General features: G+C 34.0%; 1 pseudogene; it reads right to left on the bottom strand.

Annotated features, from left to right (window-relative positions):
* Positions 1-47396: 47396 nt before the first annotated feature.
* On the bottom strand, positions 47397-124945 carry LOC149564828 (squalene monooxygenase SE1-like; annotated as a pseudogene).
* Positions 124946-144179: the final 19234 nt, after the last annotated feature.

Below are 144179 nucleotides of genomic sequence, written 5' to 3'. Positions count from 1 at the left end.
ACTACACCTGCTTGGCTGAAGAGGGAGGTCATGGTTAGATAGAAGAGACAATAAAATGTAACTCTTGAGGAGGGAATGTATGAGCTAATAAAACCCATCAAGAAGCTTGAGCCAATTACAGGTGATGCATGACAATTAGACTTCATTATTAAGAACAAGGATCAGGACTTGCTTGCACACATAACCATCTCTCCTCCACATGCTGATACTCAATATTTGGCTCCTTATGATTACCAAATCAAGGAGGTCCTATTAGGAAGGCCCATGGTAGACACTACCAAGGTACTGATTGCTATAGACATGAAAGAGGTGTTTATGCATATGGACATAAATGAGTCAGAACTACTGATGCTATAGAAATAAAATGAGAATATGAGAGGCTATCTGCATGGAATAGTGGGTCCGATAGACTAGAATCATCCAGAGATCACTCTTGCTATGACATTAGAGAGGAAGGAAAAGGGAGGATTCAAATTGATCCATTTTTGGGAGCATGTTAGCAATGATGTGACAATTTTTAGGAGAAGGGCATACAAATAATACAGTGTAATTTGAACCTATTATATTACATTTAATCAAGTGTGGATAAACTGGTGCCCATAGTGAACCAAGATTTTGGGTTAATGGATGAGGTACATACCTAGAAAAAAGACCTATAGATTTTGACATTAATAAAAATGATGAGGCTAATTATTACCTCTATTTTATGTTAATTTTAATACTCTATTTTAATACTGGCAAGACATTTGTGAACTTATGCTTAGTTGACCTTATGATAAGTCCAAGATAGAACCATTAACCCATGGGTAGATATATATGCCATATTTTGCCAATATTATACATATAATACAGTATTTCATATAACGATCAAAATGTGTGTTCTAATATTTGGATTTAATTTGATTATGCATATTTGCATAAATATTTTTGCATTGCAACTAACTTGTTAAGGAAGAAGTTGGAGGATGGTTGACAACATTCAAGGAGTGTTAAGGCCTAGTTGCAGTGGAAGAACCATAACGGTACTAGGAGACACAACTGCTACAAAGGAGGAGCTATTATTCTAGGAATATAGGGATGAAGTGTTGTTATATTCTCTCTAAATTTACTATCATGTTGAATTGGTTATCCAGACTTTATTGCTTGTACCACGAGCTATTATGTTTCCTTCTTCTTCTTCTTATCTGGCAATTTTTACTCATTTTATTTTCTTTCCTAGTTTAGAATAAGTATTGATCCTCTATTTATAGGGATTGGATTGATAGTTTTGTTGTTAGAGAGAAAAACTTTATGGAAAAACATTGTTGATTCTCGTAGTGAGTTATTTTACAATTTTATGTATTGTTCTTATGTAAGGAGTTTTGGAATATAATGAAGTAATTCTTGGTTTACACTCTATGTTAGTAGATTAGCAGAAGCCAACCAAGGGGGCCCACTTGGGAGATGGATTAGACTAGAGTAGTGTAGATTTACTTTGAACATTCCCAATATTTCAGGTAGAAGTTGTAAGTTTCTTCCTACAACATCATACTTTTTGAGTGTTCTTGTAGCACCTGTAAGAGCAGTTATAGTGGATGGTTTGAGTTGCAGTATAACTTAGCATATAGTTGTAATTTTAGCATTCATTTCAGTAAAGAGTTAAGTGTGTTACTTTCCTACAACACTAGTATAGGTTCTTTCTTTTCATTTTACTTTCTTGTAGCATAAGCATAATGACTCCTTAAGGAACCAAGTGCACATACTGTGTTGACCATTCCAAGTATATGTCCTTGGGTTGACAAATTAAATGCACCTCATGGTGGGTGAAGTAATCCTTAGATTGAATAAACTATTCCTAAGTAAGGCTTTGAGCATGATTAGCACATACCTATTGTGAGGCAAACCATTTTTGGCACTGTTGCGGGGATGTTCAAGCTAGGAACATCTTTTTAGGTCATAGTTTTTTGGTTAAGTTTTTAGAGATTTGCAATCCTAAAAGTTGCTTCATAAGTGTGAAGAATTTGATTGAATGCATCAAAGAGTAAGACAATGAGATGACTATGGAAGATTTCTTGCATGAGAGTCTGTTAATTTGAATGAAAAAATTAGAGAAGAAGTTGAGTTTCCTTTTGAGGATGCAAGCCCTAATTTTCCTACAAGATCTTCCTCTAGAGCAGAACCTTTGGACACAAGTGGTCTTCAACCTTTTGCTGAGATCTTGGCTAGCTTTCTTGATAGTTTTGGTCCAAATCCACCTGTTGTTAATAATCTTGTAGCCAACATTTCTTTTCAACAACAACCCCATAATCCAATACCTCTAGTAATGGCACACCCTACTTTTCCATTTCCTCTCCTGAGCCTCATAATCAATGCTAATCTTAAAAATATACTTGCAGATGCTCTTCCAAAGTTTTATGGCCTTGTAATTGAGGATCCTAATACTTTCTTGTTTGATTTTGACATACTTTGTCATAGCTTTGACTATAACACTAATGTCCATAAGCTCAAGTTATTTCTAGCAACACTGTAAAAATTGGCCTTAGAATGGTTCATGGGCTTCAGAGCCAATGCAACAAGTACTTGGGATGAATTGCAAACTTTATTTTTGGAGAAATATAAAGATTACTACAAGGGGAATGATCCAAGAGGAGATGACATTTTTAGAATATCATAAAATGAGGATGAAAACATTGGAAGACTATGTTTCACATTTCTTGTACATAATGTAGAAGAACCCTGCGAATGTACTGACAAAGGATTCACAAAAACTAGTCATCTTGAGAGGGGTAAACAATAATTTTATGGAAGCATCATACCTGATGGCTGGTGGTGATGTATACCAATCTTCTTGAAATGACCTTAAGAAAATCTGTCTTAACTACTCAAGGTCAACTATGAAGAAAGGTAGAGGATACGGTCCATAATATCTAAAGGGATTAGTCAGGGCATTTCAAAGCTCAAGATATCTAAGCTACTCTTAGATTTGAAGTAGGACATAATAAATGATGTTGCTACACATATTGATACAATGACTACAAAGAAGAAGCATGTAGAAGCTGAATCATGATTGGCAAAGTACTATCCTCACTGCTACAAATAGAAGCAAGAATGCACATGTAAGATGGTAGCCAACTTGGAGAATCAACATTTGCCAACCAAGTACATGAAGATAGATGAGGACAATGAACAAGTGTTCTTCATTTCTTAGTAGTGACCATGGGTTTTAAGACGAGGTATCCCTCAATATCCTCCACAATTTTTAAATCCTTACAATAATCAATAGCAAAACCAAAGCTATCAGAATCCTTCTTAGTACTCCGAACTTCCTGGCCAAACCAACAAAACAACCAGTGGCCTAACCAACAAAACAACCAGTGGCTTAACCAAAAAATAACCAATGGAAAAATCAACAGAATCAATGGCAACCACTGCAAGGAAATTGGCAGCAAAATAACCAATGGAGAGGGCCTCCATAATGGCCTAACCAAAATCCTAGAAACCTATAAATACTTCCTCCAATCCAAAAACCTACAATAATGCCACCTCTTGTAGCAAATAATACTAATCCTAAGCCTACCCAATTGCCTACTCAATCTCAACCAAATTTGAACAATAAGCAACAACAACAACAAATGTACACTACTAATACTCAATAGTGCGCTACATATTCAATAGAGGTATCTAATATCCATTTGAGATTAGGTATCAATTTTCTTACACCAGAATACTCTATTATCATGGAAATTGTAGACACTCTTGTAGCACCCCTTCTGGAAGCTACATTCCCAAATACCAACCCACCAACTGATCTAACCAGTAGGACTACTTATCATACCACCATAAATCCTCCCTTTCCACACAGGCTAAATAAAGAGAAATCTATATCACAAAAAGAAGAGACATTTGATATTATTGAGCATCTACAAAACATGCACATCTAAATTCCTCTATTCCAAGCTATCAAGGATGTCCCTCTTTATGAAAAGGCTATTAAGGAAGCATACGTTAAGAAGCTAGGGTGGAAGAAGAAAGATCCTCAAATAGTCCATGTTGTCAGACAATTAGTAGATATCATGTTAGGAAAGGTAGTGATACCAAAGTATACAGACCCTGGTAATCCAATAGTTAGTTTGATCATAAATGGACTGGCTATGAAACTACTTTAGTTGATCTAGGAGTAGCAATAAATGTGAAGAGTAAAGGTACAGTGCATAGGTTATGTATGGAAGGCTTGAGAACAACTCCCACAATGTTACGACTTGCTAACAGTTCATATGTCACTCTAGATGGTCTCATAGAAGATGCGATAGTGACTTTAGATTCATGGGAATACCTTGTTGATTTAGTTATCTTATCACCTAAAGCAAAACTTTCTGTCTATCCTGTCATATTAGGGAGACCCTAGTTAGCCACCATTGATGCTAAAATCAGTTGCAGATCATGTAGTATGACAATTTCAAATGGTCAAACCATAAGGAAGCTAGAGTTATATCCACTTGCCCAACCCCATCCAGACATGGGAAAATCTAATTGGTTGGATTTAGGGGATGAAGAGGAAGAACTAAATTCCATAGCTCAACACATGATGTTGCATATGCAATCTTTTTTGAAAATGTAGGAAGAAGATTATGTAGTACATAACATTCTTACCAATGAGTGTATAGTGACCAAAAATATTGCTGAATGTTCTATCTTGAAGCTATGTACCTATGAAGGCCATGTCTACCATGCAAGACCTAAAATAATTGAAAAATTATTGCCAAGTGAAGTAGCTACAAGTCTAGTACCAAAAGTGTCAATGGTAGAATTAACAACTATTGTGAAACTTTCTTCTGGTCATAATCTCCATGTAAACAACAAGTTGTCCCTATCACAGTTGGAATTATTAACCAAGCTCCTCAAAAGGAATGAAAAAGCCTTTTCATGGGATTATAAGGATAAGGTAGGATTGAGCCCTAAACTCTTCACCCATAGGATATACATCAATGATGGAAGCTTACCACTCCATTAGCCTCAGAGAAGAATAAATCCAACATTGAATGAAATAGTTAAAATAGAGTTACAAAAGTTGTTAGATGCTGGATTCATCTATCCAATCTCTGATAGAAAATGGGTATCACCATTATTTATTATTCCCAAGACAGGAGGAAAGTGGCCGATATGTGTAGAATATAAAGAATTAAATAATGCCACAAAGAAGAATTACTTTCCTTTACCCTTTATTGATAAGGTTTTGGATAATTTGGCTACAAATAAATACTTCTCATTTCTAGATGGATACAGTGGATACAATTAGATAAGTGTTGCTCCAAAAGATCAATGGAAGACCACATTTGCATGTCCTTGGGGTACCTATGCCTATTTAGTATTACCATTTGGATTATGCGATGCACCTACTACTTTTCAAAGAGCTATAATCAACATCTTTGCTAACATATCACATGATTGCATGGAGATATACATGGATGACTTCACTACATTTGGTGTCACATTTGAGGAATCTTTGAAGAACTTGGAAAAAGTACTAATCTGATGTAAAGAGCACAACCTATCTCTCAATACTAAGAAATATTTTTCGATGATGTAGGAAGCCATGGTATTGGGACATTTTATCTCTAAAGCTGGAATCTAGGTAGACCCTACGAAAGTAGAGGTAATTCTCACACTCCCTACTCCCACAAAGAAAGAATTTGGATCTTTCCTAGGACATGCTAGCTATTATAGGAGGTTTATCATGAATTTTAGTTAGATAGCTAGTCCTATTTATACTTTTCTTACCAAAGAGGCTGAATTTGCCTAGAAAAAGGAATGTGATGACTCCTTCCAAGAGCTCAAGTCACTGTTGACAACTAAACCAATACTTAGGGGTCTTGATTGGACTTTTCCCTTTCAAATACATATAGATGCTTCTGACTATGCCATAGGTGTAGTCCTAGGACAAAAATATCAACATCTTGAAAATGCAATCTACTATATCAGTAAGAGCCTTCATGGACTAAAGTTAAACTATACAGTGACTAAAAAAGAACTGCTAGCAGTAGTTTATGCTCTGAACAAATTCTGGTATTACATAATTGTTTATCCCATATTTGTTCATACTAACCATGCAACAATTAAGTATCACACAAAAAAACCTGCCATGACAAATAGGTTAGCAAGATGGCTACTTCTTTTGTAGGAATTTGATATTACAATCATTGATATTACATTTTTATATGAGTATTTGTTCCATATTGCTGTCAAAACCCCATGGTATGTAGACATAGCTAACTACATTACAAGAAAAGCTTCCATTTCTCTTGGATTGATAACATACTATTTTACATTAGACTTGATCAAGTTATGAGGAGATGTGTGAGAGAAGATGAGACATATGACATTCTACATCTATGTCATAATGAACTATATGGAGGGCACTTTGTAGCAAAAAGAACGACATTGAAGATTTTAACAACTAATTATTATTGGCCTACACTTCATAAAGATGCAACCAATTATACATGGAAGTGTGATAAATATCAGAGGATGGGCCAACCAAAAAAAATAGATGAAATGCCTCTCAATCCACATATGATGTTAACACCATTTTAAAAGTGGGGCATGGAATTCATTGGTCCAATAGATCCTCCATCCAATGGAAAATCATATATCCTTGTATGTACTGACTACTTGACAAAATGAGTCAAAATCAAAGCCATGAAGCATGCCTGTGACCATAAAGTTGCCAAATTCCTATATGAAGAAATCTTTACTCAATATGGCATACCCAGAGAACTTGTTATTGATTAGGGTGCTCAATTCACTTCCAATCTGACCACAAAACTCATGAAAGAATATAATATCAGACACTAGAAATCAAGTTCCTATCACCATCAAACTAATGGACAAGAAGAGGTTACAAATTGGCAGATAGAAGCCATCTTGACAAAGATAGTTCATTTACACCATAGAGATTGGAACAACAGACTACCAGAAGCTATTTGGGTATACCAAACAACATGGAAGGCCACAACATGATTCATACCATTTGAACTATTGTATGGAAAATAAACAATGCTACCCATTGAGTTTGAACACAAAAATTTAAGAACATCACTGGAGTTAAACATTAGTCTTCCTATACCATAGAGAGAACACTTATTGCATCTCAATTCTTTGGATGAAATGTGCAAGTCTGTCCTAGAATACACATAAATCATACAGAAGCAAATGAAACAATGGAACAACTCCCACATTAAGAGTACAAAATTTCAAATTGGTGACTGGACATTGCTTTATGATTCTAGATTTAAAGATATACATGGAAAGCTACATACACGATGGCTAGGTCCCTATGAAGTACACCATGTATTTGAAAATAGAGCCTTCTAGTTAACCATAATTGATCTAGGACACTTCAAGTTATTAGTCAATGAACATTGGCTCAAGTTGTATAAAAAACCCAAACAAAAGAAGACTTCCTACAACAATTTCAACAGCTAGTTTCAAACGCACAATAGGTAACACTTCCTGTAGTAGAAGGTGTCAAAATTCTGCATGTAGCTCTTCAATAAGAATTCCTTCGAGCATAACCATAATAAAAACTTTATCTCTATATAAAGTTCAAATTATCCATTCACTTTCTAAATTCTTCCTTTTTAACTCATCTCATTTCTTTTTCTACCACCAACCTATCTTCCATGTCATCATTTTACAATGCTTTCAATGACATGGTAAGTTTGCTCACATATGCTGTTGTTGCTAACCTTCGACTCTCACCAACTTTAAATGGCACATTCGATAATCAAATTGGTAGGTATAAGCTTTTCAAATTTTATTCATTTTAGTACATAGATTTTGTTTCTTATATCTATTACTACATTAAATATATTATTGTGATGTTACACTAGTTTTATACCTTGTGCCAAGTATGACAAGTAAGGAAACTTGTCAATGTTTCATAGGGGGTAGGGAAGGTTACTAATTCCCAAAGAAATTTCTATTTATTCATTAAAGATCCTCAAATATTTACTCTCTCTTTGTTTTATTAAAATCTTGTTGCCATAGTACACAAGTGTCAAGTGTCATACCCTTATTCCCAAATAATTCCTCATTATTAGATTAAGATAAGACCCAAATTAAATTTTGAGGTGATTCTCGCATATCTATGATTTATTCCTATTTAAACCACATTATTATTGCTCATGACTCATTGTCTATGATGGAAATTCATAGAAAAGAATGTGAAATGTGAAAAGGGTCCGTGGTTTTCAAAAAGAAAAGAGAGTCCAACATTCACAGAAGAGAAGAAGATAATTGTTGCAAACAAAGAAGAGATTGAAAATAGTAAGCACAAAGGGAGGACTATTGAAGCAACATGAACCAATGGAAAATAGTCTTTTATTTTGTAATGTAGAAGTAGTGAGAAGATTTAATGCATGTGGCTAGCTAGGATATTTCTTGAAACTAACAAAGTATGATGAAGAAGTAGCTACTAAATTTATACGTACATTTGAGGAAGGTGAAGGAACAATATGAGGATTAAAAGTTGTTGCCATAGAGGAGCATATAGCATAAGTAACTGAGTTTCCAGGAGTAGGAGAACACTACCCCAATGCACATGATGCTAGATTAGCTAGAGCCCAATTTTTCATACCAAGTGAACCTCCTTGGATATTACTAAGTAGTGATGCAAAAGAATGTCTCTTCTACCATCATACAGTGAGTTGGTCATGCATATTATCAGGTATTTTACTTATAAAAGAAGATTTTCTAATTTGTATGCACATCATTTTAAGTTTCTCAGTTATGTAAGACATAATTTTCTAGTAATTGTCTCCAATTTCTTGTACAATATGTTATGTATTAGTGTTGAGGAAACCTAGAAAGGAAAGGACAATCCTGTTACTCACCATGTCCTAATAAAATTGCTCATAGAAATATCTCTTAAGGATGTCTCTAACATAAAACACTACAACCTCAAACTGCCCCTAATAAACAACCCAACAAAGATAATGCAATCCCCATTGACACAACTACTGAGGAAAACACCCAAGGTGTGGAAACTAAAAATGTGCAAGAAAATGTGCCTTTACTTGCTCAAATGAGAAATGTACCTACCTTTGGCTGAACAAAGAGAAAATAAAAATCACAAGAAGAAACCTTAGCTTCAGCAATAGAAAAATAAAACTCTGCAGTCTCATATCAAGAGAAAAAAAAGTCAGCTCCTATAGTAGCTACTCCTATAGTAAAGACACTGAAAAGGGTTAGCAGGAAAAAGGTTGTGGTGCTTGAAGAAAACCCTATGTGAAGAAGCCCTAGAATGAGAGGAAAAACTCCTAAAGTGTCTATAGAAACCCAGTCCACTTCACCCAGACAATCTAATGAAGAATCTCCAGTACAAGTTGTCTCGATGAGTCCCTCAATCAACCTAAAATTTTAGACATTCCTCAAAACCATGATGAGGAATGTATGGTTGGGATGAATGAAAGTTGAAATAATCCCCTAGCAATCCAACATGATACTCTAGGTTGTAAAGAACAAAAAGCCCCAATAATGCACCAGTTGGCCTGATCCAAAACTACCCTAGTTCCCTATAAGCAAACATGGGTTACAAATTTCTTGGAACAGTCATGGAGGGAATAGAGGAAGAAAAATAACTATGAAAAGGAAAATGGCCCAATTACCTTACAAATGCTTCTTTTTTAGTTATTTAATAAACATGTGTTAACAACAACCCTATGGAAAGAGGAGAGAAAGGAAATGAAGAAGGTAATAACAAATCAAGGTGAAGAAATTACAAGCTTGAAAGAGAAATTGGACAAACAAAAGCAAATGATGGATCATGCCCTTAAATTGGCTGATCAAATAATTACTTACAGGCTACTAGCTAGGACCTATGCCATTTGTTTAAAAGAACAATTCCTTTTATTCTAGTTGATGATGACCCTCAAAGGCATAAATACAGAATTCAGGTCAACTAAGGAATTCTATGGTTTATACCAAACTCTTCCATCTTGGCAACAAAATTTACTCTATGAATTGTATGCGCATAATTTCACTATCCCTATAGAAACTTAATGGAATCCTTTACCTTACATAGGGGATATACACCTTAGGGCCCTAATGTTTTGGATGTAGAATAAGTCCAATTATGACAAACAATTGAACAATTACAAAGATGAAGAGAGAACAAAACTCCTTCCATTAAGAGTAGAGAGCAATAAACCAGAAGAAATCCTTAGGGATTGGTTTAGGATGACCTATGGGGATGTTCACAAGGAGATAAGAAAGCAAATCTTTGAGGCCAGAACAAAGATATATGCAGAATATGATAACATGCCTTACTTTTTCTTTCAAAGAGCCATGGCTGGTGTTAAAAGTAGACGGGGTAGACTACCTAAGAGAGTCTGAAGATCAAAGCCACATAGTCCTATCAACCTAGAGGTAGCCCTTCATCGAGCTCCAAAATATATACAACTAGGAAGGTAAACTAGATTAGAACTATGGTGCCCATTAACAATGTTGCCACCTATGATCCTTTGGCCGCTGTATGATATAGGATCATAGAAGGGAATTCTGGGAAAGAACATGAGGATTTTACTACACCTTCAAGAGTAATGGGAAAGGAAGGATTGAAGTTGGAGATTTTTGATCAATGGCTAAAAGATGCAATGCTTGAGGACAAGCATTAAACTTACTAGGGGGCAGATGATGAGGCTAATTATTGCCTCTATTTTATGTTAATTTTAATACTCTATTTTAATACTACCAATACATTTGTGAACTTATGCTTAGTTGAACTCATGATAAGTCCAATATAGAACCATTAACCAATGGGTAGATATATATGTCTTATTTTCCCAATTTATACATATAATGCAGTATTTCATATAACCATCAAAATGTGTGTTCTAATATTTGGATTTAATTTGATTATGTTTATTTGCATAAATATTTATGCATTGTAACTAAATTGTTAAGGAAGAAGCTGGAGCATGGTCAACAACATTCAAGGAGCATTAAGGCCTAGCTACAGTGGAAGAACTATAATGGTACCGGGAGACACAATTGCTACAAAGGAGAAGCTATCATTGCAGGAATGCAAGGATGAAGTGTTGCTAGATTCCCTCTACATTTACTATTATGTTGAATTGGTTATCCAAGATTTACTTCTTGTACTACGAGCTATTATATTTCCTTCTCCTTCTTATCTGGTAGATTTGTAGTCAGTTTGTTTTCTTTCTTGTTTTAGAATATGTGTCAATCTTCTATTTATAGGGATTGGATTGATAGCTGTGTTTTTAGAGAGAAAATTTTTATGGAAAAATATTGTTGACTCTCGTAATGAGTTGTTTTACTATTTTATGTATTGTTCTTATGTAAGGAGTTTTGGAATATAATGAAGTAATTCTTGGTTTACACTTTGTGTTAGTATATTAGTGGAAGCCAACCAAGGGGGTCCACTTTAGAGGTGGATTATACTAGAGTAGTATACATTTACTTCTAGCATTCCTAGTATTTTAAGTAGAAGTTTTAAGTTTCTTCTTGCAGTATCATACTTTGTGAATGTTCTTGCAACACCTCGAAGAGTAGTTATAGTGGACAGTTTGAGTTGAAATTTAAGTTAGCATATAGTTGTATGTTCGACATTCATTTTAGTAAAGAGTTAAGTGTGTTACTTTCCTATAGCACTAGTATAGGCTCTTTCTTTGCATTTTACTTTCTTGCAGCATAAGCATAATGACTCCTTAAGGAACCTAGTGCACATACCATGCTAAAAATTTCAAGTATACATTCCTAGGTTGAAAAATTAAATGCACCTCATCGTAGGAGAAGTAATCTTTAGATTGAATAAACTATCCCTATGTAAGGCTTTGGGCATGATTATCACATATCTATTATGAGGCGAACCAAAAAGGTCAAAGGTATTGTACACGTTATTAGTGTAAATAATTATTAATTACAATTTACTTAAGTTTACTTAGGATAAATGCATTATTTTATTATTTCTTAGGTTATACACCTAGGATTTTGTGTACTCATATAAGTTGTCATGTTGAAAATACAAGAGTAAGAAACTCTATTTTAGCACATGGTGTCTACAACATAAATTTACATGACACACCTTTGTAGGCTTATCCTCTCATCATTGCACTAACTCCTATGCTTAATGGAGGATAACCATAACCTAGTGAACATGTGCCTAGTTGTAAGACTTATCATGTAGCTAACTCCTAGGCATTCTAGATGCATAATAAATGCCTTTATAAATAGGAACTCCTAGTGTACTTTTATCCAATATTATTCAATATTTGAGAACATTATTCATTCTCATATCATTATTCTGATCATACTCTGTTGGCCTATTTTGTGCTAGTTATTGTGCTTCTTGGTCTTGGGTGAATTTTTACCTAAAGTAAATTCTTACATGGTATCAGAGCTATACCAAATTCTTACATGGTATTAGAGCCATTAGAGCATTATTTCATAGCCATTCGAGATCGATCTTACTTCACCTCTCTAAGGATACCTCAACTCAGGTCTAGATTATCTGTAAATATTGGGAGTGACTAGAGCTAAAGTAGACCTCATCATTACATTTAGAGTGTGGACTCAATGAAAATTGACTATAAATTCACCAATATTGGGCCATAGTCAAAATTGAGGCAATTTTTTTTTGCAAACTGGAACCCAAAGGCCTGATTTTCAGAATTGGTAATGATCATTTTAGATCTCTAAATTTAACTTTTAGATATACATATTTTATTATTTGAGTCTCTACAATTTTTCTACATTATTTTTTGGATCTGCATTATTTTCTAGATTTTTTTGGCCATTAGGCCAGTAGGAGAGATTTTTTGCAAGTGAAGATTGGTGCTAGCTGGTGCAAATCAAATATTGGCATCATATTCAGAAGGTCAAAAACCCCCAAATTGACTTTTGTTTCATCAAAATTGGACATCTGAGGTGAAATCTAGAGTCAATTGATTTTTGGAGGCGCAATGGTGGCGATTGAAAAAAAATTGCAGAGGTGATTTTCAAACAATGATATCTCCCTTATACAAGATACTTTTTGCAAGCAATTCTTATTATTTTTTTAATGGGGTAGAGTTTCATGATCTACAAGTCGTAAATCCCAATTTTTGCAACTTCAAATGCTTAATACAGGCTCATTTGGACTCCAAATTAGGCTCTATTTTTTTGAAAGTGAATAATTTTTCATCTACTTTCTAGATCTACAATCAAATTATAGGCTTGTGTGGATAGAAATATTAATTTTAGAAATAGGTCCTTTCTTTGCATTGTATTGCTTCAAAATTGTTGTACATTATAAAGTTCCATATTTGAACTCTAAAAGGAGGTTGTAAACAACAAAATGAGAAGTCCACTAAGGTCAAATTTAACAAAGTGGCCCATTGTAATCACACTACCTATAAAGTTCCAAATCATATATTAGGGGGGGTTGATTAATTATTTTTGTATTTTGGGGGGTGCATACATTCATTGATCTCATGGAGGAGTTTTGTTCCCCATGTCGAGGTGCTTTTAAACCAAGCTTGACAAAGAGGAACTATTAGAAATGGAGTGCTTCACTCATTAATCATCTAAGAAGAGAGCATAAGGAAGTATTTCCTTATTTATTTTCCAACGAATTGATCTCTTCAATTGATGAACAACTACATATTAAAAGACTTTTGGTCAGTATCAATTCTAATTTCTATAAAGTCATTGACAAGTTCTAGAATCCTTATGACATTTGGACATGTCTTTGGGAAGCATATGGAGATCCATGAGTCCATCCATTTCTAGAGGACATTCTATCTTTCATCGCTTCAGTAATGGTTCCTCCAACTCCAGATGAGATCCCACCTCCTGATGCTCCTATTGCTTCTACTAATCAAGTTCCAGCCATAGATGCTCCTGATTTAGTGCAATAGGTTTTTACCATGCCTTCCTACTTTAGCTTCATGGGATGACTTCCTTCCAAACATTTCAGGGCTATTCGTGGAATCTTACATTGAAGATGTGGGAGACATCATCAATGACATCAATCTTCTCTTTGTTAAGGAGACTTCTTCACTCACTGTGAGGGCACACTCTGACCCTCAACCACTTGATCATTCTAACATGATTGTGGCTTCTTCACAGTAGTTAGAGGTTTCATTCACTGATGAGGAGACATATCAGTCTATGGAGATTGTATTCCAATTTCCTTAGGCATCCTACTTTTTGAGGATTTTTTCTGCCAGTTGGGAAGCATTTTCTACCACACCTATGGCACCATTTCTTCCTATAGGGAGGATCATCATTCAACTTTCATGGTGCAAATTCTTCATCATCAAGGAGCATCTATCATGGGTGCACATCCATCATTGAGAGGAGGAAACATTGCTTCTATTCCTACATTTTCCTACTTGCCACCTTATTTTGGGCATTCACTAGATTGGTTCATGGCATCTTCATTCATCAAGGACTTGTTGAAATTTGAGAAAATTTCAGAGGTATCATTGACATCATACTACATTTGGATCCCTCTTCCATCTTCCTATCCATAGTGGGAAGCATACTTGCACCTATATTTGGTGTTTCTTCTTCCTCAAGGGAGAAGTGTTGTTTGTCGACATTGGATTTTCTTCTATCTTTTGACACTTATCATTCAGAGATCCTTCACTAGTAGGGGATTTTATCAAGGGATTATCTATTTTATATGCATGATGTATGTCATAATAGGGGGTCTTGATTACTCCATCCATTTACACATCTTTCTTTATTGTAGTTTTCTCTCTTTTTGGGGGAGTGTTTTTCCCATGAGGTTTTCCCTCTATCTTCGATTGTAGAGAGATTTCATTACATTTCTGCATTGCATTTGTACTTGGGTACCTAACATGGCCTAGTAGCTAGGACCCATTATGCATTTCATCATAGCTTTTGTCAGCTTAAGTGCTTTCCCCTAAGTTGCACTTAAGGGGGGTTGTTAGTGTAAATAATTATTATTTACACTTTACTTAAGTTTACTTAGGATAAATTCATTATTTTATTATTTCTTAGGTTAGACACCTAGGAGTTTGTGTACTCATATGAGTTGTCATATTGACAACATAGGAGTAAGAAGCTCTATTTTGGCACATGGTGTCTACAACACTGGAATTTGCATAAACAATTGAGTTATCATGTTGACAACATAGTTGTTCACACTCTCAATTTAGCACATGGTGTCTACAACATAAATTTACGTGACACACCTTTCTAGGCTTATCCTCTCATCATCACACTAACTCCTGTGCTTAATCGAGGAAAGACTTATCATGTAGCTAACTCCTAGGCATTCAAGATGCATCATAGAGGCCTTTATAAATAGGCACTCCTAGTGTATTTTTATCCAATATTATTCAATATTCGAGAACATTATTCATTCTCATATCATTATTTTGATCATACTCTATTGGTCTATTTCATGCTAGTTATTGTGCTTCTTGGTCTTGTGTGAATTTTTCCCTACGGAAAATTCTTACACAGTCATGAAGGTGTATAGAGCGGAAGAGCTTGATAAGCTCAAGGATTAGATTGAGAAGATAGCTGCAATAATGAGGTCATGGAAAGACTTCATAAAGATATTCAGAGGTTAAGAGTCTAGACTCAAGAGTAGATTTTGGAAGAAGAAACATACTATGACATTGCTCTCCTTGAGATTTTTGAAGGTGAGTAAAAAATAAATCTCAAGTTAGTGCAATAACTTGTCCAAAAATTTTTTAAGAACTTTTGAGAATGCTTTTTTTGATGAAGATATTAGGCAAGCTTTTAAGAATGAAGAGGTATTGTTGGAATTAGACACTAAACTGGAGGATTTTGCAGAAACCCATATGGAGGTTAATAACTACTAATATGCAACTTTGGATTTTCTTGAAGCTTCCCAATTAGTGGATATTATAGAGAAATTCAAGAGAAAACATTCAGACATCACTTTGGGATAAGAAAGGAAAAAACCCATATGTTGGAAATTCATTTTTGACACTTGGGATAATTTTGGATTTTTTGGAACCTATCATTCAAGTGTGTAGGTGCACTATTCATAAAGGTGCACTAAATTTTTTGAAGAAGTAATAGTACACCAACAGTTAACTACCAGTTCAGCTTTCCATGCATCACAAACACATTTTGATGGCAATTCAACTCATAGAAACACCCAGAGAAGGTCAAGCTTCCACTTTTAGAGCTTCCACCGAATCTTAGATCCTCTTGCTGCTTCCTCCTCATCTAGTTCTTTTTCTTTTCTTTAAGTCATGTAAAATCTCATGCACCCATTAATTGATATAAATAAGGTGGAGACCTCCTGAGCACTATTTAGAGAGTTAGTTTGTATATAATTAGATTTGTTTTATTAGTTTTAAGCACATGTTTGCATTCTAAGAGCTCTCACTCTGAACAAAAAAATAGAAGATGATTTCTTATAAATATATAGATGTAATATGTACCCCATGCTATTATTTTGATGTAATAATATATGCTATTGGTGCTCTCATTCTGAGTGTAGTTATTCTTGTCAGAGTGTGTTATTGTATGTTCATGAATAATAATAGAGCCAATGGTTTTGTTGTATTGATTTGATTGTGCGATCTTTAGTTTTGGTATTTTCTACATGTTGATGAATTTTGCTAACGTACCAAGTTAGAGAGAAGATCAACCTATTATTCCTACATAGCTTCTCATCTCGCATTAGTGTACTTTATTTTGCCTTGCGATTTGATAAGAAGTGAAATATCTTTTAGTTTTACTAAATTTCCATTAATGATTGCATTAGTGGATTTGAGAAAGTGCTGCTCCTATTTTCATTGGTTTCATACTTGATCTTTTCAATGATTTAACTCATAGACATATTGTTATCATGGTTTATGTTTGTTAGGAATTTCTCTTTCATGCTATTTTCTTTCTTCTCTTGTTGCCTTATCTTCATTATTTTCTTTACTAACACTTGGTTAAATTAGGAATTCATATAGTTGTATTGTTAGATTGCATTCATTAAAAAATATAAAATATCAAAAACACATATCTCTTTTTGTGGTTAATTTTGAAACAACAAGTATATTGATCATCTTATCTAAAATTGGTTTAAACTAGCAAAGGAATCCTTATGAACAAACACATTTATCTTCAACTAAGTAGATTCTAATAGGTCACAAGATTACCTAGAACCTTGGAGTTGATCCCAAATTAGCTTTTCAAGAGAGAAGTTCGAAAGGATTCCAACCATTAAGCATCGTGAAAAATGATAGCTCAACATAAATGGTACTAGAAGGAGGGCTAAAAACCATTAAGCTTGAAAATCCAAGCTGCTATTTAATAATTCTACAATTTTTGAAAGAAAAAAAAAGAAAAAAGAAAATTCTAAGTCTGTGAACTATTAGAAGGTGCGCTAGGTGCGCACGGTGTGCTATTTTTGAGAAAGTGTGCTTCTACAAAGGTACATTTTTTTCTAGAATTGATACAAGTTGGAAAATCTTGATCCATCATCATCATCCACTCTACATTCTACTTCACACATTCCCATCACTATGCACAATGTCTTTCTTTAATGCCCAAACTTCACCTTTGAATCTAACTAGTCCATTACACAACTTGCCCAAAAGTCCTAAAAGTTTTTCCCACAGTTCATGTATAGAGAATCATGAACAACAGAAGATCATATTTAAATTTTTAAAGAAATCTATAATCAAAACTAAATTCAACATATGCACGTGGTATGTTGCCTTTTCCCTTACACTTTGGGGGAAACAACATTCAATTGGTACCTCAATCTACGACCATAATCAATAAGATATTGGAACTATTTTGAGAGAAAGTTTCTAGAAAAATTCAAGATCTATATTGATCTAGCTATCCTACATCATCAGTTCATCTCAATTAAGAGGGATCCCCAAGAGACTATTTCACAGTTTAATCATTGCTTCTATAGGATGTATCAAAGAATGGAGTTTCCATAAATTGTACCACAAGAGGCTGCCATCCAAATCTATTTTTGAGCAATGATTCATTAAATTCTATTTTTCTAAGAAGGCTCCCACCCAAAGACATTGATGCCATTGAAAAGGTCTTCAAAGAGGCAACTACATTCACAAAGTAGGTTATAGTTACTCTAATGCCAACAATTACATATTTAGGGTATGAGCCCCAAAAGATTGTATTCTTTGAGCAAATGACTTCTCCACTTGCTAAAATCTAGAACAATATGGCTAGAGAGGTTATGGACATGAAGGATATGATCTCTCTTTTATCCAATGAACTCATAAAAATAAAGTTGAATTACTCAAGAAACCAAGGCAATCATCCAAGACAACTTGTTGCCCAGAACAATTATTCTCAAAATCAGAGTAGAAATTTTGGCCTTTATAGTAACATAAACAATGAGAATAATGATATTATAGGTATGAGACCAAGTGAAAATAGATATGGGTACAATGATGTTTTAGATCTGCCTCCCAAAATCATGGAGGAACAACCTTTGCAATTTAGTGCAATGGTGTTTGAATCATGTGATAAATTTGTAGGAGGTCAAGATGATGAAGATTATCAAGAGGAGTTTATGTTCCCATTCAATGAAGAAATTATTCCAAGTGTTGATGTTTTAATAGGTATGCATATGCTAATAAATTTTGAGGATGCAAAAAATTTTGAAGTTCCAAAACTTCACGGAGTTGCAAATATTCTCAAAGTTGCAAAAAGTGATGAAAATGCAAAAGACCCAGAGGTTGGTGATATTTTTGAATTAGGAGGTCATCAAGAAGAAGATACCAATTCTTCCTATTGTGATATTTATTCCCTATTGAATAATGACAAGATAGCTCCCTTAAAACAATATTTGTCATTGGAAGAGATGGATAGAGTGCTTAAGTCAATCTCAAGCTTAACTGAGAAAATGTCTATTGGTGGGTATTCCACACATATATCAAACCATGCAATAACTAAGTCATGTATAATCCATCCATTTGGGTTAAATTTAGAAGAAAGTTGTCCTAATTTCTTATTAGCTTAGGAGATTGCAATGGAGGAAAAGTATGGTTTTGAATAGGCTTCTTTAGGATATGAGGTAGAAAACACCTTGATTAATGACATTAATAAATCTTGTAAGGAAGTCTTATGATTGATTTTTCTACTTTGAAGGAGCCTAAAGGTGATAATTCATAGTTTATGGCTAATGATGGTGGTAATAGGGACCATAAAAACAATGTTTTATCTCTTGGGTCTTGTTATGATAGCTATATTACATCAGTGATGCTAATGTTTCCTTGTATGCATGAAGTTGTGTACCATGAGATAAGACAACCAGAAGGAGAAATTACAATTTGGGAGTGTACCCCTATGGTGGGGGACTCATTAGATCAGGTGATATATTCCCATTATCCCTCTTAGTTTGATGATTTTTGATTTGAATATGATACTAAAGGTAAGAGAACTTGTTTGTGGATTAATCATGGCTATAAAGAGTTAACACAAATTCTAGTTTTGTGTGATTTATACCCAAAATTTGAACCAAGATTGTCCAAATTTTATTTTTCTGAGTACAAAGACAATTTGGATATTTTTAGAACTATATGATGTGGTTTATTAGTATTGCACATAATGATAAATCTACTGACAACCACCCCACATTCTTATTATTCAAAGTTTTTTGTATATAAGTTTTTATTTTTTGTTTTTAATCTTTTTAGTATTTCTAGTTAGGTGTTATTTTTCTTTGAATCAAGTCTTTTTGTTTTTTCTTTTCTTTTTAAGTCATGTTAGTCTTAGGGTTAGGTGCAATCAAGACTAATTCTTTATGATTTCATAAACCACTCCTTGTGGTTTCGACTTTTAGGAAGAGGTATTTCTTTGTCAAAGCATTCAAATTATTTTGTTTCTTGTACGAACTAAAAAAGAATGCTACTTATAGGTGTAAAGGACTTTCAAACTTGAAATTAGAATCATAGATTGATAGATCTCAACACTTTACAAATTAAAATTTTGATTATCTATGTGTTTTTTTGAATCTAGGTTGATAGTAGTGAGGGATAATTCAAAACTTACCAGTTTAGACAAAGGGTCTCTTCAAAGAATTGCTAAGATCACTATTCAAATGAGAGTTTCCTAAAATTTCATCAAAAGAGAAATGCATAGGTTATCAAACTAAAGAAAGAATTTAAAAAAATGACACCAATGACTTGGCCACATAGTCTAATTATGGTCAGGGTACAGAAAGAAAATAACAAAGAAAAGGTGGTGTTAAGAATGAAAGATTTCATAAGGGTCTAAGAAAAGTAATCTAACAATAGGGATATGGACTCCAAAATGGATATGTAGTATCTAAAACAATTGCTTCATGGAAGAATCAAATGGCAACATGTGAGCTACATGAAGCAAAATTCAAAAATTTCCTAGGATCTCAAAAGAAAAGTGATAACTCGTTAAGAGCCCTCAGAATGGATTCTCTCATCTGGTAAGATAGTGATTGATACACATGATCTATGAGAATTCTTGATGAATGAACCAGTGGAGTGGAAGATTATTTTCAGGTTCTTACAAACTTATGATAGGTTGAATCTTAAAATGTCAAAGGAAATGAATACATTGTGCACACATTGAGCTTGAAGGTTTGAGGTTCTGAAGTTTTGACTATCAAAGAACTTGGAAGCTGTTTGAAGTTTTTAGAATTTAGTTTTTATTTAACACATGTCAGATGAATACTTGGTGATGAAGAAATGCCTTTTTCATTTCTTCCTTTTTTTTGGGGCTATTTTTTGTGGTTTCACAATGCATGCCCCATTTCTCTTAGAAATTAAGAACCCCTAGCAATTTTGTTTCCTAGATCTCTAGTCTAGGCCTGGGTCATTTTGGATCTCTTTCTAAGTGTGGATCAAGTCATAGTCTCTGATTGGATAAGTATGGGGTGTCAGAACTAAGAAAAATAAGAAGATTTTAAGTGTTTTAGTGCATAAATACACACTTGCACACTAGCGCATATGCACAACTATCCAAGTTGCATAGAATGTATGAGTGCACACTTATCTCCCTTTGGAGATGTGCACATGAGAAGGTGCACACCTCCAAAGGGTGTACATTGGGTCAAAAATTAACACACCTAAGGAAAGGTGCACATTTATGCATGGAATAGTGGGGCCAATAGACTCAAATCATCTAGAGATCACTCTTGCTATGACATTAGAGAGGAAGGAAAACATAACGATTCATATGGATCCATTTTTAGGAGCATTTCAGTAATGGCATGACAATTTTGAGAAGGGCTTACAAATTATACAGGGTAATTTGAACTTATTACATTACATTCAGTCAAGTGCAGATAAACTAGTGTCCATAGTGAACCAAGATTTTGGGTTAATGGATGAGGTACATACCTGGGTAAAAGAATGAGGTATATACCTGGGTAAAAGACCTATAGATTTTGACATTAATTAAAGGTCAAAGGTATCATACACTCATAGAGGTGTATATAGTAGAAGAGCTTGATAAGCTCAAGGATTGGATTGAGAAGATAGCTGCTAGCAATAAGGTTATGGAAGGACTTCATGAAGATATTCAAAGGTTAAGAGACCAGACTCAAGAGTAGATTTTGGAAGAAGAAAAGTACTACGATGCTGTTTCCCTTGAGATTTTTGAAGATGAGTAAAAAATAAAGCTTAAGTTTGTGTAATCAGTTGTCCAAAAATTCCAAAGAACTTTCAATAATGCATTATCTAATGAAGATATTAGGCAAACATTTAAGATTTAAGAGGTATTGTTGGAAATGGACACTAAATTAGAGGATTTTTGCAAAAACCTATATGGAGGTTAGTAACTACCAAAATGTAGCTTTGGATTTGTTGGAAGCTTCCTAAGTAGTGAAGATTATAGAGAAATTTAGGAGAAACATCCAAACATCACTTTGGGATAAGGAAGGAAAAAATCTAGATGCTAGAATTTCATTTTTGACACTTGGGAAAATTTTGGATTTTTTGGATCTTGTCATTCAGGTGTGCAGGTGCTCAAGGTGCACAAGTGCACTATTCATAGAGGTGCACTAATAATTTCGAAGAAGTAACACTGTACTGATAGTTAACTACCAATTCCTAATTTGGAGCTTTCCATGCATTAGAAGCACATTTTGATGGAAGTTCAACTCATAGAAACACCCAAAGAAGGTCAAGCTTCTAGTGACTCTCAAATCCTCTTGTAGCTTCCTTCTTCTCATAGACTTCTTTTTTCTTTTCTTTAAGTCATGTAAAGGTTGATGCACCCATTAATTGATATAAATAAGGTGGAGACCTACTTAGCACCATTTAGAGAGTTAGTTTGTATATAATTAGATTTGTTTTATTAGTTTTAAGCATATGTTTGTATTCTAAGAGCTCTCACTCTCAATGGAAAAAGAGGAGATGATTTCTTATAAATATATGGATGTAATATGTACCCCAAGCCATTATTTTGATGCAATAATATATGCTATTGGTACTCTCATTCTGAGTGTAGTTATTCTTTTTCGAGTGTGTTATTTTTGTGAATGAATGTTCATGAATAATAATAGAGCCAATGGTTTTGTTGTGTTGATTTGATTGTGCAGTCTTTTAGTTCTAGTGTTTGCCTCATATTAATGAATTCTATTGATGTACCAAGTTGGAGAAAAGATCAACTATTGTTCTTAAATAGCTTCTTGTCTCACATGAGCACACTTTCTATGGCCTTGTTGTTTGATGATGAGTGCAACATTTTTTGGTTATTACTAAGTTCCCATCAATGATTGCATTAGTGGAATTGAGGAAGTGCTGCTCCTATTTTCATTGGTTTCCTACCTGATCTTTTCAATGATTTAACTCGTAGATGTGTTATTATCATAGTTTATGTCTGTTAGGAATTTTCCTTTCAAGTTATTTTATTTTCTAACACTTGATTAAATTAGGAATTCATATAGGTGCATTGATAAATTGCATTCATCATAAAACATAAAATACCAAAAAATATATCTCTTTGTGGTTACTTTTCAAAACAACAAATCAAAACATCTTATCAGAATTGGATGGAACTAGCAAATGCCTCCCTATGAAAAAATACATTCATCTTTAATTGAGCGGATTCTAGTAGGTTGCAAGATTGCCCAAAACCTTGGAGTTGATCCTAGATTAGCTTTTCAAGAGAGGAGTTCAAAAGGATTCTTGTTGTTAAGCATCATACAAAATGACAACTCAATACTCGCTCAGGGAATTTATTTAAAAAATAGAAAACCAACTCCTAAACACTCAAAAAATTCATAGATACATAATATGTTCATTTATCTTCTTGATTCCAAAGGGCCTTAGAGGTTTGACCATTGGAACTCGAGAAATAACCATTTTTCTTGGTCCTACTCTAGTTAGGGTAGTGAATTGTAGAGTTACAAAATGGTTTTCAAACACCTACCTAAAAAAAACTTCAAGAAACCAAATCAATACATAGAGAATTACATTCAATCCTATATCTAGTAATGTAAAATACTAAGCCCAATCATTCCATTAATATTTGGATTTGAACATGCAAGATGATGCACTATGTTTGTTATTACTTCCAATGTGTTTTTGTACAATCTCAACACCAACCCTTCTCATATGTGAGTAATTGTGTTTTATACTCCTTTTTTATAATTAAACACCAACCCTTTTGTACAAACCCATAACTAAAAACTTACAAGTTGCTTAGTTTTGGCAATTTGTTGTCAATGTTGTCAAGTGTAACTTTGCAAAATGCAAAGTTGTCATGAGCAAATTTTCTCCAACTTTCTCTTTGACTACTTCTAGTCCTCAAATCACCTCAAATTTGGCCTAGTATGATCCAAAATCAATTACAAACACAATTTATAAGCTATGGAGTTCTAGTCAAATTTTGGTCAACCTTTGACCAACCCTAGCATATACAAACAACTTTAACATCTTTATGACACTTATTGACTCTAAAATCACCCACACTCAACTACTTATGTACATGAATCTACTCACACCCTTGGGGCTTTATGCTCATTCCTTATTCACTGGTGGTTGTCTAAAACTACCTACAAGCCAAAACTTTTAGAACTTAACCTATGATCCTAGGTGATACTACACCAGTACCTATGAATAGAAAATTAGGGATGTCTTGTGCATATTCTCTCTATGTGATTCAAATTTCAAATTTATAGTTTGAGAAGGATAACATTTAGGGTTTCTTCCCATGAATGGTAGGGACTTAAATTCACTTAGACTTCATTTTTTAAGTTATCAGGGTCATAATTATTGTTATTGCTATAACTATGTTGAATAGAGACATGAGAAGATAGATCATAACAATTATTAACAAAGAGTAACATTAGAAAAATGTAGAAGAACAAATAGGAGGAAGTGAACATAGAATGTTCACTAAGCCAAATCAGAGGAAGGAGATTGAAGTATCTTCAAGGAGTCTTTACATAGGATCTACTAGGTAAGGTGTGCCAAGTATTTAGATCTATTCTTTAGCTTTCTTGCTAAGGTCATTGCAAACTATTGTAAGCCTTTGATAGGAAAAACTTGCAATGAGCCTTTTAGATCCTCTAACAAGGTATCTCTTAGAAATAGATCAAAATCCTCTAGCAAGGTAGCCTTGATAGGCTATTGTAATCCTAACATATTATAAGCATTCCTATCAAGATGCATTCTTAGAAGGAACATATGTAAGGCTTTAACAAGGTACCCTTTTACTTACAAAGAAAGGATAAAGGGTATATTACTCCCAACATGGTTTTCACCCTCACATTGGGGGTTTCCACACAAAAATATTTATGTCATTGATGTATGTATGCTTGTGTAATCTTGTACGGTTTTACTACATAGCTTTTATCATTATCTTAATAGTAAAAGTGTTAGCAACAAAGTGTGTATTTAAACTAGTTGTGTCAGCTAGTAGAATTTATAGATTTGGGCATACTAATTCATGCTTTCCCCCCCACCCATACACACACCTTTTAGTAGTAGTTGGGATGAATTATTCCCCCACATATAGATAATAATCCACTAGGGAGTTAGATAGACTCATCTAAATTTTATGGTAGCACCTTGCAAATGGATTTCTCTAGTGTAAAAAAAAGTGGAGAAAGTTAGTGTGGGAAAAAGGACCAATGATGTGGTCTACAATTCACTATGTCAGAGAGAGAGAGAGAGAGAGAGAGAGAGAGAGAGAGAGAGAGAGAGAGAGAGAGAGAGAGAGAGAGAGAGAGAGAGAGAGAGAGAGAGAGAGAGTTGAAAAGTTATAGGCATACCTAGAAAATGAAAAGGAAAAGGAGAAAGAAATAGATAATAAGTGAAAAGAATTAGAGGAAAGTATAAAAATGCTTCATCTCAAGAAGCAATTGCAAAACACAAAAATATGGAAGTAGAACTAAAAATTCGTAGGGAAAAACTAGAAGAAACCAATAAAAAAACTTAATGATGTAAAGATGTAGGAAAAACTCAGAATGTTGAGTAAAAAATTAGAAGAAAGCAACAAAAAAATTGAGGATGAAAAAGCCTCATCACTAAGTATATTAAAAAAGGTGGAGTATGTGACACATGAAACCAATAAATTAAATAAGGAATTGAAGAATGAGAGGGTAAAAGAAAAATAGTGGGAAGAGAAAGCATAGAAAATAAAGAAACTTGGTGAACATCAGTTGTCACAATTGATGGAAGAGATATATAAGCAAAATAAAATAATTACAACCTACAAAAGGAAATTGAATACACCAATGAAAAAATAAAAAGTACAATCAAGCAAATTAAAGAAAATATTTGGGGGAAAATAAAAGCAAATGGTGATAGGTTGTGTAATTAGTTTGAATTACATAAAAGTGTCAGAGATATTTATGGGAAGACCAAAGAATAGGTTGAGAAGAACACACATCTTTTTTTGCTGGAGAATACTACAAATAAGTTTTTTAACCAAATCAACACAAGCAATGACAAACATTTGGCAATCAAGGGGATTGTTGACAACATTTGTGCAACAATAAAAACAACAACTATCATTAAAAAAAAAGAAAATAAGGGAAGGAGAGGAATATTTGTACTCATATGGGAGAAAGCTTGCCAAGATGAATAAAAAAAAACCAAAATGATATTTCTTGGTTTATTAAATCCTTTTCTTACTAATCATCAATTTTATTTTTTGGAAGGGAAGCTTACCTAAAAAAATTGGAGGACACAATGAAGTTTGAAGTGGGAAAGTTTTCTTAGGACATAAATCCTAAAGGCATTTTGAATTGCATCAAACTATTGACAAATCTGAATCCACTATTTGACGAAGCATTGCTTTTAAGTATGTTGGTGTTTGAAAATGTTACCCATTTCCAATTACCCTGATGAGAACAAAACACATCTAGGGGCAGCTAACTCCCATTATTAACATATCCATTCAGACACCAGGCCAACTATAAGGCTATACTCCTTCTGCACTTCAGGCTCTGCAAAACCTAGGTGGGTGAACCTCTTTAGATCTGACTATGCGACAAATGCAATTAACATTTTCAGGATCTAGAAAAGTAGATGAAACCCCTAATATCTCCTAGTGGTTTATGAAACAACACAGATTCTACAATAGCTAGGTGCAAACCGATATTATTCATAAACTGAGTGAGGGTTTAAAATTTTATGTCCACTTCAACAAGAAGGGAAAAAGATTGATTTATATTGAGAAAAGACAGCATGTTCAATATGCAGCAGAAACTTTAATGATCCTACAAATGACCAGTGCCTTATCCATTAGGGCAATCCTACACTCCAGAATTATGCATCCTTGAATATCAATCAACATATGGCATATGTTAAGACATTCATGTTTAGTCTGTTCACCTCATGACTTAGACAACAATATCCAATATAACCCCATACTCTCTCACATCCTTCTTAATTGAATCTGCAACCTTGTCTGAAACCACAAGCAATTATATGACTCCTTGAGTTAAAGGCAAGCAAACTTCAAACATACAACCGGGCAATTGCAAATAGGTTCAAGATCTTTGTTCTTGAACATATAACATTACAAACTCAACAAGAAAGGAGACAGAATTATATTGAAATTCAAAACCTTCTGCACATTGTATTTATCTCCTTGAAATAAGTACATTACGAATGCATAAAACAAGATACAAGATCACACTACTATATCAGAACTATATATGAAATCCATATGTTGTTCATACAAGATATGCTGGGTATGTGACTTTCATAGCCTGAGCAGAGCTCTACGAACTGGAAAAAATAAAAAACCAACCAACCCATGGGTTTTGTCAAGATGACTACTCAATGAGAATCATCTTTACTTCCCACTCTTTACTGATCATGCCAGGCTTCAAAAATAACAGAATCATTACTTAGCATGCAGTACAGAAGCCAAAAAACAATGTGGTTATTAAAAATAACAAAATAGGGATGCTTTGATCCCCAGCCATGTCTGCTTCCTTAACCAACTTCTTGCTAAAATTTTCCATCTACTGACACAAAAAGGGGGGACATGCACAAAAAGTGAAAAAGACTATACCCAAGGGTATAAAATCTTCCTCACTCTCTTCCAAAACTATGCACAGGGTCTCAAATATTTTTGCTATCCTGGCATCAAACTAAGATGCTTTGAAAATTTGTTTAAAAGATGATGTTTTTGCTAAAAAGGTTGTTAGCTTACAAAGTCTATTCCTTGTTCTTCTTACCACCTTGGTGACTTGACTACGACACCTGATTACTAGCTTTGCTCTATCAAAAAACCATACATAGGCATATGAAGCTAACCACTTTCCTTTTTTGAGCCATCCTCTGAAAATAAATAAATCATTTTTCAAAGTATTAGTGTCCCAAAACCAACTACTCTTAACGAACAATCCTTTCACTATCCATACCCTCAGACTTAGTGAAATCTTTAGAAACATTTATTGAATAAATCATCAAGACTGAAAAATGTAGAGACTATGGTATACAAACTTACTTGAAGCCTTTTCTTTTTATCTCTATAACTTCTGCACTTTATCCTTGAGCCAACTACTTGACACTCGTGCCAAAATTTATCTCAATCCCAGCAGTAATTATTTCCGTTCAGAGGTGACTCACGAATTTCTACTCCCACAAGTTGATATTGGGAAAATCTCACCTGTTACACTCTGTTCTTCACTTTCACACGTGAAGGTTTTAAAATCTCATTAATATGCAGAATGATACCATCTTCAATAGTAAAATACGCACCGTCGATCTTGAAGATCTTATAAGTTGAAATTGTGAGCATGATGGCTTCGAAATCCACTAGGCAAGTTGGTCCGAAATAACCCAATCATAATTAGCCATGTGTGCAATTTATCTTTTAGTGGGCGCTTCTTGCTTCTAAGAAATGCAAACGCGCAAGAACCACAGATTTGAATTGAATCAACGACCCGAGTCTGCCCCACATGTCAGGTTTGCACACTCTCACACTTCTTATCTTGTGAGCATGTTGATATAGTGGGCCAATGCCCTCCGTCGATCTAAAGAAGATCAATGGTTGATGAAAAAATTCCTGAATACCATTGCATTGTTCCTTTATCACAAAACACGTGACACTTCAAAATGGCATGATTTGGTTAATTGCGATACGGGTCCACAATCCTTTTACCCGCATTATAAAATCATACGGAGATAAAACAATGCGGGCAAATGCTAGCCCTTGATGCTGGCTTGGATCGACGGTGATTCAGAATTTCAATATTAGGCAGCCCATCACAATGATCCTGACCAATGAGAAAACACCTTTTATTACACGTGTTTTGACAAACCTGATATCGCGGCATTCAAAACTTCAGCGCCCATGACATCGTTACTTCCTCGCTTGGTCCCACTGTGCCATGCGTCGCAAAGTGGCATGCCCGCAATATTTATCTGTCTCTCATCTTGAAAATGCGGGTATGCCTCATTCGTCGATCTCTCATAGATCGACGATGTTCATAACTTGTCCTCTTCACTCGTATGAACACCTCCTTGTGTCTTCATAAAGGACAGATGTCACTTATGCGCTTGCCCGCTTTATTTAAACCATGCTCATCTTCATCTTGCGGGCAAGCGACATCCGGTGATCTTATCCAAGATCAACGGTGAGTCAACCTTTTGAAATATCTTGGACCCACATAATCAGACTATGCTATGTGCCCTCTTTGCGCTTCCCTGCATTTTGTAACGGCCGCGCATTTTGAAAATGCGAGAATGCATGGTCTGTCGATCTGAACAAGATCTACGATCGTCGAGACTTGTATGGTAAGTTTGAAAAGCAACATTTTGGATTTAAAAATGTGTAAACCATGATTACCTTAAACTTAAAATAGATTTAATCAAAACATTATTTCAAGTTTGCCTAAGGCCCCCTTTTTTTTTTTTAAAAAAAAAGGCATGCCCTGAGCAACAAAATGAGAAGGGGCTAAAGGATTTCAAAGGACGTGGTAAATTTGTATAAAGTAAAAGGTTCTTGACTGAATTCTGCATATTAATTGGGGTAGAAAGCAGATTTAGGATTTTTTCAAAATAAGACTTTGTCATATAACTCAGAATGACAAATTATCATCATGGAAGGCTTAGGCAAACTGAATGAAAAGTGTCAGAAACATTGAACACCTTAAGGATCTCAAATGGACAGTCGAGTGCACATTCAATTATGGGCATTCATAGGGCTTGACTTTCTCAAAATTTCAAATGGATGCTCAAAATGGGAATGCAATTTTGAGCGCCAACAAAGTAAATCTTCCAAATATTGATCTTTGATAAAGTTACAGCTCATTTACTATAATATGAGAAGTGTTAAACTTCCAAGCAAAGCAAAATGGATCACCCTAAAACAACTAGCAAAATCATCTCATAATTGATCAATCATAGTATGTGAAAGTACTTTTAACAATTAGCAGATGAGGTTGGTATAAAAAATTATGTATAGCATAAACATGCATGCATATCTAGGAAGTATTATCTATTTTTGTAACCTCATCAAAAGACAATGTAATAAAATTGATTCTTTAAATATTTCTTTTACATCTCATTTTCAACCTTAGTAAGACAACTTGCTCATTCCCATCTAATATTTGTAGACCGGTGACTCTTCTAATAGTTATGAAATTTTAGAAAGTGTAATAACACTTAATGATGGGTAGTCTATCATAGTATTTCCTTTTCTCAAAATAAAAAAGGCATCAATAACTTAGAACTTTTCCCATTTGTTCTACTTCCATTGATTTTCCAAGAAAAGGTTTAATCGAGCCTTTTACTTCAGTAGGCTTTGTGTGTATTTTCTCCTAAAATTCAAATATTTATGCATTCCTAACATGTTGACATTCCTCCATAGTTTTTGATCTTATCATTGATTCTTCCACTCCATCTATAATTTTCTTCTCGTAAACATTTCCCATAGCTTTTGTATGGTGACAATTTCTAGCTTGAACATCTTTTCTTTCATATACATCCTTGTGCATATCTTATATCTCTATTTCATTGGATGCTCACCTTTAATTAGATCATGCATAAGTTTTATAAATGGATACTTTGAGGCCCATCCTATTTGTAACTTTATGATCATTTATCTGACTCTTGATATTTTTTGACTTTTTATCATTTTTTGATTTGTATTTCCTTTTTCCCTTCTATTGTCATGCACCATCATCACCTCTGGAATTCTCATCTAGGTTAGTTATATCATTCTAGCTACTATGGGTTTTGTCTAAAAATATTCTTCAAGTTCATCATGATTAGAGATATCAAGTTCACCAACTTCTTCAATATATGGCAGTGGTTAAGAATAATGTAAATGTACTTGTGATGATTTAGCTTCCCAATTTTGGACACAAACTTTTCCACAATTAGAATACAATGATATAAGGTTTTGAATTTTTCTAGCCTTGGCTTTCTTCACACTCAAGGTCTTACCCCTATTCATGTTCAGCATATGCAAAAAAATAAAGGTTACCAAAAAAGAATTAACTTGTTGAAGTGACAATAGACTATACATATATTTATGTTAATATAATTCATTGGACATACAACCTACAATATAAAATATATGTGTCATCATGTCTATTGTTAGAGGTCTCTTAGATGATCACTGCCCATTAACATGTAGCAACTAAATAAGAATAAACTCAAAATTGTAGACTACTAGAGGTTTGAGTCACTCACCATTGCATGGAGTTGTCATTCACCAATACTCTTGGTAGATTGGGATTTTTCTATTGAACATAATTGAGAGAACCAAGTGACTTGAATTGTGTAAAATAATGCTGATCTATAAAATCATTTATACCAATCCTTTTTGGAAAATTTTGTGGGAATCTTATAGCATATACAAATATTTGGGAAATCACTTATAATAATTACACATCTTATGTCATTTTTGAGGTGATTATAGTTCATCCAATATATTGCCATGAATAATAGAGTTGGCAAAAATGACATTAGTTTGAGACACGTCTGCAAAAATGACATTGGTTTGTGACACATGTCTTCAAAATGACAAGCACATTTTTCTCTCTAAATAAAACCTTATAGAACAATGGGTGAATTCAGGCCATCAAAAAATTTCCTTTCAGATATTGCAGGTAAATTTTATAATTCTTTTGTGTGTAAAGAATAAATTATATTAGTTATATCACATAAAACATGGAGTTTATTGCATAAATCATCGGGTAATGGGCCTAGGTATGCAACCCAATTTTTATAAAGTTTGGGCAACATATCCCACCCCATATCTATAATATTTTTCAAATCCTTGTATGCCAACATGAATGTTTTTTGCAATTGGTGAATATTCACCACTACAATTATCCCTAGTCATTCTCTCATCCTCTTTGTCCTTTTCCTCTTACAAAACTTAACCAAATTATATGTTTTTTTAGTTTTAGTGCTTTGTAACATGTTTTTGATTGATGAGTAGGAGATAATCTCCACAATTCAATTGTGATATTAATATCAAGATTTAATTGTGTGATTTTGAGTCAAAGGCATTGAACCATGTTTCATGAGTAGTGATTCAGTATGAATCCATCTTGCATGAGAATAAATGGAACATTGATGGAGGGAGGTCCCCTTAATACCATAAACTTATAACAGAAACATAGAAATAACAAAAAATGCAAGAACAAAATGTGGACTTCTTATCTACACCACAAATGTGGAATTACAAAATTCATATGTATAATATGCTAACCCACATGGACATCTTCATTACAACAATTTGCAAGACAAGCTGCCAACTATCACCCAGAGCTATCCTAGACAATGTTTGGGCCTTTCTTAAATAGGTAGTTGTATGCACAGAGTCGGCCAAATACATCTTTAACAAATTATTTTAGAAATTTTGGTAGCCCAACTTCCAAAGGCCATAACTCATGAATTGTTGATCTGATTGGCTATTTTAACCACTTTTTAGAAATGCTAGTTCTTGATCTATAGCCTCAGAACTACGCTAGTACCCTTTTCTTGAGTTTTTGGATCTCATCTGGGCACTCAAAGGCCTCCAACGGTGAGCCTAAATATTTTTTAGTAAAATTTTCCACTGAAAATCTGCAATAATTTCTTTGATACTTATGCTTGAGCAATAATATTTTTATGGCAGGCTTACAATTTTGAAATGAACCTTCCTATAGAAAATGAGAACATTTTGAGCTTATATGACAAACTTACCAAAAAAAGTAAGTTCTTATAAATACTAACCACCCTATCTACTAGTCCTTATTAAAATAGAAAATATGGAAATACAAACATTTTTGGGTGATGCAAGATTGCTCTTACACCCAAGATGCTCCTGCATCAGACACTCAGTGTAATTTGAGAAGTGACCCCATCACAATTTAGGTGTTCAGAGGAAAACCAAGATGGTTTGACTAGATATTCCTCATAAGTTCTATTTTTGGTACTTTTTTAAACATAACTATCTAGTATCTCCTCAATATCCTTTATAGCTGAACTAGTTGCTAGAATGCTCCACTGCAATTCTACAACTTCATCTCCATCACCTCCTTCATAATGGTCTATCAAATATGAAATATTAAATACTGGTGAAATATTCAATTCAGCAGGTAACTCCACTTCATACACATTTCTAGAATTATGCCTCTTCACTATCTTGCATGGTCCAAACTTCTTCATCTTCAACTTATTATATATACCCACTAGAAAATGCTCATTTCTCAAGTGAACCATGACTTCATCTCCAATCTAAAATTCTTTATATCTTCTTTTCACATCTTCCTTAGCCTTATACTATGTATTCATCTTTATGATGTGCTTCCTCACCTCCTCATGGATGTTATTCAAATGTTCAACAAAATCTTCTGCTTCAACACTACTTATCTCTCCTTTATCCAACTGCCTTAGTTTAGAAGCATTTCTAGGACTACTCCATTATGCAATTTGGAATGGTGATTTACTAGTACTCCTATTGACATAATTTTAATATGCAAATTCTGCCTATGGTAAAATCATATCCCATCCTTTTGGTTTATCTCCAACCAAACATCTTAGCAAGTTTTCCAAATTGCGATTCACAGCTTCTAGCTATCCATTAATCTATGGATGATGTGATGAACTGAACTTCAAATCTATCTTCAACTTCTTCCATAATGTACACTAGAAATACCCAACAAATTTGGTATCTCGATCTAAAACTATACTCTTTGGTAGACCATGTAATCTCACCACTTCTCTAAAAAACAACTTTGCTACATGAACAAGATCACTAGTCTTCTTGCAAGGAATAAAATGTGCCATCTTTGAAAATATGTCAACCACTACAAAAATAGAATCATACTCGTATTGTGTCCTCAATAATCCAAGAACGAAATCCATTTTGATATCCTCCCATGGCTTCTCTAGTATAGGTAATGGCTAATACAATCCTTTATTCTGCTCCACTCCTTTTTCCATCTAACATACTCTACAACTTTGTAAAAATTTCATCACATCTTGTTGCAACTGTGGGAAATAATAATTTTTAGCAACCAAAGCTATTTTTTTATCTTTACCAAAATGTCCAGCCAATCCTCCACTATGCTTCTCCTTGATGAGACTCTCTCTCATTGAACTTCTGGGAATGCACAATTGGCTTCCTTTGAACAACATATTATCTTGGACCATGAATCCAACCACTTTGTCCTATCAAGTGTAATAGGTTCTGTTGGTTCCCAAAATGGCAGATTGGAATCCTATGAGCCTTGCCTGCTCGATGTTGGGATATCCAACCAGTTAAGGCCAACGTGATAGAACTGAACAATATAGTCCGAGTTCCCTGCACTTCCAGCTTTGCAAGGCTGAGGTGGGTGTACCTAATCCTGGACAAAACACTTAGATCCAAGATACTTAAAATAGATCAATTAGAATGAAAATGCGATAAAAGCTTTCAAAATGACAATAATTTTTAAAAAAGCTATTAAGATTGCAAATTTTGAATTAAGGATAAAAGTAAATAATTGTATGAATATTTTTAAATAAAAGTGATTATTACAGAGGATTGCAACAAATGAATATATTATTTCCTCAATGGAAAGAAATGAAATAGTTTCCAGCATATGGTTTATGAACCAAGAGCAAAAGACCAGTCCCTAATTAAACGAGCAATCAGAGTCAACATTACAAGTTGAGACGTACAACTTTATAAAGTTCAATATATTAAATTATAACTTTTTTTAATAATTTAGATGTGACAAATCAATTATATGAATGCAATTTAAATTAGTCTAAAATGCACTTTAACTCCTGCAGAGATAAATTAGACATAAATACGAAAATAATAAAGTATTTCACAATATTTAAGTTTATCTAATTTAAAATACAATAACGACCTAGTCCACTTATCCAAATATTAAAATATTTATAGAAAATAATTAAAAACATTTATAAAGGACACAACTGAATAAAAAATTAAAACTCTAATGCAAATAAATTAAATAAATACTTCTTACAGACTGTGCCGAAAATAAAAATTATATGTAGAGACAATCCTCATAGATGATCAATCTACTGCAAATTTCAATCTTGGACTCACATATAAATTTGCTCACTAATCCAATCCACAGGCTTAGTTCTTGGGCTCACATATAAATTTGCTCACTAATCCAATCCGTAGGCTTAGTACAAAAATTTCATCTCTTTACCATGGGAAGAATAAAATCTATCATAAAGTATACAATAGGCAAAAATTAAAAATATGAATATTATATCTCCCATTGTGTTTTACATCTCATATATTTATAAATGCAAAAAGACACAAACCAAACAGTTGTAACTCTATGAAAAGATACACTTTAAACAACATATCTCTTCACATAACAAATCATTAACATCTATTTGTAATTTGGGAAGTTTTCTTCTTGCCATTTTAATATTTTATTAAAGAATTGTATGCACCAGCAGGAAATAGTTTTTCCTTCATTCCATCACACTCCATCACCAAACAGCATCCACCTGCTCCTAACACTTTATCCAGACCCGATCACACTTCGCAATCTACTTAACCAACACTCTCTCCTCACGCATTTATCCATACCTACAAAAAAACAATGTGAGACACCATTAGATATGGGTTGATCAAATATTGATAGGCAAACGTCTTTGTTTGGAAGGGTCCTACAAGATCCAAAGTTGTAATCACTCACTAATTCCTTCATCGAGATGACCTGTATGTCGTGACAAGTGCTCTTCAACAAACTGCGAAGACCTCAATTTCACGACATGATTCTGTATCAGGTTATTGCTTGTTGATGATAACATTTGCTTAATTGTGAAAAGGGATTATTTGTAGGTGTACTTTAACAGCTTATATTTCATGAAGAATGATGCAAGTTTTGTCTGATCATTTCCTACAATCACTTTAAATTAGTCGCAGATGGCTTCCACTGCAAGAGTTTTACCCATGCTGAGACAAGGATCTCCCAATCTTTTTATTGGGACTGCATGTGAACAACTTCCCTTTCCAATACAAATCTCTTAAATAATGGACTGTGTATCTACCATATTGTACTCACCAAGTTTGAAATTCCCACACTGTCATTGTCGAGTTCTGAAGCTAGAAAACTTTATGGATGAGATAAGTTGACCCTCTAGATAGTGAAGACTAAGCTCTGGTTTATTTGAACTCAATCCATCCTTCACTGCCATCTCCCATTAATCAACCAGTGGAGGAAATTCTACTGGTACTTGTGCACAAAGAGACTCTATAGACCTAGTAACAAATGTTGCTTTAGTTGGGTTACCACCAATTTCCTCCAATAACACCAATACATTTTAGTTAGCTACAACCATGAGCGAGGAACATGATATAGCTTTTGAGAAGGCTAGCGACAAATTTTCACATGTGTGTTGGTCATGATTTCCTCGGTAATCACATGTACCATTACAACCATTTTTTGGAGGAAGGAAGGTGGGCCAATAACATCTAATGCTATGTCCATGTACCTAGGCATGACTCTTGCCCATGCTAACAAGGTCCAAAGCCACTGGGTTCTTTCCATCTGGAGCTTCAAATTTAGTCTTGTACCATGTCAAACTCTAATTTATTATTGGATTTGGTCCTTGTTAAATTTTCATTTCTGAGATACAAGCCAAGGTTCTCACTTTCTAATCTAATCACTCTTCAAGCCTTTCAAAATAACTGGGCCTGTAACTCCTGCACTTATTGTATCATAGATTGCACCGATGTTCTCAAGGCCAATAGTCATGCTTAATAGGTCCAATGTATTCTTTCCTTGATTTATAAGTATTGACTTCTCCAAAGTAATGTTTGAAGACTCACTATTACCAGATCCAGTTCTATCTTGGACTGAAGCTTCATCTTCATGCCATCAATTCTCATGATTGTTATCGCAACCTCAGTTGCAAAATATATGATTTTGACTTTGCTCATCACTGGCTCAAGAACACCTACTTCAAGATTGTTTCTCACTTGTTCTTTTATAAGATCAAGCCCCATGTTTGAAAGATTTTATTTGTCAGACTTTGTTTGAGCACTATGATGGTAGACACGAAGTCTTGCAACAAAAGCTTTGTAGTATCTTTTGCAACATTGACTACAAGAACCTTTGGTATGATTAAAAGAGATTCTATAAACTTTGCGATAGCAAGTTGTTCTCGAGAACCCAAGATAGTTGCCAAATTGTCCAAGTATACAGATAAAACTACTTCAACAACACCACCACCAACAACTACAGTGTTAGACCTCAGTGTTCTATTTAGAATAGACATTGCATCATATATAGAGTGTTCCATTTCATCCAACATATAATCACTAGCTCCTCTTAGAATTATGGGAACCTGACTCATCAAATGAATATGCAATACCTCATTAGAATTAGTCATTCTATAATACTATTTCAAATCCCATATAGAAACATCCTTTCATTTTGAGCAGAGAACGTTCAGAATTTAGCATCATAAGTAATTTTACACATTGCCCCTTAACTCTTTGGCCCCTTAATTAAGATTGCATCATCATCAACAATGTGCTCTTCTACAACCTCATCTACAGAGCTAAGGAATGATGGATCAAATGTTTCACCACCTTCCATATCAGCAAATGTTAGGACTAATTTTATTACTGAATGAGCTTTGAATAAAGGTAGCAAGCCCAAGTATGTTGAAATGGAATATTTGTGTAATTATCTTTGATATTAATAATGACTACATCCTCTAGCCAACAAGTTCTGTATGTGAGCTTGAATTTTTGAATCCCTTCTAGCTCTAGATTTCATATTTGATCACTCCTCAAGATCAAAAATGGAAGTTAGAATTTTGGGCTCCATCAGGTTCTTTACAAGCCTTCCACACTTTACTAAAATCAGGATCATCTGGATATAATGTGCCGAGTTCCTTGAACCCAACCACCTCTATCTGCATTTCTATCAGCAAAAGTTGTCTTCTACTAAGAGCATTTGTAACTTTGTTAGACTTCCCACAACTATGTTTCAAAAAAAATGTATAACTCTGCAAAAATTCAACCCACTTTAAATGCCCTTGGTTCAATTTTTCTTGACTATTCAACTATTGCAAAGCTTGATGATCAGTATACAAAACAAACTCCTTAGGAAGAAGATAGTGTCTCCACTTCTTCAATGCTGGCACTATAGCATAAAATTCTCGATCATAAATATAATATTTTCTTTTTGCATCATTCAACTTCTCATTGAAAAAAGCAATAGGTCTACCTTCCTAGCTCAAAAAAAGTCTTATTGTAGTACCACTAGCATCATAGTCTACTTGAAACACCTTGTTAAAATTAGGAAGTGCTAAAACAAGTTGCTCAGTAACTTTCTGTTTCAATAGATTAAAAATCTTATCTACTCCTATAGTCCACTTAAACTCTTTCCTATCCCCTCTCATTGTTTTAGTCAAGGGTCCACAAATACTACTAAAACTTCTTATGAAAATTTTGTAAAATGTAGCCAGTCCATGAAAAGATCTTACCTCTATCACACTCCTTGGAGTAGGCCATTCAAGGATAGCCTTCACTTTCTCTGGGTCCATTTTCAGACCTTCTCCTACAACTACAAATCCCAAGTATACCAACTCTTTCTTTACAAAACTACACTTCTTTAAGTTTATCAACAACTTTTCTTCCCTCAACTTATCAAACACCTTGTGAATATGAATCAAATGCTCCTCTAATGTCTTACAAAATATTAATATATCATCTAGGTAAACAATGACAAACTTAGCCAAAAACTTCTTTAGTACCTCATTCATGAGCCTCATGAAAGTGCTTGGTGCATTGTTTAGCCCAAAAGGCATGAATAGCCACTCATATAGTCCTTCCCTTGTCTTGAAAGTAGTCTTCCACTCATCACCTTCTCTGATACAAATCTTATGGTACCCACTCTTCAAATCTATCTTTATGAAATACTTAGCTCCACTCAAATAGTCCATAATATCTTCCATCCTTGGCAATGGAAATCTATACTTTATTGTCATCTTGTTGATAACAAGAGAATCTATGCACATCTGCCATTCTCCATTCTTCTTTGGTTCTAATACTAGTGGTACAACACATGGACTCAAACTCTCTCAAATCAACCCCTTCTACAACAACTCATGAGCTTGCCTATTCAACTCTTCTATTTCTGCTAGTGTCATTCTATGCATTGCCTTGTTTGGCCAATTGGCTCCTAGAAACAAATATATCTGGTGACTAATCTTCCTAACTAGGGGAAATCCTTTAGGTATATTATTTGATACTATATCAAAAAACTCTCTCAACATATATGCAACTTCTATAGGTACCTCATCTACTTCTTCTTTACTATATTTAGGAATTATAGAAAAACACATATGCTCATGCTTCATACCTTTAAGAAACTCTTTTCTATCAACAAACATATCCTAGTAGCACTACATACCTTTTCTTCTTTATCCTTCAATGGCTTCAACTTATGTTTCACTCCATCCTTAGTTAGAGTGTAGGTATTTGCTTGCCCATCATGTAGAGCATGCCTATCAAACTACCATGACCTGCCCAACAACATATGACATATGTCCATAGGTATGATATCACATAGTACCTCATCCTAGTAGCTTCCAATCATGAACTTCACTGAGCACTGCTCATTGACCATGACCTTATGGTCATCTTGCACCCAAGCAATATGGTACGGATGTGGGTGTTTCTACCTTTTTAGCTTCAACTTGGTGACCATCATTTCTGACACTAGATTCTCAATACTTCCACCATCAAAGATCACATCACAACACTTATCTTCACATTTGCACCTTGTGTCAAGCAAGCTCCTTCTTTTTTTAAGTTCATTCTCACCACTCAACAAGACTCTTTGGTTAACTAGGACTTCTCCTCTTTCAACATCTTTAGAATGTGAGAATCTGGCATCTTCATCAACATGTGCAACTCTCACCTAGCCTTCTATTCTTTGATCTATCCTTCCTTGGCATTGGGTACATTCAAATGCTTTATGTCCTTCTTCTCCGTAGTGAAAACATTTTCCACAAAAGCGTCCTCTTCTAGATCCTTGTCCTCTGCCTCTTCCTTTCTGATCTCTATTGTTCTAATCATGGAAACAATTGAAATTATTTCCCCTCTGGTTCTAACTGCTACTTCCAACCTCATCCTTGTTCTTTTGATCATCATTATGACCACCATAAGATCATCCACCAAATCTTCCACCACGATCTCTTCCACTGTTCTTATTGTCAAGCTTCTTGCTTAGTTTCTCCTCAACTCTTAGGGAAAACTAATATGGTTGCTCAATACTGCTCAATTAAACTAGACTTAGTTCATGTTGAATGCTTGGCCTTAACCCATTAAGATAATGGGTAACTTTCTCCTTATCAGCTTCTGCATGGCTGATTCTAATGAGAACTCGGTAGAACTCTTCGGTATACTCTTGAATAGATTTTACCACTTGCTTTAACCCTTGCATTTTCTTTAATAGATCAAGCTCATAATCCATGAGAATGAATTATCACTTCAGTTTATCTTTCATTCGATCCCATAAGGTGATTTTGTCATTTTCCTTTCTATTTTTCTCAAATTGAACCTCCTACCACCAGATCTTTGCATTTCACTTTAGTTTTTCCTTCACAAACTTGATCCTATCAAGATCATCCATATCGTCATACTCAAAGTACTCCTCTAGTTCATTGATCCAATCGATTAGCTCCTCTAGTTTAAGATTTCTTGAAAATGTAGGAAACTCAAATTTAGGTCTTTTTCCAATCTTGGAGATGGCCCTAAAAGGATTCTCTTCCTCTAGATTTAGAACTACCTCTACTTTGAAATTTTCTTCTACTTCATCCTCATCCTCACTTTCATCTCTTATGGGAAGATTCATTATTCTATGCATCTATTCTTCCAATGCTTGTACTTATTTTTGGAGGGGTTAGAAACCCTCAAGTGTAATACCTACAACTCATCCATGCCACTGCCTTTGTGGAGGGACTTTCGTGCTTCCACTAAAACCCTAGTACAAACTACCTTACAATGGATGATCTATCTACATGCTCAGTCCAAACCATAGTCCTAGTGCAAACTGCTTCATAGTCAGTGATTTGTCCACACACTCAAGAACTCTAGCTCTGATACCACTTGATGTAGGGAGGTCCCCTTAATACCATAAACTTATAACAAAAACATAGAAATAACATAAAATGTGAGAGCAAAATGTGGACTTCTTATTTGCACCACAAATGTAGAATTACAAAATTCATACGTACAATATGTTAACCCACATGGGTATCTTCATTATAACAATCTATAAGACAAGCTGCCAACTATCACCTAGAGCTGTCCTAGATAATGTTTGGGCCTTTCTTAAATAAGCAGTTGTATGCTACCCGAGAAGGTTCTAGATGCTCAAACTTAATACCTAGGGCCAACAGACCCTAACAATACACATAGAGTTGGCCAAATACATCTTTGACAATTTATTTTAGAAATTTCAGTATCCCAACTTCTGAAGGCCATAACTCATGAACTATTGCTTTGATTGGCTATTATAACCACTTTTTGGAAATGCTAGCTTCTGATCTACATCCTCAAAATTGTGCTAGCACCCTTTTGTTGAGTTTTTAGACCTCATCTGGTACTCTAAGGCCTCCAATAGTGAGCCTAAAGATTTTTTAGCAAATTTTTCCATCAAAAATCTGCAATAACTTATTTGATACTTATGCTTGAGCAATGATATTTTTATGGTAGGATTACAACTTTAAAATGAGCCTTCCTATAGAAAATGAGAACATTCTAAGCTTATATGACAAACTTTCTAAAAATAGCAAGTTCCCATTAATAGTAACCACCCTGTCTACTAGTCCTTATTAAAATAGAAAAGGTAGAAATACAAATATTTTTGGGTGATGCAAGATTTCTCTTACACCTAGGATGCTCCTGCATCAAACAATTAGCACTCATTGAATCTAGGTGATGCTCATAGGGTTGAAGCACCGGGGAGGTCACCCATCCCAATACTACTTTAGCCTAAGCATTCTTAACTATGGAGTTCTTCCATGGTTAAACCAAAAGCTTGCAACCCCATTTGCAAAACCTTCACCAAGTTAAACATACACATAATCACATGGGTATGTTAGATAAGATAAAACTAGAAAAACTATAAACTTGACATAAAATAGTATAGGTTATACCTTCCTGATCTTTCCTAGTCAACTCATGGTCCTACATAATTAGATAATGAACCAACGAGCATAATTTTTTAAAGATTTTTAAGTACACTATTAATATGTGTTACAATGTCAACTTGAAATCTCACTAAGTCTATAAGAATGTGAAAATATAGAAAGGAAGTGGTTTTAGATAGAAGGGTTTGATTTTTTGCAAGTTAAAAGGTAAACAAGGAATCTTGGGTGACATCATTCCTATAGTCAAGTTTTATACAATAAAAACATACACTGACAAGATTGCTTGAATTTTCGGTAGGGTTATTGTCTTAGCTTATTAGATTATAAACTGGTCACCTAAGACCCTTCTATCTAAAACTCCTTCCTTTCTATCTTTTCGTATTCTTAGTGGGATTTCACATTGACCTTGTAACACATATTAACAATGTACTTAAAAATCTTAAAAATTCTATGCTCGCTCATTCATTGTCTAATTGTGTAGGATTGTGAGTTGATTAGGCAAGATCAGGAAGGTATAATCTATACTATTTTATATTGAAGTTATAGTTTTTCTAGTTTTGTCTTATCTAATGGACCCATGTGATTATGTGTATGGTCTATGAGATTTATTTGCAATAAGTTTTATTTTTTGTACCTATATAGGTCAATGGGATTGCGAGCTATGCCTGTAGGGTTGTTAATTTTTTTTAATTAAAATAGAATATGCTCACATATATTTTGGTGCTTTAAAATTAACCTTGTGTTTTGGGTTAAAAAAGAACAAAGTAGAAAAGTGAATGAACAAATTTTGACTCTTGGTTTTGGGCTTTAAAATTTATCAAACATTTTGATATGAGTCCTAGAACTGAACAAAGAAAAAATTTCATGCCTCTTGGAAATTATGAATTACTCTTGAATGATTACATATTTCAATTGTTTATGGGAGTGTTTGACACTAGCATAAATAACATTAGTTTCTATAACTAGGCACAAATTTGATAAAAAATGAACACTTTTTGGTGTGTTTGAAGATTTATTTGTCAAAAATTCTTATGAGCTTTTTTTGTTTAGAAAATTCCTTAATTTAAGTGACACAAAGTGAATATCTCATATCTATATCCTCTCCATAACCTTTGTGGATCTTGGGTGATGAGAAAGGTTGAGTTGTTTTATCTTTTAGTTATGCCTATCTAGTAGGTGTGTTTCTCCACTAGAGGATGACCTCAAATTGACAAATCCCTGATTAGTATATTAAAAGTTGTTGAGTGAACTCCTCCCTTATCCCCTCAAGCTTAGGTGATGTGTGTTCATGATATTCTAGATTGGGTGAATATCCCTAAGTAGCCAACATCATCAATTGGTCTCTCAAGTGAGACACATGTGTACAAATTGATTGCGAGAACACCACTGATCTTAATATGAAACAATATTATATCCACCTTTTTAGCCTTGGTAAATTATTCATAGTGTAAGAGGATTGAATCATCCTCTAAGTTTAGTCACCATTTGTGTTATCCCTAGTTGGAGGTGTAAGTCTTTTGGATTTTATCATTAAAAGTTAGGAACACCCTATTAATGGATTCCTCATTTATCACAACCTTGAAGATCCTATTGTATGTAATTATTGTTGTTCATCTTCACATTGACTTACCTCTTAGACTGAGAGGGGGAAAATGTAAGAGGATCAAATACACCTAGATAAAACTTGAATAGTTGTGAATGTTCTATCAAGAAATATTAAACATACAAAATGTGTTAGTTTGTGGTGACTAATCAGGGAAGTACTATAACTAATTAACTATAACCCTAAAGCAGAAAAAATACTTGTGTAAAGGGGCTTAGGGTTAGGAATTTTCCCATAAGGTGTGATGCAAAAATTGCTTCTTGCACTAGTAAATTTGAACTCAATTTTTGACAAATTTTTGTCAAAATTTTGACTCAGGTTGGTCAAAATTTTGACCAAATAGTTTGTGGGGATTTTTCTCATTGAAAATTTGACCAACCTATAGGTTGGTTGAAATTTTGACTAATACATTCATCAATTTTAAAAAATTTTTAGTAGCTCTAATTTGTCATTGTTGGTCAAAATTTCCACCAATGTTTGGCCAATTTTTTTTTAGAATTGGTGGAAATTTCAACCAATTCTTGGTAGAAAACTATCAATAATTGGTCAAAATTTCCACCAATGTTTGGTCAAATTTTTTAATAATTGGTGGAAATTTTGATCAATTCTTGGTAGATAACTATCAAGAATTGGTCAAAATTTCCACCAATGTTTGGTCAAACTTTTTTAATATGTTGTATCAAGCAATTGTTTATTATCCAAGCCATTTAATTTGTAACCTTTTAGATCTTTGCAAAGATAAAGTAATTGGAGCTGGAAAATTTTTCTTCTCAAAGGTGTCCTCTGATTGTAAAGCATCCATTCCATTATCTGTTCAAAAAATAAGACCTATCTAGTTCAACAAATAATGGAATGGACACTTTACAATTAGAGGCCACCTTTGAGAAGAAAAATTCTCCTACTCCAACTTTTTCTTTGTAGAGATTTAAAAGGTTTCAAATTAAATGGCTTGGATAAGAAACAATTGCTTGATACAACATGGAACAAATAAACATTTATGAATAGGGAACCATCAATTATGTGAGTGATGCTGATATAGCAAAATTTTTTGGGGTCAAAGCCACCAATTAATATAAGGTTTCTAATATCCATGAGGTCGATAGTTGTGGTTGTAAAGGTTGTGGAGAGGGCACTTCTTCATTGTCTACTTCATCACTAGTTAACTTGCACCACAGACCAACAATCTTCATCTTTGTTGTGGGCTTCTATCCCTTATGTGAGTGCTAATGTAGAAGTTGAAGCAGAAAAAATAAGTGAAAGCATGTTAAATAAGGTTTCTAATCTCAACTTGGTCAACATTGTTGATTTAATGGCTATGGATTGGGCATGTTAGATATCGAACAAAAGCCTTACATTGAGATCTTTATCAAATCATTATCGCTATGTTGTCATTGGACTAACTACCTTTGGGATGTGCTCATTATGGATAATAATAGGATGATTTTTATAAAATTATTATATTATTCCACATGGGATAGTAGGAAATGCTAATTAAGTTGAAACATATCTATACAACCATGCTTTGAGATAATGTACTAGCCAAGTTTTCTGTAAGAAAAACATACCTATCAATAAACAAATAAACATGCACTAGAAATCTCATGCTATAATAGATGGTGTAACTAATGTGCAGATTTCTTAACTTTCTCCTTGCACATCATATATTAATTTCTATTTTAAATATCATTTATGACACCATAATTTCATACAAGTAACAAAATGTAAAGCAAGAGCATTGACCATAGCATTTCAATTATCTTAGTGTAGAACTAGCCAAAGTCAAGTGACTAGAACTTGAGAAAGATTCAACGAGTCAAGATGTAACCAACTTATCCCTTAAAAAAATTGTTTATGAAAAAAATTCTTCAAATTATCACAAAAGAAAAGGTATTCCCATGAAAAATCCACAACATGAATAACTAATACCAAATAATCCAGTGTCTAAGGAAAGGTAAAATAAAAAAAATAGGAAAAATTTTACAGTCCAAAGCTTTAATTTGTTTACACTTTACAAGCCACTGTAAGTGACTTCAACATAACTAAAGCACCTAGTCCAAGAAGATTAATGACATGAAAACTACCAAAGCTTAAACATATAGAGACCAAATTTAAAAATCCTTAGGTTTCCATTGGTCACCTTATTTTTTATGACCCTAACTACAAAGATGTTGTATTGCTACAAACTATACAGAAAATGCATGAGGATACAAGCTTTAATTTTACCTTCTAAATCAAGATGAATAATTAAAATTTACACAAGGGCTTGCATATGACAACAACCAATCACAAGTTCTAATAAAAAATCATAAACTCCAATAGATTATACAGCATATATCTACATCTTCTCTATTTTCTTTGCACATATAGACATTGACTTACACTTCTGAGAATATGTGTATAGATGATAAAAGTGTCTATATTCAAGTTTCCATGTGATATGAGTCTACAACAAGGAACTTAGAAAGTTCAGAAGCTCTATATGGTAGTTGCTTTGTTTCTTCTAGTGTTGAACAAGCTCTTTAAGATGTTTGTAATTTATCAAAAGATTGTATTCTACTTGTAGCCTTGGGATCAAACTTAAGATTGAATTGACCAATTCAGTAAGTAAAACAGTAATCAACTATCAAATAGGTTCGACAAAAATCAACTAGAAGTTTTACATTATCCAAAGAACACTCTTCAAATAAAAATTTTCTCACTTTAACTCCAATTTCAAGATGATGATCATCCCCAAGATGCATGGATCACTAATTTGAGTTGATTAAACTATTCTCTATTGCACTTGTTTCATTAAAGAGATCATATGGGCTTGTATTCCTTTATTCAAGAGTTAACATGGGAGAGTCATTCAAGCCAACTCACAAGTCTTATGGCTCTCTCATCACATCATCTTTGTATAAATAGGCACCTACAAGATAGTTCAAGCATCATTGTAGTAAACTCAATCACCATCACCACATAGGAACAACCTTAGAGTAGCCAAAAAATGTCATGAACATTTTTTCTTAAAATTTTGAATATTAAAAGTGGATATCATTGTCCTAGCCCACCTGCTACTTTACTTATGCCTCCTCCAAAGCCTTAATTTCCATTTCAAGAGTTCAACAAATAATTTGCAGCTCCAAATATTTCTCACTGAAATTGGCCAATGCTTGCATCTTCCTATGCTTATGAACCTATTGTAGTCAATTTGTGAACAACAGTCATTTGTGCTTCCCACCAATGTATTTTATCTATTGTCTAAGTACTTATTAGTTCAAAACCACATTTATAAGTATTTATTTAATTTTGAAATGGTATTGAAGGGGCATTTTAAAGAAGGATGAAAGAAAGGCTACATTGAATTGAGAAATACTTCTTTGAAAGGTCTGCTAGTCAAGGAGGCTAGATAATAAGAAAAAATAGGTATTGGACTTTAAACATAATAGGTAGATTATGTATTTATCCAAGAAAATATACACTAGTAGATAATATTCACAAGCAACTCTTTTGGAAAATGCCATTGGTTTTTTTGGGGGATTACAGACATGTAACATTTCATATCCAATCAAAAAATGATTGAATGGAAAATCCTAATTAAAATATTAGCCAGATTTCCAGTTTGTATCTTTTGAGAAGGGAACTCTATTTTAAGAATTTTAAACCAAGTAATTTGAATAACCTTTTTTTGATTAGAGAATGCATGCTTAAAAGGTAATCATTAATAAGTTCATAAAATCATGACAGAATAATCATGCACTTAAAAAAATTAGGTGAGCTCCAAGCCAGAATTATTTTGGTGAAGGAAAAGGTAATAGTAGTCGGCCAACACTAGATACAACCACTGCAAAAAAATGTACAACCAAGCTCAACGGTTGTGGATTGAGGCCAGACAGTAGGGCCACACGTCGAGTTGAAAACACACCTCCCAAACTTAAATAGTCAAAACAAGCTTGTTGCATCTCTTTCATTGCATACTCAACTAAAGGACATAAGACCTTATATAGTGCACCTACCAAAGTATTTATAGTTGATGCGATAGGCTGCATAAATGTAATGAGAATTTTCTAAAATTGGTAACAGATGATAGAAAGAAAGGATATTTATATAAAGAACATAGCTAAAATAGGATATTCGTATAAAGAATAATTATAAATGCATGAGTAGCTTAATGAAAATCTCATAGCCTTAAATGATACCATTAGACTAACAACTTTTCAGTATTTATGAAATTGCAACAACTTTTTATTGCAAGAGTAATTATTCTTACTATTTGAATGGACAAAATTACTCTAGCTATTAGAAGTAGATACCTTGCAAAGAGTGTAAAATGATTCCACATACTAACAGAGCACTGAGGCACTATAAAGATTATGAAGAGGTTCAAAAAGCCTTTTAAGAATGACAATGTTAGATAATGCAACAATCATTCTTCCACCAGTTAATGGATGCCTCATATGGAAATCGTCCCCCAATAAAAGAGCTCTGAGCATAGGCAATGGTGAGGTTGGCATGATCTTGTTTGGCTTGGTTTGTATATTCCCACTTTCAATAGTAACTATGAATGGTGTTTGTAGTTGCTTGGGTAGTTGATACATTGCACAAAAAATTTAGAGAATTCTCATGCAACAAATCTCACCATCTTTAAGAAAGAATACTTAACAAAAATAGGTTCTATAAATTACTTTGTCCATTTTAATATCCAATATATCCAAATAAATACAAAGCCAATCTTGACACACAAGGAATTGTGTCCAACTTCTATCCAATACCTAAGAAGCCACCAAAGTTTGTAAATACTTTTCCATTTCTTCACTGGCAATAGATGCAACCTTTTGCCTTGGTACATCAACTAAGCAATGAACCTCTATGTTGCTAATAGGATAGAACAAAATAGGAGAAGGGTCTACTAATTTGACATGTCCATGATTAGGATATGGAAGCTCATAGTTTTCTAGCACAAGATGAACAAAACATGAAGGAACATCTACTTGCATATAAATACAGTGAAACGATTGGTTGTAATAAGTGCATGGTCTAAAGCTCAACACAAAAGAAAGGCCTACTTTTTACCAAAAGGAATTCCCCCCCCCCTTAAATTATTGTATATTAGGCGTAAGTTCTCATTATAAAATAAGGCTTTACTTCTTGTAACTATATGGAAACTTTCAATTGAGAACAACATAGTCATATCCATTGGATGCAATTCTAATATTCAACTAGTTTTCTAAAACTGTCCCTCACTCCCTCTCTCCCTTTGATGTTAGAAAGAATAATGCAACACTTTCATATTTTATCTTCAATTCAGCTGAATTAGGAATGAGAGAAATGTCCACAAAAATGTGTTTATGCTTGCTTTGGTTTATGTGCTCTCAAAGAAATTATTAGCATGTTACATATGACCAAGAAAAATTAAGCAAACTTTATTGAAATAATTTTTTGTGCATGTGAGAATGTGACGTTGAACATTATAATCCTAATCCTTGCTTATGATAGAAAAAATCTTATGTAAGAGAGGCTATGGAGCTTAGTTGGCTATTCCAATCATGGTCAATACCTACATATGTATCACACTACCATCAGTAGAAAGAATCTAAAAATATTTAAGAACTTTTAGTCATAAGCTTTATTGATATTGTTAAATATCAATCTTAATTTTTTAATTATTCAAACATTTATTTGATAATAGGGGCATGTAAGAAAATCCAATTTGTTTGATGTGTTTGATATATATTTCTTTTAGAGCTAGTAGGCTATAAAAATGGGCATTGCGTTGAGGGTTGCATAAGCATATTTCAACATCTGCTATTTTATGCTTTATTGGAAATTTGTACGTGCATTTTAGTTAAAATGTGGATTACAAATTAAATTAAAATGTGGGAAATTTTTTAAAAAAGAGATTAAAAAATCAACACTTTTCTGATGTATAAATTAAATTTCATCATGAGTTTTGTGTTGATATAAATTTTTTATTTAGTTTTTTCTACATTAATATCCACAACAAGACCATTTCACATTGTATATGTATGAGATGCTGTGAAACCTTTTTTAGATGCATTTTTGCCAAGGTTTCTAGTCTACATGTAGAATTGGTAAGATGGATTTTGATACTACAATATCAATGATAATAAATCCAGACTAATGTTCCTATGTTAGAAAATGGTGCTTAGAAGAATTAGGCCTTCACCACTGTGGTTTATTTGTAATTTTCTTTCCCATTTATCAAGTCATGAGTGTTTTTTAGGAGTTTAAGCATCCTGATACATGCTAATATTTGAGGGATGGGAAGGTTGTAGATACACTGGAGGGTGCAAATCCATCAGAATTGGCCAACAAAGTGGCCAAGATGCCTAGCTCCATACACATTGCCAAGACAACTAGTCTTGCTAGTCTTGGAATGCCTACTAGTTCAATGATTATCAAGATAGTAAAACAAATATATAACTCATATCAGACTACTAAAAATGATATAGAGTTTGGTAATGCAATTAAGAGCAAATTGAAACAACATGTGAATTCCAAACCAGTCATGTTGTTTATGAAAGGGACACCTGAGTAGCCACGATGTGGATTTAGCAGAAAGGTTGTGGATGTTTTGAAAACAAAGGGCATGGAATATGGAAGATTTGGTATTCTAAGTGATGAACAAGTGTGGAAGGTCTTGAAGGCATTATCCAACTAGCTGACCTTTTCACAACTGTATTGCAAGGGCAAGTGGTGTCGGAGCACCTCACACAACCAATTTGGAAAAGGAGACTATGCAGATTTTCAAGACCTTCAAAGCAAATACGAAGGATGGAAGGCACAATCAGGGTCAACAAATCAATTGGAGGATCCTGGCACCTATCATGACTTTCAAATAGTACAACACATTAGCATATTTACAATGTCCTCAAAGGACTACTTTCCATTTTGTAATGTCCTCTTATGGACTAAGAACTTGATTGTTATGGACTAATGATGTCCAAGCTTTAAATTGTGTTTAAGAAGTCTAGGAGGGGTATTAGGAAACTAGGTCAACGACTTTAATAATAAGAAAGGCTCTAATGTTTAATAAAGCCTTTTTATGTTTTAATTCAAAATTTTAAATCATAATGACTACTTTAGGAAGTTAGAGGGAATTTTTAAGTTTTTATTGTTTTAAGACTAAAATATTCAACTCAACAATGAAACTTGGTTGAATCAGTTTTGAGAAGTTAGTCAGAGAGTCTTATGTATCTCTGTTACCACAGAGAAGGATAGGAGTGAGTGTATGGGGACTAGAATAGTAACAAATATAAAACTCTTTGTTTCCTACAATTCCTTCATTCTTAAAAAGTCTCAATTTGATTAATTTGATGTGCTATTGAATTATTAGGGTTTATTATTTAAAATTAATTGTTTTGAATGAAGTTTACATTATTTTAAGTTGTTTTTGTGCCAATCACTATTTTACCAGCCATTTTTTGGGTTTAAACTTGTTATTACAGTAGGGGTTAAAAGTATTGTGGACCTTTCCATGAGTATGAAGGCCTGATACTTATGGGATGAGTTAATCTAACTTGTATTATGTAATAATAACCATGTATATGCAGGATTGAGTGGGATTTAAGTGATCACAACTTGAAAATAGTGAGAAAAACATAAAAAATGCATGCTCAAGTATAGCAGTAAGAATTCTACTTGAATAAGGTACCTATTTTGTAATAGAGAATGTTGTACAATGTTCATTTGATGGTGAATCCATCATCAAATTGTATCAAAAGTGTGGAGAACTAGAAGATTGAGGAAGCCCTAGATTATAAGGGTTTGAGGGCACAATTTTGGGATATCTTGGTTGTAGAGTGTTGGAGTCTAATTAATTTTAAAATTAAGAATTTGAATACATAAGAAAAAACCATCTAGGAATTGGGGTTAATAGGAGATCATCGGGGGGTACTTCTTTTGTAAACTGGGTCATTTTTATGCATTAAAACAGGGCATTAGTGTTGAACAGGTCTGTTGGTCCAAAGTAACTATATGAAAGTCTTTGATATGTTCAAGAAAATTGAAAAGGGTATCCATAAATAACATTACCTTGTTAGGTGTCTTGGAAAATGTCTGAGTTATCCAAGTTTTTGTTTTGTTGCCGGTCTACTAAATAACCTACTAGGCTTTTTGAATAGTTTGATGAAGAGTTGTGTGGATTGGGGGTATGCGATTTGAATTGGAACCTTAGAACCCTTGAGTCTAAATTTTTTAAAGTTTATAAAACTAAATCCTTCATTTAGGATTCTTGAAGATAGTCTTGAGAAATCAGATCCTTGAAGTATTTGATATGATTGATAGGCTAGAGTGCCTAAACCTCTGAAATTTGTAACTCGCATTGTGTTTTGAATAGATACCACACTTCCACTTCATCAGTGACCTTCTTAGAGGCTGTGATATCACCCTTGAACTATGTGAAAGTGGGGCACTAAAACAAATATTTAAAGGCCATGGCTTGCTCTTATTCGTTCATGAGTCTAGTGAATTAATTACAAAAGCTACTTCTACTGAACCCAAACCTGATACTGTTATCTCACATTTTGATAGTGGTGGTATAGTGGACTCAACTAGTATAAGTGAATCATTAAGTTCTTGGCTAGCAAGCATCATTAATTCCAATCCAATCATGTTATTTATAAAGGACAATCTTGAAGAGCCACATTGTGGTTTTAGTTGAAAGTTTGTTAAAATTCTTAGAGAGGAAGGGCTAGAATCTGGGAGCTTCAACATTATAACAAATGAAGAGGTAAGGAAAGTTCTTAAAACATATTCTAACTGGTCTAACTATCCACAGTTGTACATAAAAGGTGAGCTTATTGGTAGATCAGATATCATCATAGAAATGCACAAAAGTGGAGAGCTGAAAAATATTGCCTCAGAAAAAGGAGTGCTATCCAAAGAGTCACTCAATGATTGGTTGAACAAAACTAGTTAATTCTTATCCTCTCATGCTATTTATGAAAGACACACTTGATACCCCTCATTGTGGCTTCACCTCAAAGGTTGTAAACTCTTTGAATGAAGAGGGTTTAGATTTCAGTCATTTTGACATTTTGAGTGATGATGAATCATAGAAGGCTTGAAGACTTATTCTAATTGGCCAAAATTTCCATAGTCATATCACAAAGGTGAGCTTATTGGGGGATGTGACATTTTTCTAGAAATGTACAAGGCAGGAGAGCTAAAGTCATCCTTGAAAGAATAGAACCAATATGTAAAAGGGGATAAAGATTCTAAACACAAGCTTATCTGGTTGTTGACTTTTGGCTTTTTGGTAATAGTTTATGGCTTCATCCTTTGTTAGGTTTTCCAAAGAGAGAGTAGGATTCTGTGAATGGCGACTCAAGTTTTTGAATTGTTAAAGGAAGTGTATACTATTTAACTCATCTCAACAACTTCTACAACTCTTTGTTGCATCTATAATGCTAAAAATTGGTAAAGGTGCGAATGAAGACATTAATTTTGTTTTCTTTACATTTTGACTCATAAGACCTTATTTTTGACTACATAGCTTTTGAGTTGCTTCTATTTTATTAATTGGGTCTCCTTTCAATGTTGATTTTCATATTTCATGGCTAATATGGTAGATGCTACTATGGGGATTCTTAAGCAATTAACATGCAAATTTTATTAATATATTTGTCTCATGTCTTCTTATTGTTGAGCTTGGAACTGTTGGTACTTGTCTTTGTGAGTGTTTCTTTCCTTGGAATTAAATGGAGAGGAGCATGCTTCCATATGTGTTTCTACCTAGTCCAATATTTACTACAATAATTAGAGGAAGAATTTTTTTTGCATGAACAAGTGAAATTGAAATGGTATTAAACTACACTATTGTTTATTGCATGCCCATTATTTGGAAAAGAAACTAAATTAGAAATGGTAAGTTTGATGCTTATTATTTTGGACGCATCGCAAGATATGTGACTTGCACTAAAATCAGTCAAGCACACCTAGTTCCAAGATCATATGAAGACTGTAATATGAGAGTAGATGTGAATGCCAAAGATTGTGGTGTAAGAATGTTGACAGAAATGAAAAATGTTTAACATGCCCAAAGAAATACTTAAAATATAGTAAAATATGGGCTTTGTTGAATAGCATTTTAACTAGTCAAACATTAATATTCTACAACTGTAGGCAGAATAGTTTTTTGGGTCAAGAGGATAACCATTGTGAATTATGTTGTAATCCATTGGTGTTAGGAACTCAAATCCTAGAGCATGAATAATCAAGATCATTTGGTTTAGTGTTAAGACAGAGATATCCATTTCACCAAAATTGGTTGGGCCCATATGATCTCGTATTGTCTTTTTAGTGTTAGAGCCTTTCCATTTGACAATATAATATTATCTAGTTCTTGTTGATCTTTCCATAGCCTTTGAGAGTAGAAAACACAAGGACATAGAAAGAACATGATCAATGGTAAGATGTTACTAACTATGTGTTCCCTTGCAAAGTCTATGCAAAAGTTGATTGCAAGAAATTCGTAGTAAAGATTGATCACAATAGTCAAAATTCTTCCCAAGACAAAAAAATCTAAGAATTAAACAATAGAAATTTTTTTTTGGTGAATAACTTGCAAGAATTTGAATTCAATATTTAATACATGAAAGGCTAAAACAAAGTTATGACTAGTACCTCGTCAAAAAGATTAAGCTTGTTTGAGTATCGATCAATACCCAAGAAGAACAATTGCATTAACCCTGTGGGACTTTGCAAGAATAGGCATATTCTTCCTAAACTGATCAATCACTGCAAAATGAACCTTTCAAAACTATATGAGCTTTACAAAATTGTACCCACGATAAATGGTAGGGGGTTGGACGAATAGTTTTCATGCAAAGTGTTGGATCAATAATGTAGGATTAGGTTCCCATCAAGATTCTAAGAATTTAAAAAGGCCTTGACTCAAGATAAATAGGGAAAATAGTTTTGTTCAATGTGATGAAAATATCTGCAAAAGATTTGTACACAATACAATTTTACCATGATCCAAACAAAGAGAGTGGATAGATTATAAAAGATGTAGTTGATAAACAATATGTTCTCATCTTATCATGCATCTTGAAATTGATAATATAAACACATTCTACTGAAAGAGCACACAACTATAAAACCAGAATTAAAAAAGTAATCATAAAAAGAGAAACAATTATGTGGAAGATGAACACCCAAGGAGAAGATTCTTCTTATAAGGCTAACAAAACATTCTCAATTATTAGGTACATTTGAATTCTTGAGGCAGACATTCACTAAATTTTTTGTCTTGATCATAACAACAAGGATTATCCATCTCTTCTTCAAAGATTCTATCATGAATTATTTATTTCTTTCTCATAAATTCTATCTTTGAATTATCCATTAATTCTTGCTAAGATTTTGCTTACTCTATTATTGGGAAACTAAATCTACCTTCTTTTCTTCTACCCATTAACACTTTTAGACACTTATGATCATTACTTGCCTCTCACTGCAATGCCTAGATTTATTATTTCTGTTGATTTAGTGTTTGTATGAAGGGATTGTTGGGCTTAGAAGGACATTTGAAGTAAATTGACTCCATATTACAAATTTTTTGAGTTCATATTTTAACTTGATCTTGCATCAACATAATAATGGAAAAGGATTTCTAATTTATTTTTAGTTCTATTAAAGCAAAGCATACATATTACTGCTATGCAAGTTTATAAATCTTCAAGAATATTTCAAGCCTAATCTCAAAAGAACCTATTGAAGTAAAAATAGGGTATAATGTCACATGAGTAGACATGAGAATTATCTTTATGGACTATCACACCTCCCCTCCCCTTGTAGAAGTGGATGTCTGCTACTACCTATTTCAAGGAAAATAAAAACTCATAATTCAAATTCAGTTCTAAACCTATTGGTTTATCAGTGCCTTCTATTGGAAATTATTTAAAGATAACTTTCATGATTATTTCACTGGGGAAGTGATTAGAATAGATCAAGTATATGATTCAACTCTTACTAGACAAAATACTTGTCTACATGTCCACTGCATTGCATTTTTAGCCTTTTACTTTTGTTACTCTTCAATAATTGTATGGAATTTTTTATTTTTTAAGAACTTGGTCAAACATTAGTGTAGGGTTAGGGTCTATTTTCAAGAGAATGGATGGCAGGGGATTTAGATTAATGGGCATTGAATGATAAATTATACACTTGAGTAGAAACATAAGTCTCATATTGTATTTTGCTAAATAAATTTGGTAGAATTCTTTTTAGGAATTTGTTCAACCATTTTTAAGATTCAAGGAACATTGGCAAGAGATGTGAGGTTATAGAACTTGAACTAATGCCCATTAAAATTAAATGTGCATAACCATTGAGTAACAATGACAAATCTGCTTCATAATTTTGATGAGAATCAAACTTATGTGATTATATGGAACCCTAGAGTGGGCGAGAGAATTAGTGTGATGATTATAACAAGATTTGGGTATTCAAGTTGGTATATGAAAAGCTATGAAATTTTAAGTAGGAAATCAATTTTTCCCCTACTATTTTGATAGTAATATGCAGAGGAAGATGGAGATGAATTATTCAAAGAATAACTTTCATAACCAACTTCTTGCAAGTATCCCATGACTGAAACAAAGAGGAAATTGGTACAATAAAATCCATAATTTAAATTAAACACTTTGGCTAAATTTGTGATTCACATTAGACATAGATCTATCTATTTGAAACCCCTAAAAAAATTAATAGTAAGAGATGAATCAAAGAAATCATCAAATTAATCTAAATCATTTTTCTTCTAATTGAAGAGACAATGAAAACCTACAAACATAGGGAAAATGAACAAAGATTCTCCAATGAATAAAATGATGTTGAAGATATTAAAAGGCATATTACTCACCCTAAATTGTCAATGTCAATGCCAGAAGAATGAGATCATAGTTGTGGATAATGGAGGTGGTCAGAAGCCATAAAATGTTTTAGACAAACATTCTCTAGTTTTTATTGCATCTTCCAAGCTTGATTCCTTCTACCTCAACAACAAGAAAATGTGTTTTGAAAGTGGATCCTCATGACAATGAACATGCACTCACATATATTCATTCTCAAAGTGGTTTCCAACAAATCATCATTGTGCATAATGTGTAATAATTTATTTTGATGGTATATCAAATGATTTGTACCCCCTAACAGGGTAACCCCTGCCTGTGGGTTTTGTCTATGCTCCTACCTTTTATGCTATTGATACCTTTGTTAGATCTACGGGCATAGGCCCTATAAATTGAAGGCTAAGGAAACTAAACAAGATTTTAGGGGTGGTGACCTATCAAAATAATGGACTTCTTTATCAAGCTAGGCACTTTGCAATCTCTACTTTAGGCAAGATCTCCCATTGCATGCATGGGTATAAATCTGGAATAGATTCCATAGGTTTGTATTTGAATGATAGAGAATTTTTAGAGAAGTCAAAGAACCTAAAACCATGCCTTGACTCAACATATGCAACCGAATCTGCAACACAAAGCCAAAATGAGAAAATCTCATCCGACGCGTGAATGAATCCCAATTTTGCCTGCAGTCATACTTTCTTACCTGCAAATGAATGAATTTTTTTTTTTTAAACCCTCGAATGAATGAAACATTTTCTTTTTCTTGTTATAACATTGTGTTGGTCAAAATTCAACTTGGGAAAACATAGGTTGGTCAAAATTTTGACCAAATCAGGCATAGAATTTTTATTTTCAACCAACGTGAGAATGAAAAAAAGAAGAAGGAATCATATCTTTGGTAAAAAAATTGGTAGAAAAACAAGTTTGAATGTACTAGTGTTGCAGCTCTATTAAGCTAGAAGGGATTACGAATTGTAACAAGGTTGTAATCACTAGATCATAATTGTTTTGGACTTGCTATTTGGTGAGTGTAGCCTGGGTTTTGGGTGAACCACATTAAATCTTGGTGTATTATTTCTTCTCTGTGTGATTTAGTATTTTATGATATTATTTATATTTGCATGTAATTATTATTTCTGTCTGAGGTTAATCCTAACAAAATGACCAAATAAAAAACATTTGATTTAATCATTTATACAGCTATTGAATTAAAAAAGATAGTGATTCATGTAAAGATATTGTACATGGTAGAATCATGTATTCATGAGAGCTTAGAATAGAGTGCAGTCAAAGTAACAATGAGCTAATCTAGACTTAAGAAATCACTGTTAAAAAAAGACTCCATGAACATCTCATGTTTCCCTAACTACAACTGTTAAAATTTCTCTTAGACCAACATCTTAGTGAAAGTTCTAGAATGAGAGTATGCTATGAATGTAGATCTATATGAAAATACAGATTACGTGAAGATAATAACACTAGAATGTTAGAATCATGTGCATATGTAAGTCTAAATGATATTGATTGTAAGTCTAAATGAAATTGATTGATGCTAAAAGAATGCTAAATTAGTCTTAAAATGTCATGAATTCTCTATAATAACAATACTAAAAGAGATGATAACTCTAAATGTGCCTATAGTACAGATGCCTAAAACTTGGGTCCCTTTGCACTTGAATTTCCCTCCTATTTATAGGATTCAGAAGGGGGTTGGGGTAAGGATCAAGATTTTACTTTTGACTAGAGAGTAATGGTGAAACTATAAATATCTCATAAGATACCAAGAGGAAGAGTCCAACAGACTTAGCTTGTGAGGATAAAAGAGGATTTTTCAATTCTTTAAAGTGTAAAAAAGAGGATTTTTACTTTTGTGAGGATAAAATACTTTTATTGATTTATTAAATGTTCTATTTATTTTCAACTTTTGTCTTTTCCTTTTTCCTTTTCTATTTCATTTTATAATTTTATGAATTAGTTCTCCTCTTTTAAAAGTGATTTAGGTCCTTTTATATTTGATTGATTAATGACTTGATGTTACAATTGACTTGAAAGTGTGTTGTTTTCCTCTGTCATCTGATTTTGTCCTTAATTTATGTTGTTTTAGGTCTTTGCCAATTTTTGGGTGTCTATAAATGCCCCTTTTTGAGCTAATATGTGAAGCATATTAATTCAAAGACTGTCTTGATTTTCTTATTTTTTTAGCCAATTTTGTTGTTTGAGTATCTAATCAAAGAGGTTTTTTAATTCAAGGTTGATGTGATGCATGATTACTGATAATTTGATTTCTGATTGCTGATGATTTGGTGTTTGATTGCTAATAATTTGATGTTTAATTTGATATTGTGATGTTTTAAAATCCTTTGTTTAAAATAGCTTGTTTGGATGCCATAGTTTAATTTGATTATCGAACATTTTGGCCAGGGTAGAATGCTTTTGATATTTGAATTTTTTTGATGCCTTGGTATACTATTAAAATAACTTGTTTGGATGCTCTAGATTGATTTGATTGTTGAAATTTTTTGCTAGGGTAGAACATTTTTTATATTTGAAATGTTTTGATGTCCCGATATACTACCCCTTTAGAAATGAAATTGCAAAAATTGATGTGCAAAATAGGGATATTCCAATTTTATTTCTAAAAATGTTGATGATAAGAGTTGATAGTAAAGTGGGGTATAATTATTTTGGAATGATAACTAGTTCAAGAAAGTAGGCCAAAAATGTAAATAGGGTTTAAAAGGTCATACAAATGCCCTAAAGGAGACTTAAGAAGGTCAAAAGACCTTTTATCCTTGTCATTTTTACACTCTCCTTTTACTTTTTGGGGGACTTGGAGCTCTAAGCTAGCGAGGATGATTTTCCCATTACAAGAGTATAGATTTGAGAGGGGTTGCAGATATGAGCATCCCACTGACTATGGTGCCTTGGTGAGTCATCGAGATCCTTTGTTGTTTAAATTTTTTGAATTTTTGTAGGGAGTTTTTAATTTTTGCATGAATTTTCTCCATAAATGAGTTGATTAGGCATTTTAACACATTTAAGATATATTGTAGTACATTTAAAATGTTTTAGTGCATCCATGCCCTAGAATAGCGAATGCGCCAGCCAAAATAACACATTTAAAACCCTAGTTTTATAGTAAAATGGCACATAATGATAAATTATGATAGTACATCTAGGTCATTTAATGCATAGTATATGTTTTGTAGCACATATAAGTACTGCAATAGCACATTTGAAATTCAGGGTTTGATGACTCAAAATGGGGATAAATGTTAGGGTTAATATATGTGTTGTAACACATTTGCTATTTTCCCTAGCACTTTTGTATGTAGTAGAACTTTCATGTGTTTGGATAGCACAAAAAATATATTTAGTACCACTTTTACATGGCATAGTGCATCTGGCATGTTCAGTAGCACATGTGCTCAATGTAATAGCATGTATGATAATTATAGTACATCCATTTTGTGGAGAGACACATTTGATTTATGGAGTTGCAGAATTGATTTGTAGAGTGCTTTTGACTATTGTAATAGCACTTATGATGGTTTAAATAGTGCAAACTATTTGTGTAGCACTTATGGAGTGTAAGAAAATGTAGAAGACTAGATTATGGGTCTGTCTAATAGTGTAATGACTGGATAGATGAGTTTGACTATGTGTGGGATTGTTCCTAGCGTAGGATAGGATCCTGATGTGAAATTGATGAGTCTCAAAGAAAACAAGATATTTGTTCACAGAAAAAAGAAAAAAATAATGAATTTTTGGTCATAAAGTGATGTGTAAAATCAATCAATTGATGTTGGATAGGTAGAAACCTGTGCCCCCCTCAAGATATAGAGTAGGGAAAACTAGCATGTCCATCTCAAGATGCAAAATAGGACAAATAACTGGTCCAAGATAGAACCATTAGCTGAGTAGCTAGATGCTGATATTTGATTGATGTAGGATGATCATGTATGATAAAAACTGACATCATTATTTGATTGTTTGATGAAATAGGTATGCAGGTGGAAGCTCATGGTTTGGGGATTGTACCTATGGCCCTTGGAGCTAATAGGTAGATTATCTATAGTAGAGTGGAAGGTGATTGACAGATGTAGTTTCACCTATCTCTTAAAGATGCCTTAGTTTTGAGTTAATAGAGGTTTATTAATAGCTGTGGCCAAGTAGTGGCACTCAGACCACAACACCTTCCATATGCCACTAGGTTAGATGATAGTCACCCAAGAGGATGTTTACAGGACTCTGAGGATCCCTATTATGGGGGATCTAGTTTATTATGATTAGGCTTCCAATGGGAAGACCTTTAGATATGTATTTAGGGATGACATCATAAGGGTTGATATTGTGTCCTAGTTTCAGATGCTATACTACGAGCCATTGCTTGCAATGTTAGTTGGATTGATTTTCTGTTGCAAGATAGGTGAGGATGTGGATGTCCTATGTGATGGGGATGTATTACTCAGGATATGATTGATAGGCCATATATATTTTCATGGGGGACCTACATATTAGCCCACCTCTATCATGATTTTCTTCAAGTGGTGCGTTCAAAGTTGGCTTCATTGTCAACCGAGGTGGTATTATTGTAGATATGGACATGGAAGCATCTTCCCATTACTCGAGTGATATGTATGTGATAACTACTATAGGAGATGCCATATATATATATATTCAGGTGTAATTGTTTAGACCCATCTAGGAAATACAATGTATTGGCGGTGAATGTTGGATGACCTTGATGAGGTCGTATGGTTTAATTTATATGAAAATTTGTAGATGTGAATGATGATAATAGTGATGCATATGATTAATGTAGTGTATAGATGGATAATGTAATAATGTGATATATGGATAATGAATATAGAGATGATGTATGTAAATGACATGTATGAATGCAATGTGCTGGTGAGATGTGTGAATGAAATGTTATGTAATGAAATACATAAATGAAATGTGATGTTAGGAAATGTATAAAAAACTAAAATGTATAAATGAAATATGATGAAATGCATTGTATAAATGAAATGTGATGAAATGATATAACACAAAAAATAAAATAATAGAATAAATGATATCATGAAAATAAATGGACAATGATGACAAAAAAATATGTGATGAAAGATGATTATGATGTAAAATAAAAAAGTGAGGAAGAATGAAATGATAATGAAAATAGAAATAATAATGATTAGAATGTGAAAATGTAATGAGAAGATGGATTAAGGCGAGAAAAATGACATGATGATAATAATGAAGTGGAATGAAAACCAAAGATAAAATAAATAGAAGATTGAAAATGGTTCTAGTGAATTGAAAGTAAAAAATCGAAGGAAATGATAAAAATAAAGAGAAAATATTTAATGTGTGATATGTGATGAAAAATGAAATGTGATGCAAGAAGAAAGTGAAAATGAAAAATAAAAATGAACTAATGAAGTGAATATGAAAAAAATAGAAATAAAGATGAAAAAGGAATGAGTAAGAACAAATAAGAATTGCAGGAATTGTAATGGATGAAATGAGGATGCAGCAAGAAATGTCATAAAGAAGGATACTAGGAGTGAAATAATATGAAGAGATATAACTCAACTTTTGAGATTTGAAAGCCACAATTTGTACATGGTGGAATCATGTATTCATGAGACCTTAAAGCAAAGTGTAATCGAAGTAACAATGAGCTAATCTAGACCCAAGAAATTGTTGTTTAACAAAGACTCCATGAAAATCTCATATTTCCCTAACTACAACCACTAAAATTTCTCTCATACTATCAACTTAGTGATAGTTCTAGAACAAGAGTATGCTATGAATGCAAATCTATCAAAGTATAGGCTAGATCTATATGAAAATGTAGATTATGTTAAGATAATAACGCTGGAATGTTATAATCATGTGCATATGTAAGTCTAAATAATATTAGATGGTACTAAAAGAATGCTAAAATGGTATCAAAATGCCATGATAATAACAATGCTAAAAGATATGATTACTTGAAATTTTCCTATAGTACAAATGCCTAAAACTTGGGTCCCTTTGCTCTTGAATTTCCCTTCTATTTATAGGATTTCAAAAGGGGGTTTGGGTAAGGATCATAATTTTACTTTTGACTGAAGTGTAATGGTGAAACTATAAATATCTCATAAGACACCAAGAGAAAGAGTCCAATAGACTTAGTTTACAAGGATAAAAGAGGATTTTTCAATTCTTTTAAATGTAAAAAGGAGGATTTTCACTTTTGTGAGGATAAAAGAATTTTATTGATTTATTAAATATTTCTTTTATTTTCAACTTTTATCTTTTTCCTTTTTCCTTTTTTATTTCATTTTATGATTTTATGAATTCCTTTTCCTCTTGTTAAAGTGATTTAGGTCCTTTTTGATTTGATAGGTGATTTGATTGATTAATGACTTGATGCTACCATTGATTTGAAAGTATGATGTTTTCCTCTGTTATTTGATTTTGTCCTTAATTTGCATTGTTTGATAGATATTTGCACTGTTTTAGTTCTTTGCCAATTTTTGGGTGTCTATACAATGGAATCATGTATTCATGAGACCTTAGAGCAGAGTACAATCAAAGTAACAATGAGCTAATCTTGACCCAAAAAATCATTGTTAAACAAAGACTTCACTAACACCTAATGCTTTTTCTAACTACACCCACTAAAATTACTTTTAGACGAGCATCTTAGTGATAATTTTAGAATGGGAGTATGTTATGAATGTAGATCTATCAAAGTATATGCTAGATCAATATGAAAATAGAGATTATGTGAAGATAATCACACTAGAATGCTAGAATCATGTGCATATGTAAGTATAAATAATATTAAATGATGCTAAAAGAATGCTATTATAGTATCAAAATATCAAAAATTAACTACAATAACAATGCTAAAAGAGATGATAACTCTAAATGTGCCTATAGTGCATATTCCTAAAATTTTGGTCCCTTTGCTCTTGAGTTTCCCTCCTATTTATAGGATTTCAGAAGGGGTTTGGGGTAAGGATTAGGATTTTACTTTTTACTAGAGGGTAATGGTGAAACTATAAATATCTCATAAGGCACTAAGAGGAAGAGTCCACCAGACTTAGTTTGTGAGTGTAAAAGAGGATTTTTCAATTATTTTAAATGTAAAAAGGAGGATTTTCACTTTTGTGAGGATAAAAGGCTTTTATTGATTTATTAAGTGTTCCATTTAATTTCAATTTTTTTCTTTTCCTTTTTCCTTTTTTTATTTCATTTTATTATTTTATGAATTACTTTTCATCTTTTTAAAGTTATTTAGGTCCTTTTTGTTTGATAGGTGATTTGATTGATTAATGAAATGATGTTACCATTGATTTGAAAGTCTATTGTTTTTCTTTGTTACCTGATTTTGTCCTTAATTTGCATTGGTTGATCAAAATTTTTAAATCTTTGCCAATTGATTTAGGTGTCTACAAATGCCCCTCTTTGAGAATGCCTCTTTGAACTAATGTGAAGCATATTAGTTCAAAGACTATCTTTATTCTCTAATTTTTAGCCAATTTTGATGTTTGAGTGTTTGATGCAAGAGGTATGTTTAATTCAAGGTTGATGTGATGCCTAATTGCTGATAATTTGATGTCTGATTGCTGATGATTTGATGTTTGATTGTTGATAATTTGATGTTTGATCTGATATTGCGATGTTTTAAAATTCTTTATTTAGAATAGATTGTTTGGATGCCCCAATTTGATTTGATTATTGAAATTTTTGGTTGGGTAGAACATTCTTGATATTTGAAGATTTTTGATGCCCCAATATAATGTTAAAATAGCTTGTTTGGATGCCCCAATTTGATTTTATTGTTGAAATTTTTGGCTGGGGTAGAATGTTTTTGATATTTGAAATATTTTGATGCCTAGGTTGTTGGAAATGATTGAAAAGATCATGATGAAAGTTGTTAGAATGATCATATGGAACTGGTAAAGAATGTTCTCAATCATTGTTTTGTCATTGATGTCAAACTTGCTACTTGCAGGAATGACAATTGCTTTAGTGATCCAAATACTATCAGTTAGTTGATTGACAAGAAGGAGGCAATCAATAAGATGTAACTAGTACACCAGGAGAAAGGTTGAAGTTATGATGTTGTAATGAAGTACAAGGATCAGCTAAGCCATTGATGAAAAAGTGTGTTGATGACATACTATAAGACATAGAGAATGGGCACACTGAAACATATCAAAGATGTAAGGTTTTTAGCTAAGACATTTGTATAGCCTAACTAAAGTTCTTTAGAGAGAGGGAGCCAAGCAAGCTAGTAGGTGCTGAACAGATTCCTAGTTGAAGCCGAGCAAGTTCAACTTCAAGTGCTGAGTAAACTTTAGATGCCAAGTGATACATAATTTATCAAGTGCCGAGTGAACTTCAGATGTCGAGTGATACAGAATTTATCAAGTGCTGAGTGAACTTTAGGTGCCAAGTGATACAGTTTTATTTAGGTGTCGAGCTATCCAGGAAATAGATGCCGAGCATCAAAAAACCAATAGTGCCGAGTAACACAAAGGTGTCGAGCACTAGTAAATTAATAAGGCCGAGTTGCTGAATTATTTTGAAAATTGAAGATTTGCCAGATCTAAGCTGACAAGGTTGTTATCTAGAAGTTTGTAAATTAAATGGAAGATAAGAATGATGAGCTAGTGGCACAAAACACCATGTAGAACATTTTTTAAAAGATACAACTGACAAAGTTTTTAATAAGAACAAGATATGGGATAGATACATTGTATCCTACCTAATCCATTTGAAACCTTAAAATTGGAGAGGGAGAATTGAGCGGAAAAGGCAAATCAGATTTCTATTTAAGGAAACATAAGTTCATGAAGAAGATATAGAGAGAGGCAGTCAAGAATGAAAGCATAAAATGCTGAAGGAGGTGCTAAGGAGGAAAGAGAGTATAGTTACTCTGTTTCAATAAGAAGACCCCAGATATGGATGATTGGTATGATGAGTAGGAAGACTCAAGGAGATGAAGCTTGAGAAGAAGACAAGCAGTTAGAGCTGAAGTGATTAAAGCCAAGCAAAAGAATAGAACTGAAGTGTGATATGAAATCTGCAAAGTATGTTGTAAGTTGTATCAGATCAAAAAGCCATTATTGTTACTCTCTAGCAATTGTAACAGATAGTTTAAATCCTATGGACTTAGGTTGGTTTAATAGCCATGAGGTAAATCCTTTAACGTGGTGACATTCCAAGTGAATGTTCAAAAAGTCCTTTAACCAGGCCCATTCCTAATAGTTTGGTGAAATCCTCTAACAAGGTCACATTTAACAGTATGTTGTAAGCCTTTAACAGGGTAGGCTTTTAACAAGGCATCACTTTAGAAGAGTGAAAATCAAGTAGCATGTTACTGGTGGTTTTTTCCAAATTGGGTTTCCACGTAAATCATTGTGTCATGTGTTGATCTTTCATGTTTTATCTTTGCATGTTGATTTACTGTAACTTGTTAATATGGATGATTTAAGTTTGGATGGATGAAAAGTGTATGGATTCATTAAAAGTAGAGAAAAAGTATTATTAGGGCATTTGGACCTTGAATAACTGATTCACCTCCCCTCTTAGTTATTCTAAAGAATTCTAACAATTGGTATCAGAGCTAAACTGCTGATTCAGTTTAAAGGGACTATAAGTAGAAAAGATCAAAATGCCTAAGAGAGAAGTTCCCAAGCTCAACAAAGACAACTTTGTTGCATGGAAAAGTTTGATGAAGTTACATCTTGGATCCATAGGAGATTATGCCCAAAATTCAATTGTCACTGAACATGTAGATCCAACTAGTACTCTTACTGCAGAAGACATGAAAAACAAGCAGGAACACAATCAGACAATGCTGGAGATTGCCTCTGCACTCAACTATGCTGAATTTGATGATATCAAAGGATGTGACACTGTATTCAAAATTTGGAAAGCCCTATTAGAAATCTATGGAGGAGATCAAAATGTACAAAGAGCAAAAAGAGAAAGTCTCAGAGGAAAGTTTGATGATATGAAAATGGAGGAAAATGAGAATGTTGCTCAGTATGGCGCAAGAATAAAGGAAGTGGTAAGTGCAATAAGATGCTTGAGTGGTCAATTGGATGAAGATACTATTAATAGTAAGTTCTTAAGAACCTTGCTCCCTATCTATGCTATTAGAGTATCAGCAATACAAGAAATAAGATGTGTACCAGGAAACAATCTAAGTTTTGAAGGTATAATAGGTAGAGTCACTGCATTTGAGTTATCTAACTTTGACAACTACAGACCTGAGAATGTTGAATCTGTATTTAAGGCCAAGCTATCACTGAAAGATGCTGAATAGGTGAAATCAAAGAAAGGAAGAAAAATGAAATATGTATCCAGTGATAGTAGCACTGATGAGGAAGATGTGGAACAATTGGAAGCATTGCTTACTAGAAGATTTCACAGAGGTAAAGGAAAATTCAAAGGTAAGATGCCTATCATTTGTTTTAATTACAATGAAGTAGGTCATATTGCTTCCAGATGTACACAAAAAAAGGATTACAAGGAAGGCAACAAAAACAAATTCAGAAGAGATGATGATAGGAGAGATTACAAAGACAAATGTAAGAAGTGTTATATTGTTGAAGAAAATTCAGATGATAATGATGATGAAGTTGTTTATGTAGCCATGAAGGACCAATTTGATGAAGAAGAGCCCATAGCACTGGTAACATGTATGAACAAGAATGACAGGTGGATCATAGATAGTGGATGCTCACATCACATGACATGAGACAAAAGTAAGTTTGCTAACTTTACATAGTATGATGGAAATAGTGTTAATTTGGTAATGATGCTCCATGTCAAATCAAAGGAAAAGGTTCCATTAAGCTCATAGATAAAATTTCATGTGATAATGCATACTATGTTGAAGGATTAAACTACAATTTGCTGAGTGTCTCACAGTTAGGCAATATAGGATGCAAAGTAGAATTTGGAAAAAAAATTGCAAAAAACTATGATACTGATGGTAAACTGATAGGAAAAGGAGATCAAACAAGGAGTAATCTATTTTACCTTGATATGGATGATGTTTCTTGTTTTATTGCAAAATTTGACGATGAATGGTTATGGCATAGAAGGCTATGTCATGTCAACTTTGAAAATCTGGTCGGTTTACCAAAATTGAAGAAGCCTGATAATATCATGTGCAAACAATGTCAGATAGGAAAGATGATAAAGTCAAGCTTCAAAAGCAAAAACTATACATCCAAAGAAGTACTTGAACTAGTTCATACTGACTTATGTGGTCCAATGGAAGTACAAAGCTATAAAGGAGATAAGTACATAATGTTGTTTGTTGATGACTATTCTAGGATGATGACTGTTATGTTCTTAAAGCAAAAATATGATGCTTTTCAAATGTTTAAGTGGTATGTGGCTAGAGTTAAAAAGGAAACAAGAAAGAGCTTGAAATGCTTAAGATCAGACAGAGGTGGTGAATTCACATCAAATGAATTCGAGATATTTTGTAATGATAAAGGAATCAAAAGACAAATGTCAGCTCCTAGAACTCCCCCAGAAAATAAGGGAACCCCTAAATGAGAGGGAAAATTGGAAGGCCTAACTAATGCTCAAAGGAGAAAATATGAGGATCCTAAAAGGGAATCCCCAAGGTAGGTGTGATGGCACTGTCATGAATTTCTACTATTGAATTCGCAACAGGTGCACCTGGAGGCTCGATGAATGGAACTAGAGGATCAGGCAGAGTAGAAGAAGAATCCTGTTGAAGAGAAAAGCCATGGAAGTCATAATAGGGATCTTAGGAACAAATAAAAAGGTTCATGTATCTTACCTACACCACATGATGCTCCTACAAAAGAGAAGTAGTGTGCTCCGACAATGGAGATGGGGGACCAAAGTGTGAGAAGGTGTAGAGACAAGTAGAAGGATCAACCACCCCTATAGAAATAAGACATCCTGTTGCATGATCCTAAATAAATACTAAATCTATAGTGAACTCAACCATCTTCCCTGATCCACTATGTGCAATTTAAGAAATCGAGAGAAGGTTTGTAGATAGAGATGGGACATATAATACATCATTGAATATACTATCCTGGATGTGAACTAAACCTTTCTTGTAGACTAGTAGGGTAGTGTTATTCCTCATGAGAATATGAGGAATGGGAGAAGCCTCAAGAGTGGAGAAGACACCTTGATAAGATGCTATATGGTGAGAAGCACTTGAATCTAGTATCCAAGGGACTTGTGAAGGGGATGCAAAGGATACCCATAATGCATGACCCTTTCCAAGATTTGATGTAGAGGTTAAAGATATGGAAGAATATTGAAAGGAAGACCCTTGTGATGTAGATGAAATAGTGCTTTTCTGAAGAAGAGCTTGTGAATCTGCAATCTATTTCTCATAGCCATCAAATCTCTTCTAAAAACAATGTGCCTCATCATGAGATCCTTTATGACAATAGAAATAGGTAGAAGTCTTATTCTTCTTTTTCTCCTTCTTTTTAGAAGAAGATGATGAACTAGTAGAAGAGGAATTTGATATCTACTTTGAATTCTACTCCTATGTATCCTTGACAAGCAATGCTTGAGACTGTGATCCTGAAAGTGAATCCATTTGAGTCTATCCTAATCACAAAATATCTCAAATGAAGGCATCCTATGTCTATCACCCAAGGCATCCATAGTGGAGTAGAAGGTGGAAGAGAAGATCTGATACTGTCCCCTCAACTTTGAGAGTATAAAAAAGATACACTCATTATCTATCTTATTTTTCCCACATCCCTACAAGAGTGTACGTAGAGATTTGAACTTCATCAAGAAGTCCTCAATGGTGGGGAAGTTTGTAGGTGTCAAAGATGTCAACTCTACATAAAGCTAAAGTTCCTAGAACTCATTTATTGTGCCAAACAAAGACTCAAATTTCATCCCAACAGCCCGTAGACTGGTCAAACCATCCAAGTGAAATAGAAGACTATCTGAGATGTTTAGTGCAATCAATCCCATGGCCTCATCCATTTTATTCCTATGTTGAAGAACCTCAAGAGGACACATTAGAATAGGTTGGTTTTCATCTAGACATGACCATAAGCCTCTTGACATGAGAAGCCTAGTCATTTGTGCCTTCCAGGTGTGATAGTTGTGTGGTGTGAGCAAGGTGATAGATGGATTTGACATTAAGAGATGGAAGTAGAAGGGTCTTATTCTAAAGTAAATGATAGAAAAGAAAATGCACCCCCCACAACATATAAAGATATCCCTCAATTGCCAAAGAAAAAACTATAGAAAGCATGAAAACTGAGAAAAGAAATTGGATTCTAGATGTAGAGAAGGAGGAAACATAAGCCTCTACTTTGATGCCAAAAATTGGAGCTCAAATAGACTCAGAATGTGACAAAACCAACACCATTGTCTCCGTCTCTGAGTCAAATTTTTGACACTTCTTTCAGATTAAAAAGTACCTCCATATGCTCAAGTTATGGCCAAAAAACCAATTGCTACTCCAAAAGACAAGCTCAATAGTAAAATATAGGTACGACAAAAAAATTGATGGTCGTATAGTTGTCAACAGCCTGTCATTGAGAAAAAAATTTGGCCAGTAGAATGTTGATGTCAGACACTAAGATGATGATGTTAGTCTGAGTAGTGGTGGCCGCATAGTAGGTGGATTTTGCTCCAGAATGGTGGTGGCTAAATAGGGCAGTGCCACTAGTGTCACCAAGTGAAAATAAGTGTTGCAGGCATGGTACAATGGTAGAGGTTGCTGGGGTAGCAAAGGTTGTAGTTGGAGAGGCTATGAAGATCTGTGAGTGGGAAAATCATGGCATCTATGAAGAATTCTATTTTTTTTTGTCAAAAACATATATATATATATACACACACACAAAATTTTCTCAAAAAGAGTCTAAATACAATTTTTTTTTTACAAAAAATTTGCCCCGAAAAAATGCACTTCCTCCTGATTGAAGAAAAAAATCACAAACAAAGTAGGGTTTGTGTCTCTGAATCATGGCTTCAAAAATCCTTCAAACCAAGAAGGAGTAGGGAGGCTCTGATACCATGTAGAAGTTGATGAAAACCAACTTCACAGCATGCCAAGATCACCTACATGCAAATAGCTTGCTGAAGAGAAACCCAAAAAGAAGGAACAAGAGCTTGAAGCATTTCAACAAAGCGAGAAAATATATTTCACAATAAGAAAATGAAATTGCTATGTGAATGATATGAATTTACAATGAGATAGACCAAATATAAATTCCTCAAGGAAGCTTGTAGAACAAGCTGGAAAGTGCTAGAAGGTAAGGTTGACAACTAAACATACATCCACAAAAGGTGGAATATCCTCGATCAAGGTGAGGAGATAAGTATGACTTAGATAGGAACAAACTCCCGTGTTTCCAACAACTCCTAGACTACAACTAATAAATAAATGTATTAACCTAAGTAAACTTAAGTAAAAGAATAAATAATTAATAAATAATTATTTACTCTAACATACTACCCCCTTAGAAATCAAATTGGAAAAATTGGTGTGCAAAAATAGTGATATTCCAATTTTATTTATGAAAATGTTGATGAGAAGAGTTAATAGTAAAGTGGGGTAGAGTTGTTTTGGAATGATACTTGGTTTTTGAAAATAGGCCAAAACATAAATAGGGTTTAAAAGTTCATACAAATGCCCAAAGGAGGGTTAAGGAGGTCAAAATACCTTTTACCTTTGTCATTTTTACACTCCCCATTTACTTTTTGGTGACTTGGAGCTTTGAGATAGCAAGCATGGTTCTCCTAATGTGAGAGCATAGATTCAAGGAGGGTCACAACTATGTGTGTTTGACCAACTGTGGTGCCTTGGTGAGTCATCGAGATCCTCTTTTTTAAAAGATTTTTTAATTTTTGCATGGTTTTTTAAATTTTTGAGCAATTTTTTTTTGTAAATGAGTAGATTAGGAATTTTACCACATTTAAGATGTATTGTAGCAAATTTGAAATGTTTTAACACATCTGTACCCTAGAATAGTGCATCCACAAGTCATAATAGCACATTTGAAACCCTAGTTTTATAGTGAAATAGTGCATAATGGTAAATTGTAACACATATGTAGGTTTTGATGGCACATCTAGGTCATTTAGCACATAAGAGATGTTTTGTAACACATGTAAGTAATACAAGAACACATTTGACATTCAGGATTTGATGACTCAAAATGGTGATAAATTTTAGGGTTAATGTGTTTGTTGTAGTACATTTTCTATTTTCCCTAGCATTTTTGCATGTACTATCACTTTTGTGTGTTTGGATAGCATATACAATGTATTTTCTAGTGCTTTAGCATGGCATAATGCATCTGGCATGTTTTGTAGCACATGCGCTTAGTGAAATAGCACATATGATAATTATAGTGCATCCATGTTGTAGAGAGGCACATTTGATTTATAGAGTTACACAATTGATTTGTAGAATCCTTTTGACATTTTTAATAGCACTTACAATGGTTTAAATAGCACAAACTATTTGTGTAGCACTTATGGAGCATAAGATTATGCAGAAGACTAGATTATGGGTCGGTGTAATAGTGGAATGACTGGATAGATGTGTTTGACTATGTGTAGGATTTTTCATAGCATAGGATAGGATCCTAATTCAAAATAGATGAGTTTGGGAGAAATTGAGATATTTGTTCACAAAACAAAGCAAACAATAGTGAATTTATCATCACTAAGTGATTTATAAAATTGATCAATTGATGTTAGATAGGTAGATAACTATGCCCCCTTAGGATACAAATTAGGGAAAACTAACATGTCCATCTTAGGATATAGAGTAGGACAAATAACTAGTCCAAGATAGAACCATTGGTTGAGTAGCTAGATTTTGATATTTGATTGATGTAGGATGATCCTTTGTGATTAAAATTGATGTCATTATTTAATTGTTTGGTGAAATAGGTATGTGGGTGAAAGCTCATGGTTCAGGGATTATACCCATGGCCCTTGGAGCTGATAGGTGATAAATAGATGTGTTTTCACCTATCTATTATAGATGCCTTAGTTCTGAGTGGATAGAGGTTTATTGACAACTGTGGCTGAGTAGTGGCACTTGGACCACAACACCTTCCATATGCCACTAGGGGAGATGATGATCACCCTAGAGGATGTTTACATGATTCTTAGGATCCCTAATATGGGGGATCTAGTGTATTATAATTAGGATGCCAATGGGACAATGTTCAAAGATGTATTGGGTGATGAAAACATCAAGGATGATAGTGTGTCCTGGTTTCAAATGCTATAGTTCAAGCCATTGCCTATAGTGTTAGTTGGATTGATCAAGGGATTTTTGTTGCCATATAGGTGACGATGTGGATGTCCTATGGGATGGGGCTATATTATTTAGGATATGATCGATAGGCCACCAAGATTTTCATGAGGGAGTTTCATATTAGCCCACCTCTATCATGATTTGCATCAGGTGGTATATTGTAGATATGGACATGGGCGCTTCTTCCCATTACTTGGTCGATATGTATGTGACAATGGCCATAGGAGATGTCATATATATACATATTCAGGTGTGATTGTTCAGCCCCATTTGGACAAGATAGACTATTGGCGATGGATGTTGGATGACCTTGATGAGGTTGTATGGAGGTTGTATAGGTTTACAAAGCCATGGATTGAAGATGATGATGAGATGGTGTACTTCTTTTGTCCATGATTTTTTCTTGGCTAGATTCTCTTGATGATAGAGAGATTTTGCTTCAGGAGGGTAGTGAGACAATTTGGTTGTTGACAGAGCATGCCAAAGGGATCAACACACTATGCTTGGGTGCAGTCAAATAGGATAGTATAGTGGTTGATATTGGAGTACAAGGCATGCCATGAGGCATTCATGCAGATGATAGAGACACCACAAATATGGGCTTTAAGGGATGGAGATGTAGATGCAAGGATGGAGGGGGATTACACACGATGGTTTAGAGAGCACCCATTCCTGAGATATACAGATATGGTAGAACTGATACCTAGCATTGAGGAGGAGTTGAGTAGAGGGGAGTAGGATGATGATCATGATGGCTGGGGGAGAGATAGTGGTAGGTGCCAAGCTGAAGGTAGAGCTAGGGTACAAGGGAGATATGGAGGCCAAGGTTGGGCAACATGGTTACGACAATAAAGGATTTTTGTATAGAGCCTAGTACAGAGGTTGGGAGATGTTGGAGTAGAGAGAACTAGAGAGGTTTGTAGCCAATGTGGGGTGATGATGAGAGGAGGTAATGGAAGTGGCACAGGACCAAGCCAATGAGCAAGTGAGATAGGTCATGGTAAGACTAAAACTTAGAGCTAGATTAGCAGATGATGTTCAATTTATCAGGCGACAAAGGCCTGAATATAGGTCCCAATCCTAGGTGCATAGGGTTTGCAATCATAGAGGTAGCAATAGGTACTACAATATAGGCAGCTATCACTAGAGAGACCAGTTGGTTCATTAGATATAGAGACTTGGATGAGTTTCATGAAGGCATGAATGAGCAAGTTGATGAGTACAATATAGGCCTTTATAGATTCAATGATGTAGAGGCCTCCACTTCCACCGCTACCACTAAGCACAAATGGGGTGACCGCTAGTTAGGTGCCCTCAACTATTCCTGGGATACATGTTATAGGCTTCATGATATGGGAGGAGTGCCTACAATGAGCAGGGACCTCTAGATCAGTCACATATAGATGATGCAGGTGGTGAGACACAAGGTTGATTTGTGCATCATTTTATATTGTACTTTATTGGCTTATCATGTAAGTCATTTATGATGATGACCTTTTGATGTTAATGTTTTGATCTTTTTGATATATGAGTATTTGAGCTTTTAGATGTTCATACTTTGCACTTGTTGTATCATGAAATTTATATATCTAATGTTATGGATGAATGTATGTGTTGTTATGACTTAATTTATATGAAAAGTCATAGATTTGAATGATGATTGTAGTGATGCATATGATTAATGTAGTGTGTAGATGGATAATTTAATAACATAATATGTGGATAATGAATGTAAAAATGATGTCTATAAATGACATGTATGAATGAAATGTGCTAATGAGATGAGTGAATGAAATGTTATGTAATGAAATCCATAAATGAAATATGATGTAATGAAATGCATAAATGAAATGTGATGTAAGGAAATGTATAAATGAAATGCGATGAAATGAAATATGATGAATGGAATGTATAAATAAAATGGATAAAGGAAATATGATGAAATATGATGTAATGAAATGGATAAATGAAATATGATGAAAAGAATGAACAAATGAAATGTGATGTAGAGAAATGGAGAAATGAAATATGATGAATGAAGAAAAAGAATATGTGATGAAAGATGATTATGATGTAAAATAAAAAAGTGAGGAAGAATGAAACAGGAATGAAAATTGAAATAATAATGATTAGAATGTAAAAATGTAATGAATAGATAGATTAAGGAGATAAAAAATGATATGATGATGTAAATAAAGTGGAATGAAAACCAAAGATAAAATAATAGAAGATTGAAAATGGTTCTAGTGAAATGAAAGTGAAAAATGGAAGGAAATGAAAAAAATAAAGAGCAAATATTTAATGCATGATATATGATAAAAAATAAAATGTAATGAAAGAAGAAAGTGAATATAAAAAATAAAGATGAACTAATGAAGTGAATATGAAAAAAAGAAGAAAAAAAGATGAAAATGGAATGAATAAGAACAAATAAGAAGTGCAAATGAAGAATTGTAATGGATGAAATGAGGATGCAATGGGAAATATCATAAAGAAGGATACTAGGAGTGAAATAATATAAAGAGATATAACTCAACTTTTGAGATTTGAAATCCACAAAGGAACTTCAAGGCCCAAGGGAGAAGTGTGAAATAGTGAATGTATAGAATATGATGAATAATGAGAGAAAAAGAAAGGTGGTAGGAGGGAATAGTGACCAAAATTGTTTGAGATTCAAAGGTCACATAATGCAATGGATGATATGAGGGATGTGGCATAATGAGGGAATGAAATGTGATAAGAGTAAATAGTGACTAGAATTGTTTGAGATTCAAAGGTCACACTATTGAAAAACTGATTGAAAAAAAGATCATTGTAAGAAGAAGATTGATTGAAAGAAGGAGATTGTTGTTAAAAGAATGGTTTCAATCATTGTTTTTTCATTGATGTCAAACCTACTATTTGTAGGAATGCCAATTGCTTATAAGATTCAAGTACTATCACTTAGTTGATTGATTAAGAGGATTTAATCAACAAGATGTAACAAGAATACCTAAGGGAAAGGTTGAGTTATGATTTTGTAATGAAGTGCAAGGATCAGCTAAGACAATGGTTAAATGATGTATTGATAACATACTTGAAGATACAAAGGTTGGCCATACTTAGAAACACTAGAAGTATAAGTTGGAACAAGGTTGACTGCAAAGCTTAAACTAAGTTCGTTAGTAAGTGTTGAGTAAGCTAGTTCAAGTAGAGCAAATTTTTAGTTAGAGCCAAGCAAATGGAAAATCTAGTGTGCATCAAGTGATATAGAAGGAGCCAAGCATGTTGAGGTCTCAAGAAAAGTAACAAGTGCTGAGTGTCAAAAAAACTTAATGGATATTGAGTGAATTCACAATAGGTGTCGAGCATCAGTAAAACATAGTTGATGCCAAGTAACACAGTATGTGTTGAGCACCAAAATTTCAATAGTGCCGAGCTACTACATTATTGGAAAACTCAAAGATTCACCAAATTTGAGCCGAAAAGTTTGTTCCCTTAAATTTTGTGAACTAGTTAGAGGATAAGGATGATGAGTTATAGGTAGAGAATTCTATGTAAACCATTTTTGAGTGAATTCAAGAGGATTCTTCATGATGTTTCTAGAAAGAAAAAAATGTGCGTTAGATTCAATGAATCCTACTTAACCCATTCGAATTGAAATTGAAGGAGGAAAGAATCAAGCGGGAAAACAAATTTTAGACTTCTATTTAAGGAGTCATAGGCCAAGAAGCAAGAGTTGCTGGATTGCCAAATTGTAAAGTGGTTGAAGGGTGTCAAGGAGAAGACATCTAGAAGAAGGAAGAATAGAGCACAAAGAATCTACTTTGATAAGTGGTTAGAAAGAGAAGATTGCACTGGTACATTGAGCATGAAGACTCAAGGAGATAGAGCTTGAAAGGAGGTCAAGCTGTCAGAATTGCAGAGACTAAAAAGCTAGGAAAATTATGAAGAGTTGGAGAAGTGATATGAAATCTACAAGTTAAGTTGTATGTTGTAATTAGGTCAAAGCCCCTTATTGTTACTCTCTAGAAATTGTATTAGTTAGGGTAAAAGAAAATCCTATGGACTTAGGTTGGTTTAATAGCCATTTGTAAGTCCTTTAACAAGGTGGAATTCCAAATGAATGTTCCAAAGTCCTCTAACTAGGCCCACTTCTAACAGGGTGGTTAAATCCTTTTACTAGGTCACATTTAACAATGTGTTGTAGCCTTTAACAGGGCAGGCCTTTCACATGGCATCACTTCAGAAGAGTGATAATTGAATAGCATGTTACTGGTGGTTTTTCCAAAATTAGGTTTCCATGTAAATCACTGTGTTGTATGTTGATCTTTTCATGTGTTATGTTTGCATATTGATTTACAGTAACTTGTTGAAAAGGAAAGTTTAAGCTTGGATGAATGATACTTTGATGGGCACACTATACTTGATAAAAAAAATTTAATTGGACATTTGGACCTTAAATAACTGATTCATCCCCGCTCTTAGTTATTCTAAAGCATTTCTAACAATTGGTATTTGAGCCATCTACTGATTCAGTTTCAAGGTACTAGAAGTAGGAAGAACAAGATGTCCAAGAGAGAAGTTTCTAAGCTCAACAAAGATAACTTCATTGTATGGTAAAGTTTGATGAAATTGCACCTTGGATCAATAGATGATTATGCAAAAACCTCAATTGGAGTGGAACATGTAGACCCAACTGAACCCCTCTCTACAGATGATTTGAACAAAAGGAAGGAGCATAATTAGGCAATGCTAGAGATTGCCTTTGCACTTAGTTATGCTAAATTTGATGACATCAAAGGACGTGATTCTACATTCAAGATGTAGAAATCCCTGTCAGACATCCATGGAGGATATTAGAATGTTCAGAGAGCAAAGAGAGAAAGCCTTAGAGGAAAGTTTGATGACATGAAAATGGAGGAAGGTGAGAATGTTACTCAATATGGCTCCAAAATGAAAGAAGTGGTAAGTGCAATAAGAAGTCTAGGTGGTCAATTGGAAGAAGAAACTATCAACAACAAATACTTGAGAACCCTACTCCCTATCTATGCTATTAGAGTTTCAGCCATCCAAGAGCTAATGTGTGTACAAGGAAACACACTAACTTTTGAAGGAATAGTGGGAAGACTTACTACATTTGAGTTGTCTAACTTTGATAACTATAGACATGAGAATCTTGAATCTTCTTTCAAGGCCAAGCTAACATTGAAAGACACTAAGGAGGTCAAATGAAAGAAGAAGAGTAGAAAAGGAAAACATGCATCTAGTGATAGTAGCATAGATGAGGAAGATGTGGAACAATTGGAAGCACTACTAGCCAAAAGATTCCATAGAGGAAAAGGTAAATTAAAAGGTAATCTATCTATAATTTGTTTTAATTGCAATGAAGTAGGTCATATTGCTGCAAGATGTACACAGAAGAAGAACTACAAAGAAGGTAACCAGTACAAGAACAAAAGAGAAGATGATAGTAGAGATTACAAGGACAAAGGCAAAAGATGCTACATTGTTGAAGAAGATTCTAATAAGAATGATGATGAAGTAGTCTATGTGGCCATGAAGGATGAATCAGATGTAGATGAAGCAACAATACTGGTAACCTATGTGAACAAGAATGATAAGTGGATCATAGATAGTGGATTCTCACATCACATGATAGGAGACAAAAGTAAGTTTATTACCTTTACTCAATATGATGGAAATAGTGTTTTCTTGGAAATGATGATCCATGTCAAATCAAAGGAAAAGGTTCAATTAAACTTACAGAGAAAATTTCATGTGATAACACATACTATGTTGAAGGATTGAACTACAATTTGTTGAGTGTATCATAGTTAGGCAATATAGGTTGCAAAGTAGAGTTTGGAAACAAAACTATCAAAATCTATGATATTGATGAAAATATGATAGGAAAAGGTGAAAAAACAAGAAGTAATCTATTTTACCTAGATATGGAAGATGCAACTTGTCTTGCTATAAAATTTGATGATGTGTGGCTATGGCATAAAAGACTGTGTCATGTTAACTTTGACAATTTGATTAGCATCAGCAAAAAGAAGAAAGTCAGAGGTTTGCCAAAACTGAAGAAGCCTAAAAACTCAATGTGTAAACAATGTCAACTAAGGAAGATGACCAAGTCAAGCTTCAAAAGAAAAACCTACACTTCCAAAGAAGTACTAGAGCTAGTCCATACTGATTTATTTGGACCAATAGAAGAGCAAAGCTACCTAGGAGATAGATACATAATGCTATTTATGGATGACTATTCTAGGATGATGAATACCAGGTTCTTAAAGACAAAATTTGATGCATTTCAAATGTTTAAGTGGTATTTGGCTAGAGTTGAAAAGGAAACATGAAAGAATCTGAAGTGCCTAAGATCAGACAGAAGAGGAGAGTTTACATCAAAAGAATTTGAGATATTTTGCAATGATAGAGGTATCAAAAGGAAAACATCAAAACTAAGAACTCCCCCATAGAATGGCATTGTAGAAAGAAGGAATAAATTAGTAATAAAGTATTCCAGAACATTGATGATGGAGAAAAATGTTGCTTTAAAATACTGGAGAGAAGTTGTAAGTACTATTGTTTACACCCTAAATAGAGTCCAAGTCAAGAAAGGAACAAATGCAACACCTTTTGAATTGTGTTATGGTCACTCACCCAATGTAAAATATTTCAAAGTATTTGGTTGTAGATGCTATATTATTAAAGATAGTAGAAATGGCAAGTTTGATGCAAAAAATGATGAAGGCATATTCTTTGGATACTCCACTAGAAGCAAAGCATATAAGTGTTTGGATATTAACACTAACAAGATTGTGGAGAGTGTAAATGTAAATTTTGATGAGTATGCAGAAGTCCAAGTTGATGAATCCAAGCAACCAGAAGATTATAGATCATTTATACACTTCTATGAAGGAATGACAATTGAAGATAATATTGCCAATCAAGTTAGAAATCAACAACAAATTTCAGTATCAGTCGAGTCACAACTAGTGAATGTTGAGCTACGTTTAGAAGCCAAGTTGTAGAATGAAGAAAATGCACATTCTGATTTTGAAAATAGTATACATGAAAGAAATGATGAAGTACTAGATGGAGAAGAGAAAAATGACTTTGAAGCTGAAGGACCAAACATGGAACGAAGGACAAAACCAAGACTAGCCAAGTATGTAAGAAGACATCACCATGTAGAACAAATCATTGGTGATAAGGATGCAAGACCAATGACAAGGAATAAACTAAGGAATGAATCATGTCTACTAAGAAAGGTTGAGCCCAAAATAATGAAAGAAGTGTTGGTCTTAGATGATTTTGACATTTGAGTGTCAATACACTTAACCACTTTCTACATTGAAGCTAAGTACACTATGTATGTCGAGCCATAGTGTGTGCCAAGTCAGATTTTTAACAAGTGCTGAGTGACTTCAGGTGCCAAGTAGTATATAAGTATCGATTGATATATGGGTGCCAAGTTATAGTTGATTCTGAGCAAGTTAGAATGCTTCATATGCCGAGTGAGTTAGAATCATATATGTGTCAAGCAAGACAGAGTGGAATAGGTGTCGAGCAAGACATAATGTAATAGGTGTAGAGCAAGCAAGGATAGTATATGTGCCAAGCAGTAGTAGTCCAGTATGTGCTGAGTAACATAGAATAAACATATGAGTTTGTGCCCTCACAAACTCAAATGTAAACCATTTTTGGAGCCAACATAGAAGGATTTTGAAGGAGAAAAAGGATAAGGATGTATCTTTTACATTTCCTATGCAATTAGTATGAAACCAATCAGAAAAATGGAAAAAAGGCATGCAACCAATGAGGAAAGTGCAAGGAATGAGCAGGAACTCTAGATTCAATATGGATCGTAGATCCATACCTAACCCTAAGTCTTTTCAATCTTTAAAAGGAGGACAAAAACTCCATTAGGTATGTGGATGAGAATAGGTATGGGGAGACTATAGCAAAATTCAGTGTGAAAGAGAGAAAGACTTAGAGGAACAATGCAAAAATTACATATCTAGTTGATTAGAATAGTACAAGGGACAAGGGACATGATCAGATATCATATCTTAGAGGATCAAGACTAGAAGGAGTAGATCAAGTGCCTAAAATCAGCAATTGGAGATTGTAAGTAATCAGGTCAAAGATTTCTAATACATTCTAGCCATTGTATTAGATAAGTGAAAATCCTATGTTGATAGGTTAGCTTAACAACTACATTGTAGATCCTTTGAAGAGGTGATTAAATTATTTAATAGGGTAACACTTCATGTAAAGTGTTTTTAAATCCTCTAACTAGGTCACTATTGACATAGTGTAAAGCCTTTAATAGGGCAGGCCTTTCATAGGGCAGACCATTAGAAGTGGTCAACCATTTATTGCTACAGTTTTGTGGGTATCATTCCCACCCCAGTTTTACCTTCTTATTCCTAAAGGGTTTTTGGGTTACCAAATATGGTTTTATTGCATGTGTTTATTTTATGTTTATTTATATGTTTACATGCATGCAGTTTACTTTTCAGTTACTTGATTTAAAGTCTTAGAAAAGGTTAAAAGTGTAATACTTATGATTCACCCCCTCTCTCAGAAGTACTCTTCCCATTTTGAAAATTCCAACAAGATGCACTACAAGATGATGATTGGTATAAAGCTATGGAAGATGAGATAGACTAGATTGAGAAGAAAAAAACTTGGACCCTAGTTCCTAGACTAGCTAATAAGAATGTAATGGTACTAAATGGGTCTTTAGAAAAAAACTTGATGAGAATGGTGAGATAACAATAAACAAGGCTAGACTAATTTACAAAGGCTATGCATAAGAAGAAGGTTTGGATTATGGGGAAACATTTTCCCTTGTTGCAAGAATGGAATGAGTAAGAACACTACTTGCATATGCTACTTATAAAGGTTTCAAATTTTACCAAATGGATGTAAAGTTTTCTTTTTTGAATGATATACTGGAAGAGGAAGTCTACATAGAACAACCAGAGGGATTTGTTGATGACAACAACAAGGATATGGTTTGCAAACTGCATAAGGTGCTCTATGGTTTGAAGCAAGCACCTAGAGCAAGGTATGAAAGACTACACACATATCTTGTGTAGATAGGATTTGAGAGAACAGATGGCAATAAAAATGTGTATATCAAAGTAGCAAAAGGTAAAGACATTTTGATATCTGAAATCTTTGTTGATGATACAATATTTGAAGGAAAAGATATCCTATGCAAATATTTTGTTGATCAAATGAAACATGAGTTTGAAATGTCAATGTTTGAAGAAATCAAATTCTTTGTTGGATTGCAAGTACATCAATTGAAGCATGGAATATTTGTGATCCAATGAAAATACATCAAGGAGATACTCAAGACATTTGGATTAAAAGACTCAAAACCAGTTGGTACACCAATGGTAATAGGACATAAGTTATTAAAGAATGATGAGTCACCTAAAGTAAATTAGACAATGTATAGATCAATGATTGGAAAGTTATAGTATGTTGTACATAGTAGAATAGACATTGCATTAGTTGTTGGAATAGTGGCAAGATTTTTTGCAAATCTAGGGGAAAATCATCTAATGGTAGTGAAGAGAATACTGAGGTACCTAAAAACAACTAATAATTTTGGTTTGTATTATACAAGGAGTGAAAAGTTTGAACTAAGAGCCTACATTGATGTAGATTGGGGAGGTAATATTGATGATAGAAAAAGCACTAGTGGAGGAGCACTAAAAGACTGATTACTTGGACCAACAAAAAGCAAAGTTGTACCTCACAGTCCATAGCAGAAGTTGAATATGTTGTAGCTACTATCAATTGCACTAATATTGTATGGATCAAACATCTTTTGCAAGGTATGAAAGAAGAGGTAACTAAACTTGTGATACTTTATTGTGATAATATAAGTGCCAAAAACATGTCAAAGAATCTTGCATTACATGCCAAAACAAAGCATATTGCAATTAAGTATCACTATGTAAGAGAATTGGTGGAAGACAAGCAAAGAGGGAATATGTCAACTCAAAGGAACAGATTGCTGACATCTTCACAAAAGCACTACCTAAGGGTTCTTTTGAGTATCTTAGAGGTAAGTTAGGGGTGATACCCCTAGCCAAGGCTACTTAACATAAAACAAGATTGTCCTGCATCAAATGCATTGATTTTTGAAACATTACACATTGATGTAGAGGATACTTACTTTAGGATTTTACCTAAAGTAATTAAAAGTGATGAAGTTCCAAATAAGTCACAAGCAAGGTGACAGAGGGAGAAATTGAAAGAACCTAAAGAACCTACAAATGCTACACTTGCATGTTAAGATGCTGAGATAATATGTCTTTGGCATTATTGTCAAAGAGGGAGAAATGGTAGAAATTGATCAACAATTGATGAAGAAGAAGAAATAAACTGATCAAATTTATGGATAGAAAAAGTAGTTAGATACCAAAATAAAAGAAGATGAGCAATGCATATAGAGGGAGAGAATGTAAGAAGGGTAGAAAGGAAAGAAAAAAAGGATACAACAGTTAAGAGGGAGAAGTGGAAGTAAAGAAATCAGGATAGTAGATCAAGAAAAGGAAGATGTGACAACTAATGGTATCACAATTTCTTTTTGGCATTTGACTTACTATTCTAACCTTGTTGGTCTTTTGATAACATGGTTAAATAGTTCATTCTGATGGTTAATCAGTTTGGTTTGTCATCAATGCCAAAGAGGGAGATTGTTGGAAAACTGATTGAAAAAAAGATCATTATAAGAAGAAGGTTGATTAAAAGGAGATTTTTGTTAAAATTTTTTTTTCAATCATTATTTTTTCATTTATATCAAACTTGCTATTTGTAGGAATGACAATTGCTTATAAGATCCAAGTACTATCACTTAGTTGATTGATGAAGAGGATTTAATCAACAAGATGTAACAAGAGCACCTAAGGGAAAGGTTGAGTTATGACTTTGTAATGAAGTGCAAAGATTAGCTAAGACAATGGTTAAATGATGTATTGATAACATACTTGAAGATACAGAGGTTGGCCACACTTAGAAACACTAGAAGTATAAGTTGGAACAAGGTTGACTACAAAGCTTAAACTAAGTTCATTAGTAAGTGCTGAGTAAGATAGTCCAAGCCGAGAAAATTTTCAGTTAGAGTCGAGAAAATGAAAAATCTAGTGTGTGCCAAGTGATACAGAAGGAGCCGAGCATGTTTAGGTGCCGAGCAAAGTAACAGGTGCTAAGCATCAAAAAAACTTAATGGATGTCGAGTGAATTCACAATAGGTGTCAAGCATTAGTAAAATTTAGTTGATGTCAAGTAGCATAGTATGTGCTAAGCAACTGAATTTCAATAGTGCTAAGCTACTACATTATTGGAAAAGTCAAAGATTCATCAAATCTAGGCTGACAAGTTTGTTACCTTGAATTTTGTGAACCAGTTAAAGGATAAGGATGATGAGCTGGTGGGACAAAATTCTATGTAAACTATTTTTGAGCAAATTTAAGAGGATTCTTCATGATATTTCTAGAAGGAACAAAATGTGGGTTAGATTCAATGGATCCTACCTAACCCATTTAACTAAAATCAAAGGGGGGAAGAATTGAGTAGGAAAACAAATTTTACACTTCTATTTAAGGAGTCACATACCAAGAAGCAAGAGTTGCTAGATTGCCAATTTGTGAAGTGGTTGAAGACTGCCAAGGAGAAGACATCTAGGAGAAGGAAGAATAGAGCACATAGACTCTACTTTGATAAGTGCTTAGAAAGAGAAGATTGCATTGGTACATTGAGCATGAAGACTCAAGGAGATAGAGCTTGAAAGGAGGTCAAGTTGTTAGAACTGCGGAGACTAAAAAGCTAAGCAAATTGTGAAGAGCTGGAGAAGTGACCTAAAATCTGCAAGTTAAGTTGTATGTTGTAATCAGGTCAAAACCCCTTATTGTTACTCTCTAGAAATTGTATCGGTTAGGGTAGAAGAAAATCCTTTTGATTTAGGTTGGTTTAACAACCATTTGTAAATCCTTTAACAAGGTGGAATTCTAAGTGAATGCTCCAAAGTCCTCTAACTAGGCCCACTTCTAACAAGTTGGTTAAATCCTTTAACCAAGTCACATTTAACAATGTGTTGTAGCCTTTCATATGGCATCACTTCAAAAGAGTGAGAATTTAGTAGCATGTTACTCGTGGTTTTTCCCAAATGGGGTTTCCATGTAAATCACTATGTTATGTGTTGATCTTTTCATATGTTATGTTTGCATGCTGATTTACAGTACATTGCTAAATAGGAAAGTTTAAGCTTGGATGAATGAATATTTTGATGGGCACACTTTACTTAATAAAAAGTTTGAATTGGACATTTGGACCTTGAATAAGTAATTCACCCCCCCTCTCTATTATTCTAAAGTATTTCTAACACACACAATGCAATAGGTGGAATGTGTATTAGGGGATAATGAAGTGTGATGCATGGTGGTGATGTTGTGATGAGACAAAGTCCACAATAGTTGAGTGTTATAAGCTCACGATGATGTTGATGTTGTTATCTTCCTTTTAATAGTCATGCCTAGATTATGTTCCTAATTTGTTGAATAATGTTGTGTAGAATTGCAAGTGTAATCTTGATTTATGTGCAAACCGTTTGTTTTTAAGCTACCCAAGATGAAATGCAAACTAAATGAATGTAGCTAACTTTCACTTTTTGTAAAGAGATATAAATTAAATATCATCATTGACTACCTAAATAAAAAAGTGATATAGTACAACCACCACTAGCACAACTATGGTAGTATGAATACTATATCAAGTCAAGAATCATGACCAAACACAAATGATGTACATGAAGGATATGACACTATTAAGAATAGATGTTACAACCAAAGAAAATGAAGAAAAGCATGCAAATAGAAACATGTTAGATAAAGAACCTCACCCAAGATGTCATGCAAAACTAGTTGAGGTAGACATGGCCTTCCAGATGAGTGGAGGAACTTACAAGTGGACACCAATAATGCTTGAAATAAAAGGATCATTGGAGAAGAATAGTGAAAACCAAAGGCAAATAAAAGATCATGGCTTAATTACAATACCTCTAGTCAAATACATCATCGAGGTACTAGAAGATCATAATAGTAGAAAAACCATTATTTATGGACTAGTAGTGTCAACAATTATGTGCAATAGTGTCAAGTTTGTTCAATTCTCTATGGATGAAACTATTGTAGGGTTCTAGTAACAAGTTGTGGGATGTGTCAATGGCAACTTTCTAGTGGAATGTATGTTGATTGCATTGGAAGATATGTGTCAACGGGGATTAGGGCATTGGAATGTCATATCTAAGCAACAAGTGCACTTGGTACTAGTACGATGGGTTGCATAGAGTGAGTGCATAAAAAGGCTAGTGAAGTGTAAGGTGTGGCAAGTGATGACCATAAATAGATGAGGAATACACACAAAAAAGGAAGCATGATGAAGGAGATAGCACCACTATTAAGTTTGTTCAAGAGGCAAAATAAGTGTGTGATTGAAAGCATTTTAGGCTCACCAGATTAGTAGCAACAAGAGGGTGATGCTAGCAAGGGAGGATGGATGAGGCAAGGACAAAGGACAAAGAACATCTAGCATACATCTAGTGTTAGTGCATGAACATGTTGAATCAAGTCAAATAGAGCCAAGGTAAACACAACCTAGGGGTTCAAAAGTCAAGGTGGAGGAAACTACTTTATCAACATTGATGATGTTGTCAAGGAGTAAAATGAAACATGTTATTAAGGTGGTATTGGGTGATGATATAATGATCCAAACATAGAATAGTTTGTTAGGAGTGACAAAGAGCATGTCAGAAGTAGTGATAGAGGTGAGGGAGATGGACTATCTAGAGAAGACCACAAGAAAGGCTTAGAGAGCGGCAAAGGATGTCAATGTGGGGAAGGTGACGAGAATAGGGAGACACTTAATTAGCCATAAAATCCTTAGATAAAGGTCTACACAAGAGGAGAAGGGTGTGTTGAGTGTGGTGTAGCTACAGCCAGAGGTAGAGGAAGGCACAAGTGGCAAGTGAAGTGGAGGAGTTATGGAAAATACTAGCTGCAAAGTAGGAAGTCACATATTTGTTGGGGTTGATGGAGAAAGCTCATGAGGATGGAGTGCAAATAGAAGCAAGATAACTCCAAGCAATGGTGAATATAGAATGAGGTTGAGTGCAGTCATCGAAAGTAGAATTGCGAGTGGAATAGTCATGGGTAAAGGTAAATCATGTGATACTTTGGGCCAAGCGAGTATGAGCATAGAGGTTATAAGAGTCACTAAAGATGGTGCAAGCGGGTTTGGAATGCACACAAAATGAATTGGTGTTATTGTAGGTTTAGTTAAAGTCTTTTAGGGAAATGGTGGAAAAATTGAAACATAGTGACAATGTAGTTGCAATAGCGGTTAGCAGCTAGCAAGTCAAAGGTGAGGCAATTGTTGTAGCATTGGAATGAAGTGAAAGTAGATATGGAATGATGGAGAATAGCAACCAATTAGATGCAATAGAAGTGGGATATGGCTTAACAAGCAATCACTATGATGAGCATAAATAAGCTGGTGGATATTGTGTTTGTGGATATGCAACAAACTATGAAATACATTGGGACACTGCCTATTATATGGGGCTTTATTATCAATCAATCCCTAATGATAAGAAATGGGAGTCTCAATTCATGGATAGATAATTTATGCAACTATTGAAAGCACAATTACATAGTGGGAGGTTCTCGATACCCATGGATGCTATTTGGTTGCAAGGGGGACTAATGCTAGGGGCCTCATCTTCTAGGAATGGGTCTGGGGAAATGCCCCTAGTCAGACATCCTATCCTGTTGCCTCCCTATGGAGGGCTAGAATAAATGATCCGCTAAATGTTGTTTTGAATTAAATATTGTTATTGTTGTCGTAATAGAATAAAAAGTGTGATGTTTGGATGGAAAGCAAGAGGGTGACTGATGCTCATGTTAATGAAGAATCTGATTGAAAACGCTAGATAATCATTGTTATTTCTATTGTTTGATTTTTTTTTAATATGTTTTTAATGTTTGTGGTATCTTTTTGACATATTTAGATGTATTTGGCATTTTTGGGAATATTTGGAAGGTTGTCAATATCCATAAAAGTAGGAATGAGGTGATATTTAGAGAAAGATTGAGCTTCACTTATGTGTGGTAACCAAATGTCAACGTAGGATCTCAATATAAGATGAGTACAAACTTGTGTGATATTTTGAGAGTCATGGTGTACAAGGTAGAAAAAGTAGGAAGTGTTAAACCACGAACTGTAAGGCATAATTATGTATATATTAATAGCCTTTATAGACAAACTTAGTTCCAAAGTTAGGATTTTTCTCTAGGTGTTTGTTGAGATGGATACTCATAGTGCTTATGAAAGGGTATTTTGGCCTATTGGAGGCTTGGGTGGCCAGAAAAGGCACAAGAGGGGCCTTGGAAAAAGGTGTTTGGGCCTAAAAAGGTGTTACAAGGCCTTGAAAAAGGTGGTTGGGCCTAAAAAGGAATCAATGGGACCTTGGAAAAGGTATTTGGGCCCAAAAAGGTGCTATGGGGCCCTAAAAAGGGTATTTGGGCCTAAAAAGGTGTTATGGGGACCTTGAAAGAGGTGTTTGGGACTAAAAGGTGCTAGAGGGACTGTGAAAAAGGTGTTCAAGGCCCTTGCGGTCTCTCATACACTTAATTATTATGTGCCACTATTGAGTGGTGATGAAAGAGAACAATGGATATCCATGGCAATACAAATGGGGTCCAGATTACTAATGTGTCCTAAAGTTGTAAAGATTAGGCATGAAGTCATAAAGACCTTTCATGATAGCATTGATATATTTATGGAAAGGAGTTGGATAAATCATGGTCTCTACAACATAAATAATGCTAGAAATTTGTCGGGAGTTGTTGTTCTTGATAGGAGGAAAGAAAAGGGATAGTGATGGAACCTTTTCAGCTATCCATGTTGTGCAAGATTTTCCAAAACCTAGAGAGATATTTCAAGACATAACTATGCTACTCCTTAATCCATTGATGCTCTTGTTTATTATTTTTCTTAGATGTAATAGGGAAATATAATATGCCATAAAATATTTAATTTTTTTTTTAATGTAGTGGGCCTCACCATTGATTTCATATAAAATTGGTCAAGTTATGTAAACTTGGCCAAAAGGAGCAACAATTATATACGGACACTAGCTTGACATGAAATCAATGGATCATCGAATTCAAAAATACAAAAATAATTCATGCAAAATTAAATAACCTATTTTGGATGAGATTGTTATGGTTTGGCTTAAGTTTTTGGTTGTTTTTAAATATTTTTGAGATGTTTTGACTGTTTTTGATTTTTTAAATATTTTTTGAATGCTTTTGACAATTTTTTGATGTTTTAAACAATTTTTGATAATTTGTGATAATTTTAAAATGTTTTTGACAATTTTTGTGTTAGTTTTTGATTGTTTTGATGATTTTTGATATGGTGGTGGAAAAGGAGGATGTGAGTGGGATTTTTTGGAATATGGAGATAGTCAAGACCTTTTGGAACACATAAAGAGTCAGGAAGACCAAAAGTGGGCTGCAAAGGCTAAAAGTGAACTCAGAGAGCTATATTTGAGATAATGGAGACAAAAAGGATTTTTTGGATTTCAAATAGATTTTATGAAGGCTAAAATGGATGTTGGGAACTATTGGCCATGAAAGATATTTTAGATGTGCACTAATTTTCTTATAATTCATGCCTGTGATATCTTAGAACATAATCAAACTCCATGGTTCCTTTGAGTTGATTGTCTTCCCTTTGTTGTTATTTTCTTGGACGTCTCTTCTATTGTGAATTATTTCTAATGCCAAGAAACCATTGAACTATAGCCCACAAGTGTTTCTCAATTAGATATGTGTAAATGAACTCAACTATGCTAGGTAGTGTGGCGATATGAAGTGAAAAGGCCACAAACAAGCAAAATGTGGCTTAGAGAGTGTTGTTGGAGCCATGTCTTGGTGTACTGTTACATTGAAGAACTTAAGTTTTTTGGGAAGTCCAAAGGTGTTATCTCTCACTCCTTTTAAACCCAAGGTGGTAATCTTTTTATACTAGAGGTTTTTTTTTTTTTTTTGAATATTTTTTGGTTTTTTGGATTTTTTGGTTATTTGATGGTTTTGATTTTTTCAGTAATGAGGTGCTTCCTCAAAGCTTTAGACATAGAACCACTTAAGATGGATGTCATTGATGGGCTCTACTAGTTCTTGTCCATCACAATCTGAAAGTCTATAGGAACCGGTCCCAAAGGATTTTGCAATAATGTCAGGACCAATCTAATTGGACTCCCATTTTCCTTTCTTTTCCCTAGCTACCTGATTCATAGGGTTTTCCTGGAGGACTAAGTCTCCAATTTGAAAGACATGGGGTTTGACCCTTTTGTTGTAGTGTCTGGGCAACCTATTTTGATACACTTTGAAATGCTCATGTGTTGTACATTGATGTTCTTCTAAGAGTTCTAGCTACTCTAAACAAGCCACTCTATAGTTTTCATCTGATAGGATATCATAGAGGGTGACTTTCAAGGATGGGATCTCAACCTCTAGAGGGAGTCTTTCTTCACTTCCATAGACTAGAGAGAAGGGTGTTATGTTTGTAGGCATTCAAACACTTTTCCTATAGGCCTATAGGGTAGGGTTTAGGTATAAGTCCCAGCCCCTACTAGTGTCATTTATAGTTCTTTTAAGGATGCTGTTTATATTTTTTTAAATGTAAGGTAGGCAAGGTTACTAAGAGGGGCAGGGTGAATCAGGAACTAATACAACTTAATCTTACTTTACCAATTAATCCTTCATATAATAGTATGACCTAATTGCATGCATGAAAGAATGAAAGTAATAAAACATTCATAACACTTTGACACAAGATATGGTGACCCATAAACCTTTCAATTAGAAAGTAAAACTAGGGAAGGGATGAGATCCATAAGCTTTAATACTATAGTATAAAGTCAACTTGCTAAGGCTTACAATTGACCACTTCTGGTGATTTGCCCTATTAGGAGAAATAAGGACTATGAGGTCCACCTTTTTAGAGGATTTGCAAACATACAATGAAGTTTGCACTCAGTTAAGATTTAAAAAAAGACTATTAAGTCTACCCTATTAAAGGATTTGATTGATGCACTTATTAGGATGAACCAGTGGTTGGTCTCTAATCCACAACTCTAATTTTCCAAATAAGATTCCTTGAATTACAATGATCACTTGACTGTGATAGATAAATCTCTATTATCCCTTATACTTCAATTCACACTCCTACTCATCATACACCTTTTCAGATTTTTGTTTGGATATGATACAATGCTTTATATATATACCAATCCAAATCACAACTTGGTAGAGTCAACTACAGTACCAATTTCATCATAATTCACAAAGTTGGGTCAACTGTTGTAACTTAGGTTCTAAATACAAACTCGGTAGCTATTGAATTACTCGATCAACACTAGATTCACATTGTTAACACTACTAGCTGATGACGGGCCAACACCACCCGTACCAACTCACGACCAAAATCACAACAAGATGGAGATAGAGAGATGACAAAAATGCTTCATAAAGCATCCATTAAATCTTGAACTTCCTTACAAGAGCTTCCATTCCTTGAACTTCCATTAGAAGGGCTTCCATTTCTCCAACTTCTTGAACTTGATTACAAATGATAATAGGCCTTTCTTAAATAGGCACTTCTAACCCAAGACATTACAAACACAACCAATGTGGGATAAAAGGTAAATACAACTACCTTTAAATAAATATTAAATTCCCACCCAAATACAACTAAGCACCCAACAAATATTAAATACATGATTTAAGGATCTTTCCACAAACTTCTAAATTGCCACCTATACACCTTGATTAATGGAATGACAACTATTTTTATTATTTTTCTTTTTACGCCACCTATGCGCCTCAAAAATAGAAATCTCCTTTTCCTTTCTTTTCTCCTTTTTATTTTTTTATTATTTCTCCTCTAATTTTCGTCACTTTCTCTCTCCTCCAATTTTTTTTTTTTTTTTCCTTTTTTTTTTTCCTCTTTTTTTTTTTTTTTAATAATTTAATTGGTTAATATTACAGAGCTCAATTAACACTATGATCTTCTTCACTTCCACTAAATAGCTTGGTAGCCTCTGCTATGCTTGGTTTGTACCGTACATTAACTATGAAGCTTGGTAAAAATTGTGTAGCTCAAAAAACACTACAAACTGACTTAGATACTTGGTAGACATTGTATTCTAACTACTTGGCTTGGGAACAACTGGATCACTTGGTTTATACTGCAAACTGAATGATAAGCTCAATAGAAATTGTAGAGCTTGGTAGCAGTATAACCATTTTGACTAAGTGTTGAGTCAGTGATAGACAAATTGACCTTAATGTCAACAATCTCCCCCTTCGGCATTAGTGACAAAAATACTTATCAAAAAAAAAATTTGAATTTCAAAACTATAAGTCAAAACTTCCTTTATCATCACTCGGTGTCTTCAACTCAGTTTTGACTTTCAATTGCTGTGGCTCAGTAACATACTTTGTTTTTCTATTTTTTTCAAAAATTTCTTTTGTAAAGATATTTTATGCTTATCTGTATAATATTCTAATACTCCCCCATACATATATCTCTCCTATATACATACGAATGGAGTATAGTATATTTCCCCTCCTTTACATATTAAACATATTCATTTCTCCCCCTTTTTGACATAAATGCCAAAGGTGTATAATATCTATATGTTAATACCAAAATGTGACAAGAATTCAAAACATATCTTCAGAATTAGTACCATTTTCTTGTGCTAATTCTCTTGTAATACCTTGCTTTCAGGAAATGCAATCTGAACTTCTATTGATAATTCCATCATGTGATCAACTATGGAGAAGTTGTTATCATGGATGAGTGTCTTTGCATGTGAAATGTGTTTCTACAATGCATCCATGTTTGGAAGAATCGTGCCTTAAATTTTTGCAAGTGTGGCTTAGATTCTAGATTCTTCCTTCAATAATTCTACCTACATATTTGTTAGATATATGATCTTTGAGTAATGTGCAAAACTATTGGGTCAAGTGATAGCTAGTGTGTACTTGCCTTCATATCTTCATCTATCTTGGATAGTTTATCCTTGATCTCATTTGTAAAGATAGATGTCTCACTCAGTTTGACAAATAATGAAACAACATTACTAGATGCTTCTAGAGAATTAAGAATAGTAGATAACTCTACTTTATCTATTGTAATTCTATGTGCAACTTGTTCCAACACTTCTATTCTCAAATTTTATTTTATCTCCTTGTAGTAGTTTATCCTATCCATTCAAGTCTTCATTATATTTGTGTATAATTTCTTGTAATTGGTTTAGAATGGGTTGTTTGCCATCAACCTCAATACTCACAACATCAATAAATATGCTCTTTATGTCTTTAAGAACTTGATTTTCTTTCTTCTTTTCTTCTCTAAGATTTTGTTTCTTAGCTCTCTTCTTTACTAGGTCACCCATGGTATCCATTTGATCAAGGGTAAGGGTAGAGATATCCCAATTTGGAATAACTATGTCCTCATCTAGATCAATTGCATTTGCTTCTTCTTTACTGTTGTCACAAAATTTGCACCCTTGCTTGAAGCTTTTACCTAAAGGAAACCTTGTGAAAGATGGAAATGACCTACAAGTTGTGGGACTTGAATAATGAGTTTGAGTCTCTAGAGAAGGTCAACTTCCTTTGCTATCAAGGTACACCTAAACTATAATTGGAGAGGAAAAGGGAAGAAGGCATAAGTAAAAAACTAACCTAATCTATCTTGAGGAGGTGATGGACCAAAATAGAGTGTTCAAACCAATATCTACCCATACCTACACTAGTTAAACTATCATGACATCAAAAAATATACAGATTCAAACTTGTCTTAATTTAATAACCACATTAAAACAAGGAAGAAGAGTTTCACTATATATCATTCATAGGCCAAGCAAGATACAATTATGCAAATTATAGATATCCACAATACACTAATGAGAGGTAAAAGAGTCTTACATAGTACATCAATGGCAAAAAGGGATAAGGAAAAATATCATGAAGTTCAAAGGAAAAGGGAATTTACAATAAGCATGCCAAAACAATGCCAAAGAAAATAGAGAAGAGTTGACCTTATGAAGGGTTTTGAAATGTATCTTTATAGCTTAGACATAACCTCTAGATTGCTTCACAACCTAACCAATGTATTCAAAACTATTAGAGGATTATTAGATATGATCCAAATGGTGGATTTGATCTAGTACATCTTTGAAGGCAAGAAAATCATCAAACCCTGACCTGGAAGAAAACCTAAAGTAATAGAAATAGTGCCATTAACATTTTGACCAAGTAGATGGATAACCAAGTGGTGGAGGGAATGTACTTTGCATTGTTTCTAGCCCCTACATTCATTCAAAGTGGTTGAGATCAATCATGAAGATTAGATTGTGCAAAGAAAACTAACTTTCTTGGCTTGAAAAATCATCAAAATCAATAGTCAAATGGGTCCAACAACCAGAAAGCACCATGTGGACCAATGATTTTATTTTTTTCTACTAGCTTGCAAAATTCTTCACAAGTTGATTGTCTTATTACCTTAACCATGCCACATTTTCAACTTAATCATAATTTCTTAATGAAACTATAACTTAGCCATGACTTAATTGGTGTTGTTACCTTCTAAACTAGGCCCACTACATACACATGTTCATTTGTCACTTTGTCACATGAATTAACTACCTTGCATCTTTTCAAAGCGACAACCATAGATCTCATTTCATTTGATGGCCCAAAGATATGTTAATCTTGTCAGTACTTCTACCAATCAAAACATTTCCTTTTTCCAACTCACTTGATAACTTTCCACCTCTCTTGCAGCTTGCAAGGAAAACAAGACCCACATGCCACATGTCACACTATCACTTTCTCGCATGGAGTAAAGCCCACACACTTTTGTAAAGTGATAAAGCAATGATTTTAGATGTTGCAAGATTTGATGGTGGATGAGATGACCCACTGATGACTACGTTGGCTAAAGGGAAAGGGGCCCTTGAATCCATGTGGCGAGTTATCACTTCTTTCAATATGACAAAAGGGGTATGTAGTTTCTAATAGCAACATGACGATCATCGATCCTTTTGCATTTGATGGTGAACAAGATCTAGGCCTACAAAAATATTAAATATGCATTACTTAGGAAAAAAGGCATAACCCAAGGTTTTAAAGATTGGTACTTTTGTATGCCCTAATATTTAAAAAATATGAATGTTAATTGGGTTGAAATTCAATTCAAATCTTTTAGTTTGGCGGGAAGGCAAAAATAACTAACATTTACTATTTTCCTTGAGAATGATAGAAACAATTTGTTTACCCTTATTTAAGACTTCAATACTTGGTTGAGACTGGTTCTCAACTATCATTGTACTAGCTATCAATACATTTGGAATAGAAACAATTGTAGAAATTGGACTAGCAACAAATGAAGAAATGACACTAACAACAGGAATATCTTGTTGTTGGTTGGTCAAGCTTGATGATATTAGTACTTGCTGCTTAGTAGATGAAGTGTTGGGCACTTTAGTCAATGTAACACTTAGAAAAATAGATTCAGAGCTTGGTTGGGTGCTTGGTATAGTAGTGGTATCCACAACCAACTGAATAGAAGCTATCTTTGAGCTAGATTGTGCCAAGGTTGTGCTAAGAGAGTGAGAGAATGAGACCATGACTACTATTGCAATTTTCTTTACATTAGTTTCCTTCATGTTGTGTATCTCTAGAATAATTCCTCTAGTAGCTTCCTATTCTTCCTCCTCATCATCGAGATTGACATCATCTATCTCATTATCTTTTATTTCTACTTATTCTTCCTCATATTCACCTTCCTTGTCATCAACATGTACAAAAAAGTTACTAGGTTGATGCAATTGATAGATATTCTTCCATGTAGTTGTAGCTATCTTCACCATAGATTCAATATCCTTAAGCAATATCATGCAAGTGTTTAACTTGAGAGTGAACTTCTTCTCATTTTGCTTTGAGGATTCCTTTACCTCCTTCTTACTGAGACTTGGCATGAGTTGCTTCAAAGTATGTTCAAAGATGTCCTTGGTAGTCTTGTTTGCATTTTCCCATCTAGGATTTATTGCTTAAATAAGTTCATCATGAATTTTTTGTGAGAGCTCATCTACAAAATACTTCCATTTTCCCAATTTTGTCATAATAGCATCCTCAATCTGCCTTTTCTCTTCTTCATTCCTTGTCTCATACTTGAGAGAAATTTGAAACATGCCATGCCAATTCCTTCTTCCATTTTCTTCAATCTTTCTTGAAGTGAAGGTGTAGATCTTATGAAGATAATCTTCTTTGCTTCATCTTCACCTAACTTCAACTTCTTCTTAGATCTGGCTGCCCTTCTAGTAAATAAAGCAAGGGAGGATTTGACAAGTTTGGTTATGATGACCTTCCCCTTCTTCTTGGGAGGTGCTTCCTTCTCAAGTTTATATTATTTTGCCTCATTCTCTTCATAATCATCTTCTGCATCATTTCCTTTCTCCTCAGTCAGCATGCAATTAGAGCTTGTTTGCTTTGTGTTTTTCATTAACTTTTCTATCCTCTTCCTTCCTTTGTTTACTACTTGAGGTAGCTTGATCTCAAGCTCAATTATTGCCTTTGTTTCATCATTTGTTCCAAAATAGGTGGCTTTAGGATCCACAAGCTCATTCAGTAGAGCTTCTATAATATCCTTGGTGTCATCAATGTTAACCTCATAGTCTAGAGGCTTAACTCATGCTACTCTAGGTTTGACTTCTTGAATGTACACTTTGTCACAGTCAACCATGAAACATATATCTTGCTCATATTCTTCCACAAGACTCTTAGGTATCCTAAATATATTTTTCATCTTCTCTTTGAATTTTTCAAAATAATTATCCATTATGTTGTCAAAATTTTCACCTATTTCTACTATATACTCATTGATTTAATATAAAATAGGAACATCCTTCCTCCATACTACTAAACCTTTGGAAGGTGAAATTTTTTTAACAAAGAAGAATAAACATGTCAAAAGGGAACCAAACTTATAGGGTTTATTATTTAACACTCTGATGCTCTCCATGTTCTAGTTGAATTGATTCAACAACAACTCAACAATGTTGAAGAATAGATTATTCTTCACTACCTTGTATGTAAGATCAACAACTTTGCATGATACACTATTCAATAACTAGAACTATATATTTTGTGTGTAATCATTTGTATGCCAAATTTCAGCTCCATGTCTATTATTACACTAATCTTCATGCCTCTTTTGTCCCACTTGACAAGAGTTCGCTTGGCCAATTTGACCCAACCTAGGGTTTTGGTCATCTTAGGTTTGTTTAGCATTGCAAGCCCAGTGATTCTACAAATCATTTTCTTAGTAATGTGAATGGGTTGGTCCAACCATAACTACCCATTGTGAACATGACTTAGAATAAATCTAATCCATTTGACTTGAAAATCTCTTGGCATATGTGAAATATTTCCCTCCCACGAAGGGTATTGATTAACATGAACAAATTTCCATAATCAGTCATAGTAGAGAGATGCATATTCTGGATTCAATTGTGTGCCATATTTTTGCATCAACATTTAAAATCACACTTAGTGACCCATCATTAGGATGTGAAGAGATAGAGGATATAAATGATGAGCTAGAGGAGCTAGAGGATGGTTGGCTTTCTCACATATATCTCTTAGTGGTCTACAACTAATCATTTATCTCCTCTAGCTCTTTACATCTTGATGATGGATTGCTAAGTTTGATTCAAAATGTTGATGCAAAAATATGGCATGCAATCAAATATGTAAAATATGCATCAAACCCTTGGTCTCCAAATGTTGATGTTCAGGCTTCAATACACCATCCTCACACAATTCATTGAATTCTTTATTCATCTCTAGGGTTTTGAGTTCCTAAATAGAAAAATGGTAAAATGAACGGATTTCATGCATGAGTAAATACCTTGGGTGGAATTTGAGATTGTGCACTAGCTAGGCCAAGTGCTTCTACAATTGCTAGACTCAACTTGAAATTAGACACCTTGCGGTCGACTCCACGAACCAACATTTCGTAACTTTTCTTGACTTTTTTGCTTGATGATGCCATTTCTTGTTAGTGTTTTTGAAAATGATATAAATCTTCAACAAAAAATATTCAAATCACTCGGGGGCTCTGAATTCACTCTTCACAAATAGCTCTAGAAATTTGTGGTGAAACAATGCAATTGATTTCTTCCATTTAATGAATTTCCTCTTTTTGATCACCATTAATACTTTGTACTTTATACTCACTCAGTGATAGGCTATCCTCCACTCAGTTTAGTTTTTAATGCTTGGGAGACATCTAAAACTCAATAGAGTCACCAACACTTGGTAGGAACTACCAAATTTGTGTTTGCAATTTGAAATAATATGCAACCCAACCTTGCTCAGTAAGGTCTCCTACTTCTCATGATGCTTGGTAATCCCTGTGCATCTTGACTATTGATATGAATCTTTCCGCATGCTAGCTAGAACTGATGTTAGATGACTTTTTCTGAATCACAGTTCTAGTGATCTCCATAAGGAACTAAGTTAAAATGATTATGCCACCCAACTTATTGACTTGGGTTTCATCCACTTCATGAGTTTGATTTGCATTCTCTAGAGATTTTCTTATCCATTGCCACCTCATTTTTTTTCTAATATTGTTAGCTTTGGCTTTCTTTTCATCTTCAATTCTACCTGTGTTCATATCATTCGTGGCAAGATGTCCAAGTTTTTTATAAATAAAGCATCTTTTTGTAGTATCTCTTTTCCTCATGTGGTGTTTCACACAGTTTGCTCCAATGTGCCCAAATTCACCATAGTAGTGACATCTGCACCATGTATTGTAATCCCATCCCAATATTGCTTTCATAATTTGTTCTGTTGGGTTCCACTTCTTGGTTTTTCATTTTGAAGATTTGTGTCCTTGTTTCTTGCAATTGTGAAATTTAACTTCAAACTTAGGTTTTTCTATGCATTCAAATTCTCTATGACCATGCTTATTGCAACTATAACACTTTCCATTGAATTTTTCTTTTCCATTACTCTAGTATTTGTTTGATGTATGACCTATCTTACCACAATGATTTCAAGTAGGCCTTTTATTCTTTTAAGCTCCTTACTGAGATGATTCACCTTCTTCTATATATCCTATTCCAACTTTTCCTTTGTGTCTATATTGACTTTGTTAATTCAATTGATTCATGCTCTCCTTAGATTTCATCATTCTTTCATAGGTTTTCTTTTTAATGATGAGATCATTCTATAGTCTTTCATTCTCTGACCTTAGATTCATAAGCTCTTTATTTGCATTAGTGAGTTGATAATGAAGCCTTCTTGCTAAAGGGATAGTTTTTCAATTTCATTGTTCTTTTCTTCTATCTCTTCTTTGGCTTTGTCTTTTTCCTCCATGACTTCACATAATCTGACTGATTGGATTTCTTGCTATCTTTTTAGCTTTTTGACTTCTTCATGAAGGTTGGAACTCTTTTTTAATAGGTCTTTGATTGCTTCATCTGAATTTATTTCTAGACATATGTCTTCAATTCTTCTTCAGTGTAGAGATTGTCATTCATTTGTACTACAAGATCTTTCCTTGTTTTCAATGATTGAGAGAATTGCTCCTTTGCTTTCTCGAGTTTTCCAATAGCCAATTCTAGATCTAATTTTTCATTGTCAATAGCCTTATCTAGCTTGTATACCTCCATTGCCTCTAATATTTTCTCAAGTTTTTAAACTTTTGGTGTGAGAACTAGATGCTTTGATACCAATTGTTGGAAATGTAAGGTAGGAAAGGTTACTAAGAGGGGAAGGGTGAATTAGGAACCAATAAAACTTAATATTACTTCAGTGATTAATCTCTCATATAATATTCCAATCTAATTGCATGCATGAAATAATGAAAGCAATAAAATATTCAAAACACTTTGACATTATATGTGGTGACCTAGAAACTTTCCAATTAGAAAGTAAAATTGGGGTGGGGATGATACCCACAAGCTTTAGTATTGTAGTATAAAGTTAACCTATTAAGGCTTACAATTGACCACTTCTGGTGGATTTTCCCTATTAGGAGCAATAAGGACTATGAGGTCCACCTTGTTAGAGGATTTACAAACATATAATGAAGTATGCACTCGATTAAGAGATTTAGCAAAAGACTATTAAGTCTACCTTGTTAAAGGATTTGACTGATGCACTTGTTAGGATGAACTAGTGGCTGATCTCTGATCTGCAACTCTAATTTGCTAAATGAGATTCCTTGAATTACAATGATCACCTAACTATGATAGATAAATATCTACTGTCCCTTATACTACTTGTAGCCTTCTTCAATTCACAATCCTGCGCATCATATACTTTTTCACATGCTTGTTTGGATATGATACAATGCATTATATATATACCAATCCAAATCATAACTTATTGGAGTTGGCTACAATACCAATTTCATCATATTTCACAAAGTTAGCTCAACTACTATATCTCAAGTTCTAAAGACTAGCTTGATAGTTGTTGAATCACTCAGTTAACACTACATGACTTAGTGAAGACTAGATTCACATTTTTAACATTGTGAGCTTGGTAGACACTATATAGCTTGGTTAACATTACAGAGCTTGGTTAACACTATAATCTTCTTCACTTCCATTGAATAGCTTGATAACCTTTGCTATGCTTGGTTTGCACTATACATTAACTATGAAGCTTGATGAACATTGTGTAGGTCAAAAAACACTACAAACTAACTCAGGTGCTCAGTAGACACTGTATTCTAACTACTTAGCTTAGGAACAATTGAATCATTTGGTTAATACTACAAACTAAATAATAAGCTTAGTAGCAACTACAGAGCTTGCTAGCAATGTAACCATTTTCACTAAGTGTTGATTCACTAATAGAAAAATTGATCTTAATGTCAACAGTTCTTGTTGGTGGCCTCTCCTTTGCCTTTACCTTGGGGGTAGTAGATTGATGATGAATGGTGAAAAATATGAAATCTTTCCAATAATTCATCAACTATTTGATTTTTAAAATACAAGGCATTATCTATCAAGATGGCATGAGGTATGCCAAACTAACAAATGATATGGTTCAGTATGAATAAAGAGATTTGTTTTCTAGTAGAGTCTGTGAGTATTGCCACTTCTACCCATTTGGTAAAATATTTCATTGCTATGATAATCCATTTATTTTTTCTAGAGGAAAGTGGGTGGATTGCCCCAATCAAATCAAATCTACACTGATAGAAAAGCCAAGGTGTGGCCAATGGGTTGAGTTCTTGTGCTAGTGATTGCCATGGATTTGACATTTTTTTACAAGTTTTTACATAGTCAATAGAATCCTTTTCTATGGTTGGCTAGAATAGCCTATTCTAAGAATTTTATTTGCTAATGTGAATCCACTAGAATGTGACCCACAAATACTCACATGAACTTCTTGTATGGCAACCCTAGAGTCATCCTTTTCAAGATATCTAAATAAAGTATTGTCAAGACCTTTCCTATATAACATATTAGCCACCAAAGTATAACACAAGGTCTATCAAATGATGTTACACTTTTAGTTTCATAAGAGGTTTGAAGGGATAACATTATCACAAAGATAGGTTATAATGGAGTCACACCAAGGGAAGTTAAGTGGAAAATAATGAGAGATTCAGGTTGGGTAGATGAGGGTTGAATCACCTCTTCTACTAAGAACCCATATCGTTCATGTTGATCTGGTAGTTGAAGCAAGGAGACTAAGGTAGCCATGGCATTCGTTGCCCTATTCTTTACTCCAGGAATTTTTTCAAAAGTAATGTGAACAAAGAATGCATTATATGTATCAACCATGTGCTTGTAAGGTAGCAATTTCTCATCTTTGGTTCGATATGTGTCTCTAACTTGATTAGTGACCTATTGAGAATCCCCTTAAACTTCAACTATTGTTAATTTCCATTGTAAAGCTAGCCTAATACCCAAAACCAATGCTTCATATTCTACCATATTATTTGTGCACAAGAAGACTTGGGGGTGGTGATTCCTAGAGGCATGATGAACAATATTTTGACACCTGAACCATGATGTGTGTAGAAATTGTCAAAGTAGAACATCCATGTGACTAGCTCTATTTAGAGGATGTGCATATATGAAAATTCTACTAGGTTAGGGTTTGAGCTCTCTATGGGTGCATCTACCAATTTATCTATAATGGCTTGTCCTTTTATAGCATTCCTACCAATGTACTCAATGTTAAACTCACTCAGGATCATCACCCATTTGGCCAATCTTCCTATTAATGTTGTTTTCTTGAGAAGATATTTGAGAGGGTCAATTTTGGATATGAGCTTAAATTTGTGTATTAGAAGATAATGACATAGATTTTGTGAAGTAAAAACCACTACCAAGCAAGCTTTTTCAATAAAGGTGTAATTTATCTTATAATTGACTAGGGTACAATTGATGTAGTAGATAGCTCTTTCCTTGCCTTGATCTTTTTTTTGCACCAAGAGGGCTCCTATTGATTTTTCTGCCAAAGATATATAGAGAAATAAGGGTTTGTTTGGCATCAAAGCCACCAAAATAGGTGGATTCATCAGGTAATTCTTGAGAAGATCAAAGGCCATCTAACATTGATTGTCCCATTTAAAAACTATATCCTTATGAAGGAGATGAGCGAAAGGCACACACTTTTTTACTAGCTAAGATATGAAGTGATGATTTAACTAAAGTCTTCCCTTTAGAGAGCGTAGCTAGCTTAGGTTCTTAGGAGCTTGCATGTTGATAATGGCTTGTACTTTTTTGGGATCAACCTTGATTTGTTTGGTAGAGACAATGTACCCTATGAGCTTTCCATATTTTATGCCAAAAGTACATTTGTTAGGGTTTATCCTAACTTTGAAGGCTTTTAATGATGTGAATATCTTATCTAAGATAGGAAGATGATCCTCTCAGGTATGCAATTTGACAAGAAGTTCATCTACATAATCTTCCATAAAGGTGTGCATCATGTCATGGAAAATAGTGGTCATGGCCTGCTGATAAGTAGCCCCTACATTCTTGAGTCCAAAGGGCATGACATTCCAAAAGAATGTGTCCCACACACAAGTAAATGATATTTTTTCTTGGTCTTCTAGTGCTATTCTAATTTGGTTACATCCCAAAAAACCATCCATAAGCGAGAACATGGAATTTCCCATTGTTAACTCCATAATTGTGTTAATATTTGAAATGGGGAAAATCATCTTTGGGACATGCTTTATTGATGTTATGGAAGTCAATATAGATCTGCATGCTACCATATTTCTTTGAGATAGGTGCAATATTCGATATCCATGATGCATAGCCCAATGGACTGATGAAGTTGGTACTAAAAAATTTCTCCAATTCTGTTTTGACCAATAATGCTATGTGAGGTTGCATTTTCCTGAGTTTCTATTAAACTAACTTGGCATAATGTTGAGATGATGAAGGATTATAATTGAATCAAACCATGGAATGTTAGCATAGGACCATGCAAAACTTATTTTCCTTTCATTGAAGAAGCAAATGAATTCACTTCTTTCCTCTATAGTTAAGGATTGTTCCAAATGAATTATCCTAAGTTCTTGCTCTATTTTAATGTGAACTTTCTTTATGGGCTCAATCATAATAGATGACCTTTCCTCTAAATTTTTGGGTAAGATATCAATCATCTCATTCATGGATGCCATAGTTGGGTTTTCACCATTGAATATTTCACTTCTATTTTTTCAACCTTTTTCTCAAGATTAGCCACAATGTGGTTCAACTCATTGGTTATTTGATGTGTTTGGCCCTTTCTTGTGTGACTAAGTTGATTAATAGTAGATCCATCTATATGTATTTCTCTTTTTCTTTGTAAATGAGATGGTTTGACCATGTTAAGGTATATGCAAATATGTTGGTTAGTGTCAAAATTTGGGATGTTGTGAGGTTCGGTTGTGTTCCAGCCATTAAGCTCAAGAAGGACTAAGGATAATGACTCATAATATGGATGAGACTCAATGGGGTTCAAAGACATGAACTCATTTGGTGACTCATACATTGTATCAATTAGATCTATAATGCATGCTTCTTCTAAAGTGTCTAGGAAAGTCGAGCTTGTGAGTTGCCCATTATACTCATCTTTGACCTCTACTGGAAAGAAGTCTAGAAATAAGGTCTAAAACTAAGACCCATCATTAGTTTTTTCATCCTCATGTGATTTTATGTTAGATGTCTATTCTATGTCATTTTCAAAGCCTTTGACTGTATATTAATTCTTTATGGTGAAGTAAGGCCTGAATGGGAAGTGGATCCTTGTACTATGGAACTGTTGGGTGCGAAAATGTGAACAAAATCACATTATTTATCATGGATAGATTCTTTAGATAATGAGTCAAATTCCCACTTGGTTGAATCATAATCATCTTTGTTATTATGGGCATCTGTGGACTATTCATTTGTATGGGGTAAATTAGGGAAGGATAGATTCACATTCTTTATATTATTGACATCCTTGTCTTTGGATACCCACACTAAGGTGGAAGAAGAGGAATCAAAATATTTGGAATGGGATGTAGAATAAGGCATGTACTTGTCATTTTCTCATTCTAAATACCCTACCCTATTTTCAATTTGTTGGATCTGAACTGTGTTGCTAGGGGTTCAACAATACCTTTTCCTTTCCCCACTTGGGTAACCCATCTTCTTCATTAGATCAAAACCTTTTCCAAAGAGGTGAGGGGAAATTTCAATGTTTCATATTTGCTAAATTTTTTCCTCTATGGAACTCAAAGATACATCACTTTATTTGATGAAATGTTCATGCTAAGGTCTAATAGTTGAAGATTGTTTTGTATGAGATCTTGATAGAAGGGGATCAAACAATGAAACTAAATACTTGCCTATACCCCTATATTATAACATACACTTGTAATCAAACTCTTTCATTAAGCAATCCATTTTTTTATAATGTGGCTATTTAGAATCTTTCGATGATAATGGTGAAGAAGTAGAAGAACTGGAACAACCTACTTTCTCTTTGCCCTTAGTTGATGTGGATAAGTGGTTATTGTCTTGACCAGTGGGTGTTGAGGTTTCTATTGATGTAGATTGACTAATTTTTTTTTTTGGGATGTTGATCTCTTCCCTGTTGTGAGGGACAAAGGAGTTACAATATTGTGCATATTTTTGGTCCCTAGGTATGGTCACCTCTTCGCCCATGTAAAGAAATTTTAGACATTGATTGTAGGTGAAAGGGACAACTTGTATGTCATGGATCCATGGCCTACCTAACAAGATGTTGTATGTCAACTTCAAATCCAAGACTTGGCAGATAGTTTATTTTACTAGAGGGCCAACCCTTATTGGTAGAATGACCATGCCTTTAGAGAATCTCTCCTCATCATCATAAGCTTTAATTGCAATTTTTTTGGGGGATCAACAACATCCTCTATGTACCCTAGGGCTTTTATCAAACTCAAAGTGCAAATGTTTAGGTTGACTCCACCATCATCCAAAACACTTTTGACTCCATTTCTATAAATGAAGACTTCAATGTGTAATGAAGAGTTTTGTGGATGTATGAAAAACATGTCATCTTGGATCAAGAAGGATACATAGTGGGGGATGAAAAGGTTACTTACCATATTTGAAATCTCTTAACATCAAGGTTATTTGATACTAAAGCTTTGTTAAGGATCTCTTTGTGTTCCAATGATATTTGCAATAATTCAAAGATGGATATGTGGGTAGGAGTTTTCAACAACTAGTTGACTAAACTATATTTGGACATGGTGGAAGTTGCAGTTGCATGGTCTAAACTAGTGGTTGGCCCTGGTAGAACTATTTTGGAGGCTTGACCTTGGGTAACAATGTTTAATGATTTCTTTTATGTTAAAACATTTACACCATTGTTGAACCCTGAGATCATATTGATACTGTTATCATAATTATGGGCATAATTGACTTTATCATTGGAAGATGTGTTCTGGTTGGCTCTAGAGGATTCACCCTTTTCATGGCTGATGAAGGGGTTTTTGAAGGTCATGTGATCTTGATTATTACGAAGATTGTTTACTTTGAAAGTTCCATTATTAATAAATTTTTGTATGGCCCTTTTAAGAGTGTAACAATTGTTGGTCAAATGTCCCCTATTTCAGTAGTAGGCACTAAAGTGTTTTTCATTCCACCACTTAGGTTTGACCTATGGTTCGTAGGGTTTGGATTCTACCAGTATGATAAACTCATCCACTAAGAGCATCTATAATGCTCTTTCATAGGTTTCCCCAATGGATGTGTTTTCTTTGGGTATGTTGGAAGATTGGTATCCTCTTGGGGGAGGAGCTTGATTGTAGGATACCTGGTGATTGGAAGTTGAAGTAGTGGTGTTTTATCAAATGAACAGATGAATATTATCTTGTTTGGGTAGGTTTTGATGAGGATTTACATTGGTATTATTTATAGTTGGGCATTGCTAGTTTGGATAGGGGTGAGGTTGTGATTTAACATGATTTTCTTTGACCACCTCATCATTGAATATGGTTTTATCGTTACTTCTCCACCACAATTTTTTTTTTATCAACTAATTGATCCAATGAGTTATGTGTTTGTGAGGAATTATTTGAGAAACCTTTGCCATCTTTTAATATCTTAATGATGTCATTACTTATTAGGGTTTCTTCTACTTTAGCAACATTTTCTAAAGTAGTCTTGAAATATTTGGGCCCTTGATGTTCTAGCTAGTAGCTCATAAGCTTCGAGAGGATATCGATGAATATGCCTATTTTTTCCTTATCTGGGATGTCTTAGTGGTATTTAGTGAAAGTGTGTCTCCACCTTTGAAAGAAAACTTTAAAAGACTCTTCGAGGAGTTGCTTTGTGTTGGATAGATTGATCATAGTGACTTCTCTTTCAATATTATATGAATATTGTGCAATAATGAGTGAAGCCAGTTGGTCAAATGACTTGATATTGGAGGGTAGCTTGGAGAATTGTTAGGATAAACCATGGACAAAAAAGAAAACTACATGCAAATATAACCAATAATAGAAAAAATAATAGATCACATAGAAATGAACACAAGTCACCAAGATTTAACGTGGTTCACCCAATCCTTGGGCTACATCCACCAAATAGCAAGTTCGATCTTATTACAATCTAGTAATTACAACTTGATTACAGTCTGTAATCCCTTACAGCTCAATAATATTGTAAGAAGCAATTTTGTATCACAACATAATAAAAATACCTAACCCTTAACCCTTTTATACAAGTATTTTATGCTATTTTAGGGTTATAACATGTAGGCCATATGTCGGCTACAATGTCGACCATGACCCAGTAATTATGAAGTATGTAAAGTACTTTCCTGATCAGTCACCATAATCTAACAATCTTCCACTTGGTGACTGATCAGGCTCCACACTAAACAATAATCTCCCACTTGGAGACTGATCCTGTAGCAATACCACTACCACATGGGGCTCCCACTGGATCAAATCACCCTGGACTCTGCTGTTCTTTGATTCATGTTCAGTCTAAAAGACCAATCGAAGTTGAAGAGGGGTTCAACTTCTCCCTTGTTACAACCTTTGTCAACATATCTGCCAGATTATCATTTGTATGGATCTTCTCTAGCTTTAGCTATCCATCCTCCAAAATTGATCGAGTGAAATGATACCGCAACTGGATGTGTTTGATCTTAGAATGCAGAGCTAAATTATTTGCAAGATGAATGGCACTCTAACTATCTATGAACAAATAATTATCCTTCTGAGGATGTCCCAATTCTTCCAAGAAGAACTAAAGCCATATCATCTCCTTGGCTGCCTCTATAGCAACAACATACTCTGCCTCTGTAGTGGATAGAGCATTAATCTTTTGTAACCTAGAAACCCAACTCATAGTCGGCCCACCAATAGTAAAGACATAACCTATAGTACTCTGCCTGGTATCAATATCCCCTACCAAATTTGAGTCAACATAGCCCTGTAAATTAGTAGTATAGCCCCCAAAGTATAAAAATTTATTGGATGTTCCTCTCAAATATATGAGATTCCACTTGACAGCCAAATCCTGGATGACTCATATACCTGCTAATGACTTCCACGACATGTGCAATATCTGGCCTAGTACATACCATAGCATACATCAAGCTTCCTACAGCTGAAGCATAGGGTACCTTAGACATCTTATCCTCCTCTTCTTGTGTCTTAGGACACATCTCCTTAGTCAATTTCAAATGACCAGGTAAAGGTGTGCTAACAGCTTTAGCATTCTCCATAGAGAAATCTTGCAACACATTCTCAACATAATCAACCTGAAATAGCGTTAATGTTCTATTCTTCCTATCTCTCCAAATATTCATACCAAGGATTTATTTTGTTACCCCCAAATCCTTCATAGCAAATGCATGTGCTAACTGTCATTTTAGCCCCTTAATATGATCCATGTTAGACCCAGCTACAAGCATATCATCAACATATAAACATAAAATAATGTAGCTATCATCATCCAACATCTTAAAATAAACACAATAATTTGAATGACACCTATTATATCCATGCTCATGCATAAAACTGTCAAATTTCAGATACCATTGCCGAGGTGCTTGCTTCAAGCCATATACACTTTTCTTCAATTTTCACACTAAGTTCTCCTTACCTTGGACCTCAAAACCTTGTGGCTGAGCCATATATATTTCTTCATCCAAATCACCATGAAGAAAGGCTATTTTAACATCCAATTGCTCTAAATTCAAATCTTCAGTAGCCACAAGAATTAAAATAGTATGAATAGAAGTCATTTTAACAATAGGAGAAAATATCTCATCAAAATCAATTCCCTTTTTCTGTGAAAATCCTTTTACAACTAACCTGGCCTTAATCTTTTCTGACCTCCTTCCTCTTCTTTCAACCTATAAACCCACTTATTCTATAAAGCCTTTTTACGTGCAGACAACTTGCATAGATCCCATGTCTTATTCTACAACAAAGAGTCCATTTCATCTTTCATTGCAGACTCCCACTAAATCTTAGTATTCACCTGCACAGCTTCATCATAACTTTCAGGTTTACCAGCATCAGTAAGTAAAATAGAATACAAAGAGAGAGAAAATATTTGTGGAGGTCTAATTTGCCTCGTTGACCATTTAAAATTCACCGTTGTGTGTGGTATTTGTTGTTGCAGTTATTGCACATCATGAGGAATGGCTAGAACATCAGCTTTTGGAGTATCATCCAACACTACATAATCATCTTCTTTCTTCTCATGTTGCTGCAACAGATCTTTGTACAACACTTTCTCATTGAATATGACATCTTGACTTCTAACAATTTTAAGATTTTCAAAATCTCAAAGCCTATAACCAAATTCATTAATGCCATATCCAAAAAAGACACATTTCTTTGATTTAGCTTCTAGCTTGGTTCTATTTTAAGAGTCTATATGAGCAAAAGCTTCACAAATGAAGGTCTTGAGAAAAGAATAACTCACCTTCTTACAAGTCCACGCTTCTTCTAGAATACCATAGCCCAAAGGAGTAGAGGGACCTCTATTAATCAAATATAATACAGTATTGATGGCCTTCACCCACATGTGTAAGGGCAAGCCAACATGCAACCTCATGCTCCTTGCGTGCTCCATTATAGTCCTGTTCATGCATTCTGCCACTCCATTTTCCTGTGGAGTCCTTGGAATAGTTTTTTGTCTATGAATACAATTAGTGGAGCAATAATCTTCAAATTCATGACTGCAATACTCACTACCATTATCAGATCTGAGACATTTAATTTCTTACCAGTCTCATTTTTAACCAAGCATTTCCATTCTTAAAAGTTTGAAATACATCAGATTTCTGTCTAAGGAAATAAACCCATGCTTTTCTAGTTGTGTCATCAATAAATGTAACATAATAATGAGATCCACCAAGAGAAGATACCTGAGCTGGTCCCCATACATCTGTATGCACAAGCTCTAATTTCTCCTTTTTATTTTCCTTCCCAGTCTTTACAAAACTCACTCTCTTTTGTTTTCCATACACACAACTTTCACAGAAATTCATATTAACACATTTTAGACCTGGTAAAACTTTCTTTAAGTGAATTAATTTCATACCTTTCTCACTCATGTGCCCAAGTCTGTTGTGCCATAGTGCTGTATCAAAATTTACAGTAGCTATTTGTTCTCCCTGCTCAACTACAACAATTGTTCTTGAACATTCATTTTTCTATGAAACAATCAAAGTAGAAGGAACAATTATATGACCTGTAGAAATATATAAGGTGCCTACTTTCACACCTTTTGCTACTACAAGGGAACCTTTTGAAACCTTTCAATTTTTATCATTAAAAGTAACTACACAACCCTCATCACCAAGTTGCTCCACTAAAATTAAATTCCTACGTAGCCTTGGAACATGTCTTACATCATGTAGTAGCCAATGATTCCCATTCTGCAACTTAATCTTAATTTTTCCCTTTCCAACAATCTAATAGGGTTCATTATCCCCCAAATAAACAAGCCCAAAATCCCCTTGGACATAATCAATGAAACAACCTCTATGAGGTGTAGCATGAAATTAAGCACCAGAATCTAAAACTCATGAATCATCAACACTTTCTAAAGACAGAAGCAAAGCATCCTCTTCAGATTTGTTACTTACTACATTTGCCTCCTTGTCTCCATCTAATTTATCTCCTTCATTTTTCTTTCGATTCCAGCAATCTTTCTTTTTGTGCCCTAGTTTCCCACAGTACCAACAGTCATTTGGTCCTCATGATCGAGACCTCTTCCCTTTTGACTTTCCTCTTGATTTCCCACGATTTCCAGAGTTACTTCCTCTCTTAGTCGTTTTGCCCCTGCTTTGTGCATTCAAAGAACTTCTTGATATAGATCCACCTAAGGATTTCCTACAAATTTCCTCACTCAAAAAAATACCAATCACATCATCATATTTTAGGGTACTATACCTAGGAACAAAATTACTCACTGCCATTACCAAGCCATTCTAGCTTTTAGGCAAAAAGCACAAAATCAAGAGAGCCCTAATTTCTTCATCAAAATTTATACCCATAGAAGATAATTGACTAGAAATAGTATTAAACTCATTTAAATGATCTGCAATAGATCCACCTTCTGCCATTTTCATATTAAATAAACGCTTAATGAAAAATACCTTGTTTGAAGTGGAGGGCTTTTCATATAGTGTCGCTAGGGTTTTCATCAACTCTTTTGTTGTTTTTGCTTTTGTAATATTAAATGCCACCGATGGTGCCTAGCATAACTAAATGCTTCCAAGTGCCTTTCTATCCAAAAGATCCCATTTAGCATCTGACATAGATCCCTGATTCTTGGCTTTTCCCTCCAACGGTTTCCATAAATCCTTTTGATGCATATAGTCTTCCATTTGCATCTTCCATAACTGGAAGTTCTACCATTAAACCTATCAACCCTCAATTTACCCTCATCTACCATTGCTCCCACTGAACCATGAGACTCCCACTCAACTATGAAACTTTCCTACAAAGGATAATTAAAAAACAACTAGGCTTTGATACCACTTGTTAGGATAAACCACAGATAGAAATAAAAACTACATGCAAATATAACCAATAATAGAAAAAATAATAGATCACACAGAAATGAATACAAGGCACCAAGATTTAACATGTTTCATCCAATCCCTAGGCTTTGTCCACCAAACAACAAGTCTGATCTTATTACAATCCAGTGATTACAACCTGATTACAGTCTATAATCCCTTACAGCTCAATATCGCCGCAAGAAGCAATTTCGCATCACAACATAATGAAAATACCTAACACTAAACCCTTTTATACAAGTATTTTATGCCATTTTAGGGTTACAACATGTCGGCCATATGTCGGCCATATTTCAGCTACAACGTCGGCCACAACCCACTAATTATGAAGTATGTACAGTACTTTCCTGATTAGTCACCATAATCTAACAAGAACCACTCTATGGTTTTCCCTTCTAAGTTTCTAGGAAATAACCACATAAGGTAGGTAATGTCATGCACAAATTCCATACTTAAAGTATAGAATTTTCTAAGGTGATCTTGAGGATTGGATATGCCAAAACACTTATCATATTTTGGTAGTTGCACATTCTGTGGAAAGGGTGTGAAGGTGACACTTTTGTCAAATAGGAGGGGACATACTTTCTCAAGGCTTAATTTAGTGGGTTGGATCTTCCCTCATTTCATTCTTTCCATTTTCAATCATAAATCTTGGAGTTTTTGTGTGACAACTTCTAAGGGCGATTCTTCTTCATCTTGCTTAAGGTTTATTATGTCAAAGTTTAGTGGTAATTTTGCACCTTGTTGTGCCAATGATACCAAGTACCATTCTTTATGGCATTCAAGTATTTTTTCCATTATCTTGACAAGCTCAAGATTTTGTTGGAAGTCCTCAATTTTAATTTCAAGACTCCTTTCATCCCATATGTTAGATGAACCCATTTTGTTAAAGGGCTCTATGCTCTATTTGAACAAGGGTGATTTGTTGGTAGCTGTATTTGACAAGCAGTCAATGGGTGTAACTAGTTCAATGATGTTCATAGATTTGATAGTTCTTTTTGGTATTCTAGTACTTACCCATATGGGTGATATTTTAGGCTCTTTTTTATTTGTAGCTACATTGGTTTTACGTAGTGGCATGGGACATGGATCCAAATCCCTTAACTCTTTTGCATTTCAACAATATGAGGATTTATTTTAGACAAAATTTCCTTGGAATATCAAGATATGTTTCAATAAAGGTGTTTGGTGATGTTGTTGATGATTATAAAACTCAATTTTGTGAAGTCAGGTAGGGGACAGATGTGTGTTTGTTTGTTTTTGACTTCATATGTGAAGTTAAAGTAACGATAACTATTGGATTAGATATTTGATGTCGGGTTGGAAGATAGCTTGCTTTAAAGGTGGATGTCAATTTTAGAATTCTTTAGTTTATAGAATGTCGATGAAGAAAAAGGGTATCCAAATCTATTGTTTGCTTATGAATATTGTGGGTGTAGATTGCCTCTATTTTAAGATTTTTCTCAAATGCACTATAGGAAGTTTCAAATGCGCTATTTTAATGCTTGTATGCACTAGTTTATGGTGTGCTAGGCACTATTCTGTAGGATGTATGTACTATTTAATTCTTTAAATGCACTACTTGTTTAGTCAAATGTGCTATTACAAGATGCAAATGCATTGTAGAAATGGTAAAATTTGTTTTTTCAAGTACTAAATACATTATTCCAAGGTATACAACAATGTTTGTATTGGGTTTTGTACCAGTTTGCAATTGCATTTTCTTGGAAGGATTGTGATCAAAAGTTTCATTAATATGTATTAAAGTAGACACATCCAAACAAAAAAGTAATAGAAATGATAATAAAATAAACCTTCATGCACTTAGAAAATGAAAGAAATGGCTTCCTAACAATGCTTGCTAAGGCTGGTGACTACAAGGTTTTAGTGTTTGACCAAGAATGTTTGAATTTGCATCTCTAGTGACAAAGAGCTTCCCACTAATTCTAAGGAGGTTTGGCATAATATTTTGTGAGACTACTAGAGGAAGGCTATGTTTCAAAAATGATTGGCTTACATTCGATTGGGAATGCAAGATGGAAGGTGTTCCCTCTCACCGACCCTGCTGAGGAAAATATTAGGAGGTATCCTTTCTAAGGCTAAATAATCTACCTAGTAAAAAGAGAAAAAGTAGAAATTAGAAGCAAGTTTGGGAATTTGATCACTCTAAAAGAGTGAGAGCATATCCCTACTACTTTGATCTCCCAAACATGACAAACATGATTTTCAGTTATGAGCTTTTAGCTACAGAAGACAGGAGGCTCCTATTTAATTCTACATGTTTGTCCATTCCCAACTTGATTGCTATTAACCATTATAAAAGGTTTGGCATTCTGATCAACTTAGTGAGTTGAGAGCATAGGCTTACTTTCAAATAAATCAACGGAATTAAAATTTCTATTCAAACTAGGTTATAAATTTTTAAATGTCATAATCTAATTGAAAAGAGTTTAGGCCAACCTGATTCAATGCTAGCGAAGGCTAGGTGCATTTTTGAGTGTCTTCATTCCATTCTCATGAAATTTTAGTGACTTGTGAGTTCTTGTTAGTCTAGAAGAGATTTGTAAACAACTAGCAATTAGATCTGCAAGTTAGATATGGTGATTTATAACTCTGATCAGATGTGCTATAGAAAATGGCATATGCATTAAAGAAACATGTCAATGCACTATTTAAATATGAAAATGCACTACATAATCTGGCAAATGCATTGTAAAAAAAAGTAGATGTATTACAAAGAATTCAAATGCATTATATGTTGGATACAATTGTTCAAATTGTGTGTTGTCTTTGATGTCACACAAATATCATATTAGTCATCAGATAGTGTCTACCGAGCTCAGAAGGTCAGCAAGGGAAAGGACAGTTTCTACCGACCTTAAAAGGTCAGCAATGCAAAGGACAATATCTACCAAGCTCAGAAGGACAGCAAGGCAAAGGATAATGTTTACCGAGCTTAGAAGGTCAACAAGGCAAAAGGACAGAATCTATCGAGCTCACCCATTCATCAAAGAAAATGTGACTAAAGTAGTTCTTACCAAGCTCACTCGGTCATCAAAGGAGATGTGATTGAAGTAGTTCTTATCGAGCTCGCTTGGTCATCAAAGGAGATGTGACTGAAGTAGTTCTTGCCGAGCTCACTTGGTCATCAAAAGAAATGTGGTAGAAGCAGCTCTTATCAAGCTCTCATGAAGGAATTTTGTTCTTACCAAGTAAACTCGGCAACCAAAAGATTTTACAGATATTGCAATGTTAACCGAGTCAAGAAAGTTAAGTCAGGAAATTTTTGGAAGCAGTATTTACCGAGTAGGGTCGACTAGTAAAGGATTTCACTGTTTTATGAAATAACATTTATTTGTTCAAAGTAATATCTGTAGCTGACTGATGTATGGTTTATTGGTAAATTTAACATGTAAATGGGCCAACTTGACAATCTAAATGGTATAAGTAAGAGGTCAGCTCACGAATTCTAAGAGTATGGGAAATGAAATTAATGTAATATGAAGATTGATTACTGTGGAAGCGAATTTGAAAGATGATCAGAGATCATTGAGGAGCAGCAGAGCCATATTTGATCAAGGAGGATCTAATGATGCTGAACAGAGACCTGTAACCAGAAAATTCAGTTGCATCTTGTTCAGGTTAATTCATTGTTATTTTCTAACCATTGTAGCAGTAATTCCAAATCTCTTAACAGAGTTGGTTTAACAACCATTTTGTAAATCCTCTAACAAGGTGACAGTTCAATTGAATTGTTCTAAAGACCTCTAGCAAGGCCACTCCTAACAGGGTGATTAAATCCTCTAGCAAGGTCACACCTAATAGTGTGTATTGTAACCTTTGACAGGGTTGGCTCCTAACAGGGCTCAATTTAGAAGAGTAAGAAATTGGTGACTAGTTACTTAGTAGTTTTTTCTATATTGGGTTTCCATGTTAAATCTGGTGTCTCTTGTGTTCATTTTTTTTTTCAGTTACATGCATGAATGCTTGAAAAATAAGTAATAGTTTAATTTACTGAGTTACATCATTTTTTTATTGAGTATCAGTAGTAACTAGATCTTTAAGACATCTAAGGGATGTACGGATTAATTTTTGTAAATAACTGATTCACCCCCCCCCCCCCCCCCTCTTAGTTACCCTATTCCCCTCTTAGTTACCCTATTTTTATCGCAACAATTGGTATAAGAGCTATTGGTGCTTACAGGAAAAGATTTCAAGGATCTAAGCTAAAAATTAGGATGTCTTACAAAAGAGAAATTCCAAGACTTAATAGGGACAACTTTTCAACATGGCAAGGATTGATGAGGCTTCATCTAGCTTCTATTGGTGATACAGGGCTGAAGTACCTTGATGAAAAATATGAAGAACCTTCTGGTACATTATCTATCAATGATATTGCTGAAAAAAAGACTCACAATAACATGATGATAGATATAACATTTTCTCTAAGTTATGAAGAGTTTGATGACATCAAGGATTGCAAAACTACCTTTGAAATGTAGAACAAGCTGAAAGAAATCTATGGAGGAGATGATAATGTGAGAAGAGCCAAAGCAAAAAGTTTGAGAGGACAATTTGATCAAATGAGGATGAGAGAGGAAAAAAAAATTGCAAAGTATGTTGAAAGAGTTAGAGCATGTGTTAGTGCAATCAAAGTATCTAGAGGAGATATTAGTGAGGGGATAGTTATAAGTAAAGTTCTTAGAACTCTACTTCCTATTTATGCAATCAGAGTCTCTGCAATTCAAGAAAGGAGATATGAGAAAAATCATAAAATAAATTTAGAGGCCATAGTTGGAAGATTGACTGCATTTGAGTTAGACAACTATGAAAATTATGTTCTAGCTGCCAAGAACGTTGAATAAGCATTTGAAGCCAAGCTTTCACTCAAAGAAAAAGGGAAAAAGATGAAGGATCCACAATCAGAGAGTGATGAAGAATCAAAAAAAAGTTTAGAAAACGATCTTGAAGTGGTTGAAGCTCTACTAGCAAGAAAATATTCAAAAGGCAAAGGGAAATACAAAGGTAAGGTTCCTCTAATATGTTTTTCTTGTGAAGAAATTGGACATATTGCTACTAGGTGCCCAAATAAGTAGAACAAAGATGAGAAGAAAGGTCACAAGTACAATGGCAAGAAACACTTCAAATAATTCAAGGATAAAGGTAAGAAAACATGTTTTATGGCTAAAGATTCTAATGATTTTGATGATGAAGAAGAAGATGAAATTGTCTACATTGTTGTGAAAGATGAGTCTGATAATGATGAGGAAATGACACTCATTTCTCATATGAACAAAAATGATACATAGATCATAGATAGTGGTTTTTCTCATCACATAACTGGTGATAAAACTAAGTTTGAATACTTTGAAAACTATGATGGTGGCAGTGTAAGATTTGGTAACAATGAACTTTGTTGTATAAGAGGAAAAGGAATAATCTCACTAACCAAGGAACTTGTATGTGATAATGCATATTGGGTATAAGGACTCAAGCATAATTTTTTGAGTGTGGCACAACTACTTAATAATGGATTCAAAATAGAATTTATGCATGGAAAAGCAAGATTGCTGGATGGCAAAGGAAATTTGATTGGATCAGGCACTCAAACAAAAGGTAACTTATTTTATCTTGAACTTGGTGAATGTTCATGTTTCATTACTCAAATTGAAGAAAGTTGGTTATGTCATAGGAGGTTGTGTCATGTAAACTTTGACAACTTAATAAAAATTAGTAAATTCAGAAAAGTAAGAGGTATCCCTGACATAAAGAAACCTGAGGTTGGTCTATGCAAGAATTGTCAAATTGGTAAAATGGGAAAGACTAGTTTTAAAAGCAAGAACCATTAGACTGAAGAAGTTCTAGAAATTGTGCATACTGATTTGTGTGGACCTATTGGCATTGAAAGTTATATGGGTGAAAAATTGTTCATTCTATTTGTTGATGATTATTCAAGAATGATGATTGTTATGTACCTAAGAGAGAAATCAGAAGCATTTGAAAAGTTAAAATGGTATTTGGCTAGAGTAGAAAAGGAAATAGGCAAAAGATTGAAATGCTTAAGGTCTGATAGAGGTGGTGAATTCATTTCACATGAGTTCAATAACTTTTGCATTGAAAGGGGAATCAAAAGATAGGTTTCAACACTTGGAACTCCTGAACAAAATGGAATAGTAGAAAGAAGGAACAAATCTATCATAGATTGTGCAAGAACCTTAATGATTGAGAAAGGCATTGCTATCAAATACTGGAAGGAAGCTATCAGCACTGTAGTTCATACCTTGAACTGAGTACAGCTGAAAAAGGACTCATTCAAAACACCTTATGAGTTGTGGTATGGCTACAAACCCAATGTAAGTTCTATAAAAGTATTTGGAAGCAAATGTTACATTTTGAAAGAATCTAGAAAAGGTAAATTTGATGTAAAAAGTGATGAAGGAATATTTTTGGGACACTCTTGCAAAAGAAAAGCATATAGATGTTTGAGCTTATCTACTCACAAAGTCATAGAAAGTGCACATGTGAAAGTTGATGAGTTTGCAGAAAGAATAGAAGAAGAAAGCAAAAAGGAACCTGCAGACTATAGAAGATTTGTTTACATTGAACTTGATACAATGCCAAGTATACCTATTAATTAGGAATCCTCAACTCTAGAGTCTTCATTAACCGAGTCACAAGAAGTTCAAACTAAGTCAATACCTACCAAGCTGCAAGAACCCAAGTTGCAGATAGAAGCTATAGAGTTAGCATCTACCGAGCCCGAGCAACCAAAATCAGAACTAGAAGTTGAGACACAAAAGGATAACAATGCAAGTCATTCAAAAGGAAAGGATCCCATGTTAGCCAAGTATGTTAGAAAGCATCATGCACCAGATCAGATCATTGGAGATAAATTAGAATGAATAATGACAAGAAGTAAGTTGAAAGGCACTTGTTTACTTGCTGATTTTGAACCTAGAAATGTCAAAGATGCACTAGACAATGAAAGTTGGATTGAAGCTATCAATGAATAGATAGAATAGATAGAGAAAAATAAAACATGGACTCTTGTACGAAGACCTAAAGACAAAAATCTAATTGGAACAAAGTGGGTATTCAGAAACAAACTAAATGAAGATGGTAAGGTATCAAGGAACAAAGCTAGACTAGTATGCAAAGGATACTCTCAAGAAGAAGGTGTAGACTATGGAGAAAATTTTGCTCCTATTGCAAGATTGGAAGGTGTTAGAACCTTACTTGCATATGCTGCATTCAAAAGATTCAAAGTTTATCGGATAGATGTCAAGTCAGCATTTCTCAATGGCATATTGGATGAAGAGGTTTACATTGAACAGAAGGTTTTGTTGATCTAGACAAGAAGGACATGGTCTGCAAATTGCATAAAGCATTATATGGTCTGAAACAAGCCCCTAGAGCATGGTATGAAAGATTGCATAATTATCTTATTCAGATTGATTTTCAAAGAACTGATGAAAACAACAATTTGTACATAAAGGAAGGACCAGATAATAAGATTGTTTTGGTAGAAATATTTGTAGATGATACTTTGTTCACAAGAAATGATGATCTTTGCAAATAATTTTTAGAACAAATGAACAAGGAATTTGAAATGTCAATGTTTGGTGAGATAAAATTCTTTGTTGGTCTTCAAATTCAACATAATAAGAATGGCATCTACATCACTCAATCTAAATACATGAAGGAGATATTGAAATTTTTTGGTGTGGAAGACTATAAACCAGTTGGGACTCTTATGTGTATTGGATTAAAACTAACCAAGGATGATGAATCAAAGAAAGTGGATCAGACATTGTGTAGATCTATGATTGGAAAGTTGCAATATGTAGTGCACACGAGACCAGACATTGCCCTTGCAGTAGGAATTATAGCAAGATTCTCAGCAAAACCAAAAGAAAATCACATGATGGCAATCAAAAGGATCAAGAGATACCTAAAAGGAACTGAAGAGTATGGATTATGGTATAAACTTGGAGGAAATCTAGATTTAAAGGTGTTCACTGATGCAGATTGGGCAGGAAATATTGATGATAGAAAGAGCACAAGTGGAGGAGGTTTCTTTCTTGAAAAAAGGTTGGTTTCTTGGACAAGCAAAAATAAAAATTGTACATCGCAATCCGCAGCAGAGGTTGAATATGTTGCAACAGCAGTAAATTGCTGCAACAGCAGTAAATTGCTCAAACATTGTGTGGTTTAAACAATTATTGGAAGGTATGAAGCAAGAAATCAAAGAACCTATTGTTATGTTTTGTGATAACACAAGTGCAATTAACATCTTCAAGAATCCAGTGATGCATTCAAAAACCAAGCATATTGCCATAATGTATCACTTTGTTAGAGAATTGGTACAAGAAAAGGAAATAAGACTGCAATATGTCCATATAAAGGAACAAATTGCTGACATATTCACAATGCCTTTACCTAAGGATGCATTCTTGTATCTAAGAGGTAAGTTAGGGGTCATTCCCCTATCTGAAGCTCACTAAAATATAGCTTTAATGATGCATCAATAGGAACAGAATTGAAAATCTATCAATTGATGCAGCAAACCAATAAAAACATTGCATATGAATCAGTACATCAAGTACAATGCTATTCAACTATTTTGAGTTGTCTTTGGCATGTGTTGTCAAATAGGGAGAGTATACTGTCATATCTTTCTGTAATTTGCAAAATATAATAGTTTGTATAAAAGGGAGAGATTATTATGAAAGAGAGAGTTTGTTGTATTAAAAAAAAAAAAAGTAAATTATTCTATCGATAAAAGACTTGTTTTCAAATTTCATTCTAATATGACATGTTGTGTTGCCATCAATGCCAAAGAGGGAGATTGTTGGATACAATAGTTCAAATTGTGTGTTGTCTTTGATGTCACACAAATATCATATCAATCATCAGATAGCATCTGCCAAGCTCAGAAGGTCAGCAAGGCAAAGGACAGTGTCTACCAAGTTGAGAAGGTTAGCAAGGCAAAGGACAGTATCTATCGAGCTCAGAAGGACAACAAGGCAAAGGATAGTGTTTACCGAGCTTAGAAGGTCAACAAGGAAAATGGACAGAATCTACCGAGCTCACCCGGTCATCATAAGAAATGTGACTAAAGCAGTTCTTATCGAGCTCACTTGGTCATCAAAGGAGATGTGACTGAAGCGGTTCTTATCGAGCTCACTCGGTCATCAAAGGAGATGTGACTGAAGCAATTCTTACCAAGCTCACTCGGTCATCAAAAGAAATGTGGTAGAAGTAGCTCTTATCGAGCTCTCATGAAGGAATTCAGTTCTTACTAAGTAAACTCGATAGCCAAAGGATTTTACAGATATTTCAATGTTAACCAAGTCAAGAAAGTTAACTCAGGAAATTTATGGAAGCAACATTTACTGAGCAAGGTCGGTTAGTAAAGGATTTCATTATTTTATGAAATAACATTTATTTGTTCAAAGTAATATCTGTAGCCGACTAATGTATGGTTTATTGGTAAATGTAACATGTAAATAGTCTGACTTGACAATCTGAATGGTATAAGTAAGAGGTCAAGTCACAAATTGTAAGAGTATGGTAAATGGAATTAATGTAATATGAAGATTGATTATTGTGGAAGTGAATTTGAAGGATGATCAGAGATCATTGAGGAGCAACAGAGCCATATTTGATTAAGGAGGATCTAATGATGCTGAACAAAGACCTATAAGAAGCAAATTTAGTTACATCTTGTTCAAGTTAATTCATTGTTGCATTCTAACTATTGTAGTAGTGATTTCAAATCTCTTAATAGAGTTGGTTTAACAACCATTTTGTAAATCCTCTAACAAGGTGACAATTTAGTTGAATTGTTCTAAAGACTTCTAGCAAGGCAACTCTTAACAAGGTGATTAAATCGTCTAATAGGGTCACACCTAACAATGTGTATTGTAAACTTTAACAAGATTGGCTCCTAACAGGGCTCACTTCAGAAGAGTGAAAATTTGGTGACTAGTTACTTGGTGGTTTTTCCCATATTGGGTTTCCACGTTAAATCTGGTGTCTCTTGTGTTCATTTTGTTTTTAGTTACATGCATGAATGCTTGAAAAATAAGTAATAGTTTAATTTACCAAGTTACAACATTTGTTTACTGAGTATCAGCAGTAACTAGATCTATAAGACATCTAAGGGATTTGAGGATTAATTTTTGTAAGTAACTGATTCCCCCCACCCCCACCCTCTCAGTTACCCTATCTTTATCCCAACATTATATAACACTTCAAATGCATTAAAATACTATGGAAGCATCAAAACAATGTTCAGAAGAATCAAAATGTTGAAGAAGTTTCAGATTCAGTGTTCATGAGCTCGAGAATGTCTTCAAAAGTTCACTGCTTCTATTATGGGTCTTCCTAAATTTTTTAAAGCCCGCAATATGTTTGATCTGCACAAGCAACTAGAGAAAAATAAAGATCTAGAAGAAAAATAGATGACTAGAAAGAAAAGTTAAAGAATAGAGTGGCTTTAAGACAAAGTCCCATGGTGGGTGCCAATTGTACATGGTGGAATCATGTATTCATGAGACCTTAGATCAAAGTGCAATTGAAGTAACAATGAGCTAATCTAGACCCAAGAAATCACTGTTAAACAAATACTCCATGAACATCTCATGTTTCCCTAACTAAAATTCCTAAAATTGCTCTCAGATCATCATCTTATTGATAGTTCTAGAATGGGAGTATGCTATAAATGTAGATCTATCATAGTATATGTTAGATCTATATAAAAATTTAAATTATGTGAAGATAATAACACTAGAATGCTAGAATCATGTGCATATGTAAGTCTAAATGATATTAAATGATGCTAAAAGAATGATAGAATGGTATCAAAATGCCATGAATTTTCTATAATAACAATGCTAAAAGAGATAATAACTCTAAATGTGCCTATAGTGTAGATGCCTAAAACTCGGGTCCCTTTGATCTTGAATTTGCCTCCTATTTATAGAATTTCAGAAGGGGGTTGGTGTAAGGATCAAGATTTTACTTTTGACTAGAGGGTAATGGTGAAACTATAAATATCTCATAAGACATCAAGAGGACGAGTCCAACAAACTTAGTTCATGAGGATAAAAGAGGATTTTTCTATTCTTTTAAATGTAAAAAGGAGGACTTTCACTTTTGTGGGGATAAAAGGCTTTTATTGATTTAATAAATGTTCCATTAATTTTCAACTTTTGTCTTTTCATTTTTCCTATTTTATTTTATTTTATGATTTTATGAATTATTTTTCCTCTTTTTAAAGTGATTTAGATCCTTTTTTATTTGATAGGTGATTTGGTTGATTAATGACTTAATGTTACCATTGATTTGAAAGTCTGTTGTTTTCCTCCATTATCTAATTTTGTCCTTAATCTGTGTTGTTTGATCAAAATTTGGATTGTATTAGTCTTTGTCAATTTTTGGGTGTCTACATATATCAATTCTAATTTTCCTCAAGAATATATCTATTGTATCACAAAAGAAAGTCTTAAATCAATACTAGATAATAACAACTTCAACAAAATATCGAATAATATATATAGAGTATATGTCCTTATTGTAGTGCCTACACCTAGTTCACTTTTCATATTATTACTAAATTCTCTAAAGTTAGCTTTATGGTTATGTTTTATAACTTAGTGGTACTTGGTTACTTGATTTGATTGGATGTTATTTCATACTCAGTTAATATATTTGATGAGCTACTTTATACTTGGTTACTTCATGTATTCATGCTTATTCTTTTAATGATCATGCTTTGTATGTTCATATAGTGATTTCATTTGTTTCATGATGATAGTTGGATGATTTATATAAGGTTTTCTATGGTTACTAACCCCATACTACATGTGTTAGATGAATGATTTATATATGGTTACTAACCTCATACTTGTATGTGTATGGTATACATGTATGTTTTACTTTATGTTTGACATTTTTTATGTGGTCGAGGGAGGGAGTCGTACTCACCTACTAGTTAGGATCTATATGATGTACCACTCCTTGCCATTGCCTATTTAGTTTAGATATATATGTATATGTACATGTTTAGCTTTTATGAAGATTGCATGAATTGGGTATTGACTTCCTTGAATTGCTAAGATGAGTGTGCCCTATCGTAGTATCTCAATGGTAAAGAGGGGAGATTGTTATCAAGTCCAAATACCAACCCTAAGCCAATTGTCCTAGAATATAGGTCAAGTATCTAAATTATTCACTCCAAATTCATCAAAGTGACATGAATTTGAGATTTTGACCCTCAATTTTGAATCTATACTTTATTTTATAGATAGGTTTTGTTATTCAAAATTGTGGGTCTCTTGTATTTTTTTAGTTATTATGAATCAAATAAGAAGAATATTAAATGATTTAATTTGACAAAAAAATTATTTAGAAAAATTATTTTTTAATTATATTTAATTAATTGAGAAACTAATTAAATATAAGAATTAAATTTAAAAAAATCAATTGGAAGTTCCAATTTTGGTGTAATTATATTTATTTAATTTAATGATATTTAATTTAAGAGTTTCATTTTAATAATGAACTCTAAATATTATTATTATTATTATTTAAATTAATGAGTATACTTTTTTTGATAGGTAACATTTTGTATTATATTGATAAAAAGAGAGATATAGATACATTGCTTTGGTACGGTTAAATGCCTTTCTATCTATACTACCCATACCCTAACCATACACATGCCATTAGACAAAAATTCAGAGTATGAACACTCCAAAGAAGACAAAACCACCCAACCCAAACACTTAACTGATCAAGACAAACAAAATATATCCATTACCATCTCTACTGTGTATAATTTCTTACTCCTTGAACCATAGTGTAGTGTCCTCATGAGTGAATGTTGGAGTTGAGTGGTCATCCATCACTGAATTTCCCTACCTCCCCCTATGGTGCTTTCCACTATCCTCTCCCTCTTCAACTAGCAATGAGGCATCAACCCAAATTCCTTGTGATGTGGACACACCCTCCTCAAGGTGGCATTTCTTCATAATTTGGCAGCAAATTTGTTGTCCAGGAGCGAGCATTCTCTTTCTCAATGTAGCCTTCATAAAGCCCCATTCATGCTCCTCTGGTACCCAAATGTGCTTAGTTAGGAACTCCACTATCTTTTTCCACCCTTGTTCTACTTTGGAGATATGGGCACCTTGCGGATTTGAGGATAGCCACACAACTAGTGGTTGAACCAAAGAGTCCCCTCCACCATTTAGCTTCCAAGGCTTTGTTCCCATCTCAATACCTACGCCTAGAAAAACTCTCTCAATTATGTCCTCTAACCCCAGAAGCCATTGACTATCCACACATGTAGCAAAAACTCGATGAACCTCTTCTTTCAATTCCACCACCATCAATGTGAGTGCAACAAACAATGACACCACATCTAGATTTGATCTCCTCTTCTAGAATGTGTTGATATAATCTGGCCCTAACATCTACTATACACCCTCTGGAAAGGCCAAGTCATCAAAGACAAAAATATGTTTGAGACATCACGTGGTAATCTGGCCTTTATAGGTTTGCATTTGAGAATTTGAGCCTAGAGCAAAGTTTGGCTCCATTTCTATCATAGTGTGAAAAAATGAACTTAACCTGCCTTCTAACTGAATATATATGCCTTGGAACTCTTTGGAACAAAGTGTCAAGGCAAACAAACACTCCATTTGACATGTGTGAGGGATATATCAGTAGATTGGAAATATTTTCTTACCACCGAATGATTTAATGTCATTGGAAGTCAGACTCATGATGCCTTTCCCTTAAACCATCCAGTTTTAAATTTTCATGTATGAATTAATGTGTCTAATGGACAAATAATAGTTCTCTCTTTATTGAAGTCCAAGGTGATGAAAGTCCTCAAAGATTTCATTTTTTGGACTTGATGCTGCATTGACACCTATATTGGCTAGCATATCTGCCACTCTGTTCACTTCCTAAAATGAATGTGAAACCTTAAAATCATCAAAATCCAAAAGAAATTCTTTGATTTTTTGTATACATTGATCCAAGTGTAATATCTCCATCTTTCATCTCTTAATGCCATTTATGATGATCTCTGAATTACCTTCCAGACGAATTCATTTATAGCCAATTTGTGTTCCTAAGACTAGAGCCTCCCTCACTGCAGAATATTTTGTAGTATTATTTGTTTCATCTTGCAAACATTTGGTTGCAAAAGTGAGAATGTTTCCCTTGTGGTCTCTTGCCACACATCCACACCCTGAAGTACCTGGGTCTCCCCTGGCTGCCTTGTCAAAGTTAATCTTAATCCAACCATCCTCTAGGTGTGTTCAGAATGTCATTGCCCTCTTCAAAGTTGGATTAACCCCAACAAGCCCATGAATAGGCCTTTAATGAATATACTTTTAAATAGGTCTTGTTATTTAATAAAAGAAAGAGAGAGAAAATAAAATAAAGTTTATTTTAATTAAAACACAAAAAGTTGGCACATAATAAAGAAAAAGGCTTTGTGTGTTCGTAAAATTGAAACCCTAAAGGAGAAAGCTCTTTATCAAGAATTTAGAGTTCATTTCTCCACACATAGGTTTAGATGAGTAAATTTTCTGAAAAGGGATTTGAGAGATGAGAATTCTTGTAATCTCTAAGCGATTGTTTGGTTAGCATCATATCAAGGTTAGGAATTTTTCTTGAGATTATCATAGTAGATTGCTTCAAATCTTTCCTCTATCTTCTTCATTCTTGTTTGTGAATCTAGATTTAGAAATGGTTTTGGTTGAAACCCTTGTTTAGAGATTTTTATTATTTCTTCAATATTAAAACATTTCTAATTGAAAATCTAATTGAAAACCCTCATGTTGTGAATTGATGCTTGGATTACAACATAGGTAAGGTTTGTTTCAAAATTAGATATGTAATAAATTGATAATTGGATTGGAGAAATCATTCTTGTCCATATTTTTAAAAGAAGGGCCTATTGGAAATGTCACATACCAAGTCTCTATTAGTACTTTTATCAAAGCAGCTAAGCCGTTAAGCAGTCACCCCATATTTTGGGGTTTGCAACTTATAAATCAGATTTTATTTTTTTATAAACTTTAAACCATATTAATATAATAATAATAATAATAATTTTATTTAATACTTATTATTTTTAATAAATTAATATATATTATTTAATTAATAGTTTAATAATATTATTAAATTTTAATAATAACATTTAATTATAAGATTTTGTTATGTAGTATACTATTTAAAAAATGAATAGATGTATTTCAATTGTTATAAGAGTAAAATTTCATTTAAAATTCAAGTTATTATATTAGAAATTGTTCATTTTATATGAAAATGATTTTTATTCTAGGTAATTTTTATTATACTTGTGAACTCGAAAAACTTTAACAAATGTGGCACTTGTAAAATGAAAACTTGAACCCATTTGTAAATTGAATTTTTACTATTTCAAACTAAATAAACTATGAGACTACACTTGTTTAAATAATTGATGTGATGTATGGTTTATTTTGTGTTGGGGTTGGGTTTAACTTATTACATTGACTAGTTAGGATGTGTACCAGAGGCTTGGGAGTTTTGTGTTATGATGTGTGAATGTCATCATAAATGTGATTTGATATGTGAGGTATTGATTAGTGTTTATATTATTATTTCCAATTTCTTTTATAGGAATGATGTGGTCTTTGTGAGTTGATGAGACATTCTTCTATGAGCTTATGGTAGGTTATCTTTATGTATGTTGGTAAGTGACTTGCAATGGAGGCCAGAGCCCTAAAGAGGCTTCTTGGGTAACCCATTGTAGGTTGTATTAACAAGTGATAATAGTTCATTAAATGAGTTTAAAATGTAATAACAAGAGTTAATGGATTACCTTGTCTATGCCTTGAGTGCTAATATAGGTTAGGATGGGAGTAGAGGGGATGCTCAGTTGCAACTTTTCCTTGTTAGTATGTCTTTCTTGTAAGAAAGGATATTGATATCGTATAGAGTCACTAGAGGGCTAGAATTTAGAGAGGCTATTAGGATAATCTTAGAGTTGGTTCATGTGATGACACTTGCCCACTCACATAGTAGATTTCCCATGTGTCTTTTTTTCCTTTGGTATTAGGTGTCATGTATGTCTTGATACCTTTGAGATAGATTTCTATTAGGATTTCCTTGATCTAGATTTTGGATTATGACTATTGGAGTGTTATTTGTATGGGACTTGAGATTATCACCTCAACATGGTGGAGTGGACCATTTAGGTTCCACAAGGTTGAGTGGTAGTGTTTCTTAAAAGGCTTTGAGATCCGACAATTGGATGTCATTGTTGGAGCTACATGTATTTTTATTTTATTCTTATACTCTTGTGCTTATGTTTGGTGGTCATATTCTAATGTATTGTGCTTGATTATTAGAGATCTTATGAGATGTATTTTTTTATGATGGATATTCTTTTAGCATTTCATACATGTTGAGTTGTCATTTTGCATGATGCTTAATGACAGGAATCTTTTCAAACTTCTCTCTTGAAAAGCTAATCTGGGATCAACTCCAAGGTTCCAGGTGATCTTGTGACCTACTGGAATCCACTCAGTTGAAGATAAATGTATTTGTTCATAGGGAGGCCTTTTTTGGTTCTGGCCAATTTGGATAAGATTTTGGATCTACTTGCTATCTCAAAAGAATAACCACACAAAAAAGGAAATATATTTTTGTATTTTTATATTTCTTAATGAATGCAATCTAACAATGCAACTATATGAATTCCTAATTTAACCAAGGTTTATTAAAGCAAATAATGAAGATAGGGTAACAAGAAATTTAAGCAAATGACTTGAAAAGTAAATTCCTAATGGACGTAAGCCATAGAAACAACAAGTTTGTGAGTTAAGCTTTTGAAAAGATTGTTAGGTAACCAATGAAAATAGGATCAATGCTTCCTTAATTCCACTGATGCAATCATCGATGGGAAATTAGTAACCATAGGATGTTTTACTTTTCATCAAATCACAAGGCAATAGAAAGTGCGCTCATGTGAGACAAAAAGCTATGTAGGATTAATATAGATGATCTCTTCTCAAATATAGTATGTCAGCATAATTTGTAAAACCATAGAAAATACTAGAATTAAAAGATTTCACAATGAAATTAACATAATAAAACTATTGGCTCAATTACATTCCATGAACATACATTCACAAAATATAATGCACTTAGGCAAGAATCACTACACTCCAAATATGAGCACCAATAACATATATTATTGCATCAAAATAATGGCTTGGAATAATGTTACATTCTTGAATTTATAAGAAACTATCTCCTCAATTTGTGTTGAGAGTGAGAGATCCCTTTATGCAAACATATGCTTCTAAACTAATAAAACAAATCTATTTATGTACAAACTAGTGCTCTAACTGGTGCTTAGTAGGACTTCATTCATATTTATATCATTTAATAGATGCATGAGCCTTTAAATTACCCTCAAAATGCATTTCTAATGCATTGAAAGCTCTAAATTTAGAATTGGTAGTTAATTGTTGGTGCACCTCTAACTTCTTTAAAAAAATTTAGCTGTTGCCATTCCAGTCATGTTTGTTATTAGTGACATACACTTAGTCAAAATGAAAGTTCATATTGAGCATATTGTACAGTTAAAAATTTTAACCAAGAATACCAGTTGCTACTGAGTCTTTTGGACATATTTTAGTTTAGGTTGAGCAGTTACTACTATGGTGTTGATCAGTAGTGTAAATTGAGCATCTTAGTGTATGTTGAGTTTTCCAGTGCAAATTGAGTTATGCAGTGCTTACCAAGTACACAATTGATATGCGAGTCTAGTGTTAATTGAGCTACTTAGTGTTAAAAAAATGACTCAGTTTATATTGAGCTCGAAGTGATTGCACTGATCAAGCTATGCAGTGTGAATCAAGTGATTTAGTTTATATGCCAAGTTTCATAGTATTCATCAAGTCGCTAGTCCAGACTGAGTTCAAGACTAGTTAGAAGTGATTAGTATGGACTAAGCTTCTACATCTACTAAGTGTATGATGATGTTGAGCATTGACAGTGGATGTCGAGTATCAGAACCTCACTAAGTTAGTCTTCAAGACCAGAGTTTCTACACTTTAGCCAACTTCATAATATTTGTGTAAGCTTGTATTGTGGCCAACTTTGTAATTGTGAAATTGGATTAGCATATATGTAATTTACTATATCACATCCAAAGAATCAAAGAGAAGTAATGTAATCATTAGAGAAGAGTAGAAGAGTGAATTAAAAAGGCTACAACAATATAAGGAGCAAAAAAGATTTATCTATCACAACAAGGTGATTTATACACATAGAAGAATCTCATTTAGCAAACCAAGTTACAGATCAGAGATCAACTACTGCTTCATCCTAAGAAGTGGATCAATCAAATCCTTTAACAAGGTAGACCTAATAGTATTGTGTAAATCTCTTTATCGAGTGCATACTTTATTGTATGTTTGTAAATCATTTTGCAAGGTGGGTGTAGTAATCCTTATTGCTTGTATGGGCAGATCATTAGAAGTGATCATTGTAAGGCTCAATAGGCCAAATTTATACTACAATACTAAAGCTTGTGGGTGTCATCTCCACCCTAGTTTTATTTTCTATTTGGAAGGTTTTTGGGTCACCAAAATTGTCTGTCAAAAGTGTTATATATCCTTTAATGTTTTCAATTTCTCATGCATGCAATTAGATTATAATATACATGAAGGATTAATTGCTAATTAAGGATAAAGTTTTATAAGTTACTAATTTACCCCTCCCCTCTTAGTAACTTATCCTATCATAATATTTCCAACAATTGGTATCAGAGCATTATGGTCCTCAGAGAAAACTTTAACAACTTGAGCAAAGATCAAAGGAAATGGAGGTATTTAGACTTGACAAGGCTATTGATAATGAGAAGCTAGGTTTGGAATTGGCTATTGGAAAACTCAAGAAAGCAAAAGAGAAACTCTCTTAATACCTAAAAAGAAGAAAAGATCTTGCAATCTAGATGAATGATCCACTCTATATTGAAGAAAGAATTGAAGACATCCATTCTAGCAATTTAAATGAAGTTGATCAAGCAATCAAAGAACTATTGGACAAGAATAGTACTCTTCAAGAAGAAGTAAGGAAACTAAGAAGAGAGCAAGAAATTCAGTAAGTAAGATTGTGTGAAGTCATGGAAGAGATAAACAAGATAAGAAAGGAGATAGAAGGTAAGAACAATGAAATTTAGCACCTATCCCTTCAACAAGTAGACTTCATTGATCAGCTCACCAATGCAAATGAAGAAATCATGAATCTAAGATTAGAAAATGAAAGATTGCAGAATGATCTAAACATTGAAAGAAAAACCAATGAAAGAATGATGAAATCTCAAGAAGACATGAATTAGTTAAATGAGCAAAGTCATTACAGACAAAAAGAAAAAGCAAGAATTGGATATATAGAAGAAGGTGAATCATCCAATCAAGGAGCTCAAAAGAATAAACCTACTTGTACTCACTATGGAAAAATAGGTCATACATCAAACAAATGTTGGAGCAATGGGAAAGAAAAGTTCAATGAAAAAAGCTACAATTTTAATTAGCATGGTCATAGGGTAAATGAATGCAAAGAAAAACCTAAATTTGAAGGCAAATGTCACAAATGTAAGAAGCATGGGCAGAAGTCATCAAAATGAAAAACTAAGATATTGAATCTAGTAGAACAAATTGTAAAAGCTATATTTGGTTGGGACTACAACACTTGGTGCAGATGTCATTACTGTCAAGAATTCAGACACATTGGAATGAATTGTGAAAAACATCACTTGAGGAAAAGAGATACTACCAAAAGATGTTTCATTTGTATAGAACTTGGTCATCTTGCAAAGAATTGTATGAATACTAGAAGAATTAAAGATGAAAACAAGGAAAAAGCTAATAACATCAGAAAGTAGATGAAACAATAATGGGTTCCAAAGTCTACTGAGAATGCAAGTCTGAGCAATGATGATCAAGTCACTCAAGAAATGGGTGACTCCATCCTTTCCACCTGATTTCTCAAAGAAGAACTGGAACTAGGATACTAAAGAGGACATCTAATATCAGTTCTAGTTAATAGGATGAAAGATCCATATCAGCATTTTGGATGCAAATGGATCACTGAGAAAGAAATGGCAGTCATCACTAAGTTACTATTCTTACTGAGCGAGGTTGGGTTATAGACTCTACCAAGCAAGGTCAGGAGTAACTAAGCTTAATGCGGTTACCAAATCATGGAATACTCTACCTAGTATTCAATGCAAATGAAGTGGATAACAATTTATCACTTGAGAAAACATTTGTACAAGGCATTTATGACAAAATTTGATAAAAAGGGCTAAATCAAAGTCATTTCTCACTGTGAATTTTTGAGAGCTATTTGTGTAGAGCGATCTTCCAAGCAATCAAGTAACTTGAGTGAATTGTTACTAAAATTTTTCATATTTTATCAAACCCTAATGAGCGAAGCTGGCATCCACCAGCAACAAAGTGAAAAGAGGTTCATACATGTTGATTTGTGGTATATAATAGAAAGCACTAGATTTCAAGTTAACTCCTACAGTTGCAGAATCCGTAGATTCAAGTGGAGTGTAGTCGTAAATCCCTCCCAAGGTACTATTAGTTAATGATATATGTTCACATTTCAAATGTACAATTCAAGATATTGGTACACTAGAGATGGATGAATTTTTTAAGTAGTTATGTGTGATGGTGTGTTGAAACCTGAGCATCAACATTTCAAGGAAAAAGGTTTAATTCACATTCCTCACATGCCATGAGATTTCCAAGTGAAATGGATAAGATTTATCCTTAGTAGTATGCATAATGGTCAGCTATGGTTAAAGCAACCAATTTTTATAACTAAGAAGATGATCCACAAGATCACTAGTCTCCCAATGTTGGCAAAATCTAAAATGACTAAAACTCTAGGTTGGGTTGAATTGGAGAAGAAAACCCTAGCCGGGTGGGATGGAAGGGGAATAAAGATAAGTGGTGTCATTGATAAGAAATTGAAGTCTAGTATTCATGTCATTGCCCACAAAATCTATAGTTCGAGAAGATTGAATGGCGTATCCTATGAAGCAGTTGATTTGGCATATAAGGTAGTCAAGAACAACCTTTCTCTTATCCTTGCTAAGTTACTGTTGAACCGGTTCAACAAAAACATGGAGAGCATCAAGACTTCCAAAAACAATCCATGTAAGTTCGATTCACTCTTGAAATGTTTATTTTTCTATGTTCAAAAGTTCTTCCCATCAAAAGGTACTATTGTTTGGAGAAAAGATGTACCAATCCTTTATCAAATTAATAGTACATTGCTAAAATGGGAGAAAACTATGAAAGTATCATGGACAACTATTTTGATGCATTTAAGGAGAAAATGAATAATACATTTTGAATTGCAAGGAAATTAGTTAAGGATTATAAAGATGATGTTTGTTTCATGGTAGATAGTGACAAGGTGTATATTTAGGCAGCTAGGTCAAGAATTACAAGGCTAAAACCTCTAGGATATGAGGTGAATATTGATGAAACCAAAGATATAATTGAGGCATTAATAAATGAGTCAGTGGATCCCAAGGTTGCTTACCTTGGCACCTATAATGAGGCAAAGGCCAAGATAGAACTAGAAATAAAGCTTCCTAAGGCAGTTAATAAGGGCAAGAAGAGGATTGCCAAACTAAAAACTAGTTCTACTCTTTTGTTAACTAAAGAAAAAGGTGAGGATGAAGAAAAGTTAGAAGAAGAAGAGAAGAAGATCCATTGAAGAATAAGGGTAAGGTAATCATTACCAAGCCTACTAAGACATCCACTATTGTGTTCACAAGAAGATCATCAAGGAAGAAAATAATAAAGAAGGAGGAGACATAACCATCAAGAGGTCTCCACCCACATTTGAGGAAAGAATGAAAGAATTGGAATCAAGTTCTGGAATTGCAAACTTAAAGGCACTGAAATATGAGACTAGGACTGCTGATGAGTAGAAGCAGATAGAAGATATATTGATATCCAAGATGGGTAAGTGGAAATATTCACCTGATCAACTTACTCAATAGATTCCTAATGCTTTGATGAACAAAATTAAACCAAGATGGGAGAATGCAATGCAAAAGGCAAGAATATATATGAGCAGACCTTAAAAAAACTCATGCCAAATTTGGATGACAAAGAGGTGAAATAATCTTTGAAGAAAAATGAAGAAAAGTTAAACTTTAACATTCAATACTTCTCTTATTCTATTGAAATAAATTGAGCATGTTGTGAAGAATGCTACAAACACATGGAAGAATGTCTATCTTCTTCACAAAATAAGTGACTTTGTTGTTAGTATAAGTGATAAGGATGATGATGATCTTGAAGAGAAATATGAAGAGAAAGATGATGAAGAGGTGACTCATTTTGATAATATAGATGATGAAGAGGAATAGGGGTAGGAAGCTACCAAGGAAGATATGCAAGATACTAAGGAGACTGACCCAGTGAAGATTGTTGCAGCAATCATAGCATCAGTTCCTCATTCTCCTAGAAAAAAATTGATAACATCAAGCATAGAGATAGCCTCAATAGGATTGATTGTGACCAGCATTGAAAGCACAAGCACTCAATCAATCTTTGCACCATTCCAGCTCAGCACTTCACTGATAGTGGTGCCAAGCACTTCATCTACCAAGCTCCAAGCTCTTCCCTCTACATCAGTTTTGGCTACATCAGGTATTACTACTACTAGTATTTCAATGAGTGCAGTATCCATTTTTGAAGCAAGTCCTACCATTTCAACAATTGTTTCCATTCCTAGTACACAACTAATAAGTGCAAGGATAGTTAAGACCAAACCTCAACCGAGCATAATTTTTTTGGGTAAAAGCAAAGAAAAGGAAGAGGATATAGATCTTGATGAGGAGATTGTCATTCCTAAATGGGACATCTCAAATCTAAATCCAAATCAGATACAAATTTTTGGAGAACTAATTCAAAAGAAATCCAAGCAGCAAAGGCTAAGAGAGGAAAGAAACAAGGAGTTTAAGATCATTAAGGATGCTAAGAATATTATAGTAGAGGCTCTAGGTATAGAGGTTAATACTTCTCAACCAATTTTGTATTAGTTGACAGAGGCAATCCAGAAATACAATGAAGATTTGGATGGATAAGATAAATTATTGCAAAAAGTTGAGAAAAAGTTTGAGAATAAAGTTTTAGAATTTATTGCTCAACAAATTGCCATTCATCAAGTAGAATTATCTACTATTTTAGGCTCTCTAGAGAGCTCTTGCATTAATGTATCTTTAATTTTTGGTAAGCTATGTGATACATCAACTTTCACAAAAGAAATGAGAGATAAATTGTCAAAAAATGATGAGGATCTTAAGGCAAGTGCACAAGAATTGCAACTTGACCCAAGTTCTAGCTTTGCCCACTTCAATAAGATCAGATTTCTGATAGATATGTAGGTAGAATTGCTCAGAGAAGAAGCAAGAATCATATAAGCATTGATAGATATTTAGAATATGATTCTCCCTAACATGGATGCACTGTAGAAGCACATTGCACATTCAAAAATGCTCATCCATGACAATAACTTCTCCATTGCAAACCACATGATTGAATTGATAGCAGAAGTGTAGATTGCATTGCACACATGCAATGTCTTGCAAGAGAATTAGGACAAGACTTTGGTACTCATCTTAAAGGTACATTCAGACTTCTTGTCACATTTTGCATTTCTATGTAAATGAATAGCATAAATCTTTGGCATTAAAGTCAAAAAGGGGGAGAAGCTATAAGAAGATATAAGGGGGAGAAGATTGGATAAGGTGTAAGGAGAAAGGGGGAGAAAATTGAAAGAAAATTGTAGATTGTACAGAAAATGTATATTGTATGTATAGTATACTGTAAATTATGTATGGGGGAGCATTACCATGTATAGAAATATATCTCTTACAAAACCAATTTTGAAAAATCTCAAAAATAGCATACTCTACCAATTTGGAGACACAAGGTGATGGATAAAGATGTTGAACATTCTTGAATTCAATTTTGACTGATAAGTATTTTCGTCACTAATACCAAAGGGGGAGATTGTTGACATTTCGGTCATGTTTGTTATTAGTGACATACACTTAGTCAGCTTGTAAGTTCATACCGAGCATATTGTAGAATTAACAATGTTAACCAAGCATTCTAGTTGCTACTGAGTCCTTTGGACATATCTTAGTTTACATCGAGCAGTTACTACTATGGTGTTGATAAGCAGTATAAATTGAGCATCTCAGTATATGCCAAGTATACCGCATTGTGCAGTGCTTATCGAGTTCAATGTTGATGTGATGTGAGTCTAGTGTTAACCAAGTGACTCGGTTTATACCAAGCTCAAAGTGATAGCATTAATTGAGCTATGTAGTGTGAATCAAGTGATTTAGTTTATATGTTGAGTTTCACAATATTTGTTGAGTCACTAGTGCAGATAAAGTTCAAGACTACTTGGAAGTGATCAGAATGGACTGAGCTTCTATGTCTATCAAGTGCATGATGATGTTGAGCATTGATAGTGGATGTCAAGTATCAAAACCTCACTGAGTCAGTCTTCAAAGCTTGAGTTTCTACAATTTGGCCAACTTCGTAATATTTATGTAAACTTGTATTATGGCTGACTTTGTAATTGTGTAGTTGGATTGGTATATATGTAGTGTATTGTATCACATCCAAAGAATCAAAGAAAAGTAATGTAATCATTAGAGAAGAGTACAAGAGCGAATTACAAAGGCTACAATAGTATAAGGGGAAACAAAGATGTATCTATCATAGTAAGGTGATTTGTACACATAAAGGAATCTTACTCAACAAACCAAGTTGCAGATCAGAGATCAGCCACTGCTTCATCCTAATAGGTGGATTAGTCAAATCCTTTAACAAGGTAGACCTAATAGTCTTGTGCAAATCTCTTTACTGAGTACATACTTCATTATATGTTTGTAATTCCTTTTGCAAGGTGGACCTAGCAGTCCTTATTGCTCCTACTAGGGTAGATCATCAAAAGTGATCATTGTAAGCCTTAATAGGCTAACTTTATACTATAGTACTAAATCTTGTGTGTATCATCCCTACCCTAGTTTTACTTTCTATTTGGAAGGTTTCTGGGTCACCAAAATTGTGTTTCAAAAGTGTTATATATGCTTTAATATTTTTAGTTTCTCATGCATGCAATTAGATTAGAATATACATGAAGGATTACTTTCTAATTAAGGATAAAGTTTTATAAGTTGCTAATTCACCCCTCCCCTCTCAGTAACTTAACCTATCATAATATTTTCAACACCAATGCAACTCAGAACAAAGTTGTGTCACCTTTCAGGTTGACCTATCAGAATGACTGAATTTGAGTATTTCTATCTAAAAATCAATTTTGTTCAAACACATGATCTTGATAAATTTATTCTAGCTAAGTTATATATGTTCTTGCACTCTTCCAATTGGAAATGTCTATTAAATGAATGTTTTATACTAGTTAGTATCCAATTACTAAAGAAATAAAATTATTTAAGAAAAATAACGTTTCAATAACTCTTACTATTTATTATTATTATTTTAATAACATATAAACAACATTTTATAGAGGTCAAAGTCATGAATATTCTCATATAGAGTTCATAGTGTTTTAATTAGATATAGTATATTGCAATTAAAAAATTCTACAAGTACGCATTTTAAAACTCAAGAAGATGTTGATTTTGAGAAAGAAAAAAATTAAATTATATCAAAAAAATTTAAAAATTATATGACGTTCTAGAGGAGAGAGTCCTCTTCCATAATCTATAACTTTTCTTTTGGTTGGAATACATTTATTTTGAAAAATGTGGTGGGAGATGAAAACTATCAATTTAAATAGGTTAAAATTTGAATAGTCATAAAAGAAAAAATATAGGTCTAAAGCCATTTAAAAAAATAAATTGTTCTAGCTACATATGTTATCTATAACATAATTTGAGATCAAAGGGAAATAAGTTTATTTCCATGTCATTTTGTGGTGGGAACTAGACCCCTAATTTTCAACATTTTTTAACAACTAAAATGTTATCTTTAAAAATAGGAAAATATATCATCTCTTATTCCAAATAATTATTAAAAATTATAATCCTTAACTTCATCCATTTCTGCACATTTCATTAGTTTACTTCATTTCCAAATTCTAAATAATAATACCAGTTTTATGTCATTGAAGGTGAACATTTATACTTTTGTTAGCCTTTTCCTTTGTAAAAGGGTGACATAGGTTTGTACTTTTACCCAGTAGCGCACCTAGCACACTTGCACACCTCAAAAGCAGGTTCAAAAAATACAAATTTTCACCAAGTGTCAAAACTAAAATTATAGCTTTTGGGTTTTGTTCCCATTTATGCCAGAGCTATGTTTGGGTATTTTCTCTTGAATTTCTCAATAATCTCAGTGACTTGGGTCACATCTAAAAAATCTAAAGCTTCATATTTTTCCTTCACCTTTTTCCTATAGTTTCCCACTTTGGTGCGAGTTTCTGCAAAATCTCCCAATTTCACACCCAAGTCTAGTAATGCTTCTTTAGTCCTAAATGCTTGTCTAATATTATCATCATTAGAAGCTTCTCAAAAAGTCTTCCGAAACTATTCAAAAACTTCCTCTACATTCATGAATTTGTCCCTTGAATTATCTTCAAAAATATCTAAGCACACATTACTATTATGTTTCTCTCCCTCCAAAATTTTCTCTTGGGTTTGATCCTTGAGCTTATGAATATCCACGTGTAATGTTTCCATTACTTTATTTCCATCTAAAATATTCTCTATCCAATCATCAATTTTATCTAACTCTTCTATTGTATATACCTCCATTAATATTTGATTCCTTTGACCCTTGATTGACTGTAGTGCTTGTAGGTCTTTGCTCCAAGTATGTACTTAATCCATTAACCCAAAATCCTGGTTCAAAATGGCCACCAAATTATTTGCATTATCCTACTTATGGTGTAGCAGTTTAAGATTTCCCTATATAATTTACACACCTTTCTCTTCAAAACTTTCTCTCCATTGCTAACAAGCCCTTTTCTCCATTGCTGCATTTAAAGTTTCTTTAGGATTTTCAGGATCAAATGGATTGATTACTTCATTTAGATATCCTTTTAGGATCTCATTTTTCTTTTGGAGAGTTATTAGTTTGGTTTCATCCTATTCTAAGTGCCTAAACACTTCTTTGATTCCCATTGTCACCATTAATTTGGCAGTGTCTATAGTGGGTTTCTCAAGCACAACTTCCATGATTTCATAATCCTTCAAAGTCAATTCCTAAATATTTGCATGCAGAGGAGGAATAGTGATATGAGTAAACAAGTCCTATTTCTGATCACTCATCATAAAGACTAGTGCTCATGCATCTTTTGGAGGTGACTCAGGATTCCTAAGTGCTTCAATTAATTCTCTCATATCCTCTTCGTTAGTGGAATATTGCTTCTTTTTGTTTCTAATCACCTCTTTCCTCAACCATCTTAGAATATGTTCCATCAGAGATTTACCTTTTGAAGAAGGAGTTTTTTCTACTATGCTCTTCCTCTTATCACTCCTCTTTGGAGTCTTCTTCGTTTGTGAGAGATCTATATCGAGAGTCTCTATATTTTTCGAGTCTATGATTCTCATCTCTGTGCCTTGGGAAGTTTGCTGATGGTCATCACATATTTTCCCTTGCTCTGACACTTCATTAGTGGGTATTTGTTGAGGCTCTTCCTCCTATTCTACTTGGACTTGTTCTTCTTCATTGTTTGGAGGGAGAGGAGTAGCTAAACTTTTATCCATGTAAATGTAGATTGATTTGGTGATGATGAAGCTTCTTCAGGTCCTTGTGGCTAAAATGGAAATTAACTCCAATCCTCTTGATGAGGCTTATTAGTCAGAGTATCTATTATCTTATCTCCCACCAACTCAGTGCCTACCGATATAAAATCAAAATATGACATCTAAAATACATCATCCTCTTCATCTTCTTGTTGATCAATCCATTGCTACAACTCATCCTCTAAAGTAGTAGATTAAATAGGTTGAGTAGGAATGGATAGTGGTGTAATGGTGACACTTCTTCTTTGCTCCAACTCAGTCACTCTAGCAAGATGAGTTCTCTAAATCAAAGGAAGTTTATCTTCTTCATCTTCATCATCCTCTTCTTCTCCTCTTGGAATGACTTCTAAGACTGATGGAAAAGGGATAACCTTTCTAATCACCTTTTGTCTCCTCTTGACTGAAGTGATCTTTCTTCTCTTAGGAGCTGATGGGAAAGCTTGTACCTCTTCTTTAGGTGGAGATTATTCTTACATTTCTATTTCAACTCCTCCTTTCCCTTGATCTATCAGTGGCACTTGAGGATTATCCTGGGTCTACATAGTTTCTACATTCTCTGACCCTTGTACATTTTCAAATCTTGTTGTGGCAATGCTTGAATTGTTTCTTCTTCTAGCTTAGCTTGTTCAGAAGAGGTTCTTTTCCTCTTTCCTTTACCTTTATGAGCCCTATAATATCCAACTTCTCTATCAAGTTGGTGCACTATTTTTGGCCTCACTAGGGACTAAGCTATGAAAGTGGGCATTGCTACCTTGGCTCCTCTACCTTTTGCTAGGAAACCTAAAGTGTGGAAGACTACCAATTGAGGAGTAAGATCCAATTTGAAAGGTCTTTTGATCCAATCCTTAGTCAATTTCATGATGTGCCTGGCCCTATGATTAATATATGAGTTTTCTTCCTTATCAGTCTCTGCATTCATAATAGGTCAATCAAAAATATTATCTCTATTATACAATGGATCAAGGACATCCTCAGTATCCTATTGTACTACCTTTAAAGGAACCTTTGTCTTCAAAGTACTACTTTCCAAATAAAGAGCCATCCAACAATAATCCCTTATACGGATATCATAGTCGTTTACTACATTCATCCAGTGGTCCTGAATTACATCTTCATGTTGGGAATATTTTGCCTGCTAAGTACTGCACTCTCTCAATGTTATCAAAATAAGGATCAGGAGAATTATATTCATCCAAGGGATACTAATCCTACTTAGACTCAAAAGATGGAATATCATATCTTTGGACCACACTAAATGGTCCTATAGTAATGGGCCACACCTAGGTTATCTTGTGTTTCTTCCCTACTTTTTCATTCACAGACAAGAGTTGTTAAGCGATCTCCAACAATATAAGTTTTTCGCTTGGATACTTAGGGAGCTTCTTAGGATTGATGGCCATACCCTCTACCCTCAAATAAGTGAATGTCCTAAATTGGATGTAATAGGCACCAACTTTTGAAATCTTTGTCGCTACCTCATTTGACATCCTTTTCGCATAATCCCCTTCATTGAATTGGATAATCATGAAAATAAAGGCATCATTCACTATCCTATATTCCTTGTTGTGCTCTAGAAGCTTTTCCTTCACCAACTGTGGATATACTATATAGGGCCATGCATTTGCATCTTGCATGTTGCCCTTTTTGAAGAGTCTCAAATAACTTATTACCCTTGCAACTAATAGGTACACCAAATAGGATGTCATGTAGAACTTATGGTTGTTCTTAACTGCCACCAACTGCTCATCCAAGTTCTCATTGAGAATCAAAGCCTAGTCAATTAGCATGTTCACTATTTTGATAGTCTCAATAAAGTGTACCATCTATATGTTTAGGTGTCCTGATGCTAGTAACCCCATGACTCTACTCGAAAGTATTATAGAATATCTAATATCCCCTTTCATATAAGCCCTTTTCATGTCCACTTTATCTGCTTTGCATTTGAGAGGAGTTTTATCAATGAGGTATGAGGATTAGATAATTTCTAAAGCTTCCTCTCCATGTTCTCTATACCATGTTTTTGCCTGGTGGTAGGTCAATCTAATAACTGATCTGCCCTTGGAAGACGAAATACATTTTCTATATTCTTAGGTCAGAGATCTAGCATGATATCTCTAGTTATATTCTTGACGACCCTTTCTTCAGAGACATAGCTTTCCACTAGTGCAATGATCAACTCCAAGGACTGTACTAATACTAGGTGTGATGTTGCATTCACTAGTCTTGATAAAACAAGAGTAGATATCATCGAGGACCTCTCCATAGGTTTTTTGTACACCACTAGGAACGTGTTTCGGTCAGTATGGCCAAGTTCAGTGTCCTAGATCTTCTAATAATAATCTTGGAAGCATGACTTTGCCAGAACACCCTAAAACTTGAAAATCACTAGTTTTGGGACCATCTTTGTAGCGAGGGAGGATGATGAAGAAGCCATTGAATCTACACAAAATTAAGATCCATTAATCCAAAGGTGAAGAAAAATAAAAAATGTAAACCCTAATAACGACAAGAATATAACCCACAAACCTCAAGTGTTAAAAAACATCTAAAAAACTCATTTATAACCTTGATAGACAAAAAAGAGCACACTTGGCACACCTTAGAGATGCACTAGGTGTGCTTTTTTCTCCATATGTAAACTTTTAAATGGAAGTGCACACCTAGCACACCTCATGGGGTGTGCCAGGGGTGCACCCTTAATGGGTAAGTTAACATGAATAGGAAAGGGTGCACATTTGGTGCATCTTTTGGGGTGAGCCAAGTGCGCACCCTTTAACCTTTTAGGTATGTTTAACCTTAATATAAGGTGCATAACAACACACCTTAGATAGGTGTGTAGCTGTGCACTTTTCATTAGGTGGATATTGTTAATTATAAGTTTTTATTTTTTATTTTTCTAAATGTTTTGTTAATGCAAAAAAAGGCAAGGTGCGCAGCTTGCACACCTCATGAGGTATGCCAGATGCTTTTTAGAGGTTTGACTTGTTTTTTGGTGTGTGCAAGTGCAGGGGTAGAGAAAGCACAACAATGCACCTCAAAAGTTGTGCTAGTGCAACAAGCAAAGCTCTGTAGGGAGAAATGAAGGTAGGGAGAGGGGCGGGGGTCCTAGGATTTATAGACCCAGGACTTAGCACATCTCTTGGAGGTGCACCATTATGCTGCTATGCATTTACAAGAAGGAATTCCTTTCTTTACTGCCTTAGTGCACTAGCACACCTGGTGAGGTGCGTTAGGTGCGCTAGTGTGCATTTTTACTTGCAAAAAAATGAATTTTCCCCTCTAGAACACAATTTATAGGAATATGGGTTTCTGGGTAAAGGCCTTGAATTTGAAAAAAAAACATTGGGCAAAACCTTAAAAGACTTGGACCTCAAACTAGGGATTCGAAAAGCTAAAAAATAAAGTAGGGGGTCCCCATTCCTAAGCGAAATGGGGCATGTGTTGTGAAACCACAACAATACCCCATAACTTGTACATTGGATGATTATGAATTTTGGTTATGCCATGTGGCATCTTATGTACTTGAATATTATTCATTTGATTCATACTAATGGTTATTCTATGATGTGGATTTTGTTGTATCAGATTTAATCTTAATGAAACTTGTGTATGTAATTCAACGTTATAGAACCCTTTAGAGATGTAACTATAAATGTATGATTTTGTATGTGAGTTATTGCTTCCATTATACTATCTCTTGTTGTTTTAATCTTTAAAAAAAATGTTTGGCAAACTTAGTAATATAATAGGTTAATTTCTTTTGGGTTCCTTACTGAGGCATTGTTAGGATTAACCTTAGACAGAAATAACAATTACATGCAAATATAAACAATATTAGAAAATAATAAATCACAAAGAGAACACAAGACACCAAGATTTAATGTGGTTCACCCAAACCTTGCGCTACGTCCACCAAACAAAAAATCCAATATTATTACAATCTAGTGATTACAACTTGATTACAATCTGTAATCCCTTACAACTCAATATCACCACAAGAAGCAATTTTCGCATCACACATTATAAAAACCCCTAATCCTAAGCTCTTCTATACACTTATTTTTACCACTTTAGGGTTATAATTAATTATTACATGTCAACCCAAAAATCCTGATAAAATAGGGCCCAAATTTTTTTGGGGGTGATGCTCCAAGCCCCAAAGAATTGTGAAGTATGTATAGTACTTCCCTGACCAATCACCACAAACTAACAAGCGTTACACTTATAAACATAAATAATATAGTATTAGCTATGCGTCATTTTTCATAATTTTAAATAGCATATATTTAGTAGTAAAAGATATACATATCACAATTCAATTTATATATTTGCTCTCTAATTGGTATGTTGTGGGGTCACTCCCATATGAAACAATTAATGGGAGCATAAAAAGACAAAGAAATGCACAAAGAAAATCCAACAAAATACCAACATAGCTACTTAGGAAATTCATTCAATGGAACAATACATGAACTTAAGACTTTAATCTTTCTTTTGGTTCTATTTACTCTTAGTGAGGAGTGCTTCCATAGTCCACTTCGTGTCTTTTAGAAAGAAAATTAGAAAGTAAAGTCCACCAAGATAACTGAGAGGGAGGGGGGAATGAATCAATTATCCAACTATTAGAACATTTATCAACCTTATTAATCCTTAACCATGTGATCAATATAACCATCAACCATAAGAAGTTACACAAACACAATAACACTAGATATGTTAACTAGGGA

This window comes from Cupressus sempervirens, chromosome 3, assembly GCF_028749045.1.
Source record: "Cupressus sempervirens isolate cs-2001-9-10 chromosome 3, ASM2874904v1, whole genome shotgun sequence".
NCBI classification, from domain to species: domain Eukaryota; kingdom Viridiplantae; phylum Streptophyta; class Pinopsida; order Cupressales; family Cupressaceae; genus Cupressus; species Cupressus sempervirens.
This window is presented reverse-complemented; position numbering and strand designations above follow the sequence as displayed.